The sequence below is a fragment of the Toxotes jaculatrix genome, chromosome 5, assembly GCF_017976425.1.
Source record: "Toxotes jaculatrix isolate fToxJac2 chromosome 5, fToxJac2.pri, whole genome shotgun sequence".
Classification (NCBI taxonomy): Eukaryota; Metazoa; Chordata; class Actinopteri; family Toxotidae; genus Toxotes; species Toxotes jaculatrix.
The window spans coordinates 5280339-5424517 of NC_054398.1; the positions used below are offsets into that span (position 1 = coordinate 5280339).

At 38.1% G+C, this 144179-nt stretch overlaps 3 protein-coding genes across 5 annotated transcripts; 1 reads left to right on the forward strand and 2 right to left on the reverse strand.

Annotated features, from left to right (window-relative positions):
• The first annotated feature begins 849 nt into the window (after window positions 1-849).
• On the forward strand, window positions 850-55737 carry lonp2 (lon peptidase 2, peroxisomal). The gene is made up of 17 exons (XM_041039048.1): window positions 850-1387; window positions 2167-2302; window positions 3056-3169; window positions 4695-4826; window positions 5121-5243; window positions 5318-5481; window positions 5724-5818; window positions 7165-7283; window positions 7394-7533; window positions 9721-9862; window positions 10031-10181; window positions 10884-11010; window positions 13762-13901; window positions 53758-53843; window positions 54139-54346; window positions 54485-54675; window positions 54762-55737. Exons 1-17 carry the CDS (start codon window positions 1155-1157, stop codon window positions 54990-54992), a joined length of 2532 nt encoding a protein of 843 aa, XP_040894982.1. The 5' UTR covers window positions 850-1154; the 3' UTR covers window positions 54993-55737.
• Window positions 55738-59235: 3498 nt separating this feature from the next.
• Window positions 59236-84151, reverse strand: siah1 (siah E3 ubiquitin protein ligase 1). Of its 3 annotated transcripts, none has more exons than XM_041038828.1 (5): window positions 84016-84151; window positions 69495-69551; window positions 63055-63236; window positions 62046-62342; window positions 59236-61656 (listed from the first exon to the last, which is right to left on the reverse strand). In XM_041038828.1, the coding sequence occupies exons 2-5, from the start codon at window positions 69502-69504 to the stop codon at window positions 61285-61287; spliced, it is 861 nt and encodes a 286-aa protein (XP_040894762.1). In that variant the 5' UTR covers window positions 69505-69551; window positions 84016-84151; the 3' UTR covers window positions 59236-61284. The 3 variants fall into 3 exon arrangements, with proteins under 3 accessions (XP_040894762.1, XP_040894763.1, XP_040894761.1); XM_041038829.1 differs by lacking the exon at window positions 84016-84151 and adding an exon at window positions 73481-73869; XM_041038827.1 differs by lacking the exon at window positions 84016-84151 and adding an exon at window positions 72695-73442.
• Window positions 84152-92439: 8288 nt separating this feature from the next.
• On the reverse strand, window positions 92440-114657 carry n4bp1 (nedd4 binding protein 1). Its single transcript, XM_041038280.1, has 12 exons — window positions 114135-114657; window positions 109391-109618; window positions 108758-108931; window positions 107082-107587; window positions 106336-106681; window positions 105457-105792; window positions 104239-104474; window positions 98592-98722; window positions 98145-98241; window positions 96735-96842; window positions 94981-95082; window positions 92440-94847 (listed from the first exon to the last, which is right to left on the reverse strand). Exons 1-12 carry the CDS (start codon window positions 114444-114446, stop codon window positions 94472-94474), a joined length of 2952 nt encoding a protein of 983 aa, XP_040894214.1. The 5' UTR covers window positions 114447-114657; the 3' UTR covers window positions 92440-94471.
• Between the last annotated feature and the right edge of the window lie 29522 nt (window positions 114658-144179).

Sequence of the window (144179 nt, forward strand, 5' to 3'; positions counted from 1 at the left end):
TTTGAATTACACCCAAGACTGCACAAAGTGTCTACTTGTAAAACCTCTCTGTTTGTATGAAAGTTGTGGTTTCAGTTCATTCGCTCACTCTTAACGTCACATATGATATACGTTCAAGCCTTACAAACCTAACTCTGTCACTCCTTAGGGGCGAGAATGATGATGTTCAATTTATATGTTATATATACAGCAATGGGTTGAGCAGCTTTCATAAGTTTTAAGGGGCTAAAGTTGGTCCCTGGAAAAGAAGCTCTATAATGATATAACAGATGAATGATAATTATTGGTGTGTTTCTATAAATGCAGTAATTGTATTTTTTATTATACTTTATTAATCATATATAACTGTATGGTTGTCTTTTTGTAACCATAAGAGCATTTTAAGGTGTATTCAAAGATCACTTGTGAAAATTAAGTGATATTTCCCACAGCTGACTGGCAACAACAGAGAGATGTTAACTGCAAACACATGGATGGCTGTTGTCTTTGGTCTGAAAATAGATTTTAGAAACAGATTTTTTATACACAAGATATTGAATTTATTTATTTTTTGGAAATGTACAATGCTATGTGACAATACTTTTATGAAAGAAATAAAAATTAAATACTATTTTTTATCAACTAACCCTGCGTCCAGTCATTATTAAATACAATGCAATTATTATTTCACCGTATCCACTGTATTTCGCTCTGAAATGTAGAAGTACATGCAGAAGATCGAAATACTCAAGTGTAGTACAAGTACCTCAAGACTGCTCTTAAGTTGGGTACCTGAGTGAATCTGTTTTGATTTATTGTAAAGTAGTTTGTCCCTCTGTAGTTACCGTAGCCAATGCAGACTAGGAAGTCGAGGACGCAGGAGAAGGAAGAAAGGCAAAAAAATGATGCGAAAATGTGTGGGAAAATAACAGTAACCACATTTTGATTTAAGAAAAAAAAATATATATATATATTTATATGTATCTGAAGACGCGTTTTATTTTTTTCTGGTCATTAATTGTGCGTTTGGGTCGTCAGTGAGAATCTTATTTTGAAAACACCACCCGGAAGTCGTATGTTTACGTTTAGCTGGCCCATCTGACAGTAGGAGTACGCGTTTGTTTGCAGGAGTTGTTTTGCGCCTGGCTTCAAAAGGAAAGAAAAACACACGGACAATGACCTCCGGCGGTGGAATTCAGATACCGAGCCGTCTCCCGCTGCTGCTGACCCATGAAGGGGTTCTCCTGCCGGGCTCCACCGTCAGGTTTAGCGTTGACTCTCCGCGAAACATGCACCTGGTCAGCCAACGGCTGTTAAGGGGGACTTCACTGAAAAGCACAATCATAGGAGTGATTCCCAACACCAGAGACCCAGAGCACGACACCGACGACCTCCCCACCCTGCACAAGTAAAAAATATTTAGTTATATAGCTGGATAGAGAGTGAACAGTTAATCCACTCCCTCAATTTGATACGTTGTTGTTGTTGTTGTTGTTTTGGAGTTGTGACAAGAACATGCTGTACAGGACCCCCAACAAGGGGCCCATTCAAGGTGACATTTTTCTCTAACCTCTACCATTTTCTTGTTAAATACTTGTACCTTGTACCTTTTAAGGCCTCTAAAAGTCATTATTTTTGACAAATATTGCAGTGTGTGATTTGTTCTAGAAGGCTCTACTGTTTAGCAGTGGCCCTGCAGTCAAAAACAATCAACCAAGCACCGAGAAGTGGACTTTAAACCTTCATCGGCAGGCCACCAGGCCAGTCTAAGTTTGTCTGTTTGTCTCTCTACCAGACTCAGTTACTGGAAGAAAAAAATACTATTATTTTGAGTATGAGTTAATCAGTGACAAAGCTGGTCAGGTAATACTCCCAGCTAGCTAAAACTCACAGATGCATATAATCTCACATGAAAGGTGGGGAAAAGGGCAGAAAAAGGAATTTCATGCTGGTTATCCAATCAGCTTATTATATGTGCCTTTGATTGAGAGCCACAGCACCATCATAAAGCACCTCACATCCACATACACCTGCTGCACAATCTCATGTCACCACATTATAGTTAAATGTCACATCTAATCATTTCATAAAGCTACATCTGTTCATCTGCAAATGTTTGGATGGTTCCAATGTAACACCCACCTCCTCTGTCTCACTCTGGCTTTCTCTGTCTGTGTCTCTGTGCAGAATTGGTACAGCAGGGATAGCAGTACAGGTGGTGGGCAGTAACTGGCCTAAGCCCCACTACACCCTCCTCATCACCGGACTGTGCCGCTTTAGTGTGTCAAGTCTGCTGAAGGAGCGACCCTTCGTCCTGGCAGAGGTAAAGCTTATATGATATGAGACCTTATTTTGTATAAGGTTAACAGTCCCATGATTCTGAGAATTTTCACAGTTTGTTGCATCTCAGTTTCACAGTTTGTTGCATCTCTGACAAACAGTGATTTCAGTCTGTACTGACATACTCTACCATAAAAATTCCTCCCCCTGTCAGTAATGCTGTTACATATTATTGAATAGACCATGCTTTGCTTACCTGATATATCCTGCTGTTTTATGCTTTTCCGTTTCTCCCCACATCATATCCCACTCTGATCCAAATGCCATTTTATAACAGCTTGAAAGCAAGAGAGGAGATTGGTCTTCACTTCAAGTAAAAATGAAAGAGAGACAGCATTCTTCTTTGTGAAGTGGAACAGTATTAGTCATCCAGTGAAAGTCAGTAGAACTGACAACTGTAACTGGTATTAGCCAATACTGCTATGTGCCCTGTGGAGTTTTCTCATGAACAAACAAAGTTATGTTTACCTGCAGTGTTATTCACGAAAACGCATCATGTGTATCCTTGAGGATCAAAAAAGCTGCTGAATGCGTTTTCTTTTTTTCTGTTTACATTCATGTTTGCTTGCTAGCTTTCTTTCCTTTGTGGGTACATTGCTACCTGTCTCCACAGGTCATCTTTATATTGTTATTTCCAGTGAAACATCAAAGGTGCATCCTTGGTATTGATGGCTCCTTTTATAGGTAATGTATGACCAAAAACACAGGCCTCTCTAATTGCAAAATAAAATTGCAGGTGGTGCAGTTGGATAAATTGGAGCAGTACATGTCTCCAGCAACAGACGGTGTTGCCACAGATGATGGACAGCTGGGGGAGCTGTCCCAGAAGTTCTACCAGGCTGCTGTACAGGTGTGTGTGTGTGTGTATATATCGTAAGTTAAAGGATTTTACTTTTAATTGAGGGGAAAAACCACCAAATGTCCCTCAAACATTTCTTGATTTACTTCCTCTTGGCCTGCACAGTCTACAGAACGTTTTTCTTTTTTTGTGCTATTTTTTTATTGATTGTTTTTGTCCTATTAGAGATGCTGATATGAGGCTGCATGAGTCCAAAAGGTGTGACATAGGTAGATGCCGTTATGAATGTGAGTTTTTATACCCAAACACTGAATGACCAGCGTGTGACTGGTATTGTTTTCCCCTTGTGACTCTGGGTGTGTCATCATGGCAAAATGTGGTCCTGGAGACACTTCAACTGTAGCAGAAGTTACCACAGAAGTGGTTTTGTGTACTTTGGCTGTTATTTAATCATCTGTCTGTCTTTGGACAGATTTTGTCTCCACAATTGCGTCACAACTGTGCAAGATGCAGTCACACCCACAAACGCAGAGGGACAGGCAGCCTCATGTACCAGTTTGTTGATTGCAGGTCTTACAAAAGCAGTTTGAACAAAGAGGGCCAGTGAGATTCAGTGTCTGGACCTACTGGACATCAGCTGATAGCTTGGTTGTTTGTTGTTGTTTTACCAGTTGGATCCAGTGACATCCGAAAGTGACTTGAATGTTAGATTTGGTAATAGCTGATCTGGTCTGATGGCACCTCACAATGTGTTTTGAAGAAGTGATTCCTTGTAGGTGTTTTTCATTCCCCTGAGACATTTGCCTTTGAATTTTCAGTCTTTGGGAAATGTTGGACTTGAAACAGTTGCTTTTTGATGAATTACCCTAAAAAACATTGTCAGGGAGCACATTCCCAAAACAGCATAGCTATACTTTTTCCTCTGAACCTTTTGACACTTCAATTATTTTCTTCTCAGACACTTAGATCCTCTTGATGTGTACATGCGTTGATTGTAGTATGTCATTTAGTGTGTCCATACATCCTTTGGCATCACTAATGTGAATCAGACCTGCAGAACGTTCAGGAGGAATTTTGGACCATTCCTCCTCACAGATCTGCTTCAGCTCAGCCGCACCCAAGCACATTTTTCATATTTAGTATATTACTTTTTTACTGTGTTTTACCTCTAAACTGGAGTTACTTAGCGAGATGGGGGATGTACTTATTTGCATTGTTACTGTTCCCTTTAAAGTCCCTTCGTATTCTAAATTGCTGTGGGACGTCCCTCAGGTTGCAGTTGTGCAGCACTTATGGAAGCTGGCAGACCTATAAGTTAAAAGGCTTCAGGTCTGTCTTTGTATTCATAATTTATGCTGAAGCTGGTTTTGCTCTCATTGGGTGAATTCCATGAAAACTCTAAATGAACTTTGGGACTTCAGAATTTGTCAAAATAACAAGAAACCGGCATCTTATCCATTTTTGCCCTAAACTGTGATGAATCATGACAACAACACATTGAAATAGATTGAACTTGCTTCCAAATGCTTAATTGGGTTAATAAATCTAATCCCAATGTGTCTCTTTGTGCGTGTAGTTGTTAGGTATGTTGGACATGTCTGTTCCAGTGGTAGCAAAGTTCAGGCGTCTGCTGGACAGCCTGCCCAGGGAAACGCTACCTGATGTGGTCGCCTCCATGATCCGCACTTCAAACAAGGAGAAACTACAGGTGAAGTGACTGTTGGGTCTGTGTCGGCCAAAATTCAAACTAATTACTTTTAAACAGAGATGTGAATTCAAAGTAAGTCTATTTGTATTGTTTTTAATGTGATTATAGCATCTTTCCAATTGTATCTTAGATCTTTGTCTAAAGAAAAATGGCATTTGGCATATGTTTGTTTGCTGCTCTGTCTTTTTCATGAAGCTCCCACCAGGTGGTGATAAAGAAAGACTTTGGTATAAGGTTGTGATTTTCAAAAAAAAAAAGACTGGTACTTGTTGTAACTTCTTGTGTGCTGTGAAGGTCTTGGATGCGGTGAGCTTGGAGGAGCGTTTTAAGAAGGCCCTGCCCATGTTGACCAGACAGATAGAGGGTCTAAAACTACTGCAGAAAACCAGGAAGACGGGTCCTGATAATGAGAAGAGGGTAACATACATTTGCAAATCATTTTTGGATTATATATACTTGCCTGTTCACCTGTCTGTTTCCCATCTGTTCAGGTGTTATCAGTACGCAAAGGTGGAGTGTTCCCAGGCCGGCAGTTCAATCTGGATGAGGAGGATGAAGATGATGATGGAGATGACACAGCAGTCCTGGAGAGGAAGGTTCATGGGGCAAACATGCCTGAAGCTGCACTCAGAGTTTGCCTGAAAGAGCTCAAGAGGTGAGCTTTCCTTTGACCAGCATCTTCTCATTTTACAAAAACATTTTGTATGAACGTCACTCAGTCATTTATGTACACGCATTTGTTTTAACATTTTTTTTAACCTGATTACTGTTTAATCCTATAAATCATTACTCTGATGGGATCGCCCTACTTCTTATCAGTTTTTGTCTGATATACCTAACGAGTCTTGTGCGACAGTCGGTCGGGTGTTGCAATTACTCTTGTTTATCTGTATTCAGACTGAAGAAGATGCCTCAGTCCATGCCTGAGTACGCTCTGACAAGAAACTACTTGGATCTGATGGTAGAGTTGCCATGGAGTAAAAGCACCAAAGGTAAACAAAGCTGGAGACGGCCTTTAGCAGAGGCCAGGTCAATAGGCCAACATGTTTGATGCCTGAGAGATGCCCCTGAGATCTCTTTAGCTCTGTTTTTGCACCGTGGCCAAAGTTACACATCTAAAAAGATCCTTGTCAGCTTTGAGTTTTATAGCCCACAGCTTTTACTATGTGGTCCAGTCTCACAGCTACAAGCTCGTTTCCAGCAGCAGCAGGCAGCTAGTTTCCTCAAAGAGCTTTAGTAAACCCAAAATATACTACCTATCCATCACCAAACAGACAAAGATAGACTGGGCTGGTGAACATTGTGGAGTATTTAGCTGCCCAAGAGCCAACATTTTTTCTCAAGGGATTGGTCGAAAGCAAAACAGAGTTGAAAGGAGAGTGAATACTGATCATCAGGGTGTCAGAAAAAAAAAAACTTTAAATAAATGGTAATGTTGCTCTGTGTCTGCTGGATGTGTAAATTTGCAATAATTAGTTAACATGTTAGCCACAACAATTTTAGAAGGTGATAAAATGCCAGTGTTCACAGTTTGTTTTGCTGAAGTGGCCACAAACCAATTAATGCTGCTTTTATTAAAAAGCTTTAGACAGCTTTCTTTAAATCTAACAATTCTCTGGTTTCTTGGCAAACAGTTTAGTTTCTCATGACAGTAATTTTAGTCAAACACACCAGTTACCATAAATCCTGAACCACTCATGTCTAAATGTGAACCCAGACTCATTTCTATTTAAATTCCTTGGTGCTCGTCTTCCCACAACAATACAGTGTACCATACAAAGACACTATGCATATGTCAACCACAGTATCATGAAGGCTCATTGCCAGACTTGTATTGTACAAAGGATCACACAGTCACTGCTTTGCTTTGTCTCTCTGTCTCTGCTGACCGCAGTCTGACCCTATAATAAGTAACCTCGTATCAGTGGAGACTCCAGAATTTGAGGACAGGGTTCATTCACTTGCAGGGTCAGAGGTCATAGTCAGAGTATGTGCTGCAAATAAACCTAAAGTGCTTTTTCATCAGATAATTTGGGAGAACTGTTGGTCCCTGAGCGGGACCGGCAAACTTTGCCAAACCACCTGGGGAAAAAATCTTTCACCAGTGTTTTTTTGTGTTGTGTGTTTGTTCGGTGTAGCTGCTGGTTTCTAAAGCCCCACTGGGTAGTAAACTCTGTTTTTTTTTTTTTTTAATGTTCACTCTTCCCTCTTCTCAAATTACAGTCACTCATTCCTCTGTCTTCACTATAATTAACTTCAATGTTTTCTCTTTCTTTGTTTGCACCATTCATCTCATTGACATTTGCCCCCATCCAACACACACACACACACTCTTCAGACTGCCTGGACATCAGAGCTGCTCGCACTCTGTTGGACAATGATCACTATGCTATGGACAAGCTGAAGAGACGTGTGCTGGAGTACCTGGCTGTTAGACAGCTGAAGACTTCACTCAAGGTGCTTCTCAGAGATCACACAGTCCATTAAATGCATAAAGGCAAATGTTATGGATTATATGAAGTAATATCTTTGTTATGTCACATATTTATCTGCTGCTGTGTCTTTAGGGCCCCATTCTATGCTTTGTGGGCCCCCCAGGAGTCGGTAAGACCAGTGTGGGACGCTCTATTGCAAGGACTCTGGGAAGAGAGTTTCACCGCATCGCTTTAGGAGGCGTCTGTGACCAGTCTGACATTCGAGGACACAGGTAGGCTCATAAGATAGGAGCTGTACTGGAGGGTCTACAACCACAAATGTTTTATTATGACCACAATAGAAATGAGCAGAAGGGGAGAGTTTCCCTACATGGTGATGAACTACACAGGTAGCCATAAGACGAGCACAATTACATGTAAACATATATTTGTCCTGGGGCGCCTGAAATATAAGAATTTATGGAGTATACATGTAGATAAGAGGCGATTCATCTTTGCAAAATGCAACACTTTTTTAAGCAGCAATTGTTTACCAGCTGCGACAGCTTGGTTTGTGTTGTTTTCGAATTGTGAGTCTGTGTGTGTGTGTGCATGTTCCCAGCTGTAATCATTCCCATCCACTATAAGACATTAGGTAAAACTAGAGACCATCTTGTGAAGGGATCACACCAGCCACATCCCATGAGTACTCAGTAGTCATTACCAACCACGACAGTGTGGCTTGTATGGTTTTCCCCTCGTGAGTCTGCGTGTGTGTCATCATGTCATCATCAAAATGTGGTCCCGGAGACACCTACTGTAGCAGGAACTTCCACAGTAGTACTGAGTACTCATGCAATAATGTAGTAATGGCTGCTGAGTACTCGGAACGTCAGCATGTTGACGCAAGATGGTATCTACTCTCAAAACAAGCATGAGCACATTGTTGTGGTGGTGTGATGGAGCGCAGCGCTTTCTGCTGCTGAATAGAACATGAGCTGTCATGACTAAAACATTTTCATTACGTTTCAAATCCGACCGGTCATCACACTAACAAAAGAACAAGAAAAATGAAGCTCACTTTGAAAAATAACCTGTTTCCTCTGAAGTTTGTTTCTAACGGACTCCTGTTGGAGACAAATAATAAAATTATTTTCACTTGTTTTATATTTTCACTGACAATATCTTTCCAGTGAGCCTGGAAGTCCACCTGTGTGTGATTTAAATGACTGATGATTCAGAAAGTTTTTTTTTTTTCTTTACATTTTAAAGCCAGGTGTGAACTAACATACTCATATCTGTCCACTTGTGATCGGATCACCCAAGACACATGTTAATGCCAGGAATGAACAGAGCTCATCTCAATGTGATATTTCAGTTTTGTTCCTATTTAAGAAATTAGCAAAAATGTGTTTTCCCCTTGTCATCATCGGGTATTGAATACAGAAGGTAAACAAAAAGAAAACTCATGGGAGTTCAGCAGTTATGTCACTCAGCTCATCTCTTATCAGTCTTTTATCAACCTCTATTGGTATTGAGTCTGAACACAAACACACTGTTGTGTCCTAGTATATGGTGTTAGCTTCAATCAACAAGCAATGTATTGGAGCCTGCGTATGTGCGTGTGTGTGTGTATGTGCAGGGCAGCAGAGTCCATCTCATGTTGCAGGGCTGATCCTGGTATTTTAAAGGTAGACTAAACAGAGTTGAGACACCTTCTCAGAGTCAGATGAGAAACATGTGTCCTGCATACCAACAGCAGGAGAGAAAGAGATAAAGATGAAAGTTCTTTAACGGTTGATTTTACAATTTGTTCAACTTAAAAAACATTTTTCTCTCTGAAAGATAAGACAACTCCAGCAGTTCTTTATTAATTTATCTATTTTCTTTGTTGTTTCTTTTATTTTCTTCCTTTAACCCTCAGAAATTGCACATTTTATGCCTTCAGCTTATAACCACTTGAAGCGTGCTTGCATTCGAACATTAGCTATTGTCTCTGATTCCAGCGAATCACGTCCGGCCATTGTTTGGCGTTTGTCTGTGTCAGACGAGATCTGGCAGGACATGACAAAAAAAAAAAGTATACTGAGATAACTCTTCTTCTTCGTCCTCGGATGTTTTGTATACTTCTGGTTACGTGTGATAGAAAGGTCATCAGCATGTCCGCTCACTCGCTGTAAATTCTCACACAGCACACATTGACTAAATGGGACATCACGCTGACTTTGTATCAGGGAGCTGGCAGGGTAGATTGATAAACATTTTTCATTCTGTCGTACATAGATAGATACTTTATCCTTCCCCTAGGGGAAATTAACAGTAATAACACAACAAAGCAAAAACATCTGTTGACAAGACTTGATGTTCACCTTGACATAATATATTTCTGCACTTTGTTGTAGTACTCTGTGAGCCTTCAGTTTGTTTGAAATTGAGTGGAAACATAAACACAGCTGAGCAGTTCCTATCCATATCCTCAGACGCACATATGTAGGGAGCATGCCCGGCCGCATCATCAATGGTCTGAAGACAGTGGGTGTCAATAATCCTGTCTTCCTCCTGGACGAGGTGGACAAACTGGGAAAGAGCCTGCAAGGAGACCCTGCAGCCGCTCTGCTAGAGGTCAGTCTGTTTCTCTTTCCTCTGTTGTTGTGCCTTTGTGTTCTTCTGTTTCTTCTGTAAACCAGTTTATGACAAACTCAATTAGCTCTCCAACGAAATTCAATGCAGTGTGATTAAACACTGAAAACCACACATACTGGAACAAACAGTGTCCATATGTTCTCTTAGGTCCTGGACCCAGAGCAGAACCACAGCTTCACAGACCATTACCTCAACGTGGCCTTTGACCTCTCCCAAGTGCTCTTTATTGCCACTGCAAACACCACAGCAACCATTCCCCCGGCGCTGCTGGACAGGATGGAGGTGCTGCAGGTACCAGGTGGGTACCTGTGATCCTGCTCTGAGGAGTCATCTCCACAGTTTCCATTTGATCTTGAGGACAAACATTTGCCCTTGTGACAGAACTAATCTCAACTTTACTGCAGCGCAGCCAGGGAACAGATGAAACACACAGACACAAACCTGTACTAAATCCAAGTCTTAACCCTCAAACAGCCATTTGAATGTGTGTCAGAAATTGAGGACCGGCTAAAATGTCCTCATTTTACTAAAACGAGGACAAACATAGAAGTACAAGTACAGACACACTCAACCACCACAGTCACTTCCACTGGACTTCAAAGACCATTTGTTACCAGTAATGTCCATTATAGGTTCCTAATGAAAGGGTGTAAACTGTAAACTGATACAATATTCTAATAATTCATGAATTCAAATGACCAATTATTATTTCCTACCTTTGAATTTCTGTGTTCCTGTTTTCCGTGTTCTTTGCTCTTAATGTGCATCCTGTGAGTTTTGATAAACCACATGACATATAGGTTTGAAGGTTTAAGATATCTGGGATATCTGGAGGTGCGAAGTTGGAAGGAAGTTAACTTACCAGAGTCTTCTCTGCTTGAGACTAGCAGCTCCAGTCTACAACTGCTACTAATAGGACATAGCCAAATGTCTGACAGAGTTGTTGACAGTCAGTCTGCGTTGTGGGTAATGTATTTTTTTTTCTTGATCATTGTTTAAGGCTACACTCAGGAGGAGAAGGTGGAGATAGCTCACCGTCACTTGATCCCAAACCAGCTGGAGCAACATGGATTAACACCTCAACAGCTGCATATACCACAGGAAACCACACAGATCATAATCAGCAGGTATAAGCACAAGCACACACAATGACTTCCATGAGTCCCTGCTGGTTGTTCTAGACCTTTGAAAAATTTCTAGTGTTCACAAAATAATAAATTAGGAAGTGCAAGAGGAAGGATTTAACTCGAGTCAAGTAATCAGTGGTCATCACTGGATCTAATGCAGAGTTGACAGAGAAGTGCAGTAATCCTGTGGTGAGGCTGTGTACTGTCACAGCAGTTTTGCCTCATAGACCAGACTTGTCATTATAGGCATACAACGAAAATGTGTTTGGTGACTCTCAGAGACCAGCAGCTATAGAAGGGAATAAATTAGGGATTCACCGATCCACATTTTTTCACTTCCGATCCGATCCCGATAACTGAATTTGGATATCTGCCAATACCGATACTATTCCGATACCAGAGCTCTGTTTGCTTTAATATTATTATTATTATCGTCATTATTGTTAATTTTACATGATGCTGTAATAGATCTTCTCCACAGGCAAGTATGATAGGTACGAATGTATGCATGTATGTCCCAAAAGGCAACTTGAGGTAAGTATAAGGTCAGAAAAGAAAGTCAGAAAAACAGGAAATCCTGTTAACAGTCAATATTTATTAAATTCAAGACAGATACCCATATAGGGTAACCTTCTTTTAGGGTAACCTTCTTTTAGACTACCCCCGTCCAAATAAAATAAAAATAAAAAGGGCTGCTTGATCTGATCAGCACAAATTAAGTATACTGGCTCTTGTAGCAGCAACAAATCAAGGTTTTTCAAATCTCAAATATCCCGAGGGGCAGAAGCTCACTCACTGTTCATTTTCTTCCTGCTGTACCTAGAAGGGACATAACGTTGGTAACGAACGTTGGTTGAGCATCACTCGGACACTGGTCACATTTATTTGTGTACATGGTGATTTAAATGTCATCATAACAGGACCAAACTGGATGAGCTGTTGTGCCTCTTTACTGTTTGAGTTTGAAACATCAGACGTTTCCATGCCAAAGGAACATGGTCTGAAAGAAATGAAATAAATGATAACATTTTTACCTTGTTCGCTGCTGAGACGCTGTTCTGTCCAACGTGTGAAGCACAGGCGCGGCGTGTGCTGTGTGGAGCAGAGCGCTCGGCCAGCTGGCAGCTCACATCTGAGGCCGACTTGGAATTCCACTTCTGGTTATCTGAGTGTATCATTAAGTTGTCAAGTGGTTTAGTGGGTATTTGTTTTGAATGTTGACCAGTACTTCTCTGGCAGGGTGACCTTTTGATTAGAGAGAACAGCCCCATGTTTTCTGTTCAGCCTCCTGTGTCTTCAAGAATCAGCCTGTCACAGTGCGTGGAGTCTGTTTCGTATCTCCACAGAGAGGATTTCAGATCAGCGTTGGTGACTCATTCTCTGTCAGTCAACTAACTGATTAAATGCCTAATCATTTCAGCATCAGTGTGATTTTTAATTTATCTTCGTTAATGCACTTCTGGTAAAAATGCTTAGTTTAGCTTGTTTTTCCAATTAAATTTACATCATTTAATGTCTCAGTTTTTCTGAAATGAAAGAATGGAAAAAATAAACAATTGGAGATTTTAGAAAAAGGAATCATGGAATCTACTTTTTGAACAAACTCATGATGTTCTTTCTACAGTTGAAATCGAATATTGTTCAGAAAGTTTGTCCCAACACTGTTGCAGAAGTTCCCAAAAATGTTTTGCACTTGCAGGTTGCTTTGCTCTCACCTTCTGTCCAGTTCATCTGAAACCAGCTCTATGTGGTTTAAGTCTGGAGACTGTGCTGGTCTTCATCATGTGAAGCCACCGTCTGATTCTTTTCTTCTAATGTTTGGGTCATTATCTTGCTGTAGGATGAAGCTCTGACCAACCAGTCTGTCTTCCTTTGTTACTTTACTTTTTCTCACTGCTCTTACAGCAACATACAGGAGTATCTCCTGCAGTACAATATTGTCCTAATAAAGCTTCAGAGGTTGTAGTAGCACACTTTGTTCCAACACTGCCTTTGTACAGACGGTTCACAGAGGGTTTGTAAGTTATCGACAAAGGTTGGGTAGTTTAACGCTGGGCTTTATACTATTTTAGGTTATTCAAGGGACTTGGTAAATTTGGCTTAAATTGAAACAGAAAACTGATAACATACAGTGCACGTGATCAAACCATCTGGCATATTTATAAAGAAATCTGCAAACACAGAGCTGCTTATACAAAGGCTTCTGGTCTTTTCAGATGGTAAGTATTACTCTGTCTGCAGATCTGCAGAGCCTCTCTACAACACTCGCTCCACTTCAGTCTGGTTACTATAGAAACAGCCAAAAGCACACAGCTTGATGCTCATACTCTGAGGGATACTTCCTATTTTACTGGCTAGATCTGTTTTAAAAAAACAAACAAAAATATAAGCTTTGAGGTGAGTTTGGGTTTGGAGTGATACAGGACTGATACTTCATGATTTTCAGGGGTCACTGCAGTAGAAGATCCGACCGAAGGGAAGTATTTGTTCCTGGGAGGCAGTGACAACTTATTTAAGATTACATTGTTTGCAGACCTTTTATTCTTGCCTGGGCACAAATGGTAGTTTTGCCAAAATTAAATCTACAAAACAATAATGTGTGCACTAGGTGAAGGGGTCTGAATCTTTCTGAAGCCAAAGTAGTTACATAATCATGTAACTACTTTCATATTCATATTTCATATTATATGATCATAATAGATCATAATTTAAACGTGTCGATTGTTTGTGTATCTGTGTTTGTTCATTTAGGTACACCCGAGAGGCAGGTGTGCGCTCCCTAGAGAGGAAGATCGGGGCGATCTGCCGTGCTGTGGCTGTGAAGGTCACTGAAGGTCACAGAGTCACCAAGACAGAGGCTTTGATCCCAGAGGGACCAGCAGAGCCCAGAGGTGAGAGCCTGAGCAGTTTGTTTTCTTTCCGGCTCTTAGTGGCAAGGTGGGATCGACTGGGGGATAGATGGTTAAATTTTTAGCTGCTTGTCAGCAAAGACCTTCACTCTGAGACACTAACACATACACATCTACTGATACGCACAGCTCAAGAAATACAACACTAACCACCAAGTCCATGCCCTGTGATTAAAAGGAAGGCAGAACAGAAAATGGCATTCTAGAAGAAGAAGATTTTAAAGGGAGTTGAACAATGCTTTTGGTTATGTTCTTTGAAAATTCAATATTCAATATAACAATATAACTGACACTGTTAAACACAGCACACACCATCACAGGTGTTTTCAGCTGTTAGAAAATACTAGTCGTCTGTATACATTTTATATAATGTCATGTCCTCCCCAGCTTTGATTTTAGTACTTTTACATTAATATTCAAAGAACTTTGTGTGAGATACATTTCAACACATAGTAGCCAAGTCAAACAAAATTAGACACTTGGCTACTAAGTGTTTCTTGGGAGGTTGAGCCATTTCAGTGTTAGTGCACGAAAGAGCTCATGTGGCTCAGAGTTCATGGAGAGGGTTCCATTTAGATGGTGTTGGACTGGAGGCGTCTGTCAATATGAGGAGTGAAGAGATGACCCAGCAAGTTAAGAAGATAACAATAAAGCAGTTGGGTACACTCTAAAAAAGCAGATGTTCACAGTAAAACTAGAACATGACAAACGACCTGGTGGACCAAGGAGCACAAGTCTGGCGGAGGAGCGGAAAATCATTTGCGTCATTTGAAGAAAAAGCCCTTTACAACTGCACAGCAAGTCAGGAACGTTCTCCAGGATGTAGGCGCACATGTTTCCTCATCATTGATGAAGAGAGGACTTCAGGACCGTAACCTCAGAGGACTCACCACAAGATGCAGACACCGGGTAAACCTCAAAAACAGAGAGGCCAGGCTGCCGTTCACAAAAACATATAAAAAGAAACCGGTAGAGTTGTAGAACAAAGTTTTTGTGGGCTGATGAAACAAAAATCAACCTCTATCAAAATGATGGAAAGAGGAAAGTGTGGAGAGAAAAAATAGGAACAGCTCATCACCCACTTGGCAATGAACTGCTACAAAACAGGTAATACAACAAAACAAGCTAATCTTGTGACGTGGTGTGTGACTGCAGGGTCAGCAGTTTGGCAAATCACTGTGGAATAATGCGTGAACACTCCAAAAGTATGAATAAAGGCAGTGTTTCCTGTTCTTCTCATTCTGCTGACATTGCATGGATTTATTTATTTAACCTTTATTTAACCAGGTTAGTCCCAGTGAGATCAACATTTCTTTTACAAGTGAGAGTAATGTTAATGTAATGTTAAAAGAAGCTTTTCCTGCTATGACAAGACAAATTAAAGCTGCAAGCAGCGATGAGCAGGCCCTCGCACCCCTTGCAACCCGCAGGAGCTGCAGCCACCGCAGCCAAGCACCAGAGTCCTCCTATGTCCTCTCCTCTCTCCTAGTCTTCTCCCTGGAGAAGTACAGCAGCATACAGCAACAGAAAAGACATTGCCCCCTCCCAGCAGTGGGCGTTATGAGTGTATCATCATATGAGCATATAAATGAGTTCACAGTGTCATCAGTCATCCTGACTGTAAAGTTTGATGCACATTGGATTGAAAGTATGTGGGATATACAGGCACAAATACGTCCATTTTCTGTGTTGGCGAAGGGTCAATTGAGTGGCAGCGCCACGGCCACACCATGTAAATTTGAAAACTTTTACTCATCAGTCTTCTGAACCATGAGACAACATTTCAAATGTATCAGATTATATCCCTAAGAGGAGTTCATTAAAATATAATGTGTGGAATGTGGAAAATAGGCCTAAAAATAATGCATACAGCCAGTAGGCGGCACTATGACTGTATCATCATATTAGCATATCAATCTGTTCAGAATCATATGATCATCATGCCTGATTTTTTTTATCCACATTGGATGAAATTCCTGTGTGTTGGTGAAGGGTCATTTTCGTGGCAGCAGCACGGGCAGACCGCGTGACCCACATAAAAAAATTTGATAACTTTTTATCCCTAATGCCTTCTGAGCAATCTGACCAAAAATCAGCTCAATCGGACAATTCCCCTAAGAGGAGTTCGTCAAAGTACGGCGAGTGCGAAACGCAAGATGGCGCAGTTTTTCCAAAATGGCAGACTTCCTGTAGATCATGGAATTTTTTTTTCTCGTCTCTGTGTACCGATTTTCAAGTCTGTAGGTCACAGTCTTACAGTGAATATTTTCACAATTTAGGGGGCGCTGCAGAGCCATTTGGCCACGCACGGTCGCACAGTGTCAAACGAAAATTTTCATCGGGGGACAATTTTGGGCAAAATTTGGTGACTTTTTGGGCATGCTGAGGGGGTCAAAATTGACCGCAAAGTCGCGAAAGAATAACAATAATAAGAATTATTCCAATTCCAATAGGGCTTCGCACGAGTTTTTGTGCTCGGGCCCTAATTAAAGCTGCAAGCAGCGATGGGCAGGCCCTCGCACCCCTTGTGAGCTGCGGGAGTCGCAGCCAGCAAAAAAGTCATATTTTAGTAAGACATGAAAATGTAATGAAAACAGTCATATGGCCGTAAGGTGTCAAAATATGCCAAAAAAAGTCATATTTTAGTAAGACCTCAAAATGTCATAAAAAACGTCATAGTATAGTAAGGCGTCAAAAAATGCCAAAAAAAGTCAAAAAATGTTTTACCTCAAAATGTCATAAAAAACGTCATAGTATAGTAAGTCGTCAAAAAATGCCAAAAAAAGTAAAATTTTTGTAAGACCTCAAAATGTCATAAAAAAGGCCATACGGCCGAAAGGCATCAAAAAATGCCAAAAAAGTCAAGTTTTTGTAAGACCTCAAAATGTCATGAAAAACGTTATCGGCCGTAAGTCGTCAAAAAAAGTCACATTTTTGTAATACCTCAAAATGTTGTGAAAAATGCCATACGGCCGTAAGGTGTCAAAAAATGCCAAAAAAAGTCAAATTTTTGTAAGACCTCAAAATGTCGTAAAAAACGTCATACTATAGTAAGGCGTCAAAAAATGCCAAAAAAAGTCAAATTTTGTAAGACCTCAAAATGTCATAAAAAACGTCATACAGCCGTAAGTCGTCAAGAAATGCCAAAAAAAGTCAAAATTTTTGTAAGACCTCAAAATGTCGTAAAAAAGTCATACAGCCGTAAGTCGTCAAGAAATGCCAAAAAAAGTCAAAATTTTTGTAAGACCTCAAAATGTCGTAAAAGAGTCATACTATACTAAGGCGTTAAAAAATGCCAAAAAAAGTCAAAAAAATTTTTGACCTCAAAGTGTCATAAAAAACGTCATAGTATAGTAAGGCGTCAAAATCGGACAAAAAAAGTCAAAAAAATTTTTGACCACAAAATGTCATAAAAAACGTCATAGTATAGTAAGGCGTCAAAATAGGATAAAAAAAGTCAAAATTTTTTTTGACCTCCAAAAGTCATAAAAAACGTCATAGTATAGTAAGGCGTCAAAATCGGATAAAAAAAAGTCAAATTTTTTTTGACCTCCAAAAGTCATAAAAACGTCATAGTATAGTAAGGCGTCAAAATCGGACAAAAAAAGTTACAAAAAATTTTGATCTCCAAAAGTCATAAAAAACATCATAGTATAGTAAGGCGTCAAAATCGCACAAAAAAAGTCAAAAAAATTTTGACCTCCAAAAGTCATAAAAAACGTCATAGTATAGTAAGGCGTCAAAATCGGACAAAAAAAGTCTAATTTTTTTTTTACTTCCAAAAGTCATAAAAACGTCATAGTATAGTAAGGCGTCAAAATCAGACAAAAAAAGTCAAAAAAATTTTTGACCTCCAAAAGTCATAAAAAACGTCATAGTATAGTAAGGCGTCAAAATCGGACAAAAAAAGTCAAAAAAATTTTTGACCTTCAAAAGTCATAAAAAACGTCATAGTATAGTAAGGCGTCAAAATCGGATACAAAAAGTCAAAAAAAAATTTGACCTCCAAAAGTCATAAAAAACGTCATAGTATAGTAAGGCGTCAAAATGGGCCAAAAAAAGTCAAAAAAAAATTTGACCTCCAAAAGTCATAAAGAACGTCATAGTATAGTAAGGCGTCAAAATCGGACAAAAAAAGTCAAAAAAAATTTTGACCTCCAAAAGTCATAAAAAACGTCATAGTATAGTAAGGCGTCAAAATCGGACAAAAAAAGTCAAAAAAATTTTTGACCTCCAAAAGTCATAAAAAACGTCTTAGTATAGTAAGGCGTCAAAATCGGACAAAAAAAGTCAAAAAAATTTTTGACCTCCAAAAGTCATAAAAAACGTCATAGTATACTAAGGCGTCAAAATCGGACAAAAAAAGTCAAAATTTTTTTTAACCTCCAAAAGTCATAAAAAACGTCATAGTATAGTAAGGCGTCAAAATCGGACAAAAAAAGTCAAAAAAATTTTTAACCTCCAAAAGTCATAAAAAACGTCATAGTATAGTAAGGCGTCAAAATCGGACAAAAAAAGTCAAAAAAAAATTTGACCTCCAAAAGTCATAAAAAACGTCATAGTATAGTAAGGCGTCAAAACCGGACAAAAAAAGTCAAATTTTTTTTTGACCTCCAAAAGTCATAAAAAACGTCATAGTATAGTAAGGCGTCAAAATCGGACAAAAAAAGTCAAAAAAAAATTTGACCTCCAAAAGTCATAAAAAACGTCATAGTATAATAAGGCGTCAAAATCGGATACAAAAAGTCAAAAAAAAAATTGACCTCCAAAAGTCATAAAAAACGTCATAGTATAGTAAGGCGTCAAAACCGGACAAAAAAAGTCAAATTTTTTTTTGACCTCCAAAAGTCATAAAAAACGTCATAGTATAGTAAGGCGTCAAAATCGGACAAAAAAAGTCAAAAAATTTTTTGACCTCCAAAAGTCATGAAAAACGTCATAGTATAGTAAGGCGTCAAAACCGGACAAAAAAAGTCAAATTTTTTTTTGACCTCCAAAAGTCATAAAAAACGTCATAGTATAGTAAGGCGTCAAAATCGGACAAAAAATGTCAACATTTTTTTTAACCTCCAAAAGTCATAAAAAACGTCATAGTATAGTAAGGCGTCAAAATCGGACAAAAAAAGTCAAAAAAAATTTTGACCTTCAAAAGTCATAAAAAACGTCATAGTATAGTAAGGCGTCAAAATCGGACAAAAAAAGTCAAAAAAATTTTTGACCTCCAAAAGTCATGAAAAACGTCATAGTATAGTAAGGCGTCAAAACCGGACAAAAAAAGTCAAATTTTTTTTTGACCTCCAAAAGTCATAAAAAACGTCATAGTATAGTAAGGCGTCAAAATCGGACAAAAAAAGTCAAAATTTTTTTTAACCTCCAAAAGTCATAAAAAACGTCATAGTATAGTAAGGCGTCAAAACCGGACAAAAAAAGTCAAATTTTTTTTTGACCTCCAAAAGTCATAAAAAACGTCATAGTATAGTAAGGCGTCAAAATCGGACAAAAAATGTCAACATTTTTTTTAACCTCCAAAAGTCATAAAAAACGTCATAGTATAGTAAGGCGTCAAAACCGGACAAAAAAAGTCAAATTTTTTTTTGACCTCCAAAAGTCATAAAAAACGTCATAGTATAGTAAGGCGTCAAAATCGGACAAAAAAAGTCAAAAAAAAATTTGACCTCCAAAAGTCATAAAAAACGTCATAGTATAATAAGGCGTCAAAATCGGATACAAAAAGTCAAAAAAAAAAATTGACCTCCGAAAGTCATAAAAAACGTCATAGTATAGTAAGGCGTCAAAATCGGACAAAAAAAGTCAAAATTTTTTTTGACCTCCAAAAGTCATGAAAAACGTCATAGTATAGTAATGCATCAAAACCGGACAAAAAAAGTCAAATTTTTTTTTGACCTCCAAAAGTAATAAAAAACGTCATAGTATAGTAAGGCGTCAAAATCGGACAAAAAAAGTCAAAAAAAATTTTGACCTCCAAAAGTCATAAAAAACGTCATAGTATAGTAAGGCGTCAAAATCGCACGAAAAAAGTCAAAAAATTTTTTGACCTCCAAAAGTCATGAAAAACGTCATAGTATAGTAAGGCGTCAAAACCGGACAAAAAAAGTCAAATTTTTTTTTGACCTCCAAAAGTCATAAAAAACATCATAGTATAGTAAGGCGTCAAAATCGGACAAAAAAAGTCAAAATTTTTTTTAACCTCCAAAAGTCATAAAAAACGTCATAGTATAGTAAGGCGTCAAAATCGGACAAAAAAAGTCAAAAAAATTTTTGACCTTCAAAAGTCATAAAAAACGTCATAGTATAGTAAGGCGTCAAAATCGGACAAAAAAAGTCTAATTTTTTTTTGACCTCCAAAAGTCATAAAAAACATCATAGTATAGTAAGGCATCAAAATCGGACAAAAAAAGTCAAAAAAATTTTTGACTTCCAAAAGTCATAAAAACGTCATAGTATAGTAAGGTGTCAAAATCGGACAAAAAAAGTAAAAAATTTTTTTGACCTCAAAATGTCATGAAAAACGTCACAGTATAGTAAGGCGTCAAAATCGGACAAAAAAAGTCAAAAAAAATTTTGACCTTCAAAAGTCATAAAAAACGTCATAGTATAGTAAGGCGTCAAAATCGGATACAAAAAGTCAAAAAAAATTTTGATCTCCAAAAGTCATAAAAAACGTCATAGTATAGTAAGGCGTCAAAATCGGACAAAAAAAGTTACAAAAAATTTTGATCTCCAAAAGTCATAAAAAACATCATAGTATAGTAAGGCGTCAAAATCGCACAAAAAAAGTCAAAAAAATTTTTGACCTCCATAAGTCATAAAAAACGTCACAGTATAGTAAGCGTCAAAATCGGACAAAAAAAATCAAAATTTTTTTTGACCTCCAAAAGTCATGAAAAATGTCATAGTATAGTAAGGCGTCAAAATCGGACAAAAAAAGTCAAAAAAAATTTTGACCTCCAAAAGTCATAAAAAACGTCATAGTATAGTAAGGCGTCAAAACCGGACAAAAAAAGTCAAATTTTTTTTTGACCTCCAAAAGTCATAAAAAACGTCATAGTATAGTAAGGCGTCAAAACCGGACAAAAAAAGTCAAAAAAAATTTTGATCTCCAAAAGTCATAAAAAACGTCATAGTATAGTAAGGCGTCAAAATCGCACAAAAAAAGTCAAAAAAAATTTTGATCTCCAAAAGTCATAAAAAACGTCATAGTATAGTAAGGCGTCAAACCCGGACAAAAAAAGTCAAATTTTTTTTTGACGTCCAAAAGTCATAAAAAACGTCATAGTATAGTAAGGCGTCAAAATCGGACAAAAAAAGTCAAAAAAAATTTTGACCTCCAAAAGTCATAAAAAACGTCATAGTATAGTAAGGCGTCAAAATCGGACAAAAAAAGTCAAAAATTTTTTTGACCTCCAAAAGTCATAAAAAACGTCATAGTATAATAAGGCGTCAAAATTGGACAAAAAATGTCAAAATTTTTTTTGACCTCCAAAAGTCATAAAAAACGTCATAGTATAGTAAGGCGTCAAACCCGGACAAAAAAAGTCAAATTTTTTTTTGACCTCCAAAAGTCATAAAAAACGTCATAGTATAGTAAGGCGTCAAAATCGGACAAAAAAAGTCAAAAAATTTTTTGACCTCCAAAAGTCATAAAAAACGTCATAGTATAGTAATGCGTCAAAACCGGACAAAAAAAGTCAAATTTTTTTTTGACCTCCAAAAGTCATAAAAAACGTCATAGTATAGTAAGGCGTCAAAATCGGACAAAAAAAGTCAAAAAAAATTTTGACCTCCAAAAGTCATAAAAAACGTCATAGTATAGTAAGGCGTCAAAATCGGACAAAAAAAGTCCAAAAAATTTTTGACCTCCAAAAGTCATAAAAAACGTCATAGTATAGTAAGGCGTCAAAATCGGACAAAAAATGTCAAAATTTTTTTTGACCTCCAAAAGTCATAAAAAACGTCATAGTATAGTAAGGCGTCAAAATCGGATAAAAAAAGTCAAAAAAAAATTTGACCTCCAAAAGTCATAAAAAACGTCATAGTATAATAAGGCGTCAAAATCGGATACAAAAAGTCAAAAAAAAATTTGACCTCCAAAAGTCATAAAAAACGTCATAGTATAGTAAGGCGTCAAAATCGGACAAAAAAAGTCAAAATTTTTTTTGACCTCCAAAAGTCATGAAAAAGGTCATAGTATAGTAAGGTGTCAAAATCGGACAAAAAAAGTCAAAAAAATTTTTGACCTCCAAAAGTCATAAAAAACGTCATAGTATAGTAAGGCGTCAAAATCGGACAAAAAAAGTCAAAATTTTTTTTGACCTCCAAAAGTAATGAAAAACGTCATAGTATAGTAATGCGTCAAAACCGGACAAAAAAAGTCAAATTTTTTTTTGACCTCCAAAAGTCATAAAAAACGTCATAGTATAGTAAGGCGTCAAAATGGGACAAAAAAAGTCAAAAAAAATGTTGACCTCCAAAAGTCATAAAAAACGTCATAGTATAGTAAGGCGTCAAAATCGGACAAAAAAAGTCCAAAAAATTTTTGACCTCCAAAAGTCATAAAAAACGTCACAGTATAGTAAGACGTCAAAATCGGACAAAAAATGTCAAAATTTTTTTTGACCTCCAAAAGTCATAAAAAACGTCATAGTATAGTAAGGCGTCAAAACCGGACAAAAAAAGTCAAATTTTTTTTTGACCTCCAAAAGTCATAAAAAACGTCATAGTATAGTAAGGCGTCAAAATCGGACAAAAAAAGTCAAAATTTTTTTTGACCTCCAAAAGTCATGAAAAATGTCATAGTATAGTAAGGTTTCAAAATCGGACAAAAAAAGTCAAAAAAAAATTTTGACCTCCAAAAGTCATAAAAAACGTCATAGTATAGTAAGGCGTCAAAACCGGACAAAAAAAGTCAAATTTTTTTTTGACCTCCAAAAGTCATAAAAAACGTCATAGTATAGTAAGGCGTCAAAATTGGACAAAAAAAGTCAAATTTTTTTTTAACCTCCAAAAGTCATAAAAAACGTCATAGTATAGTAAGGCGTCAAAATCGGACAAAAAAAGTCAAAAAAAATTTTGACCTTCAAAAGTCATAAAAAACGTCATAGTATAGTAAGGCGTCAAAATCGGACAAAAAAAGTCAAAAAAATTTTTGACCTCCAAAAGTCATGAAAAACGTCATAGTATAGTAAGGCGTCAAAACCGGACAAAAAAAGTCAAATTTTTTTTTGACCTCCAAAAGTCATAAAAAACGTCATAGTATAGTAAGGCGTCAAAATCGGACAAAAAAAGTCAAAATTTTTTTTAACCTCCAAAAGTCATAAAAAACGTCATAGTATAGTAAGGCGTCAAAATCGGACAAAAAAAGTCAAAAAAATTTTTGACCTCCAAAAGTCATAAAAAACGTCATAGTATAGTAAGGCGTCAAAATCGGACAAAAAAAGTCAAAAATTTTTTTAACCTCCAAAAGTCATAAAAAACGTCATAGTATAGTAAGGCGTCAAAATCGGACAAAAAAAGTCAAAAAAATTTTTGACCTTCAAAAGTCATAAAAAACGTCATAGTATAGTAAGGCGTCAAAATCGGACAAAAAAAGTCTAATTTTTTTTTGACCTCCAAAAGTCATAAAAAACATCATAGTATAGTAAGGCGTCAAAATCGGACAAAAAAAGTCAAAAAAATTTTTGACTTCCAAAAGTCATAAAAACGTCATAGTATAGTAAGGTGTCAAAATCGGACAAAAAAAGTAAAAAATTTTTTTGACCTCAAAATGTCATGAAAAATGTCACAGTATAGTAAGGCGTCAAAATCGGACAAAAAAAGTTAAAAAAAATTTTGACTTTCAAAAGTCATAAAAAACGTCATAGTATAGTAAGGCGTCAAAATCGGACAAAAAAAAGTCAAAATTTTTTTTGACCTCCAAAAGTCATGAAAAATGTCATAGTATAGTAAGGCGTCAAAATCGGACAAAAAAAGTCAAAAAAAATTTTGACCTCCAAAAGTCATAAAAAACGTCATAGTATAGTAAGGCGTCAAAATCGGACAAAAAAAGTCAAAAATTTTTTTGACCTCCAAAAGTCATGAAAAACGTCATAGTATAGTAATGCGTCAAAACCGGACAAAAAAAGTCAAATTTTTTTTTGACCTCCAAAAGTCATAAAAAACGTCATAGTATAGTAAGGCGTCAAAATCGGACAAAAAAAGTTACAAAAAATTTTGACCTCCAAAAGTCATAAAAAACGTCATAGTATAGTAAGGCGTCAAAATCGGACAAAAAAAGTCTAATTTTTTTTTTACTTCCAAAAGTCATAAAAACGTCACAGTATAGTAAGGTGTCAAAATCGGACAAAAAAAAAAAAAAATTTTTTGACCTCAAAATGTCATGAAAAACGTCACAGTATAGTAAGGCGTCAAAATCGGACAAAAAAAGTCAAAAAAAATTTTGACCTCCAAAAGTCATAAAAAACGTCATAGTATAGTAAGGCGTCAAAATCGGATACAAAAAGTCAAAAAAAATTTTGACCTTCAAAAGTCATAAAAAACGTCATAGTATAGTAAGGCGTCAAAATCGGACAAAAAAAGTCAAAAAAAATTTGACCTCCAAAAGTCATAAAAAACGTCATAGTATAGTAAGGCGTCAAAATCGGACAAAAAAAGTTAAAAAAAATTTTGACCTTCAAAAGTCATAAAAAACGTCATAGTATAGTAAGGCGTCAAAATCGGACAAAAAAAGTCAAAATTTTTTTGACCTCCAAAAGTCATGAAAAACGTCATAGTATAGTAAGGCGTCAAAACCGGACAAAAAATGTCAAATTTTTTTTTGACCTCCAAAAGTCATAAAAAACGTCATAGTATAGTAAGGCGTCAAATTCGGACAAAAAAAGTCAAAAAAAATTTTGACCTCCAAAAGTCATAAAAAACGTCATAGTATAGTAAGGCGTCAAAATCGGATAAAAAAAGTCAAAAAAAAATTTGACCTCCAAAAGTCATAAAAAACGTCATAGTATAATAAGGCGTCAAAATCGGATACAAAAAGTCAAAAAAAAATTTGACCTCCAAAAGTCATAAAAAACGTCATAGTATAGTAAGGCGTCAAAATCGGACAAAAAAAGTCTAATTTTTTTTTTACTTCCAAAAGTCATAAAAACGTCATAGTATAGTAAGGCGTCAAAATCGGACAAAAAAAGTTACAAAAAATTTTGACCTCCAAAAGTCATAAAAAACGTCATAGTATAGTAAGGCGTCAAAATCGGACAAAAAAAGTCTAATTTTTTTTTTACTTCCAAAAGTCATAAAAACGTCATAGTATAGTAAGGTGTCAAAATCGGACAAAAAAAAAAAAAAAATTTTTTTGACCTCAAAATGTCATGAAAAACGTCACAGTATAGTAAGGCGTCAAAATCGGACAAAAAAAGTCAAAAAAAATTTTGACCTCCAAAAGTCATAAAAAACGTCATAGTATAGTAAGGCGTCAAAATCGGATACAAAAAGTCAAAAAAAATTTTGACCTTCAAAAGTCATAAAAAACGTCATAGTATAGTAAGGCGTCAAAATCGGACAAAAAAAGTCAAAAAAAATTTGACCTCCAAAAGTCATAAAAAATGTCATAGTATAGTAAGGCGTCAAAATCGGACAAAAAAAGTTAAAAAAAATTTTGACCTTCAAAAGTCATAAAAAACGTCATAGTATAGTAAGGCGTCAAAATCGGACAAAAAAAGTCAAAATTTTTTTGACCTCCAAAAGTCATGAAAAACGTCATAGTATAGTAAGCCGTCAAAACCGGACAAAAAAAGTCAAATTTTTTTTTGACCTCCAAAAGTCATAAAAAACGTCATAGTATAGTAAGGCGTCAAAATCGGACAAAAAAAGTCAAAAAAAATTTTGACCTCCAAAAGTCATAAAAAACGTCATAGTATAGTAAGGCGTCAAAATCGGATAAAAAAAGTCAAAAAAAAATTTGACCTCCAAAAGTCATAAAAAACGTCATAGTATAATAAGGCGTCAAAATCGGATACAAAAAGTCAAAAAAAAATTTGACCTCCAAAAGTCATAAAAAACGTCATAGTATAGTAAGGCGTCAAAACCGGACAAAAAAAGTCAAAAATTTTTTTGACCTCCAAAAGTCATAAAAAACGTCCTAGTATAGTAAGGCGTCAAAACCGGACAAAAAAAGTCAAATTTTTTTTTGACCTCCAAAAGTCATAAAAAACGTCATAGTATAGTAAGGCGTCAAAATCGGACAAAAAAAGTCAAAATTTTTTTTGACCTCCAAAAGTCATGAAAAATGTCATAGTATAGTAAGGCGTCAAAATCGGACAAAAAAAGTCAAAAAAAATTTTGACCTCCAAAAGTCATAAAAAACGTCATAGTATAGTAAGGCGTCAAAATCGGACAAAAAAAGTCAAAAATTTTTTTGACCTCCAAAAGTCATGAAAAACGTCATAGTATAGTAATGCGTCAAAACCGGACAAAAAAAGTCAAATTTTTTTTTGACCTCCAAAAGTCATAAAAAACGTCATAGTATAGTAAGGCGTCAAAATCGGACAAAAAAAGTTACAAAAAATTTTGACCTCCAAAAGTCATAAAAAACGTCATAGTATAGTAAGGCGTCAAAATCGGACAAAAAAAGTCTAATTTTTTTTTTACTTCCAAAAGTCATAAAAACGTCATAGTATAGTAAGGTGTCAAAATCGGACAAAAAAAAAAAAAAAAATTTTTTGACCTCAAAATGTCATGAAAAACGTCACAGTATAGTAAGGCGTCAAAATCGGACAAAAAAAGTCAAAAAAAATTTTGACCTCCAAAAGTCATAAAAAACGTCATAGTATAGTAAGGCGTCAAAATCGGACAAAAAAAGTTACAAAAAATTTTGACCTCCAAAAGTCATAAAAAACGTCATAGTATAGTAAGGCGTCAAAATCGGACAAAAAAAGTCTAATTTTTTTTTTACTTCCAAAAGTCATAAAAACGTCATAGTATAGTAAGGTGTCAAAATCGGACAAAAAAAAAAAAAAAATTTTTTGACCTCAAAATGTCATGAAAAACGTCACAGTATAGTAAGGCGTCAAAATCGGACAAAAAAAGTCAAAAAAAATTTTGACCTCCAAAAGTCATAAAAAACGTCATAGTATAGTAAGGCGTCAAAATCGGACAAAAAAAGTTAAAAAAAATTTTGACCTTCAAAAGTCATAAAAAACGTCATAGTATAGTAAAGCGTCAAAACCGGACAAAAAAAGTCAAAAATTTTTTTGACCTCCAAAAGTCATAAAAAACGTCCTAGTATAGTAAGGCGTCAAAATCGGACAAAAAAAGTCAAATTTTTTTTTGACCTCCAAAAGTCAAAAAACGTCATAGTATAGTAAGGCGTCAAAATCGGACAAAAAAAGTCAAAAATTTTTTTGACCTCCAAAAGTCATGAAAAATGTCATAGTATAGTAAGGCGTCAAAATCGGACAAAAAATGTCAAAATTTTTTTTAACCTCCAAAAGTCATAAAAAACGTCATAGTATAGTAAGGCGTCAAAACCGGACAAAAAAAGTCAAATTTTTTTTTGACCTCCAAAAGTCATAAAAAACGTCATAGTATAGTAAGGCGTCAAAATCGGACAAAAAAAGTCAAAAAAAAATTTGACCTCCAAAAGTCATAAAAAACGTCATAGTATAATAAGGCGTCAAAATCGGATACAAAAAGTCAAAAAAAAAATTGACCTCCAAAAGTCATAAAAAACGTCATAGTATAGTAAGGCGTCAAAACCGGACAAAAAAAGTCTAATTTTTTTTTGACCTCCAAAAGTCATAAAAAACGTCATAGTATAGTAAGGCGTCAAAACCGGACAAAAAAAGTCAAATTTTTTTTTGACCTCCAAAAGTTATAAAAAACGTCATAGTATAGTAAGGCGTCAAAACCGGACAAAAAAAGTCAAAAAAAATTTTGATCTCCAAAAGTCATAAAAAACGTCATAGTATAGTAAGGCGTCAAAATCGCACAAAAAAAGTCAAAAAAAATTTTGATCTCCAAAAGTCATAAAAAACGTCATAGTATAGTAAGGCGTCAAAATCGGACAAAAAAAGTCTAATTTTTTTTTGACCTCCAAAAGTCATAAAAAACGTCATAGTATAGTAAGGCGTCAAAATCGGACAAAAAAAGTCAAAAATTTTTTTGACCTCCAAAAGTCATGAAAAACGTCATAGTATAGTAAGGCGTCAAAATCGGACAAAAAAAGTCAAAAAAAAATTTGACCTCCAAAAGTCATAAAAAACGTCATAGTATAGTAAGGCGTCAAACCCGGACAAAAAAAGTCTAATTTTTTTTTGACGTCCAAAAGTCATAAAAAACGTCATAGTATAGTAAGGCGTCAAAATCGGACAAAAAAAGTCAAAAAAATTTTTGACCTCCAAAAGTCATAAAAAACGTCATAGTATAGTAAGGTGTCAAAATCGGACAAAAAAAGTCAAAAATTTTTTTGACCTCCAAAAGTCATAAAAAACGTCATAGTATAATAAGGCGTCAAAATCGGACAAAAAATGTCAAAATTTTTTTTGACCTCCAAAAGTCATAAAAAACGTCATAGTATAGTAAGGCGTCAAACCCGGACAAAAAAAGTCAAATTTTTTTTTGACCTCCAAAAGTCATAAAAAACGTCATAGTATAGTAAGGCGTCAAAATCGGACAAAAAAAGTCAAAAAAAAATTTGACCTCCAAAAGTCATAAAAAACGTCATAGTATAGTAAGGCGTCAAAATCGGACAAAAAAAGTTAAAAAAAATTTTGACCTTCAAAAGTCATAAAAAACGTCATAGTATAGTAAGGCGTCAAAATCGGACAAAAAAAAGTCAAAATTTTTTTTGACCTCCAAAAGTCATGAAAAACGTCATAGTATAGTAAGGCGTCAAAATCGGACAAAAAAAGTCAAAAAAAATTTTGACCTCCAAAAGTCATAAAAAACGTCATAGTATAGTAAGGCGTCAAAATCGGACAAAAAAAGTCAAAAATTTTTTTGACCTCCAAAAGTCATGAAAAACGTCATAGTATAGTAATGCGTCAAAACCGGACAAAAAAAGTCAAATTTTTTTTTGACCTCCAAAAGTCATAAAAAACGTCATAGTATAGTAAGGCGTCAAAATCGGACAAAAAAAGTCAAAAAAAATTTTGACCTCCAAAAGTCATAAAAAACGTCATAGTATAGTAAGGCGTCAAAATCGGACAAAAAAAGTCTAATTTTTTTTTTACTTCCAAAAGTCATAAAAACGTCATAGTATAGTAAGGTGTCAAAATCGGACAAAAAAAAAAATAAATTTTTTTGACCTCAAAATGTCATGAAAAACGTCACAGTATAGTAAGGCGTCAAAATCGGATAAAAAAAGTCAAAAAAAAATTTGACCTCCAAAAGTCATAAAAAACGTCATAGTATAGTAAAGCGTCAAAACCGGACAAAAAAAGTCAAAAATTTTTTTGACCTCCAAAAGTCATAAAAAACGTCCTAGTATAGTAAGGCGTCAAAATCGGACAAAAAAAGTCAAATTTTTTTTTGACCTCCAAAAGTCATAAAAAACGTCATAGTATAGTAAGGCGTCAAAATCGGACAAAAAAAGTCAAAAATTTTTTTGACCTCCAAAAGTCATGAAAAATGTCATAGTATAGTAAGGCGTCAAAACCGGACAAAAAAAGTCAAATTTTTTTTTGACCTCCAAAAGTTATAAAAAACGTCATAGTATAGTAAGGCGTCAAAACCGGACAAAAAAAGTCAAAAAAAATTTTGATCTCCAAAAGTCATAAAAAACGTCATAGTATAGTAAGGCGTCAAAATCGCACAAAAAAAGTCAAAAAAAATTTTGATCTCCAAAAGTCATAAAAAACGTCATAGTATAGTAAGGCGTCAAAATCGGACAAAAAAAGTCTAATTTTTTTTTGACCTCCAAAAGTCATAAAAAACGTCATAGTATAGTAAGGCGTCAAAATCGGACAAAAAAAGTCAAAAAAAAATTTGACCTCCAAAAGTCATAAAAAACGTCATAGTATAGTAAGGCGTCAAACCCGGACAAAAAAAGTCAAATTTTTTTTTGACGTCCAAAAGTCATAAAAAACGTCATAGTATAGTAAGGCGTCAAAATCGGACAAAAAAAGTCAAAAAAATTTTTGACCTCCAAAAGTCATAAAAAACGTCATAGTATAGTAAGGTGTCAAAATCGGACAAAAAAAGTCAAAAATTTTTTTGACCTCCAAAAGTCATAAAAAACGTCATAGTATAATAAGGCGTCAAAATCGGACAAAAAATGTCAAAATTTTTTTTGACCTCCAAAAGTCATAAAAAACGTCATAGTATAGTAAGGCGTCAAACCCGGACAAAAAAAGTCAAAAAAAAATTTGACCTCCAAAAGTCATAAAAAACGTCATAGTATAGTAAGGCGTCAAAATCGGACAAAAAAAGTCAAAAAAAAATTTGACCTCCAAAAGTCATAAAAAACGTCATAGTATAGTAAGGCGTCAAAATCGGACAAAAAAAGTTAAAAAAAATTTTGACCTTCAAAAGTCATAAAAAACGTCATAGTATAGTAAGGCGTCAAAATCGGACAAAAAAAAGTCAAAATTTTTTTTGACCTCCAAAAGTCATGAAAAATGTCATAGTATAGTAAGGCGTCAAAATCGGACAAAAAAAGTCAAAAAAAATTTTGACCTCCAAAAGTCATAAAAAACGTCATAGTATAGTAAGGCGTCAAAATCGGACAAAAAAAGTCAAAAAATTTTTTGACCTCCAAAAGTCATGAAAAACGTCATAGTATAGTAATGCGTCAAAACCGGACAAAAAAAGTCAAATTTTTTTTTGACCTCCAAAAGTCATAAAAAACGTCATAGTATAGTAAGGCGTCAAAATCGGACAAAAAAAGTTACAAAAAATTTTGACCTCCAAAAGTCATAAAAAACGTCATAGTATAGTAAGGCGTCAAAATCGGACAAAAAAAGTCTAATTTTTTTTTTACTTCCAAAAGTCATAAAAGCGTCATAGTATAGTAAGGTGTCAAAATCGGACAAAAAAAAAAAAAAATTTTTTTGACCTCAAAATGTCATGAAAAACGTCACAGTATAGTAAGGCGTCAAAATCGGATAAAAAAAGTCAAAAAAAAATTTGACCTCCAAAAGTCATAAAAAACGTCATAGTATAGTAAGGCGTCAAAATCGGACAAAAAAAGTCAAAATTTTTTTTGACCTCCAAAAGTCATGAAAAAGGTCATAGTATAGTAAGGCGTCAAAATCGGACAAAAAAAGTCAAAAAAATTTTTGACCTCCAAAAGTCATAAAAAACGTCATAGTATAGTAAGGCGTCAAAATCGGACAAAAAAAGTCAAAATTTTTGACCTTCCGAAAGTCATAAAAAACGTCATAGTATAGTAAGGCGTCAAAATCGGACAAAAAAAGTCAAAATTTTTTTTGACCTCCAAAAGTCATGAAAAACGTCATAGTATAGTAATGCATCAAAACCGGACAAAAAAAGTCAAATTTTTTTTTGACCTCCAAAAGTCATAAAAAACGTCATAGTATAGTAAGGCGTCAAAATCGGACAAAAAAAGTCAAAAATTTTTTTAACCTCCAAAAGTCATAAAAAACGTCATAGTATAGTAAGGCGTCAAAATCGGACAAAAAAAGTCAAAAAAATTTTTGACCTTCAAAAGTCATAAAAAACGTCATAGTATAGTAAGGCGTCAAAATCGGACAAAAAAAGTCAAAAAAAATTTTGACCTCCAAAAGTCATAAAAAACGTCATAGTATAGTAAGGCGTCAAAATCGCACGAAAAAAGTCAAAAAATTTTTTGACCTCCAAAAGTCATGAAAAACGTCATAGTATAGTAAGGCGTCAAAACCGGACAAAAAAAGTCAAAATTTTTTTTGACCTCCAAAAGTCATAAAAAACATCATAGTATAGTAAGGCGTCAAAATCGGACAAAAAAAGTCAAAATTTTTTTTAACCTCCAAAAGTCATAAAAAACGTCATAGTATAGTAAGGCGTCAAAATCGGACAAAAAAAGTTACAAAAAATTTTGATCTCCAAAAGTCATAAAAAACGTCATAGTATAATAAGGCGTCAAAATCGGAAACAAAAAGTCAAAAAAAAAATTGACCTCCAAAAGTCATAAAAAACGTCATAGTATAGTAAGGCGTCAAAATCGGACAAAAAAAGTCAAATTTTTTTTTGACCTCCAAAAGTCATAAAAAACGTCATAGTATAGTAAGGCGTCAAAATCGGACAAAAAAAGTTACAAAAAATTTTGATCTCCAAAAGTCATAAAAAACATCATAGTATAGTAAGGCGTCAAAATCGCACAAAAAAAGTCAAAAAAATTTTTGACCTCCAAAAGTCATAAAAAACGTCACAGTATAGTAAGGCGTCAAAATCGGACAAAAAAAGTCAAAATTTTTTTTGACCTCCAAAAGTCATGAAAAATGTCATAGTATAGTAAGGCGTCAAAATCGGACAAAAAAAGTCAAAAAAAATTTTGACCTCCAAAAGTCATAAAAAACGTCATAGTATAGTAAGGCGTCAAAATCGGATAAAAAAAGTCAAAAAAAAATTTGACCTCCAAAAGTCATAAAAAACGTCATAGTATAATAAGGCGTCAAAATCGGATACAAAAAGTCAAAAAAAAAATTGACCTCCAAAAGTCATAAAAAACGTCATAGTATAGTAAGGCGTCAAAACCGGACAAAAAAAGTCAAATTTTTTTTTGACCTCCAAAAGTCATAAAAAACGTCATAGTATAGTAAGGCGTCAAAATCGGACAAAAAAAGTCAAAAATTTTTTTGACCTCCAAAAGTCATGAAAAACGTCATAGTATAGTAAGGCGTCAAAATCGGACAAAAAAAGTCAAAAAAAAATTTGACCTCCAAAAGTCATAAAAAACGTCATAGTATAGTAAGGCGTCAAACCCGGACAAAAAAAGTCAAAATTTTTTTTGACGTCCAAAAGTCATAAAAAACGTCATAGTATAGTAAGGCGTCAAAATCGGACAAAAAAAGTCAAAAAAATTTTTGACCTCCAAAAGTCATAAAAAACGTCATAGTATAGTAAGGCGTCAAAATCGGACAAAAAAAGTCAAAAATTTTTTTGACCTCCAAAAGTCATAAAAAACGTCATAGTATAGTAAGGCGTCAAAATCGGACAAAAAATGTCAAAATTTTTTTTGACCTCCAAAAGTCATAAAAAACGTCATAGTATAGTAAGGCGTCAAACCCGGACAAAAAAAGTCAAATTTTTTTTTGACCTCCAAAAGTCATAAAAAACGTCATAGTATAGTAAGGCGTCAAAATCGGACAAAAAAAGTCAAAAAAATTTTTGACCTCCAAAAGTCATAAAAAACGTCATAGTATAGTAATGCGTCAAAACCGGACAAAAAAAGTCAAATTTTTTTTTGACCTCCAAAAGTCATAAAAAACGTCATAGTATAGTAAGGCGTCAAAATCGGACAAAAAAAGTCAAAAAAAATTTTGACCTCCAAAAGTCATAAAAAACGTCATAGTATAGTAAGGCGTCAAAATCGGACAAAAAATGTCAAAATTTTTTTTGACCTCCAAAAGTCATAAAAAACGTCATAGTATAGTAAGGCGTCAAAATCGGACAAAAAATGTCAAAATTTTTTTTGACCTCCAAAAGTCATAAAAAACGTCATAGTATAGTAAGGCGTCAAAATCGGATAAAAAAAGTCAAAAAAAAAATTGACCTCCAAAAGTCATAAAAAACGTCATAGTATAATAAGGCGTCAAAATCGGATACAAAAAGTCAAAAAAAAATTTGACCTCCAAAAGTCATAAAAAACGTCATAGTATAGTAAGGCGTCAAAACCGGACAAAAAAAGTCTAATTTTTTTTTGACCTCCAAAAGTCATAAAAAACGTCATAGTATAGTAAGGCGTCAAAATCGCACAAAAAAAGTCAAAAAAATTTTTGATCTCCAAAAGTCATAAAAAACGTCATAGTATAGTAAGGCGTCAAAATCGGACAAAAAAAGTCAAAAAAAATTTTGACCTCCAAAAGTCATAAAAAACGTCATAGTATAGTAAGGCGTCAAAATCGGACAAAAAAAGTCAAAATTTTTTTTGACCTCCAAAAGTCATGAAAAAGGTCATAGTATAGTAAGGCGTCAAAATCGGACAAAAAAAGTCAAAAAAATTTTTGACCTCCAAAAGTCATAAAAAACGTCATAGTATAGTAAGGCGTCAAAATCGGACAAAAAAAGTTAAAAAAAATTTTGACCTTCAAAAGTCATAAAAAACGTCATAGTATAGTAAGGCGTCAAAATCGGACAAAAAAAGTCAAAATTTTTTTTGACCTCCAAAAGTCATGAAAAATGTCATAGTATAGTAAGGCGTCAAAATCGGACAAAAAAAGTAAAAAAAAATTTTGACCTCCAAAAGTCATAAAAAACGTCATAGTATAGTAAGGCGTCAAAATCGGACAAAAAAAGTCAAATTTTTTTTTGACCTCCAAAAGTCATGAAAAAGGTCATAGTATAGTAAGGTGTCAAAATCGGACAAAAAAAGTCAAAAAAATTTTTGACCTCCAAAAGTCATAAAAAATGTCATAGTATAGTAAGGCGTCAAAATCGGACAAAAAAAGTCAAAATTTTTTTTGACCTCCAAAAGTCATGAAAAACGTCATAGTATAGTAATGCGTCAAAACCGGACAAAAAAAGTCAAATTTTTTTTTGACCTCCAAAAGTCATAAAAAACGTCATAGTATAGTAATGCGTCAAAACCGGACAAAAAAAGTCAAATTTTTTTTTGACCTCCAAAAGTCATAAAAAACGTCATAGTATAGTAAGGCGTCAAAATCGGACAAAAAAAGTCAAAAAAAATTTTGACCTCCAAAAGTCATAAAAAACGTCATAGTATAGTAAGGCGTCAAAATCGGACAAAAAATGTCAAAATTTTTTTTGACCTCCAAAAGTCATAAAAAACGTCATAGTATAGTAAGGCGTCAAAATCGGATAAAAAAAGTCAAAAAAAAAATTGACCTCCAAAAGTCATAAAAAACGTCATAGTATAATAAGGCGTCAAAATCGGATACAAAAAGTCAAAAAAAAATTTGACCTCCAAAAGTCATAAAAAACGTCATAGTATAGTAAGGCGTCAAAACCGGACAAAAAAAGTCTAATTTTTTTTTGACCTCCAAAAGTCATAAAAAACGTCATAGTATAGTAAGGCGTCAAAATCGGACAAAAAAAGTCAAAAAAAAATTTGACCTCCAAAAGTCATAAAAAACGTCATAGTATAGTAAGGCGTCAAAATCGGACAAAAAAAGTCAAAATTTTTTTTGACCTCCAAAAGTCATGAAAAAAGTCATAGTATAGTAAGGCGTCAAAATCGGACAAAAAAAGTCAAAAAAATTTTTGACCTCCAAAAGTCATAAAAAACGTCATAGTATAGTAAGGCGTCAAAATCGGACAAAAAAAGTTAAAAAAAATTTTGACCTTCAAAAGTCATAAAAAACGTCATAGTATAGTAAGGCGTCAAAATCGGACAAAAAAAGTCAAAATTTTTTTTGACCTCCAAAAGTCATGAAAAATGTCATAGTATAGTAAGGCGTCAAAATCGGACAAAAAAAGTAAAAAAAAATTTTGACCTCCAAAAGTCATAAAAAACGTCATAGTATAGTAAGGCGTCAAAATCGGACAAAAAAAGTCAAAATTTTTTTTGACCTCCAAAAGTCATGAAAAAGGTCATAGTATAGTAAGGTGTCAAAATCGGACAAAAAAAGTCAAAAAAATTTTTGACCTCCAAAAGTCATAAAAAACGTCATAGTATAGTAAGGCGTCAAAATCGGACAAAAAAAGTCAAAAATTTTTTTGACCTCCAAAAGTCATGAAAAAGGTCATAGTATAGTAAGGCGTCAAAATCGGACAAAAAAAGTCAAAAGAATTTTTGACCTCCAAAAGTCATAAAAAACGTCATAGTATAGTAAGGCGTCAAAATCGGACAAAAAAAGTTAAAAAAAATTTTGACCTCCAAAAGTCATAAAAAACGTCATAGTATAGTAAGGCGTCAAAATCGGACAAAAAAAGTCAAAATTTTTTTTGACCTCCAAAAGTCATGAAAAATGTCATAGTATAGTAAGGCGTCAAAATCGGACAAAAAAAGTAAAAAAAAATTTTGACCTCCAAAAGTCATAAAAAACGTCATAGTATAGTAAGGCGTCAAAATCGGACAAAAAAAGTCAAAATTTTTTTTGACCTCCAAAAGTCATAAAAAACGTCATAGTATAGTAAGGCGTCAAAATCGGACAAAAAAAGTCAAAAAAAAATTTGACCTCCAAAAGTCATAAAAAACGTCATAGTATAATAAGGCGTCAAAATCGGACAAAAAAAGTCAAAAAAATTTTTGACCTTCAAAAGTCATAAAAAACGTCATAGTATAATAAGGCGTCAAAATCGGACAAAAAAAGTCAATTTTTTTTAACCTCCAAAAGTCATAAAAAACGTCATAGTATAGTAAGGCGTCAAAATCGGACAAAAAAAGTCAAATTTTTTTTTGACCTCCAAAAGTCATGAAAAAGGTCATAGTATAGTAAGGCGTCAAAATCGGACAAAAAAAGTCAAAAAAATTTTTGACCTCCAAAAGTCATAAAAAACGTCATAGTATAATAAGGCGTCAAAATCGGATACAAAAAGTCAAAAAAAAATTTGACCTCCAAAAGTCATAAAAAACGTCATAGTATAGTAAGGCGTCAAAACCGGACAAAAAAAGTCTAATTTTTTTTTGACCTCCAAAAGTCATAAAAAACGTCATAGTATAGTAAGGCGTCAAAATCGCACAAAAAAAGTCAAAAAAATTTTTGATCTCCAAAAGTCATAAAAAACGTCATAGTATAGTAAGGCGTCAAAATCGGACAAAAAAAGTCAAAAAAAATTTTGACCTCCAAAAGTCATAAAAAACGTCATAGTATAGTAAGGCGTCAAAATCGGACAAAAAAAGTCAAAATTTTTTTTGACCTCCAAAAGTCATGAAAAAGGTCATAGTATAGTAAGGCGTCAAAATCGGACAAAAAAAGTCAAAAAAATTTTTGACCTCCAAAAGTCATAAAAAACGTCATAGTATAGTAAGGCGTCAAAATCGGACAAAAAAAGTTAAAAAAAATTTTGACCTTCAAAAGTCATAAAAAACGTCATAGTATAGTAAGGCGTCAAAATCGGACAAAAAAAGTCAAAATTTTTTTTGACCTCCAAAAGTCATGAAAAATGTCATAGTATAGTAAGGCGTCAAAATCGGACAAAAAAAGTAAAAAAAAATTTTGACCTCCAAAAGTCATAAAAAACGTCATAGTATAGTAAGGCGTCAAAATCGGACAAAAAAAGTCAAAATTTTTTTTGACCTCCAAAAGTCATGAAAAACGTCATAGTATAGTAATGCGTCAAAACCGGACAAAAAAAGTCAAATTTTTTTTTGACCTCCAAAAGTCATAAAAAACGTCATAGTATAGTAAGGCGTCAAAATCGGACAAAAAAAGTCAAAAAAAAATTTGACCTCCAAAAGTCATAAAAAACGTCATAGTATAATAAGGCGTCAAAATCGGATACAAAAAGTCAAAAAAAAATTTGACCTCCAAAAGTCATAAAAAACGTCATAGTATAGTAAGGCGTCAAAATCGGACAAAAAAAGTCAAAATTTTTTTTGACCTCCAAAAGTCATGAAAAAGGTCATAGTATAGTAAGGTGTCAAAATCGGACAAAAAAAGTCAAAAAAATTTTTGACCTTCAAAAGTCATAAAAAACGTCATAGTATAGTAAGGCGTCAAAATCGGACAAAAAAAGTCAAAAAAATTTTTGACCTTCCGAAAGTCATAAAAAACGTCATAGTATAATAAGGCGTCAAAATCGGACAAAAAAAGTCAATTTTTTTTAACCTCCAAAAGTCATAAAAAACGTCATAGTATAGTAAGGCGTCAAAATCGGACAAAAAAAGTCAAATTTTTTTTTGACCTCCAAAAGTCATAAAAAACGTCATAGTATAGTAAGGCGTCAAAATCGGACAAAAAAAGTCAAAATTTTTTTTGACCTCCAAAAGTCATAAAAAACGTCATAGTATAGTAAGGCGTCAAAATCGGACAAAAAAAAGTTACAAAAAATTTTGATCTCCAAAAGTCATAAAAAACGTCATAGTATAGTAAGGCGTCAAAATCGGACAAAAAAAGTCAAAAATTTTTTTGACCTCCAAAAGTCATGAAAAACGTCATAGTATAGTAAGGCGTCAAAACCGGACAAAAAAAGTCAAATTTTTTTTTGACTTCCAAAAGTCATAAAAAACGTCATAGTATAGTAAGGCGTCAAAATCGGACAAAAAAAGTCAAAAAAAAATTTGACCTCCAAAAGTCATAAAAAACGTCATAGTATAGTAAGGCGTCAAAACTGGACAAAAAAAGTCTAATTTTTTTTTTACCTCCAAAAGTCATAAAAAACGTCATAGTATAGTAAGGCGTCAAAATCGGATAAAAAAAGTCAAAAAAAAATTTGACCTCCAAAAGTCATAAAAAACGTCATAGTATAATAAGGCGTCAAAATCGGATACAAAAAGTCAAAAAAATTTTTGACCTTCAAAAGTCATAAAAAACGTCATAGTATAGTAAGGCGTCAAAATCGGACAAAAAAAGTCTAATTTTTTTTTGACCTCCAAAAGTCATGAAAAATGTCATAGTATAGTAAGGCGTCAAAATCGGACAAAAAAAGTCAAAAAAAAATTTGACCTCCAAAACTCATAAAAAACGTCATAGTATAGTAAGGCGTCAAAATCGCACGAAAAAAGTCAAAAAATTTTTTGACCTCCAAAAGTCATGAAAAACGTCATAGTATAGTAAGGCGTCAAAACCGGACAAAAAAAGTCAAAATTTTTTTTGACCTCCAAAAGTCATGAAAAACGTCATAGTATAGTAAGGCGTCAAAATCGGACAAAAAAAGTCAAAATTTTTTTTAACCTCCAAAAGTCATAAAAAACGTCATAGTATAGTAAGGCGTCAAAATCGGACAAAAAAAGTCTAATTTTTTTTTGACCTCCAAAAGTCATAAAAAACATCATAGTATAGTAAGGCATCAAAATCGGACAAAAAAAGTCAAAAAAATTTTTGACTTCCAAAAGTCATAAAAACGTCATAGTATAGTAAGGTGTCAAAATCGGACAAAAAAAGTAAAAAATTTTTTTGACCTCAAAATGTCATGAAAAACGTCACAGTATAGTAAGGCGTCAAAATCGGACAAAAAAAGTCAAAAAAATTTTTGACCTTCAAAAGTCATAAAAAACGTCATAGTATAGTAAGGCGTCAAAATCGGACAAAAAAAGTCAAATTTTTTTTTGACCTCCAAAAGTCATAAAAAACGTCATAGTATAGTAAGGCGTCAAAATCGGACAAAAAAAGTTACAAAAAATTTTGATCTCCAAAAGTCATAAAAAACATCATAGTATAGTAAGGCGTCAAAATCGCACAAAAAAAGTCAAAAAAATTTTTGACCTCCAAAAGTCATAAAAAACATCACAGTATAGTAAGGCGTCAAAATCGGACAAAAAAAGTCAAAATTTTTTTTGACCTCCAAAAGTCATGAAAAATGTCATAGTATAGTAAGGCGTCAAAATCGGACAAAAAAAGTCAAAAAAAATTTTGATCTCCAAAAGTCATAAAAAACGTCATAGTATAGTAAGGCGTCAAACCCGGACAAAAAAAGTCAAAATTTTTTTTGACGTCCAAAAGTCATAAAAAACGTCATAGTATAATAAGGCGTCAAAATCGGATACAAAAAGTCAAAAAAAAATTTGACCTCCAAAAGTCATAAAAAACGTCATAGTATAGTAAGGCGTCAAACCCGGACAAAAAAAGTCAAATTTTTTTTTGACGTCCAAAAGTCATAAAAAACGTCATAGTATAGTAAGGCGTCAAAATCGGACAAAAAAAGTCAAAAAAATTTTTGACCTCCAAAAGTCATAAAAAACGTCATAGTATAGTAAGGCGTCAAAATCGGACAAAAAATGTCAAAATTTTTTTTGACCTCCAAAAGTCATAAAAAACGTCATAGTATAGTAAGGCGTCAAAATCGGATAAAAAAAGTCAAAAAAATTTTTGACCTCCAAAAGTCATAAAAAACGTCATAGTATAATAAGGCGTCAAAATCGGATACAAAAAGTCAAAAAAAAATTTGACCTCCAAAAGTCATAAAAAACGTCATAGTATAGTAAGGCGTCAAAACCGGACAAAAAAAGTCAAATTTTTTTTTGACCTCCAAAAGTCATAAAAAACGTCATAGTATAGTAAGGCGTCAAAATCGGACAAAAAAAGTCAAAAAAAATTTTGACCTCCAAAAGTCATAAAAAACGTCATAGTATAGTAAGGCGTCAAAATCGGACAAAAAAAGTCAAAAAAATTTTTGACCTCCAAAAGTCATAAAAAACGTCATAGTATAGTAAGGCGTCAAACCCGGACAAAAAAAGTCAAAATTTTTTTTGACGTCCAAAAGTCATAAAAAACGTCATAGTATAGTAAGGCGTCAAAATCGGACAAAAAAAGTCAAAAAAATTTTTGACCTCCAAAAGTCATAAAAAACGTCATAGTATAGTAAGGCGTCAAAATCGGACAAAAAAAGTCAAAAATTTTTTTGACCTCCAAAAGTCATGAAAAACGTCATAGTATAGTAATGCGTCAAAACCGGACAAAAAAAGTCAAATTTTTTTTTGACCTCCAAAAGTCATAAAAAACGTCATAGTATAGTAAGGCGTCAAAATCGGACAAAAAAAGTCAAAAAAAATTTTGACCTCCAAAAGTCATAAAAAACGTCATAGTATAGTAAGGCGTCAAAATCGGACAAAAAAAGTCAAAAAAATTTTTGACCTCCAAAAGTCATAAAAAACGTCATAGTATAGTAAGGCGTCAAAATCGGACAAAAAATGTCAAAATTTTTTTTGACCTCCAAAAGTCATAAAAAACGTCATAGTATAGTAAGGCGTCAAAATCGGATAAAAAAAGTCAAAAAAAAAATTGACCTCCAAAAGTCATAAAAAACGTCATAGTATAATAAGGCGTCAAAATCGGATACAAAAAGTCAAAAAAAAATTTGACCTCCAAAAGTCATAAAAAACGTCATAGTATAGTAAGGCGTCAAAACCGGACAAAAAAAGTCTAATTTTTTTTTGACCTCCAAAAGTCATAAAAAACGTCATAGTATAGTAAGGCGTCAAAATCGCACAAAAAAAGTCAAAAAAATTTTTGATCTCCAAAAGTCATAAAAAACGTCATAGTATAGTAAGGCGTCAAAATCGGACAAAAAAAGTCAAAAAAAATTTTGACCTCCAAAAGTCATAAAAAACGTCATAGTATAGTAAGGCGTCAAAATCGGACAAAAAAAGTCAAAATTTTTTTTGACCTCCAAAAGTCATGAAAAAGGTCATAGTATAGTAAGGCGTCAAAATCGGACAAAAAAAGTCAAAAAAATTTTTGACCTCCAAAAGTCATAAAAAACGTCATAGTATAGTAAGGCGTCAAAATCGGACAAAAAAAGTTAAAAAAAATTTTGACCTTCAAAAGTCATAAAAAACGTCATAGTATAGTAAGGCGTCAAAATCGGACAAAAAAAGTCAAAATTTTTTTTGACCTCCAAAAGTCATGAAAAATGTCATAGTATAGTAAGGCGTCAAAATCGGACAAAAAAAGTAAAAAAAAATTTTGACCTCCAAAAGTCATAAAAAACGTCATAGTATAGTAAGGCGTCAAAATCGGACAAAAAAAGTCAAAATTTTTTTTGACCTCCAAAAGTCATGAAAAACGTCATAGTATAGTAATGCGTCAAAACCGGACAAAAAAAGTCAAATTTTTTTTTGACCTCCAAAAGTCATAAAAAACGTCATAGTATAGTAAGGCGTCAAAATCGGACAAAAAAAGTCAAAAAAAAATTTGACCTCCAAAAGTCATAAAAAACGTCATAGTATAATAAGGCGTCAAAATCGGATACAAAAAGTCAAAAAAAAATTTGACCTCCAAAAGTCATAAAAAACGTCATAGTATAGTAAGGCGTCAAAATCGGACAAAAAAAGTCAAAATTTTTTTTGACCTCCAAAAGTCATGAAAAAGGTCATAGTATAGTAAGGCGTCAAAATCGGACAAAAAAAGTCAAAAAAATTTTTGACCTCCAAAAGTCATAAAAAATGTCATAGTATAGTAAGGCGTCAAAATCGGACAAAAAAAGTCAAAATTTTTTTTGACCTCCAAAAGTCATGAAAAACGTCATAGTATAGTAATGCGTCAAAACCGGACAAAAAAAGTCAAATTTTTTTTTGACCTCCAAAAGTCATAAAAAACGTCATAGTATAGTAATGCGTCAAAACCGGACAAAAAAAGTCAAATTTTTTTTTGACCTCCAAAAGTCATAAAAAACGTCATAGTATAGTAAGGCGTCAAAATCGGACAAAAAAAGTCAAAAAAAATTTTGACCTCCAAAAGTCATAAAAAACGTCATAGTATAGTAAGGCGTCAAAATCGGACAAAAAATGTCAAAATTTTTTTTGACCTCCAAAAGTCATAAAAAACGTCATAGTATAGTAAGGCGTCAAAATCGGATAAAAAAAGTCAAAAAAAAAATTGACCTCCAAAAGTCATAAAAAACGTCATAGTATAATAAGGCGTCAAAATCGGATACAAAAAGTCAAAAAAAAATTTGACCTCCAAAAGTCATAAAAAACGTCATAGTATAGTAAGGCGTCAAAACCGGACAAAAAAAGTCTAATTTTTTTTTGACCTCCAAAAGTCATAAAAAACGTCATAGTATAGTAAGGCGTCAAAATCGGACAAAAAAAGTCAAAAAAAAATTTGACCTCCAAAAGTCATAAAAAACGTCATAGTATAGTAAGGCGTCAAAATCGGACAAAAAAAGTCAAAATTTTTTTTGACCTCCAAAAGTCATGAAAAAAGTCATAGTATAGTAAGGCGTCAAAATCGGACAAAAAAAGTCAAAAAAATTTTTGACCTCCAAAAGTCATAAAAAACGTCATAGTATAGTAAGGCGTCAAAATCGGACAAAAAAAGTTAAAAAAAATTTTGACCTTCAAAAGTCATAAAAAACGTCATAGTATAGTAAGGCGTCAAAATCGGACAAAAAAAGTCAAAATTTTTTTTGACCTCCAAAAGTCATGAAAAATGTCATAGTATAGTAAGGCGTCAAAATCGGACAAAAAAAGTAAAAAAAAATTTTGACCTCCAAAAGTCATAAAAAACGTCATAGTATAGTAAGGCGTCAAAATCGGACAAAAAAAGTCAAAATTTTTTTTGACCTCCAAAAGTCATGAAAAAGGTCATAGTATAGTAAGGTGTCAAAATCGGACAAAAAAAGTCAAAAAAATTTTTGACCTCCAAAAGTCATAAAAAACGTCATAGTATAGTAAGGCGTCAAAATCGGACAAAAAAAGTCAAAAAAAATTTTGACCTCCAAAAGTCATAAAAAACGTCATAGTATAGTAAGGCGTCAAAATCGGACAAAAAATGTCAAAATTTTTTTTGACCTCCAAAAGTCATAAAAAACGTCATAGTATAGTAAGGCGTCAAAATCGGATAAAAAAAGTCAAAAAAAAAATTGACCTCCAAAAGTCATAAAAAACGTCATAGTATAATAAGGCGTCAAAATCGGATACAAAAAGTCAAAAAAAAATTTGACCTCCAAAAGTCATAAAAAACGTCATAGTATAGTAAGGCGTCAAAACCGGACAAAAAAAGTCTAATTTTTTTTTGACCTCCAAAAGTCATAAAAAACGTCATAGTATAGTAAGGCGTCAAAATCGCACAAAAAAAGTCAAAAAAATTTTTGACCTCCAAAAGTCATAAAAAACGTCATAGTATAGTAAGGCGTCAAAATCGGACAAAAAAAGTCAAAAAAAATTTTGACCTCCAAAAGTCATAAAAAACGTCATAGTATAGTAAGGCGTCAAAATCGGACAAAAAAAGTCAAAATTTTTTTTGACCTCCAAAAGTCATGAAAAAGGTCATAGTATAGTAAGGCGTCAAAATCGGACAAAAAAAGTCAAAAGAATTTTTGACCTCCAAAAGTCATAAAAAACGTCATAGTATAGTAAGGCGTCAAAATCGGACAAAAAAAGTTAAAAAAAATTTTGACCTTCAAAAGTCATAAAAAACGTCATAGTATAGTAAGGCGTCAAAATCGGACAAAAAAAGTCAAAATTTTTTTTGACCTCCAAAAGTCATGAAAAATGTCATAGTATAGTAAGGCGTCAAAATCGGACAAAAAAAGTAAAAAAAAATTTTGACCTCCAAAAGTCATAAAAAACGTCATAGTATAGTAAGGCGTCAAAATCGGACAAAAAAAGTCAAAATTTTTTTTGACCTCCAAAAGTCATAAAAAACGTCATAGTATAGTAAGGCGTCAAAATCGGACAAAAAAAGTCAAAAAAAAATTTGACCTCCAAAAGTCATAAAAAACGTCATAGTATAATAAGGCGTCAAAATCGGATACAAAAAGTCAAAAAAAAATTTGACCTCCAAAAGTCATAAAAAACGTCATAGTATAGTAAGGCGTCAAAATCGGACAAAAAAAGTCAAAAAAATTTTTGACCTTCAAAAGTCATAAAAAACGTCATAGTATAATAAGGCGTCAAAATCGGACAAAAAAAGTCAATTTTTTTTAACCTCCAAAAGTCATAAAAAACGTCATAGTATAGTAAGGCGTCAAAATCGGACAAAAAAAGTCAAATTTTTTTTTGACCTCCAAAAGTCATGAAAAAGGTCATAGTATAGTAAGGCGTCAAAATCGGACAAAAAAAGTCAAAAAAATTTTTGACCTCCAAAAGTCATAAAAAACGTCATAGTATAGTAAGGCGTCAAAATCGGACAAAAAAAGTTAAAAAAAATTTTGACCTTCAAAAGTCATAAAAAACGTCATAGTATAGTAAGGCGTCAAAATCGGACAAAAAAAGTCAAAATTTTTTTTGACCTCCAAAAGTCATGAAAAATGTCATAGTATAGTAAGGCGTCAAAATCGGACAAAAAAAGTAAAAAAAAATTTTGACCTCCAAAAGTCATAAAAAACGTCATAGTATAGTAAGGCGTCAAAATCGGACAAAAAAAGTCAAATTTTTTTTTGACCTCCAAAAGTCATAAAAAACGTCATAGTATAGTAAGGCGTCAAAATCGGACAAAAAAAGTCAAAAAAAAATTTGACCTCCAAAAGTCATAAAAAACGTCATAGTATAATAAGGCGTCAAAATCGGATACAAAAAGTCAAAAAAAAATTTGACCTCCAAAAGTCATAAAAAACGTCATAGTATAGTAAGGCGTCAAAACCGGACAAAAAAAGTCTAATTTTTTTTTGACCTCCAAAAGTCATAAAAAACGTCATAGTATAGTAAGGCGTCAAAATCGCACAAAAAAAGTCAAAAAAATTTTTGACCTCCAAAAGTCATAAAAAACGTCATAGTATAGTAAGGCGTCAAAATCGGACAAAAAAAGTCAAAAAAAATTTTGACCTCCAAAAGTCATAAAAAACGTCATAGTATAGTAAGGCGTCAAAATCGGACAAAAAAAGTCAAAATTTTTTTTGACCTCCAAAAGTCATGAAAAAGGTCATAGTATAGTAAGGCGTCAAAATCGGACAAAAAAAGTCAAAAAAATTTTTGACCTCCAAAAGTCATAAAAAACGTCATAGTATAGTAAGGCGTCAAAATCGGACAAAAAAAAGTTAAAAAAAATTTTGACCTTCAAAAGTCATAAAAAACGTCATAGTATAGTAAGGCGTCAAAATCGGACAAAAAAAGTCAATTTTTTTTAACCTCCAAAAGTCATAAAAAACGTCATAGTATAGTAAGGCGTCAAAATCGGACAAAAAAAAGTTACAAAAAATTTTGATCTCCAAAAGTCATAAAAAACGTCATAGTATAGTAAGGCGTCAAAATCGGACAAAAAAAGTCAAAATTTTTTTTGACCTCCAAAAGTCATGAAAAATGTCATAGTATAGTAAGGCGTCAAAATCGGACAAAAAAAGTAAAAAAAAATTTTGACCTCCAAAAGTCATAAAAAACGTCATAGTATAGTAAGGCGTCAAAATCGGACAAAAAAAGTCAAAATTTTTTTTGACCTCCAAAAGTCATAAAAAACGTCATAGTATAGTAAGGCGTCAAAATCGGACAAAAAAAGTCAAAAAAAAATTTGACCTCCAAAAGTCATAAAAAACGTCATAGTATAATAAGGCGTCAAAATCGGATACAAAAAGTCAAAAAAAAATTTGACCTCCAAAAGTCATAAAAAACGTCATAGTATAGTAAGGCGTCAAAATCGGACAAAAAAAGTCAAAAAAATTTTTGACCTTCAAAAGTCATAAAAAACGTCATAGTATAATAAGGCGTCAAAATCGGACAAAAAAAGTCAATTTTTTTTAACCTCCAAAAGTCATAAAAAACGTCATAGTATAGTAAGGCGTCAAAATCGGACAAAAAAAGTCAAATTTTTTTTTGACCTCCAAAAGTCATGAAAAAGGTCATAGTATAGTAAGGCGTCAAAATCGGACAAAAAAAGTCAAAAAAATTTTTGACCTCCAAAAGTCATAAAAAACGTCATAGTATAGTAAGGCGTCAAAATCGGACAAAAAAAGTTAAAAAAAATTTTGACCTTCAAAAGTCATAAAAAACGTCATAGTATAGTAAGGCGTCAAAATCGGACAAAAAAAGTCAAAATTTTTTTTGACCTCCAAAAGTCATGAAAAATGTCATAGTATAGTAAGGCGTCAAAATCGGACAAAAAAAGTAAAAAAAAATTTTGACCTCCAAAAGTCATAAAAAACGTCATAGTATAGTAAGGCGTCAAAATCGGACAAAAAAAGTCAAAATTTTTTTTGACCTCCAAAAGTCATGAAAAACGTCATAGTATAGTAATGCGTCAAAACCGGACAAAAAAAGTCAAATTTTTTTTTGACCTCCAAAAGTCATAAAAAACGTCATAGTATAGTAAGGCGTCAAAATCGGACAAAAAAAGTCAAAAAAAAATTTGACCTCCAAAAGTCATAAAAAACGTCATAGTATAATAAGGCGTCAAAATCGGATACAAAAAGTCAAAAAAAAATTTGACCTCCAAAAGTCATAAAAAACGTCATAGTATAGTAAGGCGTCAAAATCGGACAAAAAAAGTCAAAAATTTTTTTGACCTCCAAAAGTCATGAAAAAGGTCATAGTATAGTAAGGCGTCAAAATCGGACAAAAAAAGTCAAAAAAATTTTTGACCTCCAAAAGTCATAAAAAATGTCATAGTATAGTAAGGCGTCAAAATCGGACAAAAAAAGTCAAAATTTTTTTTGACCTCCAAAAGTCATGAAAAACGTCATAGTATAGTAATGCGTCAAAACCGGACAAAAAAAGTCAAATTTTTTTTTGACCTCCAAAAGTCATAAAAAACGTCATAGTATAGTAATGCGTCAAAACCGGACAAAAAAAGTCTAATTTTTTTTTGACCTCCAAAAGTCATAAAAAACGTCATAGTATAGTAAGGCGTCAAAATCGGACAAAAAAAGTCAAAAAAAATTTTGACCTCCAAAAGTCATAAAAAACGTCATAGTATAGTAAGGCGTCAAAATCGGACAAAAAATGTCAAAATTTTTTTTGACCTCCAAAAGTCATAAAAAACGTCATAGTATAGTAAGGCGTCAAAATCGGATAAAAAAAGTCAAAAAAAAAATTGACCTCCAAAAGTCATAAAAAACGTCATAGTATAATAAGGCGTCAAAATCGGATACAAAAAGTCAAAAAAAAATTTGACCTCCAAAAGTCATAAAAAACGTCATAGTATAGTAAGGCGTCAAAACCGGACAAAAAAAGTCTAATTTTTTTTTGACCTCCAAAAGTCATAAAAAACGTCATAGTATAGTAAGGCGTCAAAATCGCACAAAAAAAGTCAAAAAAATTTTTGACCTCCAAAAGTCATAAAAAACGTCATAGTATAGTAAGGCGTCAAAATCGGACAAAAAAAGTCAAAAAAAATTTTGACCTCCAAAAGTCATAAAAAACGTCATAGTATAGTAAGGCGTCAAAATCGGACAAAAAAAGTCAAAATTTTTTTTGACCTCCAAAAGTCATGAAAAAGGTCATAGTATAGTAAGGCGTCAAAATCGGACAAAAAAAGTCAAAAAAATTTTTGACCTCCAAAAGTCATAAAAAACGTCATAGTATAGTAAGGCGTCAAAATCGGACAAAAAAAAGTTAAAAAAAATTTTGACCTTCAAAAGTCATAAAAAACGTCATAGTATAGTAAGGCGTCAAAATCGGACAAAAAAAGTCAAAATTTTTTTTGACCTCCAAAAGTCATGAAAAATGTCATAGTATAGTAAGGCGTCAAAATCGGACAAAAAAAGTAAAAAAAAATTTTGACCTCCAAAAGTCATAAAAAACGTCATAGTATAGTAAGGCGTCAAAATCGGACAAAAAAAGTCAAAATTTTTTTTGACCTCCAAAAGTCATAAAAAACATCATAGTATAGTAAGGCGTCAAAATCGGACAAAAAAAGTCAAAAAAAAATTTGACCTCCAAAAGTCATAAAAAACGTCATAGTATAATAAGGCGTCAAAATCGGATACAAAAAGTCAAAAAAAAATTTGCCCTCCAAAAGTCATAAAAAACGTCATAGTATAGTAAGGCGTCAAAATCGGACAAAAAAAGTCAAAAAAATTTTTGACCTTCAAAAGTCATAAAAAACGTCATAGTATAGTAAGGCGTCAAAATCGGACAAAAAAAGTCAAAAAAATTTTTGACCTTCCGAAAGTCATAAAAAACGTCATAGTATAATAAGGCGTCAAAATCGGACAAAAAAAGTCAATTTTTTTTAACCTCCAAAAGTCATAAAAAACGTCATAGTATAGTAAGGCGTCAAAATCGGACAAAAAAAGTCAAATTTTTTTTTGACCTCCAAAAGTCATAAAAAACGTCATAGTATAGTAAGGCGTCAAAATCGGACAAAAAAAGTCAAAATTTTTTTTGACCTCCAAAAGTCATAAAAAACGTCATAGTATAGTAAGGCGTCAAAATCGGACAAAAAAAAGTTACAAAAAATTTTGATCTCCAAAAGTCATAAAAAACGTCATAGTATAGTAAGGCGTCAAAATCGGACAAAAAAAGTCAAAAATTTTTTTGACCTCCAAAAGTCATGAAAAACGTCATAGTATAGTAAGGCGTCAAAACCGGACAAAAAAAGTCAAATTTTTTTTTGACTTCCAAAAGTCATAAAAAACGTCATAGTATAGTAAGGCGTCAAAATCGGACAAAAAAAGTCAAAAAAAAATTTGACCTCCAAAAGTCATAAAAAACGTCATAGTATAGTAAGGCGTCAAAACTGGACAAAAAAAGTCTAATTTTTTTTTTACCTCCAAAAGTCATAAAAAACGTCATAGTATAGTAAGGCGTCAAAATCGGATAAAAAAAGTCAAAAAAAAATTTGACCTCCAAAAGTCATAAAAAACGTCATAGTATAATAAGGCGTCAAAATCGGATACAAAAAGTCAAAAAAATTTTTGACCTTCAAAAGTCATAAAAAACGTCATAGTATAGTAAGGCGTCAAAATCGGACAAAAAAAGTCTAATTTTTTTTTGACCTCCAAAAGTCATGAAAAATGTCATAGTATAGTAAGGCGTCAAAATCGGACAAAAAAAGTCAAAAAAAAATTTGACCTCCAAAACTCATAAAAAACGTCATAGTATAGTAAGGCGTCAAAATCGCACGAAAAAAGTCAAAAAATTTTTTGACCTCCAAAAGTCATGAAAAACGTCATAGTATAGTAAGGCGTCAAAATCGGACAAAAAAAGTCAAAATTTTTTTTAACCTCCAAAAGTCATAAAAAACGTCATAGTATAGTAAGGCGTCAAAATCGGACAAAAAAAGTCTAATTTTTTTTTGACCTCCAAAAGTCATAAAAAACATCATAGTATAGTAAGGCATCAAAATCGGACAAAAAAAGTCAAAAAAATTTTTGACTTCCAAAAGTCATAAAAACGTCATAGTATAGTAAGGTGTCAAAATCGGACAAAAAAAGTAAAAAATTTTTTTGACCTCAAAATGTCATGAAAAACGTCACAGTATAGTAAGGCGTCAAAATCGGACAAAAAAAGTCAAAAAAATTTTTGACCTTCAAAAGTCATAAAAAACGTCATAGTATAGTAAGGCGTCAAAATCGGACAAAAAAAGTCAAATTTTTTTTTGACCTCCAAAAGTCATAAAAAACGTCATAGTATAGTAAGGCGTCAAAATCGGACAAAAAAAGTTACAAAAAATTTTGATCTCCAAAAGTCATAAAAAACATCATAGTATAGTAAGGCGTCAAAATCGCACAAAAAAAGTCAAAAAAATTTTTGACCTCCAAAAGTCATAAAAAACATCACAGTATAGTAAGGCGTCAAAATCGGACAAAAAAAGTCAAAAATTTTTTTGACGTCCAAAAGTCATAAAAAACGTCATAGTATAGTAAGGCGTCAAAATCGGACAAAAAAAGTCAAAAAAATTTTTGACCTCCAAAAGTCATAAAAAACGTCATAGTATAGTAAGGCGTCAAAATCGGACAAAAAAAGTCAAAAATTTTTTTGACCTCCAAAAGTCATAAAAAACGTCATAGTATAATAAGGCGTCAAAATCGGACAAAAAAAGTCAAAAATTTTTTTGACCTCCAAAAGTCATAAAAAACGTCATAGTATAATAAGGCGTCAAAATCGGACAAAAAATGTCAAAATTTTTTTTGACCTCCAAAAGTCATAAAAAACGTCATAGTATAGTAAGGCGTCAAAATCGGATAAAAAAAGTCAAAAAAAATTTTGACCTCCAAAAGTCATAAAAAACGTCATAGTATAATAAGGCGTCAAAATCGGATACAAAAAGTAAAAAAAAAATTTGACCTCCAAAAGTCATAAAAAACGTCATAGTATAGTAAGGCATCAAACCCGGACAAAAAAAGTCAAATTTTTTTTTGACCTCCAAAAGTCATAAAAAACGTCATAGTATAGTAAGGCGTCAAAATCGGACAAAAAAAGTCAAAAAAATTTTTGACCTCCAAAAGTCATAAAAAACGTCATAGTATATTAAGGCGTCAAAATCGGACAAAAAAAGTCAAAAAAAAATTTGACCTCCAAAAGTCATAAAAAACGTCATAGTATAGTAAGGCGTCAAAATCGGACAAAAAAAGTTAAAAAAAATTTTGACCTTCAAAAGTCATAAAAAACGTCATAGTATAGTAAGGCGTCAAAATCGGACAAAAAAAGTCAAATTTTTTTTTGACCTCCAAAAGTCATAAAAAACGTCATAGTATAATAAGGCGTCAAAATCGGACAAAAAAAGTCAAATTTTTTTTTGACCTCCAAAAGTCATAAAAAACGTCATAGTATAGTAAGGCGTCAAAATCGGACAAAAAAAGTCAAAATTTTTTTTGACCTCCAAAAGTCATAAAAAACGTCATAGTATAGTAAGGCGTCAAAATCGGACAAAAAAAAGTTACAAAAAATTTTGATCTCCAAAAGTCATAAAAAACGTCATAGTATAGTAAGGCGTCAAAACCGGACAAAAAAAGTCAAATTTTTTTTTGACCTCCAAAAGTCATAAAAAACGTCCTAGTATAGTAAGGCGTCAAAATCGGACAAAAAAAGTCAAAAAAAAATTTGACCTCCAAAAGTCATAAAAAACGTCATAGTATAATAAGGCGTCAAAATCGGATACAAAAAGTCAAAAAAAAATTTGACCTCCAAAAGTCATAAAAAACGTCATAGTATAATAAGGCGTCAAAATCGGACAAAAAAAGTCAAAATTTTTTTTAACCTCCAAAAGTCATAAAAAACGTCATAGTATAGTAAGGCGTCAAAATCGGACAAAAAAAGTCAAATTTTTTTTTGACCTCCAAAAGTCATAAAAAACGTCATAGTATAGTAAGGCGTCAAAATCGGACAAAAAAAGTCAAAAATTTTTTTGACCTCCAAAAGTCATAAAAAACGTCATAGTATAGTAAGGCGTCAAAATCGGACAAAAAAAAGTTACAAAAAATTTTGATCTCCAAAAGTCATAAAAAACATCATAGTATAGTAAGGCGTCAAAATCGCACAAAAAAAGTCAGAAAAATTTTTGACCTCCAAAAGTCATAAAAAACGTCATAGTATAGTAAGGCGTCAAAATCGGACAAAAAAAGTCAAAAAAATTTTTGACCTCCAAAAGTCATAAAAAACGTCATAGTATAGTAAGGCGTCAAAATCGGACAAAAAAAGTCAAAAAAAATTTTGACCTCCAAAAGTCATAAAAAACGTCATAGTATAGTAAGGCGTCAAAATCGGACAAAAAAAGTCAAAAAAATTTTTGACCTCCAAAAGTCATAAAAAACATCATTGTATAGTAAGGCGTCAAAATCGGACAAAAAAAGTCAAATTTTTTTTGACCTCCAAAAGTCATAAAAAACGTCATAGTATAGTAAGGCGTCAAAATCGGACAAAAAATGTCAAATTTTTTTTGACCTTTAAAAGTCATAAAAAATGTCATAGTATAGTAAGGCGTCAAAATCGTATAAAAAAAGTCTAATTTTTTTTTGACCTCCAAAAGTCATAAAAACGTCATAGTATAGTAAGGCGTCAAAATCGGACAAAAAAAGTCTAATTTTTTTTTGACCTCCAAAAGTCATGAAAAACGTCATAGTATAATAAGGCATCAAAATCGGACAAAAAAAGTCTAATTTTTTTTTGACCTCCAAAAGTCATAAAAAACGTCATAGTATAGTAAGGCGTCAAAATCGGACAAAAAAAAGTCAAAAAAATTTTTGACCTTCAAAAGTCATAAAAAACGTCATAGTATAGTAAGGCGTCAAAAAATGCCCAAAAAAAGTCAAATTTTTGTAAGACCTTGAAATGTCATAAAAACCGTAAGGCATCAAAATATGCCAAAAAAAGTCATATTTTAGTAAGACCTCAAAATGTCATAGAATAGTAAGGCGTCAAAATATGCCAAAAAAAAATTCATAGTTTGGTAAGACCTCAAAATGACATAAAAAACATCATAGTATACTAAGGTGTCAAAATATGCCAAAAAAGTGATTTTTTTAGCATGATCTCAAAATGTCATAAAACAAGTCATAGTATACCAAGGCGTCAAAATATGCCAAAAAAAAGTCACATTTTAAGAAGACCTCAAAATGTCATAAAGCACGTCATACAGCCGTCAGGTGTCAAAACAGTATTGGTATCGGGTTCCGATACCAACATAATTCACAGATCCTAAATTTCCTATTCAACGTGCGGAGATTTCCAATCCATGAACCATTTCTGTGCTTTAATATTGTCTACTGAAATGACTCCACAAGTGATTGCCTGTCGGCTGCTCTGCTAACTGGCTGCAAAATGTGGAATGGATTTCCTGAACGGAGACGTGTCTCAATGTGACGCGGAGTAATGAGACACGTCGCCATCCAGGAAAACCATTCCACAGTTTGCAGCCAGCTAGCAGGCGAGCATCGTGGCTTACCAACTTTTCAGCACATGTTTGCACTGTGTGAAAATATTTTACACTTGAAACACAATAAAGCAAGACAGCAATGTGCAATGTTTGCTAAGCCGTTGTACCGAGGGGCGGAAGCTCCGTCGCGACCTACAAGTGGTAATAAGTAGCGATTAGCTCGATGCTAACATAATATGGAGAATCCAATTGACGGGTTAGCGCATTAGCATCGATCGCGCTATTTTACACACAAACGATACACCAAAGTGGCTCAGAAGTGAAAAGATGTGAATCGGTGCATCCCTAGATGTAATGTTGCATAATTAATTAACTGTACGTGTGTGTGTGTGTGTGTGTGTGTGGGTGTGTGTGTTCAGACAAGGCGGCACCCCCAGAGATGCCCATACTGATCGACCACATGGCCCTGAAAGACATCCTGGGACTTCCACTGTTTGAGATGGAGGTAAGCAGGGCACCAGCAGAGAGACGGAGTTCTGGGTGGGGCAGATGGAGCAGCATCTGCAGAGAATTAGCAGTATTTATAAAGATGCAGAAAGTTTTCTCTACAAGTCAGTGACAGAAACCTGTGCAAAATGAATCTGCAGGTGTTAGTTTTTTTGGGTTTTTTTTGGTGATGTTTCACTGCTCCACAACTGCTGCTGTACGTAAAGTCAAAATAGCTGAAAACACAGTCGTAGAATGCGGCAGCCACTTACAGGTGTGTGTATGTATGTGTGTGTGTGTGCGTGCGGTGGAAGGTGTCTGAGCGGTTTACCCTTCCCGGTGTAGCTCTGGGGCTGGCGTGGACCCCGCTCGGTGGGGAGATCATGTTTGTGGAGGCCAGTCGAATGGAGGGAGAAGGTCAGCTCACACTGACCGGTCAGCTGGGGGATGTTATGAAAGAATCTGCCCATCTGGCCATCAGCTGGCTCAGAGCAAACGCTAAAACCTACCAGCTCACCAACAGTGAGTCCACACGCAGATGTGTTTACATATATACACTGTACATGAGTTTACAGAGACACTACTGCTGCAGCAAGTAGAACACGTGAAAGAGGCTAATTAGCATGCTCTAATGGAGAACGTGTGTGTGTGTGAGATCAGTGGTCGGGGGTCCAGATCCTCTAGAAGGGACAGACATCCACCTCCACTTCCCTGCCGGAGCTGTCACCAAGGATGGCCCCTCTGCCGGCGTTACCATAGTAACCTGCTTAGCCTCACTGTTCAGCGGCCGACTGGTCAGATCAGACATTGCCATGACAGGAGAGATCACATTAAGAGGGCTGGTGCTGCCGGTGAGTACTCACATTCTGCACACACAATAGTGTGTAAATCCACGGCCACGCCATTTTAACCGCCTGGATTGGTCCGTCCTCCTCAGGTGGGCGGGATCAAGGACAAAGTCCTGGCGGCCTACAGGGCAGGAGTGAAGTGCGTCATTCTCCCGAAACGCAACGAGAAGGACCTGGAGGAGCTTCCGGCCAACATCCGAGCCGACCTTGACTTCGTCACCGCCGCAAACCTCGACGAGGTGCTGAACGCCGCCTTCGAGGGAGGGTTTCCAGGGACAGCCAGCACACGCACACACCCTCAGCTGACCAGCAAACTGTAACACACTGATGTAAAACACACACACACACAGTGACAGTGTGAAGTTAGAAAGTGTTCGTGAATAGTCCTAACAGGAGAGAGTGGGCTGTGTTTCAGCTCAGACAAGTTAGAGCCCAATGAGTTTTTGTCCCTGATGTGCAGTGACAGGAGAAGACAGTATGCACAATTCTGTATGCGTAATTCTGAGTCATGTGATTCAATCTTTAACCCTGTTTTAAGGTTCTTTGCAGTTGAGATTTTCGTTTTCAGATTACTTTGGTATTGAAGAGATAATTTGAGATAAATGAAGCTGTGATTCACAGTCAGACGTCAGTGCACAGGGGCAGCACACAGTGACATGAAGTTACAACAGCTTCTTAGTTGAGACACGCTCAGAGACCAGGAGCCTGTTTGGATGACTGTGTTCAGTCACATGCTCTAATCCAGTGTGGTCGAATTTCAGATTTTGGAATTTCTTACCTGAGCAAATTTTCTGACAAATAACCACAAAGAGGTGAGTTAGTTTGATATTGTTCATCTCAGAGGTGTATGTGGGCGTGTTGTCCCGTCACAGAGGCACTCACTGCACGAGGCTGTAATTCTGCTGAGGTGCTGACTAAAGATTGGATTGCAATTCCTGTTAAGGAAGCAAACCTAATCACTTTCCAATGCAAGGCAGTGATTTCATACTAAACCAAGATGCACTTATGTCCTATTAAATGACTGTAAAAAAAAAATGAGAGTTGAATTAAAGATGATTGAAATCTTGAAAACGTGTTCTTTCATTCCTTCAGATGTTCTTCAGTGAGCGACTGTATTCAGTGTATCTGTGTACATGCAAGTCAGCTAAATCCACACAGAAAAACAGGACTCTCCAGCTCTGTGCCACACATGTGATTTTTTTATCTCTCCTGTGTGATGTAGAACAACAGGAGGTCCTGTTTTTTGGGGGGGATTTTTTTGGTCTATATTTAAAGAGCCATGAAAAGATAAAGAAAATTTCCCACAGATACATTCATGAGAGCCAAACAGATCAAAAGAATGATGCACTGGTCCTATGTGAAAATACTTTGATGAAACAAAATAATCAAACCTCAACAGTTAGGTGATAAAACCTCATTTACATACACGATACGTTTTCATCTTTTTCTTTCTTTCTTTGAGTTTCAGTCAGGGCAGCCAAGTATGTGTTTGTGTGTGTGTACTTGTAGATCTATCTTTGTGAGGACCAGTTTGAACATAGACTTGGAGTTAGGACTTTTTGGTTGGTCCTCACATCTTTCAAGGGCTGTTTGAGGGTTAAGACTTGGTTTTAAGGTTCAGGTTAGAATTAGGTTTTGGTTAGGTTAGGGTTAGGGTGAGGCATTTAGTTCAGATGGTTAAGGTTTGGTTAGGGGCTGAGGACTACATTATGTCAATGAGTGTCCTTACAAAGAGAAAAATGTGTGACAAAAAATGTGACAGTCACTGCTGTTGCAGTGGCAGGTGCATCGTCTTCCAGGAGGCTGTTTGTCACACAGGCCTGTCACTGGTTACTCAGCTCTTTGACTTGACCACTCCTGTACTTGGTGATGACTTGCAGCTGTTTGATGGGAGCCAGTGATGAAGCCCTTCAGCTGTTTGATGAACACACTGTAGACACTGACACCGGTGGAGCTGTTGGACTGACCTAGGATCAGATATTTTTCAGATGTTATGTTTTACCTAGCTGTGTAAAAAATGTTCAACAATGACATTTTTAAAAATTTGATGATCTCACATGTGCTTAGATGCTGACTCACATAGTGTCTGTGCTAATGTGCAGCCATCCAGTACTTTTATCCTGATGTGTGCTGTAAATGAGCCTGTGGGAGCTTCATCAGTCATAGCCTGAGCTTAGCTCACTGAAGCAGACCTCAATGACCCAGAATAACAAGAGCACCTAACAATATAAAAGCAAAAAATAATGCTATGAAATAAATGCAACCCTTCTGAATCTGGGGATGTTCTGTTTCAGTTGTGACCATCAGATCAGGATTAATTTGTCTCTATGGTAACTGGATCTGTTGGTCCATTCATCCATTCATGTCCATCAGGGGTCTGTATTTAACAAACTGGTAAAAGCAAAATTTTGGACATAAAAGTAAAACTGATTAAAAAAAAAAAACTCTCCTGAATGTAGCTTTGAGCTGCACAGGTCTCTGGAGCTGGTACAGAGAGGTTTAACTGGCAGCAGCGTTTCAAGCTTACAGTTTGATAGACAATTCATAATCTTAACATTTGTTGAGCAACTTTGCTTTTTTTTTTTGGGATGCAATAAACATATGAGCCTCCAGGGGCTGCTGTTTAGTCTCACAGGCCTGTCCAAAGAAGCTCCACAGACACTGAATGTGCACTGACACAGTCCTGTTATGTGCCCAGTGCTCCTCCTTCACTTTACCACAACATATATTACCTCCACATCTACGCTTTAATTCATCACATCCCTCCTTCTTGGTCACCACATAAAAACCCTCACTTCTGCCAGAGTATTACAGTGTGTATTTGTGGCTCTATACAATGCTTTTGTACATGTATGTACCACATATGTGTGTCTGCAGTGAGGTCACTGCAGACACACCCAGTCTCAGTTAAACCCCAGTATTAGGACTCCCTGTGTGAGCATCTCCCCCAAAACCACACACATTTCCCTTCTGGTGAATGGAGGACTGTAACCTATACATAATTACCCAGAGGGTGTGCTTAGTATACTGGCAGCATGCCCACTTCACATGGCAGAGCGACCAACAGGACTGTTGGACAGAGCCAGGTTAGATTTTTGCCTGTTTCCCAAAATTACTTAAACTATTCTTTAAAGATCCATGATCTTTTAGGTATTTCATCGTCTTTTTTTTTCATGAAAAAATCCCTTCACCATTTTCTGCCGCCACCTCTCCTCCTAATCATTTTCACACACTCTCTTACCCCCAGACACACATCACTGCCAAACCTTTGACAGACTGAAGACACTGGCGTCTTTGCAAACACATTTTCCTCAGTGTCACCCTGATCTTAAAGCGAATAACTTGTGCTCCTGCACCTGCAAAAAACTATTCCTGTGTTCCGCTCTGCCTGTCTGATCTACCTATCTGACCTCACAGGCTGCCCTACATCCACAGACCTACTTAACAGTGATAAATGTGGTTAGGCCGACACATGTATTGAGGACAATATCACTGGGATGCATTTTACCTCTGAAACTTTTTTTTTTTTTTTTGGTCCTGTCAGTTTTTTCAGTAACAGTCTTATATCATTCAGCTCCCTGTATGTTCCCATATACTGATTATTGATTATGACCTTTACGGGAAGTTGAAGAACAGTCTGTGCTTCATGATAAAGTGTCAACATATTTAATTCAATTCAGTTTTATTTAGATAGCGCCTTCCACAGTCAAAATTGTCTCAAAGTGCTTTACAGAGACCCAGAGCCTCATCATTTACCTAAAGATTTGCTGAGACTGCATGTTTTCCTCTCATGCATAAAGATACACCAGTTCACACCTGAGGGGTGGGGGGGGGGGGGGGGGGGGGGGGGGTTAGGGTTACACTCAGTAACAGGTGTATGTTGGTTATATTCACTGGTTTCAAGAGATTAAAAGTTTTTTTTCTTTGGAAAGCACTTTGTAATCTTGCAAAGAAAACTATTATTAACATTATTATTATTATTATTATTATTATTATTACTACTATTCCTACAAAGACAGACTGTAAATATGTTGTCACAAATCAATCAGCCAACAAACTGAAATAAGAACATTTCACTGAGCTGTTCTGGAAACTTTCATTGTATCAGGTAGAGTTCGCCCAGTTGTCATGACATTATGGATGAAACTCAACTTAAAGTGCTCAGAAAAAAATGTCAATTTAATATACAATGCCATGACAACAGGGCAAAGCTCCTGAAGGACTACTGAATGGACTTGAATGTGAGATTTTATTTTCAAGTATTAAATGTACTGACTTGAGAATCCAGAGAACCAGTCAGAGCCTTCAGTGGAGTCGTCAGAGCTCTTCCTCTTCTTCACTGCCTGTGCAAGCGCACTGGTATGTTTTGTGCGTTACCTCCACCGGACATCAGTCAGCAGAATACAGTGAAACAAACAGCAGCATGTGTATCATGCTGCTGCTGAGCAGGATACAAACAAAACCTCGCAGACATTAACTGCCGCTCTTCAGTGTTGGATTCGGCCGCAATGAAGTGACTGAGGCCTATGATAAAAGAAATGGAGAAAAGACACCAGGTATGAAAAAGATAGATTTATTTAATGACAAATTAAAACAGAAAAAAAGTCAGGGAGTTGAGGGAGAGCAGCAACATGACTGAGACTCCACACGAAGAGAAAGGGAGAGATGATTGGCTTGACCTCCCTCCCTCCTCACAAACAAAGAAAAAAGAAAGAAAGAAAGAAAGAAATGACTTACCACACAAACAAAAGGACAGAGAGACAAATAGATGAAAAACAATTCCAACTCTGGAAAAAAACAAAAAAACAAAAACAAAAAACAAACCTTCAGAAGAACGACACAACTTGCTTTTTAACTACAAACACTGAAGTTTAGCCACAAGTTTTACAACTGCCTTTTAACTTTTGTTTTTAAAAGTCATTACAAAAAATGATAATTATGATAATCTCCATTTAATAATAACAATAGCAACATTGTAACGGTAGAAACTGTCCCTCATTCCTGGTTGGGTGATCAGTCAGTCAGTCAGTGGTTGAGGCCGACGCTGGCAGACAGAGTGAGAAGGAGGCAGAGTAGAAATGAAAGAAGAGCAGGGGACAGAGGAAAGAGAGAAGAAGAGCGGGCTTCTTGCCAAATGTCCATCTCTCACACACACGTGAACACACACACAAACACACACACACACACACAAAACACATACACCAGGAGTTCTTCTCTCCTCTCATACAAAAAAAGAGACAACTAAAATAATTAAAAAGAAACAGACTTAAGAATAAACCCCAAAAGAAAACTCTGAATCAACTGAAATGCAGTGTGTTTTTTTTCCTCGTTGTGAAAAACAAACAAAACAAACAAATGCTCCGACACACACTCAATTCGTCCACTATTACACCTGAACACACAGCCGGTAATGCAAAGACTAAGTGTGTGTGTGTGCGTGCGTGTGTGTGCATCACAACGCCACTGTTGTGTCCACTCTATGAAAAAATGAAAAAAAAACAAACATCCACGGCTGATGTAGCTGAGGGCCTTTTTAAATCCATACAGTATGAGAGTCTAATAACTATCAACAATGACAGTCAGCTATTTAAAGAGCGTCCGATGCACAATCTTTAGCCTTGGGGTGGACCGGTGTGGACCGGAAGGAAACCCGACGAGCCTGCACGGATGTTGCACATCGCAGATGCAGACGGACATCCATGGACCCTTGCAGATCAGAGGTTCCAGTCCTGGACGAAACTGGGTGGTACTGCGTGCTACTGCCATCCATGCCTGTGGGTGACGGTTCCAGTCCCAGCCGTCCACATCCATGTCAGTCACAGGAGAAAATAAATATCCAAATCTGTAATAAGGAACTAGAAGTTTTCATGGACTTCTAGTTCCAGTTTTAGCTAGTGAATACCAGCCACAGCTGCAGTCCTAGCCCTACAAGTGTCGGTAACGTGTGAACCATTTGATCCAGGAGGTCTGACAGGTACTGAGGTGGATTACAGACGGAAGGGGAAGCTAGATAGCTGGCTAGCTACCTAGCACTGACCAGGAGTCCGCGTGGAAATATAGTTCTGCTCAGTGGTGACCAGCCTCCAGTGTCTTGGAGCAAAAGCTGGAGAGCTGTAGTGTCTGAAATGTCTGAGGATGACTGAGTGGAAGAGAAGAGAGAGAGAGAGACACTAAAATAAGAGGAAGATGGAGGGAAATCACTCCAAGAGAGAGACATGACCAAGAAACGAGAGTTTGACAGGTGAGCTTGACTGAACAGCTTCTCAGTTTGTGTCCGTGTTTATGACCAAGAGAGGGTGAGACTGCATGTGCGCGCAGGAGTCTCACATATATGTTTATATGTGTGTGTTTAGAAGTCTATAGCCATCACTACACGGTTATGTCCGGTTATGTCCTCCACTCATCCATCCATCCATTCATCCATCCATCCATCCATGCATCCATCCCACCCCCTGGGCCTCCACGGCTGCCCGATCAGACAGTCCAGTTCCATGTCTCTAGGGGTGAGGCAGAGAAGGAGGGGGGCGCTGTGAGGTCACAACTGATTTGACCCCCTAAATAAATGCCCCCTGACAATCTGTAACTTTTTGACCCTCTTCTCTGTCAAAGTTCTTAGCACATGGAGATGGTGACGTTGATGCCCAGGTTGCCGTTCTCGGCGAACAGCTGTGCGATGGACGTGTCGAACACCAGGCAGTCGCTGTTCATGATGGCCGTGGCGATGCCCTCATGGATGGAGCGCGGCGTGGCCTCCCAGGTCAGGCGGCGCCGGTGTCCATTGAGCTCCAGCCGGTAGGCGAAGTTCTCTGCCTGTTTGCGAGTACCGATGAGCTGCACGATGGCGAAGAACTGCTGGTGGCCGTCGTACTTCTCCTGCTTCTCCAACACCAGCATGAAGTGGAAGCCGAAGCAGGACTGCATCATTACCCAGTCCACCGCGCCCGGCAGGTTGATGTCCGTGGCCAAGAACACAATGTCCTCTCCCTGGACAGAGAGACACACACGTTAAACAGATTTCTACGCTAAACTTTAGAACTGTTTGTGAAAGGCTTTTAGAAACACTACAGGCATCTGTCTTCACAGAAAACCCTAACACTGCCCGCTTGTGTACTTTGAGAATTTTCATTTATTTTCCAAAGTTATTTATCACTCGCCAGTGCCTGCAATACAGAAGGTGCATGCTGCTAAAAAAGAGGCCTGATGGATGTTTTCCTGAGCCTGACACTAATGTGAGCTCCTCAGATCATATGGAAAAGACAATGGTTGAAAGGAAGGACTGTATTTTTGTGGAGATAAATGAAGCTTACACGTTTAATGGAACAGTTTTAAGATAACCTTAAAGCTACCTTTAAGGACCAGAGTCAGTGTCTGACCTGCAGTGTGGTGATGGACTTGTGCTGGTGCATCAGGTGCGGCATGACAGCATCCAGGGAGCCCTGCCACTTGCAGGAGGCGCCGGGGCAGGGGCAGGAGTACGGCCGAAACTCGCACAGCTCTTCGTGCTCCGTCTTGTCGGTGTGAGGCAGGGTGACTTCGCAGCCCGATGAGGCGTACTTGCAGGGGAAGAGGACAGAGTTAGCCACCTTCTCCATGGCCAGGTTCCTGATGGAGCCCAGGGGGCCTCGGCAGGTGGGGCAGCAGGTGAGTTTGGGCCGGCAGTTGGAGCACACCTGGAAAGGGACAAATAACACAAGATAAGATAAGTTTTCCCCCCCTGAGATGTTATTCTCTTAGTGGTAGTTGTTGGAATCTCTTTTTCATTTTCTGTAATTGTATTGGATTGAATATTCATGAGAAGTGGCAGAGCTGAGAACAGGAAATACACATTTCTCAGTATAATGATGAACACATTTCCAAAGTACAACTGCCTTTAACATGAGTTACACTCTGGGTCAAGTTCAGTCAAATGTCAGGTCAATATCAGCACATTCATTCAGCAGCCAGACTGAGTTGTGTCATGAACGCATTTCAGATGTTTACTTCTGTAGAGCTGTTAAAATCTTAAGCTTACGTGAAAGGAAGCATCTTTGTGTGAGGACAAGTTCACATACAGGGGAAAAGAAAAAAAACATAACTCATAACTGGGAAAATACTTTGGGTAGGACAGGTAAAAAGAAACCATTTATTATTGATCGTGATTAGATTAATAACATTGCAATTCAATATCAGTATCTTGCTATTCATGAGCTCCAATGGGACTCAATAAACTTGGGTACAATGTTGATAAATTCAAGATCAACTTTATGCATTACGTGAAAACACATGCATACATAAACTGTGCAGAATCAAAAATGAAAGCAAATGAGATCCTCTAAATGACACCTAAGATGTAGTGCATGCAACAACTGCCGCTGGTTACTCTCCAGGCTGGACGGTACATACCAGGTGTCCGGACTGGCACTGCAGGATGGGGGGTAGGACATAGTCGAAGCAGACAGGGCACTCAAACAGGCTGGCCAGGTCACTGTTAGAGGCTGTGGTGCCTGACAGGGTGGGCACGCGCTGGGAGGGGGGGCACTTGGAAGTTCCTGTGGGCAGCGCGGTGGCAGTCTGGCGACTCATTTCTGGTAACGAGAGGGGGGCGGGTTGTGATTAAGTTTTCAGCAGATCTTACTGCACAGTTTCACAAACATAAAGTTTTTGTTTCACAAATTAAGTATGGAGGTATAACTCTGACATCTCTACATCAAAGCTGAAGCGAGAAAAGCGAGATGCAGGGAAAGAGATAATGATGACAGGCGGCATGAGACAGACACAACGGTGAACACAGCAACGGTGGACATATGTGGCAACTTGAAATTTGTCAAATCATATGTTCCAGAATAACTGTTTCTACCAAAAACTTCAAAGCAGCTATAACTAATACAATGACAATGTGGCGACGTGATAACTGAGAATTATCACCAACATCTGCAGCTCCCCTCGGCTTTACAAAGCTTTATAATGACTTATATTGATCAGATCATTGTTTACCTGCCCAGTCTGTAAATTTACACTTAATTCACACTCATTAATCTCTTAATGTCATTTTGTTTTCTGAGAAAAAAAAAAGAAGCTATAAAAACCCAGTGGACACTACCTGTTTAACACCAAACAGCAGACAGACACAGTCAGAGACTAAATGGTGAGAATAGTGGAGCATGTAGCTGCTAGAGAGCTAAGAGAGAGTGAAACCTGGACTTACAGTCATCAGGTGGACAGAAACATGACTTGTTCATTCAAGTTGTAAGCAATATTTCTAGAGTCAAAAACTATTTTGTCACACATTCACAAACCAAAGCAGCTTCAAGTCTATGAGACTACCACATGAGCAAGCTTTCATCGTCATCAGGTGAAAGAGAGAGAGCAGCGTTTCAGGCTGTGACAGCCCCTCAATTTGCCTCCATGTCGTGATGTGGGAAATGTAATTTCCAATCCTCCTCACATGCTTTCACCAGTCGCACGTTTCAGCTTACATGATGACATGAGGGTACATGCTGAGCTCCTCCATTCTCATCTCATCTGTGATACCCGCCACACTTTATAGCTGTCACAGCTTTGAATGTCAAATAGAGTCACAATCCACTGTACAGCACAGTATGTCTGCCATATACTGCAGGTTGCATCAACACTAACAAACATTTCAGAATCAAGCATCCTGCAATAACACTCACTGAGCTACAATATATGTGTTTACATACATGTAAAATCAATTATCACGGAACACCAAACAGCTTTACTCCCATACAGAAGAAATCAGTGTGGTTACTCACTTGTCTCAAACTATGTAAACTAGTCATCCTACTACACTTCCCAGTTTTGTGTAACTGCTGTAGGCTACATAATGTCTGTCACCACAGTACATTTGTGTCCTTGGTGGTACAGACATTGGATTTAATTTGGATTTCTTAGGGGGGATATATCGTCTCTCTGTGGCTGCCAACAACAAGCAGACAGAAACCTTACAGTATCTTTGCTTTTAAAAAAAAAGGAAAAAAAAGAAGTATATGAGGAATAAGCAGTCAACATGTCAGCATTCTCTCTGTCACCTACCATGTACAACATATCTGTTATTGCCCCAGAAACAAGTCAGAGCTGTACAGATTTTCTTGGTCACATATATAAAAAAAGAACAACCAGACAGTAAAGTGAACTCAGATGTGGTGTGTATGTGTGTGTGGAGCTGCTGTTTCCTATCGTGCTGTGTAGTTGCCTTGGTAACAGGTTTGTGGTTAGTTATGGGATGCCCTGTGGAGCATAGAAAAGGAGAGGCTGGAGAGGAGGCCAGTAAAAATGATGGGCAGGAGAATAGGTATGTGTTGAGGAAGAGGGGCAGGAGGATAGCTATTGGAGATGAAGGGAGGAGGAGATGATACAGTAGGAAGAAGGAGCAGAGGGAGAGGAAGAGTGAGACAGCAAAGTTTAGAATCAAGCAGCAGGTGTGGACAGATAATCTGCTTTAACCTGAACAGGACAGTGAAGATGTCCAAAAGAAAATGCAGCATGGTGGGTGGAGATTCAAAAAAAGGAAGGGAAGAACAGGAATGTAAGGAGGATGTTTCTCAGGTCAGATCTTTTCTGGGCAGTACAGGGGTTCAGGAGGGATGACTGTGCATGCTGTGTGCCCACCTACTCTGCTACCTGCTATAGTCTGTCCTTTTTTTATAGCCCTACTCACAGACAGACAGACAGACACAGCACAGGGAGACCCAGAGCAGAGAGGAGAGAATGTGAAGAGAAGGGAGGATAATATGTGGGGGAGGTGAAGACACGAGAGAAGAATCAGGCGGTGAGACAGAGCAGCAATATATAGACAGACAGTCCAACAGCTGGGGAATTAACAACCATCAGCAGTCGTGGCTGCTCAATTTGCCTCACCTAGCAGCTAATTTAACAATTTAAAGGTGTTAAATGGAAAACAGTTGTTGGGAAACAGGGACCTTCATAGGTGGTGTTCTGAATTCTTCCTGAATGTTTTTTCTCTAGAAATATGTTTAGCATTTGTTCTGGGGTGTTTGATTAGTACAGCAAACAATAATCAAGTTTAAAAAAAAGTTTAGAAAAATAAAGCGAATAAAACTAAAATCGAATAGTTTATGCGACCATTGTCTCACAAAATCTATTTTCTCTTGTTTTACCGGCACCTGGCAGTAAGTAACACCTTACAACTGCCAGAAGGTGGCGCTAATGTGCTTAAAAGCTGTTTACCAACCTCAAGTTAAAAAAACAAAACAAAACAAAAAATAGTTTCCAATCAATATCAAATAGTATTTTTTGCTTGAAATGTCAATCTCTAGTTCCAATGCGTCCACAAAGAAAGTCTTTCAGTGATTTGTGATTTCCTGCTGACACGTTTGACCAGTCCCAGATGGTTTGTCATCCAGTAATTATGAATACCAAATTTGATGCTTTAATCTAGATCATAATCATTCCCTTTTACATCCTGCTTGGTACCTGGCAGCAATACAAGCAGACAGGGCTGGTTGGTGTGTGGCTCGGGTAATTCTTCTCTGCACACCCATGCCAACTGCAGAGGCACAAACTGGATCTAATGACAGACTATTAGCTAGCTGTCCCTGCGCCTGCCTGCCTGTAAACACATCTGCTGTGATGGAGATACTGTCTTAGCAGCTATTAATAGAGCTTCTTAGCTGGCTAGCATGCTAGCAGCAGCACTAAGAGCAGTGGGACCAAATTAGCTCAGGACATTCAGCTAGGCTGAGGCCAGGGTCACAGTCGGCTAGCATGCGACATTGAAATATCTAACACAGGACAGTTTCAAACAGACAGGCGCTGGCTTGGCTGATCCAGCTTGAAGACAATGCTATCATTGTGACTGGAAGGACAGAGTCATTTGCTGTGTCTTGTCTATATCTAAATTCATGGTATTCGTATAAAATATATTTAAAAATGCAGTTTTTTAGTTGTGTATAGATACATCCAAGGTAAACCGTATTTTTGTATTAATATTAATTTTAACAAGCTCAATAACTAACTTGCTTCATTTATTAAAGCCCAAACTTTATCCAGTACATCAGAATTAACTGAATATTTGTACAAACTTGAAGACATTATCCCTTTTAAAGAAATTCATAAAACCTAATGTGGAGTGTTTAACACATCTTGTAAGTTTAACCTTTACCTCTGTTTAGTTCATAGCGATACTGTCAACACAACAAACAAATACAACTGACTCATACCGTGCATTTAAATGTGCTCATGTGTGGTGAGGTGTTAAGAAAGTCGTTTATACATACTTGCTATACATAGAATCACTGTTGAGTATTTTAACTTTGCTAAAATAAACCTTGACAAGGACACATCAACTTATCACAAGACTGAAGGCCATCTGCCAGCTGTGTGTGTGTGTGGGGGGGGAAATGTGTGGTCTGGGTGTGGCTGATTCGTACCACTGTCAAGTAAATGCACCACTGCAGTGCCATCTTATGATATGCATGACCGATGAAGTGTCAATGGAAATCAGAGAGAAATTTCCAGGTGTCAATCTGCAAATCTAGACTGAAGAAAGACGCATTCCCTCTTCATTTCTGGTGAAACACAGCCGCCATTAGATGCTAATCATGTATGGTAATGACTAATGAGCTGAAGCTAAGCTAATATTACATGAAGAATACTGACTGCAGCTCAGTGAGCAGAACTAATGTATGGCTAAACATACTTTTCTGAAATAGATCAACACTGGACCTCAACCAGGAGGCCAGGAAAGGGGGTAGGGTTTTATAGTCCCAGAGCTGAGAACAGAGTTGCCAAACCCAATCCAAGAGGACTGTATTAAAATGTATTGTTTTAATTCAACCATGAGGGGTGTATCTATCTATTTAGGGCTAATGATATATAGTCAATTTGTGATTTAAATTCTGGCAGGGCATCATCGCTGCTGACTGCTTTTCACTGATGCACAGTGATCTTTGAAAAAAACAGCTCAGTTGTGACTGATGTGATTAACGCATTGCTTCTGATTGGCCGAGCTATACACAGGCTCTTGGAATTTGGGGACCACAAATGCCACCAACATGGCAACACAGGCGATGGTAGAAAGGCTAATAGCACACTTAAAAAAAAGGCTTTGTCCATCGTAAGAAAGTCATTAATCACTTTCTTGAGTATAATCAATGGTTTAAACTTTACTTCTGACAATAATCTGCCCGTCTGCCCGCTATGATAGCTAGTTGGAAGCACATAAGGCTTCAACAAGTAGCAACATGCCCAACTAAAAAGAGTGTATGGAGGGATAAACATAGTATCACTTGTTCAGCTGGCACATGGGCTGCTAAGAAGTGATACTGCCAAGACAAAGGCAAAGTACAGATAAACAAGGCACAGCACTCTTTTGTTGTTAACCGGAGGCTTTGAAATAGCTTTTACAGTCTGAATTTACAGTTTACAAGGCTTCTGCATTTTACTTCTTACAATGTGGAAACTGCAGACAACTGGCAGCTCATTAGGGATGAGAGCATTTATAACAAAACTATACATTCAAGAAAAAGCCACAACCCAATCTGCCAAATTGCCAGTCTAGGTGCCTTTCCACCCAACTGGGCTACTCTTCTTTAACTGGGCAGGTAAGAATCGACTACTCAGCTACTTTTCATACCATCAGGGCGGCTTCCACCGGTAAATGGTTGGGCTATATTCATGAAGTCTGAACTGTAAGGGAGGCATAGGACACTTACAGAGGAGGTACAAGGGGAGAGACGTGAGGCAAAAATACTGTGTGAGGTGAAAGGGACAGATGCATGCAAGACAACAAGAAGTTACTTGTTGTAGTCTGGCCTGCAAATCAACACGGTCATCAGTTGCAGCAGCAGAAGCAGTGATGTACAGCTCACGGTGGCAATTAACACAGGTCACTTCAAAACCCTCACTGCCTGACAGCAGCAATTTTTGTCAAAAATCTGAGCCACAACTGAACACACACATATGATACACATAATTTAGAATCAGTGTGACTTTCACAGGTCATTATCGATAATGTTCATCACAAATAAATGCCCATAAATCAACTTAGAAATCAAAGAAAAAAAAGCTCCTTATAATGATATAACTTGTCTGATCACCAAGTTTTCTCCAATATCCTCGGTTGTTAACAGCATAGCCAAAGACACATAGCAAACAGGAACTGCTAATAACTAACTTGGCTTACTTAATTTTTGAAACATAAACAAATATGGGCTAAAAAAAAACAGAGCTGATATTCTGATGCTGAATCCAAGACATTATACTTCCTGTTTTCTGTAAAAGCTTAATCTGTTTAGATAAGTGAAGACTAATGTCCAAAACACTGAACAAAGGTGTGAGAGAAGGAAGTAAAAACATGGGCTCAGAGGGCTTTAGGAAACAGAAAGAATGAGTCAGCTCACCAGATAGAGAGAGAGCAAGGAGGTGGAGGGAAGGATGATGGCAGAAAGAAGAGCAGGCACAAACAATGACTAGGCACACAGGCCTACACAGAGGCAAAGGGGAGAGGGTAAACAATTTCCTGTTTAACATGTATGCACTTTTTAACAAGAGGCAAAATGAAAGGCTACTAGCCTGCTATTAGCTGACAGACACATCGTGTTCCACACTTCACTGTGTTGTAAAAAAGAGAAAACGGTACTTGGTGCTGCCCAAGTGAAGGAAACTGAGAGCTCATCTACAAACAAGTCAACTACAAGTCAACAACAGGGACAGCTAGAACTACAAGGAGGAGATCAGGACAGACATGAGAAAAAGTCTACTGAGAAGACTGTCGCGATGAAAGTACACAGCTAAAGATGGACAGGGAGACAGGTAAAGAGGAAGGGAAAAAAATATAATAGAATAGAAACATAAATACTCACCTTCGTCCATAAGATTTCCCAATAAGGCTTTCGTCTTCTCTTGAAATGTGGGGACCTCTGAAAAGTGGAAAAAAGGGAAGGTAAGCAAACATGACTTTGAGAAACAAAGCTACAAAGTACTGTCTGGGAATCCCATAATAACCATGAATTAACAGAAAGGAAACCAAAAATGCAGTACTACTGTCGTACACATACATCTTCCCTCACTACAGTGAGTGGCCTGGTTCTGCTGTTTCTGTCAGTTCACATATGAAGCAGATCCGATTTTCAAGATGACACAGTCGAAATTTCTTTATGGCAGCCATCTCCACCGTGCTAACAGGCTATGAGAGACCAGGAAGGGCACTTTCTTGTACACTTCCATAGACTAAACAATGTTTGTTGAAGGCATTTAAGCCACTTACTGTGCTGCTAATGCAATGGACATTGGCATGAGACTTTTACAATCATTGATTCCTACTGTACTGTCTGTTGGCTCCACACCATTTTCCCAGCACTGCTAATTCATATTTCATAAAGTAGATAAAGCTCCACCCATGTGTTGGAGTCGGTGGCTCCTAAATACTGGAGTCAGGATCAGAATATGCTGATGTAAAACCTTTCCATAAGTGACTTTTAGCTGACTGAACTCTGTTCACCAACACAGTCTGATAAGCTTTTATGGGACTGTCCGTCTGTATGAAGTCATCAAAGACGTTGTGGATTTATTAATATATTTTGTTCAGATGTGCACATACAGAATGTCCGCTTTACCACATAATTGCCATCAGCCAAAAATGTGTCTGACCTTAACATATTGCATATCTGTCAGCTATGCTACGCCTTAAAATAGCAGTGTTAATTTGCTGTGTTTTACTTCATTTGCACTCTCTCCACTTTTGCAGCTGCTGCAAGCTGTTAAAGAAACACTACGCAACTTTGGCTGAGCAGCAGCAGGAGCAGCCTCTGCAGCCACAAGCAGTAATTTACACGACACTGGTGCATTAAATTCTGTTGGGTTTCTAGTCAGAGTGTCGGAAGCAGCGTCCCCCCAGAAGCTAACAGCTTAAGCACAGCAAAGGAAGCCTATCGAGCACTAAGGCACAGAATCATCATCTCTGTACAAACCAGCAATCACGCTGTCCACTCAGATCAAGTTAGCATTCAGCTAATATGATTGACTGAAAACATCTGAACCTGCAGCAGTTGGATGCTAAAATGTAGATGCTAGGAGCTAATCTCTTCAATTCCACTATGCTGTCCGCACTGAGAATACCAAGCTAGCTTCCTCTTACAGCTAGCTGAAGACCAATAGTTGAAGTACTGAAACAGTTTTTATTTTAAAAAGTGACAAAACAACACCTACCCTACTTAAACAACTGCAACATAACCTTGAAATACCTGTCTTAGGATGTAGAGATCACTTCTGAAGTGATAAACACACTTGTAATAAATTAAAATTCTGGATGAAGCTTAATGTTCATCATAGTCAGCAGTACGAGATCACTGTTACAAGTTTTGGATATGAAAACTAATTAATCCAGTACAGCATGTCGACATGTGTAAACCATCAACAAAGGGAGACCGCTAGTTTCCTCTGTTCGCTTGCAGCACTGTTGAAAACACTGTTTAAAAACACAACAGAGCAGGTAAACCCAACAGGCAAAGTATATTGTCTAAACAGTGTGAACCTGCATGTCTTCCTAAGTCAATTTGTTGTTGGAAAAACTAAACGAATAGCATAATATTGATTTAAGCAGCACTGTGACATTCCCCTCAGTTAAGATTCAAGATGTAGAGCAACAAATCATTCAAATCAAGTGATTGACATATTAACATTACAATGATGTAAATGCCACTAAACTCACAGACTAAGCATCATAGTAGGATATGTAGAGAACTTAAAAAGCATCTTTACAATGTAGATGGTAAATCCAACTTTACTGGATTTTCCACTGCACTGTGAGACACACAATCACAGCAAGGAGACTCCTTGCCAACACATGCCGAAGATTTTTTACTTTACTCTAACTCTTCTATTGTCTCATCAACCCTCTCTAGGCAACACATGATAATGTACAATGAAAATGCAGGGCTGTGACTGCGAACAAAACTTTCACAGAATCTGAACACATTACCTCTGGTCTTACAAGGACTTTAGAATCATGTTTTTGCAAACTCACACAAACATCATAACTGGAGAACTGCCTTGTTCTGACTGTTGCCCCGATTGGATTATTGAGTGCATGTAAATTTGTTTTGATGCATCTACACTTTTATTTATCAAAAACTAACAAAGAACAGATATTTGAAAAATATCCAAGATATCAGAATAGGGAGTCTGATTTATATCTGTGTGTTAATTGTTTGTGTTTTTGTCTTTCACAGCAGGGACAGATCTCCAAAGAGTAATGGAAAGCTCTCACTTCAGTTTCTAAAAACACTCACCCAAAAAACTTGAGGGTATGTAGGCATTTCAGCATGGAAACTACATCTACTTTAATCTGCAGCATGCACCAGCTTGCCTTAGACAAAACATAAACACATACGTTCACTCACTACAAAAAGACTGCGCAGACAGGTGACTTCAGCAGTACAAACAGTCTGTAGTAGTGTACTCGAAGAAAAATTGAGGACAAAAAGACACAAAGGGAAAGAAACAAATAGCAAGGAAGGAAGGGCAGCAAACACAAAAGACAAGGATACAGAAGAGAGGATATGGAAGAAGAGAGGAGGCAGAGACAAGAGACAGATGAAGAGAGCACAAGTCGAGGGGGAGGCAGAAAACAAGCTGGGCTTCAACACAAGCATGCCATTCTTTGTTCTCAAGTCATGGCCCACTCTTTTTCTCAGTCACACACACTTTGTACAGTGTTCATACACACCAGACATAATTCACAATGCAAACAGGCAACGCTTGTTTAAAGCCTCCTTTGTGATCTCCCACACACAAACTATTCAACATACATTCTGTAGCAACATACAGTAAGTACACTTTCTGGTAAACAAACTCCCTGGAAAAAATAATAATTAAAAAAAATATCAATTCATCAGCCTGCCACAATCAAGGCTACAGCTGGAGCTGAGCACAGGAATTTATGACATTTTACAACACCTTGGCTGCAGCTAGAAGGACACATTTAGCTGATGAGGAGAAAAGGTGTAAATGTTTCCACAAGCAAGTACACCATCATGTGCATTATCTCTTTAAGCTCCTTCACCTTTAGTCCTGTGCACGCTCCTTGTGGCTACACATGAGAAGAGTCTGAACAAGGAGTTCCAGGGCGGAGCTTGTAGTGCTACGCTAGCTGGCTTCAAATTCACTTGGACCAGAGACATAGGGGTAGAGAATTCACGCAGCCCCTCAGTGTCATATTTCTCTGGCCTTTTCCATGGAAACCACACAGTGTTGCTGCTGCCCCAAACACACCACAAAACAGAGGATCATATTTCTTCCTATTGGTCCCCCCATTTAGGAGGGGTAAGCACACGAGGGTCCGGGGAAAGCTGTAACGAAAGAATGAGGGCTGTGTCCAGACAGGGTCAGATGGAGATGCTCGATAGCCGGAAAAATAGATGCCCACAATGGGATGGGACGAGTGAAGGAGAACAGGGTGTCAGTGGAATCCCAAAAATAACAAAACACCAAATTCCAAAGTCCCTCAGTCACTGCATCAGCAAGCAAAACAGCCGCTGACATCCAGTGGGTGAAGCAAGCATCCATCAAACCTGCCTATCAGGACCAAACTGAATCCCAAACTAAAAAGGAGCACCGAGCAAGGTTGCTAGGTGCTTATACGGCAGCATAGAGAAACAGAGAAGCTCACTAATTTGCTTTCTCTTACACTGAAAGCCATGCAAAATTAGTCTGTAAGCAGTCTCTTAGTGTGTGGTCAACTAGCCACTCCCTGGCTGCTCCCAGCCACTAGGAACTAAAGGCAGCACAAGACATTTTAGCCAAGTCACTTCTCTCCACGGCTCGCTAATTATCCGTTTACAAGTTCCACCTTTGTCTCTCTGGCTGCCAAATCTTCAAGAAGTGTAGAGTTTGGCACCGCACCACTGCAGCCTTTAACAGGTATATCCTCTTCCAGAACCATTTCCCAAAATTGCAGGTTTGCAGCAAAAAAACAGCACAATTCCCACGACAAAAGAAGGGCTGGTTTCTATGAAAGACAAATCTTGTGTTGCGTAGAAGAGTTGCTAGAAAAATAATCCTTTACTGATTAGAAAACAAAGGCCTGCTCTCTTGGTTTTCTGCTGTAAGAAAACTGTAGCTCGCAAGAGAAGGAAAGAAGGGAAAGTCCCAGACAACGTCTCGCTCCCCCAGACTTTTTCTCCTCTTCACTCTTTTATTCAAGCCATGTTCTCTCTGTCCCTGGAGTGTGCTAGGTGCCACTGCTGCTGGGTGTGTTTGTGCAAGACAGAGAAGCTAAGCCGGCATCCAATGTCAGCCCCAACAGAGCATGCTCACTCACACCCTTCCCCTTTCTCTCTTGGCGGCTGCCTACCCACATATAACCCCTTCTTCTCCGCAACACATCATTTCTCTTTCACACAGACTTTAACTTGACTCTTAGACATTTTCTTGCCCCCCTCCACCCCCAATTTATCATGTTAGTATGTCTCCATCTTCCTCTCTCTGCGTGTGCACTTCCTTACATGCTTTCCCTGCCTCAAGTCTGCATATTTTGCCTTCTTTCTCCTCGATGGACAGTCTCTCTCCCAGTCTCTTTCTCCCACTAGTGTTTCTTTCTCTCTGCCCCCTCCCTCGGCTCAAGTCTCAGATTTCAGCCTTGTCTAGCTGCAGGCTGTACCACCAGCTGCCCCTGTTGACACCATACGTTTCTCACTGCATTTTCTTTTCATTCTATCTTTCTATTGACCTCCTCTGGCACCGTTTGTCACCGTGTAATAAGCGTATGTATCACATTTGATAACCACACACCTAATAATTCCAAAAACTTGTGTCCTGTATGTTACCGCTGAATTCAGGAATTTGCTAAACTACAATTTGCAGATCAAAACAACGGGATGTATTTCTAAGATCCCTCGTGATTCAAATGTTTACTTTCTACTTTCTAGAGTCAGTCCGGGTATGTAAAATGTTCACTTCTCATTTGTTCCTTTCTCTGACACAGGCTCATTCTCCTGCACATATACTCTGGCTCCCGCTCTAAACACACAAAACTGAGCCTGCCAGGAAAAGAAGCCCAAGTGAAACCAAAATATCACTGAGAGCCAGAATCTGTTTGTCAGCAGGAGAGAAAGTGATAGCTAGGTTAGTGCACAGCGAGAGAGAGAGATTGAGACGCTGGCCCTATTCACAAGTAGCGCTAAAATGCATCTTGGGTGATTCAATCACATATGGATAGATCCAAACACAGATGTAACTGATTTCAGCCCTGTAACACCCAGCCATTTTCTTTCTGTTTCGTTCTCTTGCTAAGAAAATGTCATCCTGACATATTACAGTTCACGTGGAAGAGGTGTTCACAAACTACTCCTGAATTCTGGCAAACTACCACTGTGAGAGCGCATTTGAGATTTGTTTCGGCTTAGAAAGAGGACAGAAGGTACACTCCTGTATTCTCTTCACCATCGTTACACTGCATCTGTTCACATTACGGCCAGACAATATAAACATAATGCAGTCAGAAATTCAGCGGCACAAAAAAAATACGGGCACAAAGAGAGCCCGCTGTGACACACATGCCCGCTGTGACACACATGCACACTGTGAGACACATGCACACTGTGAGCTATAAAACAGCACTAGTGACACTAGTCAATGCCCAAAGTGTGCTATTAAAGGGGCAGGGCAGCAGATACAACAATGAGCCATCTGGACCAGGCAGCAGTTCATCTCCAGAGATCCAAACACTTCATCACCTACAGCCAGGGGTTTACAAAGGAGTAGATGGAGGGAAGGAGGGAGGGGAGAGAGAGACAGATTATTTACATCTTAAATGTGCTTTGGAAGGGCAGGTGTCTACATTTTTCAAGCCAACTGAGCATCACTGAACTGAAATGAAGTACGGGACATTACCAGTGAGGTGGAGATGTAAAAAGCACGCCTTAGCGAGGAGGTTCTAAAACACGCTTGGGCTGAGTTGTGCACAAGCCCACATTTCAATATGAAATGAATTCGGCTGTCATTTCCATTTACAGTCTGGCTTATACTAATCCGATGTGAGTCACTGAAGCAAAGCCAAAATAAAAAGGGCAAAGAAATATATTCTTCACTGTTACCTGTCAAAAAGTACAGGTTTGATCACATGAAGTCTCCATTTGCTGAAGACTCACCTGACCTGCCAAAGATGCTTTGGTAGATCTAATTATGACATTTGATGGGATTTCACTGGTCTCAATCGTTTTACCACCACTCTGTATATCATGCAGCTAATTCTGAGCTGTAAACATGTACATTCATCCACTGCGATATGTAAATATAAGAAGCTGGTTTGTAATCAATGTCAGGTCAACCTGACCAGCCAAAAAATGAAGGCCCCAGCTGAACTCTTGGGTCTAGAAGCCATGCTGGGTACTCAGTTTTCCCTTAATTAGCCATTAGAATACAGGCTGTTTACTGCATTTCTGTAAGAACCTTTTGAGCATCACTGGCACAAGAACAACTTAATTAATGTTACTGTTCCAAAAGAGAAGCATCACACTACTGAATAATGTGCGAGTAAGTGGAACTAGTGAGGAGTCAATCCACTTTTAATGAGAGGTTCTCCCATCTGGCTCAGAGCTAGATAAGGTAACAGAGGAGACCACTGTTAAAACAAACATAAGGCAGTGCATCAGCAAGTGGCAGGCATTACCCACATTTCCGGGATTCAGGTGTATTTGGGTCTGTCTGGGCTCAGGTGCAGTTGCCATCCGGTCCATTTTGATTCAGGTCTTGACTTTTTAAACAAAAGTCAAGACCTGAACCAAAATGTAAAAAAAGTACTGTCATGTTTAAGTTAAACAGAAACTTGCTGATGCACAGTGGAGCCATGATGAAACAGATGAAGCTGAAGAAGAAGATGAAGAAGAGTTTCCCCACTGACTGTACCCTGCTGTCCCTCTAACACATGATGAATTTTTGCACCTCCTACAGACTGTAGAGAGCTGTATTACTACATTTTTAGGACGAAAGTAAAAGAAGTTAGATCATTACAGGGAGAACCATGCTATGTACTTAAACAAAGGACATTTTGTGAACTACAAGTGTCGGAAATGTGCATAGTAGCCAGCCACGGGCCTCAAACTCAATCCTTGAGTGAAACGAAAACAACACATCATGAACATTTCCTTTAGGGGTAATGCTAAAACTTCTTCTGCTTTGGCAGTTACTTCTTTTCCACAGCAGAGGGAAAAAAAACAACAACGGAGTAACAGTGCAGCTTAGCAGCTTGTTACCATGGAGAAGGCACTCGGAGCAGGGATATCAGGGCAAAGGCAAAACTACACATACACACAAAGCCTTACACCTTGTGTCTGTGTTCATGCACAGACACAAACACAGACAAAGAGAGCGATAAAGCAAGCAGGGACTCCCTTTGGCATTAGTAAGAGATCTAGAATTACCTCATGGCTACAGAGCCAGTGAGTCATTGTGTCTGTCACACACACACACACACGCACGCACGCATGCACGCACACACAGCTTCTACATCAAGGCCAGCAGTCAGAACAGCTGTCAATCACTGGCTATGTGCTGCTGATGCTGTGACAGGCCAGTAAAAACTAGTGTTACCGTCTCATGACTCAAGACTGAAGGAATACCATGAAATGTATTAGGTGTATTTTGTGTATTTTTGGATTTGTGATAAAGGGATTTATACATAAAATTGATTTGATTACATTTTTAAAGCTGTCTGAGGCATGTCTCCTCAGAATTGTAAAATCCTGAAGATGTAGAGTTTCTAGCACTTGGAGCAGCTTAATGATTTCATGTTGCAGGCTGTCAGGAGCACCAGCTGGTTCCACATTAAACAACGTAGCAAATATGTTCAGTGCCTTTTGTTTACTTTTCACATCTTGAAACCTCTTGCCAAACGCCTGAAGGGGTTTTGTTCGCTCACCAGCATATTTAGATGTCATGGCAAGCTTTTGTTCTCGCAGAGCGGGAAAATGCACAGTGTTACCCTCTTTCCAGCTGCACTTGACACAGCTTCAATTTTGCATAGAATGATTTGACATTTCAAAGCAGACAACTGAGAAGCTGGCTGAGACCCTGGAGCCTGACGTTCAGCTCTGAGAGGTATGTGATAATGTCCACCACGAAGGCCAAATCATCCAGCCACTTGCTGTCACTGCGTTCCACAACAGGTTGTCCCTTTATGCACACAGACTCTCTTAATGTATGATACAGTGGCATACAACTGAATCACTTGGACTGAGACTGAGACGACTCATTGCTTTTTTTGACCAATGCAGTTAATCCTTTTTGCAGGCAGACCACTGCTGGGGCTCCATCTGTGGCAAGGCCATTTAACTTTTTAAAATGGTAATTCAAATTCATAATCAAAACAACTTGCTCAAACATATCCTCACCTTTGGTAATGGCACACATGGCTTACAAAGACAGCAAGTCCTCCCTCGTATCATGCTCGGCAGTAATCCCGTACACAAAAACAGCGTTTGTTATGTTGCTTCATCGCAGACCGCAGAGAAAAAGTGGGAATTTCTTGCGGTGTATTTCAGTATGTTTTCACTATCTCGTGTCATATCGGTAACCTGCTCTGCGGCGGTTCTTCAAGATAAACTGACACTTTGGAACCATTTTTCTTTGTCTGGTGCTAGTAGCTCCACAGCGATAACAAGGCACTCTCTCACAAATTCTCCTTCTGAATGAGGTTTCAGCTTCTTAGATATTTGCTCACTCACCAAAAACTTGTCAGCATAACTTCATCTCTGTCAAAATGTGGTCTTATTAAAGCTGCTTGTTGGGCAACCAAACTCGTTGACTGTATCCAAGTGCATCTGTCCTTGCAACTCACCCAGTATAGCATGTTTCAAGCTGCAATGACACTTGAGTTTGGCTTTTTTCATCACTGTGAGGGCGTCCCCACAAAGTAGCCACAGTGACTTCCCTTTTAATTCAAAGAAATAAATCGATTCCTCTTAGAAAGCCTTCCACATCTACTTTTTTTGTGGAGAAAACTAATAAACAACTCACAAAAAGTCTTTCTGTACTTCACTGTCGGACTGGCAAGTGGGCAAAAACATCAATCAACGAAGTTTCAGGCTGAGCGAGCAACTTCTTGTCCTCAGTTTTCGTACATTGTGTAGTGAGACAACCTAGACAAGAGTAACTGTGACTCATCATCTCGTCTGCAACTACATCATTTAAGCACAAAGACATAAAGCATGCTGATATGTTTCAAGACATCATGTTTAATGAGAATACTGTGGTTATGTGCTAGAACACTGGGTTACCTCAGGTCACACTTGGTTTCATTAAGTGCCTCAACACTTTATTTTACCATACTCTGTAATTACTTTCTTTTGGCTTAAGACTAAGTACAACATGTCAAACACAGGCACAAATCCTGTTGTTATGCAGGTGTATAACTTCAACATTGTCAGAAGGCATGTACAGGAGGGAGGATTCAATCTAACAACCAACAACTTAAACACTGTATTTTCTTCCGTGGTGCTTTACTTGACAGTCGCCATGACGCATGTCAGTGATGACACACAACAGCTACATACGTGTTGCGATTACCCTGACCTTAAACTTGACCTTTTGGATATAAAATGCCGTCACGTCATCATTTTTATCCTCTTAGACATTAGTGCGAAACTGTCATAATTAGAGTATGAATAATTAATGCTTCACAGTGACCTTTGACCTTTCTGACCACCAAACTCTGATTCTGACATTGTTCTTGAGATATCACGTTCACAAGGATGGGACGGAAAAACAGATAACCTGAAAACATGGTGTCTCCAGCCATGGCTGTCACCGGCACAGAGGCATAAAAATGGTTGTAAACAAAGGCAGGCATACGCACTGCATCCTATCCATGATAGAATAAATATCACCAGAAAGCACCTGGTCTATGAAGGAGGGATCCGCACAAGCCACAGCTTTAAACTGACCTGCAGAAATTAGTAATATGTGGTCTACCACAGATGTTTGTGATAAAACTGACACTCATTTTGGTATATGTTCTTTGATGTGTTTAAAAATAAAAAAAAGAAACTGAACAAAAAAGAGACTTGACTAACAGGCATGCTGAATAATGGCCATCAAAATATATATTAAGTAAGCTGGTTGTGATTCCTCTTCAAGCCAGAACTACGCAGTCCTGTGCTACTTATTTTGATTTTTATTTATCATATCCACTTAATTTAAGTCTCTTTTCACTTATCATCACCATCACCAACCTGCAAAATATCCTGCACTAGGTTAATACTCTTTAGCATACTTATTGTATGATGGGGAGACACAAGGACGTCAAATGTTAGAACTGGTAAACCCTCAGGTTGATGCGGCAGGTGCACACATATGTGGTTACATCATCCTTACTGCAAAATTCACATGATAAATTAAGTCAGCCCCAAAACTCTGCACTTAAAGACGGGTGGTAGAATATACCGCTGAGGTGAAAACAGTTTCTAACCTCTAACAGTTCACAGAAAGGCTGCATGCCAACAAGAGCAGCATCCATCAGATGGACAACTTCCCACTGATGGACCTACTTCAGCTGATATAATAAGCCTTTACATATTTTCTGTATACTTAAAAAAAACGAATATAACCTTATCCCTGCTGTTATAAATGCATATCTATGTACATATCATACCATGAACTTCAGTTAGACCCTTAATGTAAAATGTTGCTGAGTTTGTCCCACTAAAACTGAGCTGAAGCACTTTTTCATCCAACTATGCAAAGTAAGAAACAGCAAGCCTCCATTTATTTATTTATTTTGCATTTTACTGAGTGTGAGGATGTCATGAGGATGAGTCTTTCCTATCCACGACATAAATCCCCATCATCTTAGCATCTGTCAACATTCATCCACATATGAAAACCATCCCGGTGGCTACATTACCAAACGACTAAGCCTCTCTAAAAGCTACTGAAAACCCATGGGTCAAAACAAGTTCATCTCTGCTGCTGCATTACAGACAACCAACACTGTACTGAGCACAGTCAGCTTAAAAGAAAATAAAAACAAAACAAGAAGCCAATTGTCGTGCTCAGGATGGTATGAGCGTTTTTGCTTATCTTAGCTGATCAGACCTCCTCTCAAGACTGTGACGGTGTGTGCTGACTGATTGATTGACACGTCCCTGACTCGTCTGTTAGTCAGGGAAACTGGACAACTTCAACCTTTTTCACCCAGGTTGAACCTGAGCAGAGGTATAACCACTCAGAATAATGGATGATACACGTAGGGGTGTGAAGGGCCTTTAAAAGGAAAAAAAGTTCCTCTACGATTTTGTGGTCGAGCTTTAGGAACAATTCTATTGGAGTCTGGAAACCAGGCTTTTCCCTGGCTTTATTCCCACTATCACATCTTGTACTTGGCTCTAAGTGTGTGATGTCTGGATCCTGAATAGTCTTTAGTGCAGTTTCAATGCGGCACAATTACACAGTTAGTATGGTGTGTTAACAAGTTTCTTAAGGTGCAGCTTACTTACATTATTTATTATGCTGACACTCTATCATTCAAACAAAGTAATACTCATCACACAGGCAGTTGTCATTACAAAGATTACAGATCCTCTACTTTCTATCCAGCCCTTTATATCTTCCATTAACCTCTGGAATTCAGGTGTTATTCAACTTGGGGTTATAAATAGCCTGTCTATACATTTGGTTTTCTCACAGTTTTCAACCGCTGTTCAAGAGTTAGTTTCAGCCAACTGACTTTACATTTGTGTGAGCCATAGGTAAGACAGACGCCATGCATCTAGTCACTGCTTGACCTGAAAGACCCACAGTGACACATACACACCAGAGATTTAGATAATAAGCAAATGGCTGTACGCTGTCCTGCTGCGTTTGCTAGCAGTCTCCTCCAGCCACTAATTCTTCTTTTAACTACAATACAAAGAGGACATCTCCCCACAAACCAGTCAGTTATCATTTAAACTTTTAAAGGTGTACTTTAAGGAGTTTCAAGTCTAGTTTTTCCACTATGTCATTTTATTCAAACCCTCAGATACACATACAACATAACTGGAGTGTCTAATCGTCCAAGAGATCTAACCTAATATCTACAGCTAAATCTAATTTTCTGCATTCACCGATGACAGCAAATATAGCACTGGAGGCCAACTCTTCTTCAATCTTAAATGAGCCATTATAACAAGATATTTAAGACAACAGACAACCTCTAAGTTTTCTCCATCCCATACAAATAGAATGATGTGGTCAATAGAGGAGTAGCTCTTTCTAAATCCTACTTGATTTTCCCTGAGGACAGATTTATCCTCATAGAACGTACAGAGACAGTGGAAGTGTTTACAAATGTATTACGAATTTGTTGCAATGTTATGTAATTGTAATAACCCTGAGTATCACCTTTCTTGGCACAACAAAACCAAGCACTCAATCTTAAGGGATAACAACAGAGTCTAAAATCTTTTTAAAGAAAAATTTAAGAACATATAAACAAAGTGTTGTTAATGTAAAAAGAAAAAACCAAACTTGATAATAAGTAATAAAAAGCACAATTTGCGAGCCGTTGTTAAGTTCAATGGAACCAGCAACATACGAATGACACTGAGGTTCTTCATCTAAATTTAGACAGTATAGTGATGAATATTAAAAAACTCAGATGGTATTCCTCAGGAAGTTGTTTAGCATAGCTTAACACCTCTATAGAGCTGAACCTCCATTTTTAATATTCTGTGGGACACCCCAGGCATCATCTGACAAACTGTGCTGTTGTAAACACAGAACAGTTTCTATGCATTATAATAAGCTATAACATAAGTTTGCCAGTATTTGAGTATTTCCCAATGACGTGATGCAGTCAGTCAGAAAGATGAAATCACAACCACATACCTGGCACACATTATCCACATGCAGTTATCACAAATGTGAGGTCAGAGTATATACAGTAGCTGCACTTGTAGAGTAATCTATCTTAGTCAGCAAAGACTATATCTGTTACATCATCATTTCTGGTCATTCAAAACAGCAACAAACCATGTCTCAGAACCATGTCCTACAACTACCTCAATACAGTCACACATTAAAAGTTGCATTAAGCATGTGAACACCTTTCTGCCTATATCTTCCATTACCAACATGCCTCCCTTATGCACAAAGACTGAACACTTCTAACTTTAGGATAAAACTAAATACTCCGCATTCTACATTCACAACTGCAAATAAATCATCTCCACGTATTTTTTTTTCAGGCCAGAGGCAAGTATTTTCAAACTTGCAAACCTAACATGTCATATAACCCTTAAGAATTTTAACCTTTAGCATTGATGAAGACACTAGAATCACTTCCACATGTCCAAAAGTCGCTTGAAAGGATGTTGCACATTTAAGCCCTGGACAACTTACTGTTTACCTTTGCCATTTTACGAGTTCATTAGTTTGCTGATAATTCACAGCTTAGATCTATCCCACTTCAACCTCAGCAGATACATCGTCAGCAAGAAAAACAACAAATGTGGTCTTTAAAGAGCTTCCCTTACTTGACTGAAGGAACTTTATCATAAGAGCCATACCATGACGCCTTAAGAGTTTAGCTCCTGACAGCATCGTTCATAACATCTACAGGTGTCCACGTTAACAATAACGCGATAGTTCAACAGCTGCACTCGCAATACACACTGAGATGAACGGGTAATAAAGCAGATCACAACCATCTAAGGAACAATAACAACTAAAAGCTGACATTCACTCGTCCTCCTCTATGAGACAGGTCAAACACATAGTCCCAAACAGTCACGGTGGATCTGTGGATCTGTAGCAGCCACAGTCGTTACTTTGAGTAAACATTAGTCATCACTTCCTCTACAACAGTCACAAAACCAGGTTATGCCTGTAACGCTGCTACACAAAACGATACCACGATAGGTTTCTGCTAACCTGAACTAACCTGCTTTGAAAGCAAAATGGCCCTGTCTGGCAGACAACGGCGTAGCTTAGCTAGCTTTAACTGTAACAGACATACAAGGCCTTGTCTTGCCGTAAAGCAGTGCCCCACAGATTACTAGCTAGCCGAATCGGTGACTTGTTAGCTTAGCAAGTGTGTGAACAAGCTGGGAAACCGATAGGTTAACGTTTTTCGTGCACAGTTCAGTAAACGTTACCAACCATGTTTGCTCGCCGGGCACGCCAATCGACTGCACACACACAAACAAGTGTGCATTTTAAAACGTCATGACAACAAACAAGCTAGCGACACGGCTAGTCAGCTTTTTGCCAAGCACAGCTAGCTTACAGCCAACATTAGCACCGCGCTAACGAAGGAAGCTAACGTCTGTTACAGCAGGGCTGTTGTTTTCCCCACCACACACTACACTCGAAAATCTGATGTTTCACTCGCCACGGCACACCACTTACCTCGGGCGAAATATCCTTCAGTTCACTGCAGATAAACAGGTGAAAGTACTGCGAGGTAATATGCACAGGATCCCTCTTTATCGTGTTTCATTCGTTAGCTGGCTCTACACATTCGCACTGCTCCTGGACCAGAGACGAGACGCCAGGCGTTAAGTACCAGCCGCGCCAGAGCGCGCACAGTTGTTGAAGTTTGTCGCGGGAGCGCGCTCAGCACGAATCACATACTGTGAAAATCGGTCCAAATTTAAGAGCATAAAATTATTTCAAAACAAAGAATATGCATAAAATCGTGCTTTACAGTTATCTCAGTGCTTTCATATTGTTTTGAGATATTTCTCCCTATATAATGAACGGTTAATTCATAAATAATCCCTCTTTGCTCCACACACATCATCCCCAGTGAATCTAGGTTAGCGGTCAGCAGTGCTGTTTACGTTTCCTTTTACTTTCTCTTCAGTTTGCTTTCGCTCCTCCTATTCTCAGTATCTTTCACAGAGCCGAATTGTCCCTTGTATCTGTGTTGTTTTGTAGTTAACAGAAAACTGCAGGGATTTTAACCAAAATGTCAAGTTACCTTGAGACCAGATCCTCTGGATGTCCTGGCTTACTTTTATCTTCATTGACATTTCATTAGTGTAAGTGATGGAAAAAAATCTAAAAAATACCCCATAAAGTTAATTTTAATACATGAAAATAAAATCAAAGCAAAAAGTGACTTTCCGTTTTCCAGCAAATTATAATAAGGTGACTCTAATGATAGTTTCCAAACACTCCAGTGGTTCAGCAGTTCAGAATGAGGCCATGCAATTCAGTCTTGATGCTGTTGGGTGTACATGTAAGAGGGTGAGATTAAGATTAAGAGGTCATGTCGTTTCTTCCATAGTAATCTGGACATAAGGGAGTCCCCCACCCCCTTCACACCATCAGGAGGGGGAGAGATTGGAAGAGAAGAGAGGAGAGACAGAGAGGAGTGAAGGGTGGGGACGGGAGGGGCTACATGGGCTGGGATTACAGAGGAGGATTGGTTATGTAAGTGCATTGTCCCAGTAGGCTAGCAGCAGCCTGAGCACATGCAGGGCGAGGGAGGCTCAGACAGCAAGAAAAGTGAGAGAAAGAACAGATTTTTGTAAATCTAATCCTATTGTCCTCTCATGAGTGGTGGCTTTAGGCACTGTATGAATACCTCTTACTGTAATCATACAGAATTTCATACTTTTCAACTTTTCTCTCTGAATATATTAAATTCATCACTTCTTTCTCTGAACGTCCAGTATGAAGTGAACCATGTTTATCACATTCACGGTGCCCAGAGGATGAATCCTTCCTTTTTTTTAGTGAAATAACTCAACAAATAGATTGGATTCCTATGAAGTTTGAAGTATGAAGCCTAAATTATGGAACAACCAGAAAGGCAACATCTGAGGAAAGAGTGAGCTTGAACATATGGGATTATTACAAGATTTGAAATGTAACTGCACCAGGCAAATTTAGGTATTAAAACAAATGAGTAACATCCTAAAATAATTTTTGAAATTGAAAGGTAACCAGAAAAAGTAATACAAGGGTTGGTGTTATATTATCCTATTTCTGGGTACCTGGTAGCTACAGATTGAACAAGATGAAAGCCAGAGAGAGACTCCTTTCACTGCCAGAAGACAGAGAATTGCAGCAGGAATATAACAAGTGCATGTATGGCAGGATTTTTTTTTTTTAGTTGGCTGTGAAAATGTTTTAATATTTGAAATTTCTGTAAATTAAAGAACGCAACAAACAAAAACACAATAGATAAAGAAAAGAAAAACAAGAATTTTCTATAGTGCAAAGTAAAATATTGTATTGGCAAACTCAGGTGATTATAAGTGTCAGAAAACTGGGGATATGGAGCAGTTATGAGGATGATGATGACTGTTCTTATTGTTGAGCAAGGAAAAAATCCATCTGTGGATGTGTTGGAATCAGTCATGAAGTGAGCCCGCTTCCTTAGAATGATGAGAAGAATAGGGCAGACAAAGCAGGAACGAAAGTACAGAGAGAGCAGAAAGGAGTATGTGAGAGAGGGGTTGGGGGAAGGAAAGGGACGGGAAGTGGAGAGATCCAAACCCAAGAGAATGTTAAGCTGCACTGGTATGCTGGAGGAATTTGAATTTCTTGGTCGGACACAACAACGCACATATTGTTTTATTTTTTCTTATCCAAGCGAAAAGGAGAAAAGGGTGGACGAAAGACGCTGCAAAGAAAACAAGGAAGGAAGAAGAAGGGAGATAGTTTAGGGCCAAGAAGAGAGTCCGAGAGAAAGAGAGGAAGGAAGTGAGGAGACAGGGGTGATGGGTGTGAGGCAGACAGGAGAGGAGGAGAGTCAGAGGGTGGAGAGGAAAGTTAAAAGAAAAGAGAGGGAGAGGGAGAGGAGGAAGGTGACTGAGAACCGGCAGATTTGTTCACACTCTCATCAGCAAATTCCAGGCTGCTTGGCACTAGATTCCTTTCCTGAAACCATTGCAAATTCTTTGCTGTGGATTTCTCAGGATCCTCGCTGAGGATTTGTTTACTCCAGAGATTCTTGTGGAGCAGCTCGTCTGGAATGGTTTTGAACCAATGTCCCTTAAACTCTCAGTAATGTTGGTTGACTGTGACGGGGGAGGTCAAACATAGGGAACTACTGGGTATGAGACAGGCAGCTGGTTGAGCTGGGAATACGCATGGTATTTAATGAATTACTAGTTTGAGAATTTATCTAAGAATTTACGTATTATCCAAAACGATCATATTTGTTTGTCATTCATTGTAGCCACTTGTGTTTTGAAAGTGTTTGAAGGTTCACCATTTTGAGCAATATTGATATCTCTCTCAAGTCTGTACAGTAAATACAAAGATCCTGCCAGCAGCCACTTAGCCTAGCTTAGCACAAAGACTGGAAACAGGGGGAAACAGCTAGCCTGGCCATGTCTCTTTTACATTTTTCTTTACATTGTGATTTGCTAAATAATGTGATAATTCTTCCTAGTGGACACATAAGTTATATCTGGAAAAATGTAAAAGAAGCAGTCTGAACTCCGAACACAGTCTGAATGTATGTTTGCTCATGTGCAGCCCAGAGAATCAAAAAGAAACAACAGCTTGAAGCTCTCTAGTTATCACACTATACCTTGTTTGTTTAATCTGTAAAATCTGTCAGAGTAAACATGACAGATTGTGTTTTACAGGAGGTTTTATTCTGGACTATTTCCTCAGGGTGACAACAAGACTCTGGGAAGTCACTGTGCCTGGCTATGAAACAGTCTGGCACATAACACCATAAAATCTCAACTTGTTTTTCTATTAATTTGACAAACACAATGCCAATGTTAATAAGTGAGCTTCTTGGTCAGTTTTAATACATTTGGACAGAGGCTGGCTAGCTGTTTCTCCATGTTTCCAGTCTTGGTACTAAGCTAACCAGCTTCATATTATGGTATCAATATTCACATCTAGGTAACTCTCAGCAAGGAAGCAAATGATCTTACTTGCTAAAATATTAAACGATTCCTCTAAGTGTTTCTTTTTCTGTTTTCTTTTTTTGGCTGTGATTGTATTGAGGTAGGTCTATTAAAATATAACACGTGCCAAAGTCCAAAATGTGGCACGTGACCTGGCTTTTGCATGTGGTTTCCCACATGACACGCAAACTATGTCACTCAGTCAGAGTAGGTACATGTTGTGACTGAAAATGTTTTAGAAACTTTGTGTCACATTGTATAAATGTGTGTATAATTGCATGCCATGTATTTCCTCTCACCAGCTTCCTGCTGCCGCCTTAAGTCCTCTGGCCACCAAATAACTTTACGGTGGATTAATGTAATTATGTGATTATGAAATTCAGCTATTAAATTATGGTCTTTGGGCAGCAGTCAAAGCACAACTGTAGCACAAACAGCATTGTCTATGTCTTTATAACCATAACTACAGGGTTGTGCATGACACACACAGGACCACAGAGCAACAAGAAAGGCAATTAAGGATGGAGCCTGACTCAGAAAAACAGGGAAACAGTGGCACAGACAGGATTTGAGTGGCCTCATTAAGAGCGGAAAAAAACACAAGTCTATAATGGGAGCCAGTATTTCCCCATTTTCTGTTCAAGAGTGACAGTAGGCGGTTCAATGAAATCCGGTGCCCATGGGCCTGAAACAGTCCTGCTTTTGTTAAACAATAGAGCGATTATCAGTGTGGTAACATCCAGAGAGAAAATAAAATAGAGACGCTCCCCAATTTCACTGAAATGCTGTGAAATGAAAAATAAAGTTAAAGGATAAAGAGATTCAATATGGAACCACAGGGTTTTATCCCCCAAATTGAAGAAGCTTATCCACAAAAGGCTCAATATTCAATTTATACTGATAATGGGACATTTTATGTTGTTCTTTGACTTGCCAGCAACTGGAGAGGAGAGCTAATGCTGTGGCATCCAATTTTGACTGGGTAGGACGTCCTTTTTATTTAGACATTTCTCTCATTCTTTAAGAGTGTCTGTTTTTTAGCGTGAGCATTTCAACATAAGGTAGGTGCAAGTATCAAATTAAGCTGCAATGTTAGGTTAACTACCTGGCAAGTTAGTTAAGGATAACTGGCTAGTTAGTTAACCCAATGCTAATGTTAACCGTCAGAAGAAAGTTTCAAGTTATGTATGTACCAGCATACTGAACCTAAAAAGGTTCAATATAAAACCACTGGTTTTTAAGAGTGAAGAGCAGTTTAATGCTAAAAATTCACTGGGAGACAAAAATACTTTCTTCTCCGCTTCCTGTAATTCAGAGTTTCTCAACCTTTGGGTCAGAACCTCATGTGTAACTGCCAAACTAGTTGTGCAGTAGCCATATACTTTGCATGCAAAGGCCTCTTATTGTAACAAGACGCACCCCAATCTGTCCCAGATTAGACTGCCAGGCCTGTGGGGAATTCTCCTCAAGCTATTGTTTGGCTAAAGCAGACATGTTGTGCATGAATCCCATGAGCACTTTCTACTGTAGTCAAGGAATCATGTGTGGACACACACGTTGTCAGTGTTGGCAAGTTGCTTTGCCTGAAACACAAACCACATTCATTTGCATAATGAGAGCCAGGTTCCAAGAAGCACGTTGCTTATGTAATGTTGCACCTGATATGTGTTAGTACATGAGCGTTACGTGTGTCTCTGGGTCTTCTGTGGAAAAGAATAAGTAAACAGATAAAATAGAAAATATGATGAAAATGTGGATCTCAGACCAATAGGAGCAGTGTTTACTTGCAGCCAGATTTCCTTTTGGTACCCATCTTATTTTCATCCCAGGGCTTTTAAACTTTAACATCTGGTGACAAAAATGTATGTGATACATTGTGTGTGTGTGCGTGTGCACGTGCACAAGAATTTTACCTAGGTCCATGTGTCTGCTTAGTTGGGATCATGCTGTTGTGCCTGAAACCACACACATTTGCATGAAGGACTGAAAGGAGTGTACTCCTTATGTAACTGTTTACCTCTTGTGTGTGTGTTCCCATGCACCTATGGGAGTTCCCCCTTAAAATCCCTCCATATCCAATATCAGGAAGTACAATCTTAAGTTTCAGTCTGGCTAGATTGATTTTGTTTTGGCATCCGTCCACTTTGCATGGACAAAATCTTTAACCTTGATGTTTTTGACAGTTCACAGGCTTATTTATGATTCTGTTTCAAAGTTTTTTTCTTTTTACAGTCAAATTTGCAAATGGAAATTAATTAAAAAGAGGAACCTCAGCATTTCGGTTGTCCTCAACCAGTCCACTACAGCCTAGAGGACCATGTACGCCATTTGTCCCTACCTTTGGCAGGCTTATTGAACCTTTGTCGTCATGGTAACAACGAAAAACACATGGTTCTGGTTATGGTATCGTTGGGGCTTGAGAAGGTTTAGGCACAAAATCTACTTGGTTAGGTTTATGAAAAGACCATGGTTTGGGTTAAATTCTGTTTTTGGGGTTAGATGGCCTTTGTCGTCATGGTAACAATAATAAAAACACACGTTTAAGGTTGTGGAACAGTCATGGATAAAAGATATGGTTTCACATGGGAAACAAACAGCAGCTTTTTATTTTCATTTCTTATGTGTTGTCAAATTTCTTATTTGAGAGTATTGTCTTATTATCAGCCATCAATCACATGTAAAGCACTTTGAGTTTCATTAACTAATATGAAATGCTACGCAAACAAAAGCTGATTTAAAACAATGTTAAGTATATTTTAGCCGGTAAAGAGTGTGTGTGTGAATACCACCAATACCATAATATTGCTAAATAAATCATTTAAAAAAAATGTAAAAAGCAAATTAAAGCTGTAATGAAACTTTTCATTTTTGGGGAATACTGACAGAGTTACAGATACCATGACTCCATCTGCTTAGAAAAGAAAAACAGGAAAATGAAGGAGAGTAAAATAAATAATATTTAATAACTGAAATAAGAGCTTTTTTCTTTGTAAAAAGTGGTGGTTATAGTAAAAGTATAAAACTTTTTTTTACACTCCATTTTAATGATTTAACAAAAAATATAATTTGTTGTTGAAATCAGCTACATTTTTGTATTATACATTTACTAGATTTTGTCAGAGTGGCGACTCCATACTTTGACATGTCCTGTGTTTGTAAATGTGTATTGGTAAATTTAGATTTTGAAATATTCATGCCAGTGTTTCCTTCTGCAATGGAGAATAATGAGAAGAGACGTTGTCTTGTTATTTTCAAATGCCTGCTGGGATATGATGGCAGTGTGGGGGGCATTGCGTGTTGTTCGAATTGAACCTTTACAATCTGCCATTTTCATGCACTGTCCTTGTCAAATGTGTGGTCGCAGATGGTTTATATGTTGCATCTGGTGAAGCCAAAACTTGAAAGTGCAGATTGTAAAGTGAACTGATGGGAACCTTTGCTCTAGTGGCCATAATTTAACATACACTGACCCCTAGTGAATAGCCAGCAGAAGTGAAGATGGGAGAGCACCATGCAAACACAAACATGCAGTGATACAGAGGGAGGGGATGTTTAGTTGGTAACATCCTTGTTGTTACATAAGTTAAGTCATAAAAATGACTTAAGTTATGTCATAAAATGGAAAAGAAAAGTTCATCATGCAAAAACATTTTGCACAGATTATTACATTATGACTCTGATCCCAATTTTACATTAAATTCAGTTAAAGCAAGGACACAGACACAGACAGACACAGACACACACACACACAGACAGACAGACAGAGACAGAAAGACAGACAGACAGACAGACACACACACACACACACACAGACACAGACAGACAGACAGACAGACAGAAAGACAGACAGACAGACACACACACACACACACACACACACACAGACACAGACAGACAGACAGACAGACAGACAGACAGACAGACACACACACACACACACACACACACACACAACATGGGTTTCTACATGTGTAACCATGATATATAAGTACTCTGATGTTCAACACAGCAGAGACCAGGCTTTAACTCTCAACTACAGGACCTCCAGTATGACCAGTCCAGCCAACACAACTGGCAGCTCGTTGGGTGAAGGGATTTGAATGAGACTTTGGGAACCTGTGAACAGTTTTTACTACTTCTACTGAAGAAACTGTCGCTATAATCTATTAATAGTGTGTTGTTATAAAATTCAAGACAAATCAAGAGTCTTTTAATTTGTAATTTTCCAGTGCAGCGTTGAAAAACCCATACCGTACTGAGGTAGCAGAACGACATGGGAAAGGCATATGAAAACTCTGGCACATAAACTACCAGCTTGGCTATACAAATCACCAGTAGAGGTAAGACCCTATTGACCCTAGAGACAAAAGCATGTTTTTGTGAAAAGATTCTGGGCAACTATGGCTTGTGTTACGCACACATTTCCTGTGGTACAGTCCAGAGTAAAGTATTGGATATGCTGTCAGTAACGCAGTTATTTAAGCCTCATGGAAAACAACGCATGTAGAATTCTGTTTCTAGACGCTGAGTGAATCCACGTACCAGCACCTCTAAAGTTCACTAATTAACAAGTTACATGTTGTTTGTTTAACCTGTACAAAACTAAAGTATAAAAATCACTCCTTCCGGTTTTACTGGGGGTTGTGTGCCAGGCTATATCCTGATCAGGAAGCTAACTGGCTCCTGGCTGTAGCATTTAGCATACAGGCATTAGTGGTAGAAATCTTCTCATGATTCTAGGTAAAAAAACAAAAAAACAAAAAACATTAAGAACATTTCCCGTATGAAATGTTGAACTGTTCCTTTTAATAGTTTATACAAAACTTTTGGCCATCACAGTAATGTTGCCCCTGAAACATTTATAGATTTAAAGAAAAAAATAGTTTTAAATGCTGCAGGTGAGAGAACAGGAGGATAAACAGTAAACACTGTACAGGCATGCAAAAAAAGGTTTCATGGGGACTGCTGCATTTTTATTTTGGTTTTTTTTCCACATACATAAAACCATATGTGCACTGTAGCCAAAAATGCTTGTATTTACAAAAAAGAAATCAATATACACCAAAGAATTATAATACAACAAAAGAGAAGTCCTTCAGTAATCCTTACAACAACAACATAGCAAGTACGAACAAAACTTATTTTTGACACCTTGTAAAGATTTTGTGCAGAGATTCTTTTCTTACAAGGAGATAAAGTGTTTGTATATTACAAAACTCAGATGCACATCAAATATGCAAGCTGCGTCCCACATTCTCTGGGTGTATGAGGGTAAAAAAAAACCCCAAAACACTACAAGCTTTCTGAAAATTCAATGAAACCTTGTTTTACTCCCTCCATCATTACTTACCTCCAGTGCATTAAATTCAGCTATTAAACACTAACTACAAATGTTATTTTTTTTTTGGTGAGCCAACTTAAGCCTGTGTGATTTCAAACTTAAGTAGGCCATTTAATTCAATCAACAAAGGTTTAATCCAAACTCTTGTAGTGTTTGTTTCCATCCGAGGTCAGATGGACGGCTGTACGTATTGCCTAAAGACCGAGGCTGATGCTGATGAAGAACTAGTAACTGTAACCTCCTGAAAACACTGCTGAATAGTGTATCTAACTGGAACAACTCATTCTGGAACAATGGAATATCAAATTCTTGTTGAGGCAATGTTCAGCAACAGATTATCAGAACAGCAACTTCGGCTTTAGCACCTGAGGTCTTCCACAGCTTTAAACATCAGGTTTGAGAAGCAAAACAAGTCCATAACGAGAATAAGTCTCTAATGAAGGGCTGGGGGGTTGTCATAGCGATGATACACAAGTTCACAATAATAAGTTCTTCTGATTATTAAGACAGCGTCTGCAAATGAAAAATTTCTTGCCAAAAAAAACATAATTCTTGAGATACTTATTACCAATGGGAACTTAAATGGGAATCCAATGGGATTTAAAGGACAAAATTTCTCATTGAGAAAAAAATGGTCCCTTGAGAAACTTGTCATGAGATTACAATTGCACTGACTTTGCAGGGAGAACTGGTGGAGTGGGAAAAAAAAAAAAAAAAACTTCATTTGAACTGAGCCACACCAGGAAACACTTTGAGGGGACAGAGACGAGCAGTGGTGCTTTAATTAATGAAAAGGATTGATAAATGAGATGAGCTCAGGCTGGATATATACACACAGTGAGCTATATCTGAAATAATTAAAAAGAAAAAAAGCTACAGGTTGTGATGACTGCTCATCCATATCACCTCAAAATGTTGGCTTAAAACACATCTAAATCTGTTTCTTTAATAGGCTCATATGTATTTTTCTTGCTTCTTAAATTAACGTTGTGGGTTTACTGTCTAACAACTGTTTGATGCTAAAGCCAATGACCTCATCATGCTTCCCGAAACGCTTCTCTGATAAAAGACATCACAGCCGATTTTGTAACACTCATGTCCAACAAGTGCGTTGTCAAGAAAATTAAGTTAAAGAGTGATACTGTGAAGCTTTTCCTTGCTGATGCTGATCCTGAACAGCTGGAACGGTTCACTGGTGTCTGGTTCGATACCCTGTTGCTGCCTGACAGTGAATTAATTCTGTTCCAGAACAACGACAAAGTGTGAAAGTCGTATATTGAACATATGAAGACATGCAAAACCTGCCAGTGTCAATAATCTTATCAAGAAAAAGCTCTGAGCTTGTGAAAGGTGTTGAAAGTCTGATGGTAAACAAGGTTCTGGAGAAGAAAACCCATTGTGTGCAGAGCAAAACATCCCAAAAAATACTTTTTGCCAATAGCAGCTAGTTTGATGATCAGTCTTAATGTAAAATAATAATAATAATAATAATAATGATGATAAACTTTCCATGACGTCCAGGGTGGAAGAGATGGTAAAATAAATTATATTTATGCTGACACGTATGTATATTCTTGTGAGTCTGTGTAAGTATTGTGTGTGTGTGTGTGTGTGTTTACTGATTCATGACAGAGCCAGTTATTTATCCCAGCAGCAGCCCCGACAGTGCGTTCAGGTCTCTCATATACGGATTGTCGCTGAGGATGCGGTCGATTCGCTGCTTCTGGTCGGGGAAGATGTCGTACAGCTTTCTCTTCAACTCTGACGTCTCCCCCGGCGATCGCTGGGGCGGAGCCGAGGGTGAGGGTGAGGGGGAACGGCGGGGTGGGTGCCATTCAGGGGGACCGGAGTGGGGCCAGTGCACTATCGGGTGGGGAATTAGGGAGGGAGGGGGCCTGGGTGTGGAGGCCGGGGTCCGAGGAGCAGAATGGAGGGCCTGGACGTAAAGTGGCTGCTGCTGCTGTGAGGACAGCCGGAAATCTGGGGGTCTTAGAGGTGGAGGAGTGAGTGCAGTTCTCCTGACGGGAGGAAAACGTCAGAGAGGGGGAGAGTGTGATGAGCATCACGTACAACAGGCCAGTCATTTACGACAACACAAGCCCCAACAACAGTTCAACATGTAGTATTTACATGTCATTACATTACCTATACCTATTGTCTTTACGTAGGAAGACGTCCAGGTAAGGTCCGTCTTTCCCCAGAGGGTCATCAGGGATCATGAAGTGGTCCTCCACAAAAGTAAACTGAAGCAACCTGTAAGTCACAAGGAAAGAAACAGGACTTTCATTTAAAAAACAAAACAAAACAATGCAATACAAACTAATATATATGATTAAAAAAAAACCTGTATTCTCTACCTATGAACAGGTAAGAACAAACTCTTCTCCAGATGATTTCATGGATCAGTCTCACAAATAAACACAAATCCAAACAATATCTGCATTATCAGTTTGGTAACTGCCTAAACATGTGTTGTCAGGCAGTGATACAGGCTGTGTATTATACTAAACAAGCTCCATAAATTCAAAGAAACTAAACAGTTTCTCAGCTTATAATTTAACTTAACCATCAAAATACGTACAGGTAACATATAGCGACATAATCTGTACAAGTAACCATTTGATTTAGCACAGGAGCAACAGGAGCTGTCCAGTAGCTGAGTGGCTTAACTCAGGGAGAAATAAATCAGTCACTCCCTTAAACAGTTTAACAGCCAGTGATCAGATGATACATGAACATCTGTGTACTACTCAGCACAGTGTACTGCCACTCTATTTTTAGTCGTGGAACTGTAAGTTCTGAAACTGCAGAGAGCAGTTGGACTTTTTCGTGAAAGTTTTCCAGCACTGCATCACAACTGTGTATGTAAAGAATTAATCTTATTAGTAAATTAACTACACGTTGGGATTAATGGTGAATTCTTTAAACAGCAGTAATGTACAGCTGCAATTCTAACATTATGTCAATTTATAAAATACAAAAAGCTGAAAAATGCTACTGGATCAGGAAAACTGTGTCACACACTCATTAATTTCAGATTGGTCTGAAGTGGATGTACATTAGCCAAACAGACTATTCTAACACAGCCGAGAGATAAAGAGATGGAAACTGAGGGAAAGTACAGATGCAGTCTGTGTAAATGGAGACAACCAGGAATTAACCTATGACAGCAGCATCATATGGTGTCACATGAGACACACAGGTTGAACCAGTAGAGCGTGTCAGATGCTGGTTTCCTGTGTAAACAGGTTTTGAGTTTGTGAGTCGAGATCTGAAACTTTTGTGCTGCACAACAACCAACAGAGGGCGACACAATCTCACAGGAAACTACCAGAATCTCCCTCTCTGTATTCTGTATTCATCTTGCCTCTGGTGGTTTTCTGGCTGGGAATTACTTGGTTTTTTTTTTGTTTTTTTGTTTTTAAATCAAGAAAGTTTTGTAACACAACAACGCAAACATTCCTCATTATATTGATCAACGTTATTCCATGAACCAAAGGACTTCATCAGCATATTTTTGGACACCATAAAGATATGGTACCTCAGCCCTTTCATATGAATTTATTCGGAAAAGTAAATTCACATTTTAGTCAAATCAACTCATGGTGAGTAGAAATATTAAATCCTAAGCATTAAATATTAACTTAAAATCAAAGTGAAACTGCAGAACATTATAGTTGAAATTGTATTTGCTTATGTTATTAAAAATTGTTTGTTCTTTTATTTTTTTAGCACTTTGAGACTGTTGGTAAATGCTGTAAATGAACTGGCAGTAAATAACAAATACAACATTAACACTGGAAACTGCTGGCAGGCTGCCTCAGTGGATTTTCCAGTGGCATGTTGGGTAATGGACCCTGTCAGTGAATGAATAACTGAAATGTGTGTACACAACATGCAATCACCTCTCCTGAATGATCCTGCGCCAGGTGTCAGAGGTGTCGACAAAGTCCCTCAGATTATCATTGGTTACAATTATCCCATCTGTTTTTTCCGCGAGGTGGAGCAGAAACCTGAGAGAGAAAGCGAGTGTGTGTGAATTAGACAATCAGGATTTTCCCTGTGTTCAAAGGTCAGAGGCTTGTTCCTAGCTCGGCTGCCAAAGTCCACACACAGGGGAATCCACCGCCAGAGGAACGTCTTGTGTGTCAGGTCTGCATGAGTTTTTTTTTTTTTTTTTGTTTTGTTAGTTTGATTTAACTAACCCACTCACACAAAATTAACCATATATCTGTGATCAATTTTAAAAGTTGCTGAGAGATTTGGCTTTAAAAACTCACCATCTGGTCTACACCCCTGCCCAAGAATCACAAAAAGGTACAATTATTGCAGTATTTTAAATTATAATTTATAACTTTTATAAAGCAGACATCTATTAAGTCTGTCTTCTTGCTTGTGTGCTTATTTGTCTCTTTATGAAAATACAGTATGACTATTGTTGGTGTTGGGCAGGGTGTGAGAAGAAGACCCAGTGTGAGATATTTGCGTAGGAGGAAATATGCTGTGAATGGAAACCAAATATCCCCAAAATAACAAAGTTCAATTCCCCACCTCTGGTCTGTGACTGAATCTCTTGTACCTGCAACACTAGATATAAAGTATCAAGTATCACAACTTCAGGGCTGGTGAAAAAAATCGATTCTTGATTAATCGCGATTATATTATGGACGATTATGAGACGATTACTAAATTTCGAAAGATTGATTTTTTTTTTTTTTTTTGTAATACACTGCAGTGGCTCTCCATTTACTGGCTGTCATACAGGATTTAACTGCAAGGCGGAGCTGTTGACTAACAGTCATAACAAAACACCCTGCAACAGAGCCAGCGAGCGAGCTTACTATGCTAGCGAGATGAGAGGTGCGTGACATGGACAAAGAAAAACTATTAACCAGCAACCAACCAATCCATGCAGCCAATCCAATCCAAGACAACGGCCTGAAGTCTGTCATTCCACCGAATCAACGTACAACAACAAAATTAGCCCCAGTGAAAGACTACGTCTAAAACGAGTTAATTTGGAAGTTACAGCTATACTACACAATACTGAAGGTGCTTTGAGATGTTTCTCAGTAAAAGAGAAGTTGTGTAATTCAGTAGCTGACTGTTTTGTTTTTTTTTTAATGGTGCAATACGTTTATGGTGTATTTTGGAGTACTGTAATCGATTGGTAATCGAATCGAGACCTCAATAATCGTAATCGAATCGAATCAGGACATTGGACCGATTAACCACCCCTATACGACTCCCTCCTATAAAATATAACTGTGGGTGTGTACCTGTGTGAATGCGTGTACCTGTCATCATGTGTGTACCTGTCATCATGTGAGGATATCCTCTGGCCACAGACCTCTCTGGAGGGAGTGAAGGAAAGCAGCCTCAGGTCCTCTAGCTGGTTTAAAAAATGTTGCTCTGTAATAAAATAACAATTACATTCATATTACATGAGAATGAGAACACATGCACACACAAAAAGGTTTGTTTAGATGCTACATGCTCAAACAGAGCGACCATCAAAGGACAGCTTCGACCTGCAAAGCGTCGAAGGGTCACGTGACCGACACAGCTAGCCGACGTAGCAGTGTCAGTGACCTAATATTCTGGTCTGTTAACTGCTTGCTGTGGTGAACTATTATTACAGTGTTATCTTATATTCACAACACCGGCTCTGAGTTTGTTGTTTGATGTATTTTTATGTGACAATGGGAATATTTCAGTAGGAACTGGTGGTTCAAATGAAGGGATTTTTTTTTTTTGTGTACCTGTCGTGAGTCGGTCTCTCTTCTGACGCCACTGAGGTACAAATACTGTGATCTCCCTGTGGCCCCGCTTCCAAAACGTCTCCACTGCCAGTGCTATGCCTCGACAGGAGAAGAACCGATGAAGGCCATGTCTGCAGGAGAGGAGTGACACGATGAGACGAGGAAAAGGGGAATGTGTAGACAATGAAAAAATACATTTGAAAGCACTACAGTGTGCATTTTTTTAAATTACTGAGGATTATGACTGGATAAAAATAGATGTTAATAAAGTTAAGCTATAAGTGAAGAAATAAGAGGTAAAGAAAATAAGTTGTATTGCACACAGGGTTTCTGGTGATATGACCTGACACAGTGGGATAAAGAGGAATAACTTAGTTTGTGAGGAGAAACAAGGCTGCACATTAAATGTGAACATTTTTGACAAACAATAAAATAGATTGAAATTGGCAAAATACCTGGATTTGTTAAGCTCCTAAGCTAATGAATTTCTTACAGAACCCTTTTCTTTTCCTTGTGATATAGTTTTTTTTTATTAGCAAAGACCAATGTCATTGGCAGCAGATCATATCAGCTGTAGCTAATGTGCTAACTCTGTTCGCCTAAACTGACACTATTGTCTGTGCTGTACTCAAAGATTGCCAAAGATTGTTTGTGAATGACAACATCACCCATCACTGTGTAACATCACTAGACGCCAGCTAATTAACTGTGTTTTTTTTTAGTTCAAAGAGAGCGGCGACTCTTTGCGAGAGAAACGATCACCTGACTGTGGCCTCATTAAATACAGGAAAGTCCCAGTTAAACCTTTGATGCAGATCAAATCACTATCCTCAGTTCATTAAGCTCACAGTTTCACAGCATCAGGACCACTGTGATATGGTTCAAGAAGTTTGTGAAACATCAGGAGTAAAAGTCAGTATGTTTCAGCTGTTATTCCAGAACAACCAATAATCAATATTTTATATTTTCTGCTCCTCCCATTTTCAGGCTGTACATGCAGGTTGTGAAAATTAATTAGCACAGCTTCATTAATGTCAGTGTTGATTGATTTAGTAACGTGTATTTCTGGCTTCATGCCTGACAACAGCTGACCACAGATCTAAACAGAATCTTTGAATTGTAGTTGCTATCGAACCCTGACCCTATCGCCAACAGCTGTTAAATGCACAGCAGAAACGTTTGCATCTACAACATGCGACACATTGCACTGCGGTAGAAAATAGCGTACATGCCACAGACACTTTTTTTTTGGTTTTACTGTGAAATTTTTAAAGGTACTTTCCAGTGCATAAATTTCACACTCTTGCGGAAGGTAAATATTTATGCACTTCTGGGCATTATGGAATCAGAAAAAGAAAAAAATCAATAGAGTATAAAAACAGAATTAGGCAAATAAGGTACTGCTCAAAGTAGGACAGCACTTAACTTCAAATGGACTTTCAATGGTCTCTCTGGCAACAGAAGTAATGGCAAACCAGCCAGTTAGTTTAGCAATACTCAATACAAAACAGAACCCAAACACACACACACACACACACTGCACGTCACACCACCAGCTGACCCAGATTGTTTGAGGTGACGTGAACGGTATGTATGCACACGTCAGATAGCTGTAGTACAACAAATGGGTAGCTAGGGCAGAAAACCACAAAACAACACAAACAACAAACTCCAACAGAGATGAGAAACTCCCTGAGAGCAGCCAGCCTCACTGAACAGGAAGTCAGCTGCTGCTGCTGTTGCTGCCAGTCGCAGACCCAAAACGCTATTTGGCAATAATTTATTTTAAAATGGATTTTTTGGGGGGGTATTTATTATATATATATTATATATAATAAATACATATAAATATATATTATATATAGTATTATTTGGGTTTAAATTTTTTTTTTATCTGCCACATCATTAGGCCTCACAAACCTGCCGCTGATCATCACCACAGGACAAACTGTGATAATCACTCAACCTGTTTTTCTTGGTGACATCTGCTTTTGAACAGGATTATTTTCGGTAGGAATGTCTGACTGTGTGCGTCAACTCTGAACTTACAGATGTAACACATGAGGTTTTTCTAATCCGTGTTCAAACCGTTTAGTAGCAAAAAATATCTTTCACAACTGTCATAATTTCCTGTTTTCTTCATAAGAGTTTCACATTTTCACTGTGATGGAACGCTTCAAGACCGAATGGCCAACTAACCGGTAAATCCGATGCAGCAAAGACGTCAGACTTGTGCCAGAAGAGAATTTTGACAACCAAAGCTTTTGAAGAAATAATTAAAAAACATTTCTAATTGCAAATGGAGATTCTGTTCACTCTCTTTTCCTCGTCATGTGAATTTCTGTCGGTGTGTTTCTGTTCTGTATAAGTGCTGGGTTATTATCTTGTTCAGCAATCTGGCCTCACATGAGCTGTGGTAAAGCAGAGACGCATATCTGGGTGGCTGCTCGTTGCACTGCAGAGTGGCGTGACAAAAAATAATGACGCAAAAAGCTAAAGCTAGTCGGTGTAGCTGCATCTATGGTTGAACATGGACGACGCAGAGGAACACAGAGCAGTACTGACCTCATTAATCCACATTAAAACACTGACTAACATTATCATTTAATAATAAGTACATCTTTCATGACCATGAGAAAACAAGAGGAGAAACGTGGAAGCAACATGGAAAGTCTGATATTGCTGAAGCTCAAGTGTCTGATGTGACTTCAGTGTCTAATGGTGATGGCACTGAAGTGATAACACTGTGGAAGAGTACTGTCCCAGTGCGTGTGCAGTGCATCTACACATGGTAGAAGGTGCACAAACAAACCAACAATCAAGACCGCACACACACACACACACACACACACTACGGTTTGTGGGTCAGAGCCGCAATGTGAAATCGGGGGAAGTTCCACTGACTGTTGAAAGAGAAAGTGATGTATGACACCACAGCGGGAAGAGATTATGCAACCTGTAACATCGCCGTGGAAACACGGACGTAACCTGACTAGGGAAAACATCACCGAGCTCATTAGAATAACTTTACATATCCCAACAAACCCCCACCCAATCCTCAAACCTGCACTGGGAACAACTCCAGTAATTTAAGGCAAGCCATGGACATTTTTAATTAAAATAAACAAAGAGACAGCTCAGTTGGATTTTTAGGCCCATCAGACTTACAACTGCATGTCTCAATGTGCACTACTTTCCCTTTAAATACATATTAAATACAATAATGATGAAATTGTTACGGTCATTCATCCTGTTTGACAGAAATTGATGCTCTGTTTAGGCATACTTCTGGTAAGTAAGGAGGGAGGCCGAAAGGGTAGAGGGAGGGAGAGAGGGCGGAGCACAGAACGTGAAAGGAAGTGGTTGCAAAAGTGAGAAGTCAAGGCAAGGTCATCTGATGACACATTAGCAGAGAGGGAGGAAAAAAAAAAAAAAACAACAGCGGGCTGTTCTCCATCCTTCCTTGAGTGTTAAGCACAGGCCCAAAAAGAATGGTCCTCCTTTGTTTCACTATCTCTGGATAAAACAGAAACTGCAAACAAGGATTTTTACTAGAAAAGGCCTTTCTTCTCAAAAACACCCCCACAGTCCACCCCCACGCATCAATATCGCCCTGCTTTTGCTCTGCCATGCACACACACACACTCAAAAGTGATGAGTAACAGCATTATGTGAACGTGGGGGCGAAGTTTTGGTGCACCTACACAATAAAGGTTGTAGCTGTGACCTACACACTGTAACAGATGGTTTCTTTGAGAGTGTGACTGACTATGTGTGTGTAACCTTAACTGCTGATGAGGGCAGCATTGATGGGAAGGCTGATGGCTTCAGTTGTAAAAGGAAAAACGTGATGTGTGCGCCACAGGTGTGGGAAGTGACACCATTCAAAACACATATACTAATGTTTATCACAGGAGCTACAGCCCTCTGTCTTTACAATGATACCAGTAAGAAATGCTGAGTCTGAGTTCGGTAGAATGTGCTGCGATTTCAGCTGACATACTTTTCCACTTTTACCAGGTATTTTGTTTTTATAATGTTCAGAGGAACTGATGGGTGATTCACCTAAAACCGTTCTTAAAAACTAAAATCATCTCTGTCACATCTGGGTCACAGATAATACTTCTATACTTGTTGAGAAGTGCCGGTAAACCCCAGTCTAAACCTGTCCTGTGGCCTGTGACGGCATTTGCCGTTGCTATGGTTACGGGCCCCGCTCAAAGGGCCACCATAGTGAACCAGAGATTCAGAGGCAGACTATTTCACGTTGCCTGTTTCCTACCGATCTTGCTTTTTCAACCAGGTTAAGAGCTGGCACAAAATTTTAAAACAGTTTCAGAACAATGTGATGCTAAAAATGCAAAATACCACTGATACATGTCCTGAAAGTTCCCACGTCTGATTAAGGTCAAATGTTTCTGTATTTTTACTTTCATTTCACACCAGAGAACTGTGACTTCGGTGAAAGAAATTGAACCTGAAAGGAATGACAACAACGCCCTCTGAGCTAAACTAATGGCTGGTGCAGAATCTTGACAAAAATAAACAAAAAAATCCCCCTAGCTACCCATGATGCTGTCAGAGTACGGAAGTATATTGACAGAAAAAGATTTGAGAGAGCACAAAACAATTCGAGTGCTACTCAGTCTGCCAGTCGACCTTTGCGAGAGCTCTGGCGTGGAATTTGTGAGAGCAGAATTAGATTTGCCCGTGAGGGAGGACAGAATCGCATCAGATGATTTGAGCAGCCGAGAGGAATAGAGTAACTACGTTTGAGCCAGCAGAAGTGACTCTCACACTTGTAATGATCAAAGCTGCTCGTGCCTACTTTTGGCAGTCTGAATCCCCCGAGTGCAAACTCAGACTGAGAGCAGACCATCACCTGTTCAGTATGACCTGGAGGTGAAGGATCATCCTGTCAGAGCCTTCCTTCAACTTTCAAAACAACATCAAAACATGTATGACACTAAATGACTAAAATGAGACTCAATTTGTTGGCAAATGATCTCGTTTTTGAGCCATGATCACACAGTAAATTTGAGAGTAAAATTACTTTAAACGTTACTAGCTAAATATCATAGTGACAAACATGATTTCAAACATGGAAAATTATTAGAACCATTGTAAGAAAGTAATTCATAAAAGTGGCTCATAGTGTCATTTGCTGTCCTCAATTATAATAACAATATTTTATTTTGCTCTTACAAATCCATGCCTGTGCTGTCTTAAAGGCTGACGTGGCAGCCTGAACTGCACTCTCTCAAAACCTTTGTCGTTAACACAACGCCACATCCGACTAACATCTGATTAAAAAGTGTGATAAGGCACCAAAGGACGAGAGAGATTTCGAAACAAGGCTGCATGAAGAAAGAGCTTTATGCTCTCACTGAGAAGCTGAGTTATTCAAATCATAGAGACCTAATTTGCATGTATGCTTGATTCCTATTTGCTGAATCTAATGTTTATTTGTTTACTTCTGCATATTGAAATCCACAGTAAAGGAGGTCCTGAGGTTTTGTTTTTTTTTTTTTTGGGTATGAAAAAGCCATTTTAGACTTATCCTTATTCTACATGCTGCTTTGTGCCAGTATTGGGTTTCTGGGCTTATCTGTTCTGTGTGTGTGTGTGTGTGTGTGCGCAGACTCACGCCATAGCCACGTTGCTGCCATCTATGATAATGTGTCTGAGCTCTGGACGCCCAGGCTCATTCGGCAGCTTCAGAGTGTAGGGAGTCCTCAGTGACTGATGGAAACGAGCCAAACCAGTCACCGGTGGCGCAGGGGGGTCGTTTGCAGGTGGAGTCCGGGCCCCGCCACTGTGAAACCCCGTGTGGCCGATGGTCTGATAGGGAGAGGCCGAGGGCCGGCTGATGGGTTGAGCTGACTGAGGAGGAAAAAAAGATGGAAAAAGCTGTAAATTAACAGAAAGACAAAGAAGTGATTCATAACAAGAAAACAAAAGCCGTCCAAGCCCTCGCTGTAGTGAGTTCATTTAAGATCACAGCTCATTTCCAGCTCAGAATATGTGTGTGAGCCCTACATGAGTGTACAGTGTTATATAGTATCAAACAAACAAACAAACAAACTGAAAACATATGTCACTGAATAAAAGCATATATTTACAGAGAAAAGTCCCCTGTACCAACATATCTTAGTTCAAATGAAAAAAATTCAGGACAAATAAAAGCCATTAATTAATACTGTGATTACTTGCACAACTAGGGTCTTGTTTTGAGTGATTACCCATGAGTTTCATCAAGAAGTAAAACTCACCCTTTAAACATCAAATCAACAACCAGAGATGGCTCGTCAGTAGGGCCAGTGATTGTTGTTTAATTATACAAACACTGATTTGACAACTCACTGACTTTCCAACTCCAAAATCCAGCAAAAGTCCCAGAAAATGAATCCCTTTGATGCAGCACTAACATGAAAAGACCCCTTCGTGACATATTTTAAGACATAAACCAATCAGCAACAACAGTCACGGGTTTTAATACTGTGTGTTTGATATGTTTTTTCCCCACCAATAACGTCTACTCCTTCTTCCTCATTCAAAAAAAAAAAAAAACAAAACAGGAAAAAAACAAAAACAAAAAAACCTAAAATATGTATGTTGATTTTTTAGTTCATTTTAAAGTTTAACTACTGAACACAAGATGTTTCACATTTAAGCAAAAACTCCATTCTTAGTCATGGGGGTTTTAGGTTTCCGTATCACACTGGTGCAGGCTGAATACCAAGCCATAAGAAAACAACCTTCTATTATCAAACTCATAGACTGCCGGCCAAAACTAGAAAACCAGTGAAGTAACGTTACTCAAAACCCATTTTTTGGTGGAGGGGGACTTCAGGGTAATACCTACACTGGGGGTTGAAGCCAAGGAGGTGTTGGTGGCAGTCAGCCACTGAGGCGTGCTGCGCAGCGCTGTCACACTCTCTACTTTGACCGATCCTCCTAAAGTCTGAGTCCCAACCCTTGACAGGCAGTCTCTCTGTGAGACGCTGCCCCCTCCCCGCGCCAGGTAGTCTGTTCTGGATCCCGAGTGGGTGTCGAGGTGTGCAACTCTCATCATCCGGGACATACTACCATCAGCTGTTTTGGTATCCGTGTGGATGACGTCATCGTCATCGTCAATGGTAATAACTTCGTAGTTTCCTGCTCCTCCTTGAGCACTGGAGCTCCTCTTGATAGTGATTGCCTGAAACGAGAATGGAAAACGCTATTTAAAACTTTCTGAAACTAATAAACCATTTCATTTGAGAATTATATTTTCATCATGCTTCATAATATCATGTGCGTAACACCGAAAGCACCCAGTAAGAGGAGTCACAAGATATAAAGCCATCTAGAGGAAATGGTCTGAAGTGATGAGATGGAGAGATCAGAGCATAAGATGGAAAATAAAATGGGGAGATGAAGGTTTTTAAGAAAACGTTTAAATGTGTCATGGGAGCTAAGATATGAGAGATGTAAATGTGAAATGAGGTGACTAATAAAATGCAAATTTCATTGGTGAAACGAAGGAAAAATATGATGAGTTGTCATCTAAATCATGCAAAGACAAAAAAAATTAAATCTAAATCCAGACTACACTGCACTATGATTTCAAACCTTCAAACTTATCCAGGAACTTCTCACAGTCCAAGCTGCTAGATTCAATTTTGTTGTTTTGTTAAAGGAAAAGAAGGAAAAAATAATGTTGAACTACTGCTGAGCACTGTCTTTGTGAGAAGAGAAATACCTGCTGAGTGCTCGTCTCGCTGCCGCTGCACTGCCTCTGGTGTCCCAGCCCGTTGCTACTGCTTCCATGCTGGTTGGGCTTAATGTTCTCTTTAGACCCAAACGTTCTGCTCAGCTCACGCTCCTTGTCTCTGAGTCGAGAGACTGTAGAGGAGGCGGAGGACGATGAGGAGGGAATATCAGGGGAGCGCACAGAGTTCAGTCGTCTTTCTTTTTCCCCCCCTTTTGATCCCTCTTCACAGCGCTTGGTCTCCTCGACGATCTTCTCCAGGACGAGGAAGGTATCTTCCGTCTGTCCCGTCTCCTTGACAACACGCTCCACCACTTCCTGCTGGTAGCCCATGGTTCTGGAGGAAATGAGTTTTAACAGTGTTTGATTTTGCACTGAGAGTGGTGTTAAAGAGTGGCTTTCACTCTGTCTTTAAACACTCATATCCCACCCATATGTACATTATATAGTCATTGGTGGCTGTAACAGTTAGAGCAAGTCTTTGTATGCAGATGTGAGCATTGTTTGAAGACAGACGTGAACACGAGGATCTATCCCTCAACAGAAAACATTAGGGCTGCAACTAACAATTTTTTAGATACGATAAATCTTTATTGTCATTGCACAATCATACTTTGTACAAAAGTACAACGAAATTGAGGAGTACAACGAAACTGGTTAACAAATAATGAGTTAACAAGCCTAAGATAATAATGACAGATTCATTTGCAAAGACTTAAAGCTGTTAGGACCTTTACCTGAAGAAATTGACCAGGCAGCGGAGGTTGGTTTCTGGACTGACTGCCTCTCCGTCATCTGAGATGCCCTCACTGGAGTCCAGCATGATCGGACCGACCGTGTTTGCTTTGGCTGAGGAGGAGAGCGACGATGAAGCAGAGGGCGTTTTGGATCTACAGCTGCTACTACCGCCCCGACCCTCTCTGTCTCTCTGTCGCTCCCGCTCTCTCGCTCTCTCCGGTGACTCGTCCCTTCGCTCCAGAGAGTACTGTCTCTTTGTGTCCCGAGTCTCGCTCTCAGATGAGCGCCGCTTGTGCGAGGGCCGAGTGCCGTTGAGCAGGATGACCTCGGGACCTAAACCTATCCCTCCTCCTGCTGCTTTACCGCCGACAGATCCCATCCCGGCCCCTTTCTCTTCAAAGCTAGTGTCCAGGATGCGGTTGGAGAGCTCCGTCACTGGGGTGCTGCTCTGCGAGCGGTCCTGATCAACCTCTACCATGCTAACATGTGTCTGGTTGAGCTGGGCCTGGAAGAGGAAACAAAATGCCAATAGGAAAGTAGTCAAAGTTCCCCTCAAAGACTTTCTTTGGTCATGTTTCATACTGCACTTCCCTGTGTACCCTGTGTCGTTCTCCTTAGCAAAACCAGAGTTTGTGCATAGAGGCATGAAATTTCCTCTTTTACTTACTGAACGGGCCGTCAAAATGATTTGACTCGCTCCTCAACTTTATTCAGTTTCATAAGATGATAAAGGCCTAAAAGTGACACTGGTAGCTTTAAGAAACTTTTTACACGTTTACATGTTAAATTCAGTTACACCAGATTTTAAAACGCAAGCTAAAATGGATTCCATTCGCACAGAAACCGAAACAAGAAAGGCAATAACTGTACACCTACATCAGCAGTTTCTGCCACAAGCCCGATTTTCAATGAAACTGTTTCACTACGCACGAGTTTTAAGCCTGGCAGGAATCCTCATCATTCTCAAATCCCTAAAAGGTCTTATGTTTAAACACCCACTACTATATTATGTGTGCATTTTATTGACACTGTGGTTACACTAGAATGCCAACAGAACAATGCCAAAAATTGGCATGGGTCTCAATAAGTGACAGCCCCACCTCGTGCTCTGACGACTCTCTCCTACAAAAGGCAGCAAAAGTTTGTCCAAAAAGCTTTTTAAAATAAAAGCAGGAAGTCGCTAAAGGGGTCTAAAGGGGCACTAAGTTGGCAACACTGCCTGTAAATGCCCCCTGATGATGTATCACTGTTCACACCAATTCATTCTGATAGAGCAGCGACCACTGGGGAACCCAACCGGCAGAGTATTGGAATAACTTCATCACTGAGTCAGTCAGTCGGTCACAGACATTTGCGTTTACAGTGCTGGTCCCACTGTTTAGTTTCTAAATGTTTAATTCTTCCCCATTGATTACTGAGCCATTTACTAAAGGTCTGTTTTTCATTATTTTAGTCTTTATCTTTACCCTTTACTTGTATGTGTATTGGCTAATCTGTGGCAGAACACATACGAAAAATGTTTAGAGGTTAGATTAAACAGTATGAGGTTATAAGCCCAACTACAGATTTATTTTTACTGTTCTGTCTAGATTTGTTCTATAGTGGATTCAAGTGTCTGCTGGACTCTGTGGTTACGCTGTACTGTAATAAATCACATTAAAAGGCAAACACGAACCAAGGAGGATGCGTTTGTGCAAGTGGGGCTGTGAGCCAGTCCCAGTAACTCTTCCTTCAGGGCACTGGGCAGAAGAAGAAGCTCCATAGTGTAGTTATCATCCCGCTCCTCCACAAAGGACTTGAACGCTCGTTTCACTGCTGGCTCTCTGTCACTCGGTAGACTTCGCTTCTCCTAGACACAACACACACACAGATTTGAGTGTGTGGTAGCACAGGTTGTAATGCTTTAATATATTTTTTCTTATCTTTTTCATGGGGGTGCAACTTCCTATTATTTTTTTTATCATAAATTAATCTTCCTAATTTCATCCCAAGTTTAGTCAGTGAATCATTTACTGAATGCCATTGAAAAAAAAGAAAACAATGAAAAATGCCCATCACCATTTCCTATATTCTAACTTGATGTCTTCAAAAGTCTAATTCTAATCAATTAACCGATTAATTGACCAACTGTTTCAGCTTTGGAAGTTTGAAAGCCTTCTCTAAGTAATAGATTTACAATCAAAATACAAATTACAGATATACATAAAGGTGAAGAGAGAAGGCGCCTAAACAGATGCACAAAAATGTCCATCCACCTACTATGCTAAACTGCTGTATAATAAAACTGTGTGTGATGACAGATCCCTACCTGGAATAGTGCTACAAACTGCTGAACTCTGCTCTGGGCCATCACAACAGGCTCAGCTCGGCCCAAAAGCCGCAGGCGGCCCGGCTCAGGCACCTGAACCTCGGCACTTGTGTCCCGTATGAGCCTGTCCAGGAAGAGGCCCCGGGCACCAGCAAAGATACAGTGCATGTCCCCTGGGTACCGCTCCTCTTTCTGCAGTTCTGGGTCACAGAGTCCTCGAACATATTCCTGCATAACAAGGCCAAGAAAGTGACAACCGCATCGTTAATTAAACAAGTATAATCACTATATATGACGGTACTGTTTCTTTCACTTTGACAAACAAAGCAGTGAAAATGGTTTACGCCTTTTAGAAAGTAAAACAAAAGCACACACTAGCTAATAAGAACAATGTGCTTGAATCTACAGAAGCCCAACAGGGACAAGAGTCCTACAGTACAACAAATAGTGGCACACGTTCCTAAAGAATATGTCTGTGATATCTGCAAAATTCAGAGTAAAGCACATTAAGCAAAATGAAATATACACATTAATGTTACAGGACTACTTCCAAAATTGCTGGTATGCCGTCTCTTGGTTCAGAAGCACACACACACACACGTCCCGACATTTCACTGTAGAGCAGTAAAGCTGACATGTGCTGAAACTTAACACTTGTCATTGATTCAGGGAACCTCTTCGCTTTGGGAAATGTTTGGATGAATCATCTGCAGGTGGGTGCGGTAACTTCCTTACAGATACTGTGTCACATTTCTTCAGGGTGAATTTGTAGAAAAAGAAAGAATAAAACGACTTCGAACTGAGAATGTAAAATGACTCAACAATGGCGCAAAGGGAGAGAAAAAAAAAAGGAAGGAAAGGATATCAGACTTGAAAGAGAACCAGGTCACAAATATTCGGGTGTGGCTTTTAAAATGAAACAGCCAATTAAACGAGCCGGGATTTCCAGTGGGTCTAGCTCTCTGCAAATGGGCTGAGAAAACTCTGCTGGAGCTTTTTCATAAGTTACAACTAAAAAAGTAAAAATAGAAATCTGGTTTTTAGTTTAGCATACATTTATTGGACGCAAACTCTTATCAATAAAAGCTTATCAGTAAGTACTTCTACTTTAGTTTTTTTCATGTGGTACATATTCTTGAGTAGAATGACTAACTGAAACCAGATGAACAGATCACCTGTCAAGTCCCGTCCCCCTAAAAAGGAACATGTAGACTTACATGGAGGCCTACCCTATGTCCTCACCTCACGTTCCAAATATAGAAATTTATCATCATCGTGGCTGGATCCTGGATGATACACACTAGATGAAAGTTGTACTGTTTCTCTGTGGACTCCGAATCAGAAAGTAAGGAGAAAAAGAAACTACTGCGATTACTACTTTCGGCCAAAGAAAGAGTCCCGATGAAAACAGCTGACAGTGAGGTCTGTGGATTATCCAGAAATACAGAGACACAACTTCTTGTCAGAGGTGGGACACCACTGACAAGAAGTCGATGCAAGCACAACAGATGAAACTCCATTCATGTATACTGTATTGGGTTGAAAGGAAATTTCACAGAAATGGATGAATCTCAAAACCTGACCAAATAAAACCAGCTTTCTGCATGACTAGATACTATATGAGGTACATGGGAAAATATGTTTTCCCCCATAATTTAGGTGAATCAACCCTTTAACAAGAACTTGCCTCTTGATCTTTGCCCAACCTAATTTTCCCAACTTGCCAGGACATGTGGGACCAAATGACACCATAAAAAACCAACCCTGAAACTGATACTTTACAAACTCATTGCTCACTCTCTGATGAAATACTCACATTCACTTTAGCTATGACCCAACAACTGCATTTGGGTGAGGTATTTGTTAACCGACAGTCAGTGACAGTACTGGAAAAATATTCAACATTTATTAGATTTAGGTCAGAAACAAACATTATAGATGAAGATGGGAAACAGGGTGGCTAAATTTATATTTTGGTTTTATGATTTAAGAAATAATCAGTCATTTTATCAACAGCAAAACACAGTAATATAAGTGACTGGACAAAAACTATTCTGACGACATACTTTTCATTTCAGTGATGCTACATTTAACACAAGGGTCTCCGAGATCTTAAAAACAAAAGAAAACAACAACAACAACAAAAAACTACTTGCCTCACTTAAACAAATAGTTATTATAGAAAATGTGCTAATCTTGCTGAGCGTAACATGAGGAGACCATATCCAGGCCAGTTGTCAGGCAACCAGTGGAGACTACAGGAAGTTTTAATATGGCAAGTGACCCCATGTAAAAAGGCAACATACAACATAACGTGTTAATCAGTGAGCTTTGGATTTGCTGGTACACAGACTTTGTTATCTTCGAAACAAAGCCATGCTAGTCGTTTCCCCATTTCAGGTCTTTATGCAAAGCTAAGCTAACTACTAAATGTACGTAGCTTACAGTGACATATTTACTGTAAAGATATGAGAGTGGTATTGATCTTTTTGCTCATTTACGTCTCTGCAAGAAACTGAATCAGCGCATTTCCCAAATTGTTTTGTGCTTCCTAATTCAGGTATAAGCATCAAACCTTTAGATAATAAAACTAAATTCAGTCAGATGCTAACTGTATTGCTGACGCTGTGAGAAGTAGCAGCAAACTGTGGCAGCTTGTTGACAGATTAAATAACGGTTAGGACTGTTGTCAATAATGCGCAGTGTTTTTGTCATGGTTAGTCAGCTTCAAGCTTAAGAAACTACGTGACAAGAAAAGCAGTCATGGAAATAATGGCAGTGATTTCCCAAACCAGGGGAAGCATCAACATAACTCGGTACAGATATGCAGGAAGTCATTTATGACTCCTGTGTCATCCTCATGATGAGGTGAACAGGCTGACGGTGAAACTCCCTTTTCCACATCACATTCTTGGTTGACTGGCAGAGCTTGGAACAGCTGGTTACAGGGGAAGCAACTTACGAACAAAAGTGAGACTCATGACACAAGATACGGAACTGTGAAAGATTCTCTTGAATGGGAAATAACACAGAAAAGAAAAATAAATTCGACAGATAGTGACGTAGAGTACGCGTAGTATATAATCTCTAAATGCATCTCAGGTCCAGATGACTTTCAAAGCGATGGCTGGGTTTCACACTGACTTTAGTGTCAGACACCGTGATTGAGTCACACCGAGCATTGTTTATCCAGGAGTGCTTCAAATTAAGTGCATGATACACAGAGGCAGATATAAAGGAATAATGTGTTCACATGACAGATGAATACTGGCATCTATAGATCTAGAAGTCAGACACAGTTCTATAATAACACTGCAACGACATAACTTCCTATATGGAGATCCCCCACACAAAAAGTTAAATGGTCATTTCTAGTCAAAAAAATTTTCGGAAGTAAGGGTTGCATAACTTCTATTAGCACAATACGGTGAGCTCGTTAACTAGGTAATCACAATACGAGTAAGTTGATAATTAAAAAAAGAAACAACAAAAATCATACAGTATGTTATCATGTCTGTACACGTGTCTCCAAGATGGAAAAACACATACACAAACTGCTAAAACTAATTTGAAATTAATCATGTGAATGGTATGGACAATCAAAAACACATCTGTGTATTGTGATCTATTTATACAAGGGGGCCTAACATTGCATTATGTTTTCTTGTAACACTGCACATTTTAGCAGGCATTTTTGACTATATTTTGACATTTTAAAGGATAAATAAGTGGTTCACTGAAAACAAAAAAGGGCAGATTAATCGATGATGGAAGTTGCTGCCCTGATGTCTGAAGACTGAGATCAGTTGATTAAATGAGTCAAGTCTGGTGTGCTGCTGTTTGGTGTGAACAAAAAACCTGCAGCCACACGGCCCTTTGTGGGACAGTTTGGACACCCCTGCTTTAGATTGTCTAGTAATGCAGCCCTTCCACAGACCTGCCTGTATTGTGAAACCACTCTTACTGCAACTGTACTGTCTTTAAATTTTGCCTCCAATTTCCTCCCACAGACACAAAATATTTTTGTTGATACATAATTAAATGTGCTTGTTTCACAGATCTGTACAAATTAAAATGTGTGTAGCAAACTGGGCAAAGTCTGAACTTATTTAACAAACAACAGCGACAAATTAGAACTTGCCTTCATTTAAATATTCAACTGTAAACTGATCTAACTAAAAGTAATTTTGAAACTAAACTGCCCTGATTGTGATATAGTCAAAATCTTAACTGACAAAATCAAATGTCATGACATTTGTGACTAGTTACCACAATGTGAAATGTGTGTTGATATTTTGGAAACGTTATGATAACTGTTACTTTCATATAATATCTGATCTAAAGTAGGAGTAGGTGATATTGTGTCTAAGAAGACACTGTATTGTGGATGTAGTGGAAATATTCATTGTTTATTTCTCTTAGCTACAACAACTTCGGCAAAGTTATCCCTTTGCGGCGCAGCCTTTGTCAACCAGGAAAACACAAACACAACAAACAAATGTTTCAAACCATATCTGATCTTTATACTGTTTTATCTCCCAGCTCTGATATTGTGTACTGAAGCAACAGCGGAGATTGGTGTCAATCGCAGGATCCTGATCCACCTGTTCATCAGCCACAGACATCCGAATAGCCGGCATGTGGTAGCCGGCTGTTTGGGTGTCTGTGGCATCAGCTATGTGCGACAGTGGACTGATGATTTATGTAAAGAACATGCAAGTGAAACTGAATTAAAGAGCCTCACCTTTGCCTTTGACACGTCGTCTCTGTTTCCTCTGAGCTGCAGCCATATCTGCCGTGATGTTTTGCTGCCGTGTGGCTGTCCCGTGTGGTCCAACAGACCGATAATGGTGAACGTTACCTTAAAAACCTGTTCCACTCGAGGTCTGGCACATTTCAGCTCTTCTTCTTTATCCTCTAGAACTGTAAACTCGTCCACGGTGGGGGCCTCTTGCTGCTGCCTGCCGGCTGACGCAGGGAGCCTGCTGCTCGGCTGTTCTGGGCACGTTAGCTCGGTGACTCGTCTCATTCCGAGGAGGGGCCGCGTTGTTGACATTCCGCCTCTCGGTCTGACCGTCGCTCCTGACAACGACGTCTCAATATTCAAACCTTTCGGCGCCGTTGGGAGCCTTTGGCGTTTTCATGGTCTCTCTTGGTGTATACTCCAGAGCAACGCAGCGACGTTTACACTGTCAAACGACATGAACACAGAGGTAGAGCTAGCTTAATAACTCGGAAGCTCCGAGTGACGTATCCGGAAAGTCCCACTGATGGCGTCATCAAAACACGACAGTTAAATGTGCTCCTCACGGCGAGTCCACAGATTGTTATCAGTGGTGTTGTGACAACAAACTCTGAAAAAGAGACGCGTAGTGACCTATTTTCTTACGACATCAAACCGTGTATTAAGATTCAGTGAGATGAGACTTATTGGTAGCATCACCGAGGAGCGTCCTTTTGGAGATATGATCAGCTGACTGCCGTTTGGTCGAATAGTCCGAGTGAGTGTGCAGCTGTGCAGGCCCGGACAGGCCAAACAAGCCAAAACACTGCAGCTGAAACATGCGCAGCTTTGCCCTCTCCTGGTTGTGGGAAGTCATTGCTTGCTGGAGTCAGCACAGCAGGGGTCCTCGGTCTCTTCAGCCACACACCAGCTCTTTCAGCTCTGCTCACTGGGTGTCCACACAACTGTGTTACCAACCTGTCTACTGTGCAAAGTTTACAACTTCCTCAGGAACCGCGAAAGGTTCACTGCATGGTTTTGTTGATTTGATTAATTAGAGATTTGTCAGAGAATTCTCACCACTAAAGTGGGTCCTGCAGTAACAGCTAATTTTGTGGCCTCGTCTTGTGGAGGGAAGCTGTGTCAAAATACAATTGAGGTTATATTGTACTCACATGTTGCATATTTATATTTTAATGTACATAATCAAATTACAACAAACTAATACAAATTATATACTATTCAACCACAGAAGAACTGGTTGTATTGGACTTGGGGAGAAGAACGACTGAAAGTGAACAAATTGCACAGCATTTCTCTCTAGTCTGTGTGTGTGTCAGTGTTAGAAAAACTTGCTCATTAGCTCAACATTGTGTAAACAAACAACGTGCACCTTATCCTGTAGTTTTATGTGCTATGTGTTATTTTAGCCAAGCAGGACTTCATTTTTGTGTGTACCTGTGATCCTGGAGGCCAGGGATTTAGAGAACAGGGGATCCCAGATGGTACAACAAAGACTTCCTCCTCCACAGACATTCATTTGCTCCAGCTAAATGCTAAACTTCCTGTTCCACCACTGTGTAACTTTACATATGTTGTTTTTTTGGGCAAATCTCTACAGAGTTTCCAAGTCAGTTCTTCCCTTATTTGCATACAGTTGAGCATTTTTGACTTTATACAAACAAAATTTATTATTCGTGGTTTGTCCTGTGTCACCTGGAGTCCCACAATGTCCTCTACAGCAATTCACTAGAGTCCTATAGAAAAAGAATGGAAACCTCTTAAATCTTTGATGTTAAAGTGAACACAGAGGATACCTTGGTGTCCCTTAACAGGTTAATCTGGCAATGGATGTATAACTCAACTTCATAGCTCCTCTGGAGACACAGGCTAATGGTTGGAATTTTATGGTTTGTTTCAATATTTTCGTGTTTAGCTGGAAACAACAGTTTATAGAAATGTTTAATGTTGTTTGCCTTCTTGATATTCAAGCGTCAGTGCTGCCCTCTGCTGTGAAGCCACCCAGCTTACTTAAATACACCTAAAGGTTTAGTTCTGTTAGATGAAGAGAAAAAGGACTTCCATTAAAACTATTTAATTTTTTAAACATTTATCTGTTAAGTACATAAAATTTATTTCAGCACGGGGCTGTTCTGAGTCAACACTGTTGCAGACTGAGGCCTTTAGAGTGCACACTTTTTTCCATATGGAGGACCTGGTTCATTAGGTGACTAAGTTGGGTCCCTGTGCATAGACCTTTCTGTTAAATCTTAAATGTACAAAACAATCCTGTAAAAGTTTCGATGTTGTACTTACATAGATGCTTTTAATGGGATCTGATAGCAATGAATTAAAGCTCTCACTATGACTAAGGGTTGAGTGTGTGTGATAATGTGTAACCAAATAGGTGGATTGTGTAGAGTAACACAAGGAAAGGAATATTATCTTTATTAAAGTTTGTTGGGTTTTTTTTTAGGGTGAATTGAATATTTGCCAGTTTCCTTCTCGAGAGACACTGTTTCACTTACTCAGAACTGTACAGTTGTGAGCCAAATGGAAACTTACAAAATGAAAAGCTTGTTTGTTAATAAATAAATGAATGAATGACAAGACAGTCCATGAAAAGGAGCGTAAACATAGATACAGCTGTTTGAGCTGTTTGAATCAGCCTTGTCTATTTTTTTAATCTTTTTTTTTTTTTTTTGGAAAGAACAGTCTCAACAAACAGCCATCTGGTAACAAATGTTCTTCTCTGAACTTCAGACATTGTTCCAGTGTACCCCCCTCTGTGATGTAATGAAGGTAAAAGACAAACTTTTGTTTAGAGAAAGAGTAACAGAGTCGTACAAACCCAATAAGGAAAAGAGAAAAAGCTCCTCACTGCTCATAAGAATGAGAGAGATGGAAGAAGACAGACTGAGGAAGTAGACAGTGAAAAAGAGAACACAAAGAGACATCTGTTGTCACCCAGTGCTGCATGGCCTTGAGAAGAAAACAAAACAGATGCACCCACTCCTGACCACACACACACACACACACACACACACACACACACACACACACACACACACACACACACACACACACACACACACACACACACACACACACACACAAATCTCACATGTACCAATATCATCTGTAAGGCTGTGGCAAAGGAACATTCAGTTTCTTAGCACACACACCTGGGACAAAGCAGGAGGAAACATATTTCCTCCTGTTATTGTCCTGTTAGTGTATTTTTCCTTTTTTGGATTTTGTGAGCCAAATGTATTTAATTCCACAGTCACAATATATGAAAACATCCACATTTAGTTTGATACTTACTGAAACGTAATGTGTGATCTATATGTTAAATGTTTAAATGACATGTGCCAGAATCATATGCTGTCACAGTCGAGGTGCCTGTATGCAGCATTTGATGCTTTTCTTCACAGCTGCTGAAGGAACCAAACATCAACCTGATTTTCAAGATTAACAAGATTAAAATACAAACACAAACTGAAGCCAAGTGATGGCATTTTATATGGAATTATTTTTGTACGGTTGTACCACTGCCAGAAATCAGTCATTAATCCTGTAGTGATTTAAAACGCTACTATAGAATTTTGCATTTCAAAAACCTAAAGCATAATTTTTCCTTAGCCTCATCCTGTTATACAGAAAATGCATCTGCTCCCTCCTCAGCCCCAGAATCGTTCTTCATTTATTTTGATGAGCAAGAATGATAAATTGATAAATGTGGACAAAGGCTGGTGTTATTTGAATGTTTGAATGATGGAACTGGAATAAGATAAGAATAAGATTTTGGTGAAGTAGAGACAGATTTGTGTGTCTGAGGTTGTGGTTTCTTTATAATTAGTTAAGTCATATGACTCTTAAATTACCAAAAATACAATGTGTAAAGAACTATTGCAACCAGATCTTAAAATACTTTTTAAAGAATATTATGTCCACAAATACAGGTTATACAACATCACTTCCAACTAAAAAGATTCTGTAGACTCAAACCTCTTCCGTCTCTTATCGATGACCCTAACTAATCTCTAAGTCAATCTACAGCGTGCATTATTCTCATAAAAATATTACTGCTGAAAAATTAAATCTCTCATTTGTAAGAGAAATTTTGTGTCATTTCTTCTTTCAAAAGCGTCATTTTAAAGGAAAGGGTGAATGAAGCTATGCAGCTGCCAGGCTGGTATGTACCATCCCACATTGGTTTATTCAGTCAGGTGCACAATATCACACAAAAGGCTGAATCGAAAATTGAGTTTTTTTTGAAAAACCACATCCTCCACTAACTGCACCCAGAGTTTAGAAGCTCATCATCATACACTGACGCTGCACCTACACTCTGAAAGTCTCACCTACCTTCTTCCACCCTCAGCATCAGTTTCGGAAAATTTGGGCTGTGGGAACATTTGACCCTGTTGGCTGGAACTTGTTCCTGAATCCAACTGTTGAGAAGATCATCACACTCATGAAACAACACTGAGGGTTAAAAAGAGACAAGCATCGAGAGTGCATGGCTCAGTCCGTTCAGGTCCAGTTCAAGTACAGTATAAAGACAAGTTTCATCAAGGTGCCCTGCTGCTCAACTGTCACATATCAGTTTTGGGTCACTTGCTAAGCTTTGAACATTTTATTCCTTTAAGAGACTGTATGAAAACGAATTTGGGGGTGGACCAAGCTGGAGTCAGAAAAGTAAATGAGTAATAAAATTGTAGCTTTGTCTGAGGGGAGGGTAGTTTGACTATAGCGGGTGAGAAGGCGAAAGGTTTTTTTCATCCTTAAAAATTTTTTCATCCTGAAAAACGAAATAGCTAATTTTCATACACTCCCTAACTCATCAGCTCATCTTAACATGTGTAACTGTACATGAATACATATAGTTTAATACTTTGAATTTCTGTTCAGTACAAAGATCGATTATTGTCACAGCGGCATTCATATCTGGTTTATTAGAGAAGATGTGTGTGTGTGTGATGGCATTACACTTTCTACAGGAAGCCGTGACCTGCGTCACTGTGGCTCAGGGGACAGTGGCTGCAGCCTGTGATCTTGTCCAGTCTTTTGATCAGTTAATAAACCAAACAGATAAAAGGTCCAGCTTTCACCACCTGGGTGAGCTGAGCGAATTTCTTTCCCTTAAAAAAAATCATTGCTAATCTCGGCCTGACACAGCGTGTACACCCTCAAGGATCATTACTAAACCTTCATTCATGAAAAATGAAGATTTAAGACTTTTTCAGCTCATTGCTTAAATTAATTTTTGGTCCCTCTTCCTGGGAACCAGACTAATAAAAAATAAATTTTCCTTTCAATAAATAAAAGATAGATTTAGATGAAGAACCATATAAATGTTAGATTTTTAATATGAGTGGTGCTTTCAAATCTGAGCATGCAAAGACAGTCAGAGGGAGATTTTTTTTATTTAAGGTGATGCACAATAGCCTCACGCTAAATAATATTTGACCAACGCACACATACATAACTTAGCAAATCTAAACAAAAGACAAGGTCTTCACAGCCACTGTTGCTGTTCTCAAATCTTTCTTCATCAACAGCCACTAGATGGTGCTGTAAGCTGCAAAATGGCAACCTCACAGTGAGCTCTCCTCTGTCCGTGCTCCCTGATGACAGAGAGTAATATCGACTTAAAGATGTTTCAAATCAATATTTTTCATTATTTGAGGTCCAGACGCATGCAGCAAAAGAATATTGTCTTTATTAAAGTTCATTGTGTTATATTATGTGGCGAGAGGGAGGGAAAGATGGAGACAGAGGTGACAGCAATATCCACAGTTAAAACCTTTGTACTGTACTGTTTTGTTTTACTGTCATTTTGGCAGTGTTGATGTGATGTGTTGTGCTGTCAGTCTGCAGAGCTGCTGAAAACCTGCCGGTGGCTTTATGCAGAATACAACACATTGTCATCGGCCACTTTTTTTTCCGTACATGTAGACAAAAAACGACAGGAAAGGATATCAAGCCATCATAATTCAGAATACAAGCACAAATGGAAAAATAAATGTCAAATTCGGGTTAAGTTGTCAAACAGTGTCAGCGCAAATATTAAAAAGTCTAAATATAAAAATCTGGATCGCCAGTAAAAACTCCCAACGTATGTCAGTGCTTCACTTGTTATAGATGTGTGTGTGTGTGTGCATAACAGCTGTGTCTGCCACCTGTGAGGTGATATGGAGGCTGACCTGGGACACATGCTCCTCTTTAGTTCCACATGACTGTGTGTGTGTGATAGAGATGGAGGGAGAGACAGAGTGAGACAGGCTACAGTACAGACCACTTAGTTAAAATGGCCTCACCATGTGAAATGAAAACCCAGCAGAATCCATGCGGGTTGAATTTTGTAGTAGCGGTTTGAATATCCAAAAGAAGATGCAATCAAGTGCCTGTAAGTCTTGGATCTTTATTAATAATTACATAAATTCTGGTTGCACTTAAAAAATGAATCAAAAAGAAGATATATCCCAAGAGAAGGACATTAAAGACAACCCAGAAAAAAGCTGGCATTTTTTATTTTATTTGTACGTGAATCAACCTATGTAGACAAAACACAGCAGCCTCACCTCGTGTCTACTAGATACGGCAATGTCGCATCCAGGCTGCACCACAGTTCCATGGTGTCTCCGTCGCAGTTCAAATGTCCACTGGAATCACTTCAGAACCTGCACATATTCAAGTTTGTTATTCAGCAGCCACTTTTGCTGATACTTCATGTGTTTTACGAGCATATGAAACACACATTTGTAGCTCATTTATGAGCCACGTGGTAACAGACACCTTCTCTCTGCCGTCTCACCCTTATTTTGTATCTGTATCTTCTGAAAAGTGTACAGAAAATCAGCAGAAGGAGAATTACAGCATGCCTTCTTTGGCTTCACAGATATTAACAGAAGAGTGTCACACACAAACAAGAGATGAAGCATAGCATCGGTTCAGGCAGACCGGTGAAGGTGCGATTGCATTTGCTGATGGGAATCAACTGTTTCACTCACGCTTCACGAACGGGCTGGCTCATTCACATCTGTGAGGCTATCAGCCGACAAGTAACGACCGATCATATTCAGGCAGGTGTACAGTGTGGACATTATAACGGTCACAGGTTCCTCCACCGCTCCAGTCTCCTGATTATTGGCTCTAATTTTGACATTGTTTACTTAAGATTTTATGTTCATAAATGTGTTCATTTAAGAGCAAAGAGTTTTACTGCAATCTGGTTTTCTTCTAACTCTGTTTTGGTGCTGGGCTTGGTCAGAAGCGTGCTCTGTTGTGCCCAACTATAGCCATCGGTAAGCAAGAAGTGAAATTCAGGTTTCAGCCGGATGCAAGCTGGCCTGGCAAAAATATGAGTGAGAAGCTCAGCTCACACTTCCAGTGATCATTGGCACACTGGTCCGAAGTGTGTGCAGTGAACAGAGCAAGAATGGTATTTAACCTAGCTGAGTATCTCAGTGTCCCTTGTTCATCATTGGAAGAAGCAACTCACAATTTATGATTAATCCCAACGTTCAGTGCCAGCACAGGAAATGATGTGCCCAATATATAACAAGGCAAAGTAAGTGTGTGGAGGTCAGACATAGGGACGTCCCTTCACTTTTATTTCCCTAACCTTGACCAAATGTTGCAGAAAGAATGAAATTTTAAAACTGGCTCTGGATGCGAGACTAAACATTACCACTGAACTTTGTAACCCAGGGTTTTGTAGAATCATCTAATTTCAAGGCTCTTGGCAAAAGGGTTGTTCAGCATGTCCCCCATGAATTTTGGGGATCAGATCAACATTGATCTAAAAAAAAACAAAAAACAAAACGATATTCCACCATGAGCTTCTGGAAACAGAAACCAAAATGGTTTGACCGGACGTGAGTGATCTGGCTACGATACAATAACTAATCCAGATGATTATGAGAAATGATTCATGTCAAATTTAAGTGTGTTTGGAAAGATTTCAGAGGCGAAACAATACTGCAGGAGAGACAGAAGGACAAAAAGAAATGAGAAGAGGACGCATATGTGAAGGGAGAAAAGAGAGGAAAAAGCAAAATGTGTTATGCAGGACTGCTGCATGTGCTTTCTGGGCCTCATGGTGGGAAAATCGAAGGTAACACTCACAAAAAAACAAAACAAAACAAAAAAAAAAAGAAAAGAAACATGCACACTCGCACACAAATACTCAACCACACCCGCCCACTTAACAAATTTATTTATGTACAGCTCAGCTAAAGCCTCCCACCCCCTCCAAACGCAGGAACACACTGACTTTTCCCTCCTTCCCTCCCTCTTTCTCTTCCTCTCTTTCTCCTCCTCCTTCCCTTCCTCATCCCTCTTTCTCTTGCAGGTCATGGGAGATAGCGAAGAGATAAATATCGCTGGCAATAAAAGGCCTGCATCATGAATAATAAAAAAGCCGTAATCTCGACCAATGATTTATACATCTACAGGGTCTGATGGCTACACACACACACACAGGCAGTGAGGCACACATTGAGCACTGTTAAATTGAGATGAATGGTGATGCAGAACGTGGGACTGGTGTGGGACACACACCCAGTCACTTATCCATACACACACAGACACACACAGTGACAGGCAGACAACCACCCACACGAGCTAAAGAAGAGCACAAGATTCACGCTGAAAATATGGAGACGTGGAAAAGCTCACACACTGTTTCAGTGGCGGGTGAGAAGACAGAGAGAAGAAAGAAGAAAACGTTTCTGTGAGTCAAAAACAGTACGGCTGATGGAAACCACAAGAGAAGATAAATAATGCTTACCAGTGCAAAATTCTCCCATAGGTCCACATATGACTGATGGCACAGGATGTGAGACGTCACCGAAACTGTCCAATCAACATGTCCCCTGTCGTGTGACTCCACGTTTACAGCTCTCGGTTCATTTGTAATAAGGCACCATGAACTGTGAGCTGATACGAAGTGCGTGCGACAGATAGATCTATAATTATGACAAGAGAAAGTAAGTTGTGAACGCACCCTTTCACTTTTAATGAGTCCGATCCAGGTGAAAGCTGCGGAACAATCCCTCACTGAATTTTTAACTGCATCTAAACCGATTAACATGGAGACTGTAAACAGAGCGACACAATGAGTTACACTGAGACTCTGGTGAAACTGGGATGTGCATGAATGACCTGCTAAGTGCAAGGATTTTAGAAACAGAGAGGTCGTAAGTCAAAGGCTGCTTTCTTATTAGAGGCTCTTAACCAGACACCAACAGCAAAAATTTTTTTTTTTTTTAAATTGGATGAATTCAGTTTCCTTTCTTATGTTTATATATAAATATAATGTGAAGAGGAAATGACAAAAAAAAAGAAAAACATTTTCTTCCAGCAAATATGTCACTGATTTTGTAAAACTGCACATCTAATCTAAGACACATTTTTCTACGTTATTTGTTAATTTATCTGATAAAACAATATGTTTATAATACATTGCATGAACACTCCAGGGATGTAACTGAGTCAGATGTGCATTTGCTCTAAGCACCAACATGTGTTCATACACAGTGATGGGGAGAACATTTACTCATAATAATCTGGTGGGTTGGATTCTGGATTTTTTTTTAACCAACAGGACACAGAGAGTAAAGGTCAGCAGTGCATTGTCTGACCAAAGGTGTTCTTCCACTGGCTCTCCTCAAGGGTGTGTGTTGTCACCACTATTGTTTTTATATTTTTATACACAAACATGTGTCAGACATGACATGACAACAGAAGCATCATAAAGTATGCTGATGACTCAGTTATTGTTAGTCTCCTCCAGGACGGTGAGAGCAGCCATGGACCAGTCAGTGATGATTTTGTTCACTGGTGTGAGGAATCCTACCTGCAGCTAAATACTACAAAAACCAAAGATATGCTCATTGGTTTTAGGAGGAAGCCCCACAGGCAGGAAGTCACTTTAATTAAAGGTCAGACCATTGAGTATATGCAATCTTACAAATATCTTAGGACTATCGTTGGCAGCAAATTGAGTTTTGATGAAAATTGTGAAGTGGTATGTAAAAAGAGTCAGCAACATTTACATTGTTTAAGGAAACTTTTCACACATTCTCACACTGACTGAACCATAACGACCATGTTTTCCCGTGTTTTTATAGAATCCATTTTTATCATTTTCTTTAGTGTCATGGTTCAGTCATACAACTTTAAAACAGAGGAAGACAGGTACAGAGGATAGCTACCTCCATTTTAAATGATGACTCCCACCCTTTGTGCTGCTACTTTCAGCTTCTTCCCTCCAGGTGGAGGTTTATAGTCCCAAGATGTAAAACCCAGCGATATTAAAAACATCTTTGTTCCTGCTGCTGTCACAGAGTTGAACAAGTTGTAGCAATACATTTAAAAATACTTAATTACATACTTACTTCATGTATTTATTTCATATTTATTTATGTGGGTTTTACATTTATTTTTTATTGGGTTATTGGGTTTTTAACTTCGTTGTCTTTTTCTTTTAACCTTGGTTTTAGTCCAGAGGTTTTTATTATTTTACCTTTTACCAGAGTTATTCTTTATTGACCCTTCTCTCTCTTTGACGTCCTGATTGGTGGAGCCTTGAGCACTTTTAGCACTTTTACTTTTATCATCATGTTTATAGTGAGCTGTTGGTTTTGTGTTACATTTCTTTGTGCTTTGTGTTCTGTGTATATGCGTCAAAAGGACGTCATCATCTGATCATCTGACTGCAAAACAATTCTAGCTATAGGTACAGATAAAGTAACCTGAACCTGAACTTGAAGACAGCATTTGAAGGGCAACTGTTAACTGACAAGCTGAGTTCTATTAATTTAAGAGACTAATTTGAGTAATATATGTTTCTGACCATTTTGTAAAGGACATGTATTGATTGGAGAGGTTTATGATGAAATTCTTCTCACTTCTTTAAATAATATATATCGAGGGAGTAAAGTATAAATATTTTGGATCAGATTATATACCACGTGAAATTATGTTTTGTTTGTTTCTTTCCCTGTCATGACATTTGTTTGTGTTTAACTGTGTGTACATATATACACTAAACCCAAAAATATGCAGGTTAGGCTCAGAAGAGTTCAGTTTAATTCTACAAATAATATACAGACAGCACATGCACAGTTTTTTGGAGAGAGAAATTAGAATCAAAATGGAAAACAAAACAAAACAAAACAAAACAAAACAAGGGATGCGGTTAGGGGCATAGGTTTAGAGGGTTAGGGGGATAGGGTTAGGAGGTTGGGGTTAGGGGGATAGGGTTAGGGGGTTGGGGTTGGGGGATAGGGTTAGGGGGTTGGGGTTAGGGGGATAGGGTTAGGAGGTTGGGGTTAGGGGGATGGTAAGATATTCTAATTTCTCTCTTTACATTTTTTCCCATACACACACCATGGCAGCTACAGTACACATGAACTCTTGTCCTTTTGTCTTCTGAGCTCATCTCCAGTTCGGTCTGACCAGTGATCGGACTTTCTTTTTCTATGCCGCATGTCTTCATCCTCAGCGGCTTTTATTTCCAGGGACCGGTGGTAGAGTCATTGTCTCTTTTGAAAAAACAATGTGTGTGGTGTCCAAAGGTGAGCATGTTGTTAGGGGGCTGACCCTGCGTCTCCACTATGTATCTCATCTGAAAATACAACACAACTTAAAGTCACACCAGGAGTCTAAATCTTAAAATTATAAGTATTTCAATAAAACATGAAACCAGCCAACCTTCAGAGTAAACTTCAAGTAGTACTTATCATGTCATATTGAATATGGCAAGGGTAGAGTGCCGAGGTACATAGCGGCTGCCATGCAGCTCAGAGACCACATATCTATGGCCATTGTGTAGGGATATCCTAAAATAACTTCCACAGACCTGAGAGAGGACAAACAACCATGATCACATCAGCCATGAAAATAATTTCCAATATTCTGACAGGCATCCGATGACTGTGACTACTACTGCAACTGGAGTAAAACCACTCCCAGAGACAACGGTGGTTTGTGTGAATGGATGAGATAAGATGGGAAAACTACTAAGAGATCAATCATGGTTCTAGTTACTCACCGGTAAGGACGGCTCTGAATATATGAGCCCACCCTAGCACACGACACGTTGCATGCCAGGCCAAAGTCAATAAGTTTGACCCTGAAGGGCTCCTGTAGCTGGTTAACCAACATCACGTTTTCCAACTAGAGGTCTGCATGAATTATTCCAACAGTCTTCAAGTGGTCAAGTGCATTGGCAACCTGAAATGTCATTAAAGTAATATGTTTAATAATAACGTCAACGTCAACGTGCAATTTCCCCACTGAGGGACTAATAAAGGATTTCTTATAACAACATTCCACCAGTATTTAACTGTTCATTAATGTAGAGATGAAAACAGTGGGACATACCTGTTGGACTATAGGTCTGATCTTAGGAAGAGAAAGAGGGCGGAATTTATTTTCCTTCAAATAATCAAAGAGGCTTTTGTCCAAGTGCTCAAACTCCAGGCAAATATGTCCCCTGTCTTTAAAAATTTGGAACCATTGAACAAGGTTGCACTTGTCTAGCACTTTGAGTCTCGACAGGACAGCAACCTGGGGATATATAAAAGACCACAGACAGATCTTATGTTAGCTTCACAGACCTAAACAGGCCAATCCATATTTGTAGGTATTTCTCCAACTACAGTCATTCCAGCTGATGGAATGAAAAAAGTAAAAAGCATTATCACAAAAATGGTACAACTCAAACTTTGATAAGCACGCCCAGTTTCTTTTCCTACCTCTTGCTTTGCTGAAGTGGCATGAGAATCCTCATTCTTCATTATTTTGATGGCCACGGTCACAATATCCAAGTTGTTCCAAGAGGTCTGTGGAAATGTGTTTTCGATGAGTCTTCACTCTCTGAAGGTTCTCGTCACACTGGTCCTCACAGGCTTGGTCCAGTATCTCAAAGTTCTGCTTAGTTCTATTCTGCTCTGTGACACCATTTGGAACTTTGGCTTAGAAGACGACTGAAGGTCTGAAGGAACTTCAACGGTTAAACAAAGAAAAGTATGAAACACGTTTTTTTCAAAATCCAGACCGTGCAGCCGTCAGTGAGGGCCAGTTGCTGGTGGCTCTACTCACACAGAACACACAGGCTTCAATGTGCAATGATGTTTAATTTAATGTTTTGATTTAAACAGTAACACTAATGTGTGTCAAGCACTGACAGTCGGCTCATGTTTATCAGGTTATTTATCAATACACAGGATAGTAAATATTTCCAATGTATTTCAAGGTCTCCAAGTTCCCACAGTTACAAATTTACAGGTTTAATGGAAATCATGCTTGTTACTGTATTCCTGATTAATCCACAGCAAAGATCTTTGGAAAGGATATAGTCTCCCTTTTCTCCTGCATGCTGTTTTTAGGTGTCAACACACCCATGTGATTTTTTTAAAGTTAAAATATTCATTGTTCTAAATTTAGAAAGGAAATTTAGCATTGTTGTAAGAGTAAGTTATCTTGGTTTTGTACCACTGAAAATCTAATTAGGGATGCTAATCCATCCCTAATTGATCAACCATTAAAACACCTCAAAATCCTTAAATATAGGCTTTAAAAAAGTGATAAATTTCACTTTTAGAATTATATATATATATATATATATATATATATATATATATATATATATATATATATATAGGCTATGTGTGTATAAAATCTTGACATGCAAAGGTATTTTTATTTGGATTGGAAACACGCTTTAAAAAGGATAATTTTCATCCCAACCCTGCTAAACAGTAAAATTCATGCTGTAGACCACAGAAAGACTGCCAAACACGGTTAAGCTAAATCATTACATGTCATTTATCGGAGGCTCATTTTAACTCATTTGCGTCTTTAAATTGTTTTTAATAACAACACAATTACTTACTGTGACTGTACAGTTATTAACAGCTTACAGTCAACACTTACTAACTTAAGGCTAGCTAGCTAGTGAGGATAAATTAGCATGCTAACTTGCTGGCTAGCTCCAAAATCCAAACTAATTTCAGCTTGAGAGGTACACGTATGAACAAGTACACAATACCTTTTAATACAGATTTCAGGTTGCTCTGTGGTATTGATCGATGTACCGAGGAATACAGAGTGTACACCTCATTCTATCATCATGTGAAGAAAAGACACTCTCAGCACCTTCTTGAGGACACCAGAGGAGGTGACGGCACCCGAGGAGGTGAACAGCAACGAGAGGAAAGCAGAGCAACACTGCAATGAGTGTATTCTGAACTGTTACCTAATACTTTATAATAAATTATAAGGATCCGTTCTTGTGTAGTTAGATATTATTAAATCTAATTACAGTAATGATGTGCTGCGCTATCAGTTATGCATTTATTGTTTATACACCAGCAACAGATCTTCTGAAGATCTAAATATTGATGATACATGGTAAATTAATCAAGCTCATTTTGTTTAATGGGACAGTAAAAACATCATTTCAAAGAATTTTCTGTTGGACAAACACAGTCTGCTGTTTGATGCCTAAACCAGTGAAATATTAAACTATTTTCATGTGCCTTATTTCTCAATGAAACCAACAGAAATTCAGTTAAGGCAGGACAGCTGCTCTACTTCTAACTGTTCTAACCTTGCCAATTCATGAGTGGGGATTTTTTTTTAAAAAAGCATATCATTAAAGACAGAAGCCTTTTTTGACGTAAGCTTTTGCTGCAGTTTTATTAAGACTGTTGAAGATCCAGCAGGTTTCCAGGATGCTGTTCCTTTGATGTAGCAGTTTTTTTTTTTTTGTTTTTTGGTTATAAAAATAGACCAATAATGTAAATTTGCCTTTAACTCTGTGTAACATAAATCACCCAAATTGTATCTTGCATTAGGCTCAGTAAGATCATTTCTTAAGCTGTGTAGGAAATGACAGCTTCTTTTCATTCTCACCCACTCCTGGCCTTTATTCTGCTTGTTTTCCTTCTCCTCTGTCTCCTCCTCCTCCTCTCCACTCCTCTTATCCTTCTCCTCCTCACAAGCTGGAAAGAGACAAGAGGGAAGAGACGAGAAAAGAGGAATTAGAGTAAAAGACAAGAGAGAATCACACAGAATGGTTAAGATATGACATGATACAAAAATACAGAGAGATTAATCATGTGAAACTGTGGGACAAGAAAAAAACAAAATCAGGACCAATGTAAAGATATTGGACACCATCAGCCACCATCACTATGTTATCATACATGTACCTGCATGTTATTGCTTTTAATTGTATCGGCTGTCAAGTGCATTTAACAAAACAAATAAATCTGACTTGTTTCTCTTCCTCCAGCTCCATTGCATCTTCTGTTTTCTTCTTCTCTTCTTGAATTTTCTACAGGCCAGTGGCAGGTGCTTGCTTCCTCCCTCTCGTTTCTGAATCTTCTTTACCACCTCTTCTTCTTCTTCTGCCTTGCAGTCCCTTCCTGTTTTTCAACTCCTTGCTTTTCACTCTTCATCTTCTTTCTAACCCAGCATTCTCTTCTTCTTCTCCCTCTCTTCTCCTCGTGTTCATCCCCTCCCACTGGGCGATCCATTGCAGACATGCCTGTTCGGTGCTACAACCCATTTAGGGCCCTGCTGCCGTGGCCACCAGGTAATTGGAGCTGGATCCAGGACCAGCACAGAGAACATAGGACAGGGGGGTCATAACTGTGTGTGTGTGTGTGTGTGTGTGTGTGTTGGTGCATGCAGAGTTAAAGGAAGAGAGAAAAAAACAGAAAAAAGACAGACAACGGTAGCGACACACACTAACCACATGTGTGTTTGAGCATGTCAAGGCTGCTGCGGTGTGCCAAAGTGCTTTTCATACCAACTATAGTATTCAGGAGAAGGAAATTAAATGGAAAAGGCAGAAAGCATCACAGAACAGTCAGTTGCTGCACACACAAGAGTCCCAGCAGCAACAAAGTGAATTAAAGCACACCTTTTTTTGTTTTAGTAAAAAGTTAGATTTCAAAACAAAACCTCCAAGTAAATCGTCTTTTACAAGTAACAATTTTGATTAAACACACTTATAATAAGACTTGTAACTAAAATGAAGGACAAACTAACATTTTAATATTTTTTTCATCCACATCTCATTGTCCTCATTGAAAGACAAGTGACTCAATCTCCATATTATTTTCCTGATTAGTTAATTAATCATTTGGTCTGTAAAAATGTGTTTTTCCTAGAAGGCTAAATTTTTAAAATAACCCATCAATACAATCTGCAAGCCAGTTGCCTGACGCCTGTGGCTTTGGAGGTAGAGTAGACTGTGCACTGATCACAGGGTTGGCATCAGTTGCAGTTACCTATAATGTGAACTTTTTGCTCTAGACGTGCAGGTATGTGATATTTTACAGACATCGATGCCAGCAGACTTGAACTTGGGAGGTGTGGGAGTATTCTGTTTGAGCATATGCTAATTACCAACACGTTCTATTTTTAATAGCAGTATAAAGTGTTGGCGCAATGACACAGCCGTGCTGTCGGAGTGCCACATTATGCAGAAATTGATGGAAAGACTTTTGCCTTTGGTTAACTGGAAAACAAAGTGTCAGGACTAAATGTTGGGTGAATTAAAAAGTATAGAGAAGAACTCTTTGGGAATCACTCACATAAACCACAGTTAAAATGTTTTAGGGGTAAAATACTGAGGTGTCTCCAGGCTCAGACACTGAAAAGGAGCTGCAGTCGTTTAGATGACTCTTGATATGAAAGCAGGATTTTCATGGCGTTTAAAGACCATATGGTAGACACACTTTTCATTTAAATTAGTGTCAAATCAGGATTGCAGTTTCTTTAATGGTGACAGGAATTCTAGTACATGACTTCCCCTTCAGATCCAGATTCATGTGAGAAGCTCAGGTTCCACATAAGAGAATGAATCCTTTTAACAGCTCACAATAACACAACATAAAGACCAACAAACATAAATATGGTGTTAACTCATCCAGACACTTCAGACATCACGTTCTCCCTCTCCTCCCCACTTTCTCTCTCTCTCTCTCCCTTCTCTTTCCATTTTCCTCATCCACATCTCTTGTCTCCACCTTTCCCGCTCTCCCTCTTTGGCTCTCCTCCTCCCTCATTTCCCCTCTAATGCGTCCATCTTTCTCTCCCTATTCAGCTCAGTAGGGGAGAGCTGCATTTGAAGCTCATTAAGTAAAGACCTACAGAGCTGTGTGTGTGTGTGTGTGTGTGTGTGTGTGTTGTGGCTGTCTGGTTTCTCCTTACGCATTAAGAATTTATGACACATAACTCCTAATATATGTGTCTGCAGCAGGACATACAAACACACACTGAATGAAATCTGCTAAAAAAAGAAATCTATTCCCCGTTAAAGCTGCTGACATTTGAAAATAGTTACTTACTGATTAATGATCAAAATTATTATTATTAGACAAATATGTATTCAATTTCTTTTGGTGACAGTCTCTTGTGAATATTTATTTTAACTTAAACCATCTGTTACAGGTTTGTTTCACCTAAATCACTATAAGTGTAGTTTTTTTCGTCTTAGCAGTATCACATTTAGTTTGAGAACAGACCACTCATAAATCAATGAGCTCTGGAAGAGATAAAACATAAAAAACCACAATGCTCCTTCTGCGTTTAGACAGCGCTAGATAGCAATAAGTCAAAAATATGTCTGAACCTGGTTCATCTTTTGCAACACAATATAACTGACAATGCACTGCTATGTGAAAATGCACATTTCAGGTTTCTACCACCTTCTGATAAACGCCTCATGAATTAAAGAGCTAAAAGGAGAAGCAAAGTGTCAGGATGGATCAGGATGTTTCAACAACCTGACAACCCAAAAGTTGTTCTTATTAATGATCTATAAGGCATTAGTAACCATTAATAAAACCATTAATTACAACTGATAAGCCCACTGTAAATGTTGCCTTATCAGAGAGTGGTACCTGTAATTTTACTGTTTATCAGAGATGATCAGTACACGAACAAATAAATCTTTAATCCTGGGATCAGAACATGTGATATCAACCCTGATAAAAGCCGGTTCCACTGAAACTCAGCAACAAAAATGTCATAGTGGGAGACAACTAATCACTGGTGGAAAGTAATTAAGGACATTTACTCAAGTACAATACTTCAGTACAATTTTGAGGTACTTCAGCTGTACTTGAGTAGTAGTAGATGTTAGTGTGCATGTACAGGTATATGGAAATTGTGCGAATGGGCCAGTTGTTATTTCCTATACTGAAAACTGGAACCCAAACTGTTTGCAGTTCCAATTAAATGATCTCTTCTTTTTATTATTGTTTTTTTCCTATTATTCAGTGGTTTCAGGTTCTGTAATTAAACAGGAACAATGGCAACAAAAAACACAACATAGGACTTCAATCATCAACAATCATTTAAGAGGACACCCAGTATTAAATACTTACACATATATAAAGAAAATGTTATTTTGTTAATCAGTAATAAGGACTCTGACTTCATTAAATGGATGAATCTTCCCAAAAGCTTTATAGGAAGAATTAATCTGTTAAAAATGTCGAGGCTTCCAAAGAACTTTTTTCTATTTGGTACAGTATCAATAGAAAAATGTACAAATCCATCCTCAGTACCTCTCTTCATATGTTTTTTCAGAGGATAAAAACATCAGAGAGGAAATCTTTAGTGTGAGAATATGCTCTTTACAATGAACATTTCAAAGATTAATGCACATTAATAAAAACAACTCATGAACAGTGCAGGATGAAAACATCACAGACACAACAAAGGAATGGGTGCTGGGGCAATAATCAAGGACATACAGAGCAATACTGAAATCTGTGTGTTAAAATCGAGTTAAGGTTACGACCACCTCATATTCTGTTTATCTAGTACATATGTGGATAGAAAAACTGCAGTGGAGTGAGAGCTGACAATTTAACTTTCAACAGGTGTGTGTGTGACACTATAGAAAATAAACATTTTATGGACTTTGAGCGACAAATGCGTAATGTGCTTTCTGCAGCTGAAGAGCAGTTTGCTGCTAAAAATGAAATCCAAAACCAAACGGAGGTTCAGGCTGTACAGCATCTGTCCATTCACATAGTTTCATCTCATTTCATTAATCCCTGCTTTCTCATTTTCGTCTTGCTGTTTCTGTATGAATGTGTTGGTGCTGTGCTGCATGTGTGTGCACCTGTGCCCATCATTGTTCCTCTGGTTGTGTTGTGTGTTTTGATTGTGCATGTGTGTGTGTGTGTGTGCGTCTAGCAGTGGGGGTTGTGGGTGGGGAGGGGGCAGGTGAGAAGCTAAGCTGACAGAGATGGACCACTTCACTTACCTGAGATGACGGTTCCATTGTTAATGATGTTAGGCACATCCGGGGGGCCAGCCACACACACACACACACACACACACACACACACACACACACACACACACACACACACACACACACACACACACACACACACACACACACACACACACACACACACACACACACACACATGCTCACCAAAACTGCAGATGGCAGACAAATAAAGACAAATAAATATGTGCACACACATATGGTACCAAGATTAAGGTCTGTTATTAATAACTTAAAGCAACAAGGACTGCTCTACTTCAGAAGGCTGATTTACACTGTAATCACACCTACATTACCAAGACACACAGACACACACGCCACAATACCTGCAGCTACCAGCTGCGCATATATGAGGGAGAGAGAGGAGTAACGTGGAGTTGTAACCCTTTGTATGCTAATGTGTTAGCAGGATGTACTGGAACAATCTACTGGGACACAGATGGATTCACTGCATGCTGCTTTCAGGAATAAAGGTGCAGGGCGCAAAACGCAGTCAAGTGTTCTTTGCCCAGAGCGTCGAGGGAGTGGAGGCGCACTTTTGTTATGTCTTCGTGGTTGGAGGCATACAATGTACCCGGGGAAACAAGGTGTAGGTGGGTATATTTTAGTGTGTACCAGACACCGCTGATCATGTCAGCTCCTCTCATCTAATTTAAAACAAGCACTCTCCCATCGTGACAGTTACGACCCCAAGTGGAGAGGGGAGTTTCATAAAACCAGATGAAGAGTACAAGGAACTGATTTGTTCACTTTCTCATGATCATGACATGATCTCCTAATTAAACTAAAATGACATATGCAGAAACAAAATGACAGCTGTCTCCCACAGAGGTTCCTGGTAAGGAGTTAAAATACAAAACAACTCAAACTCACAGTATGTAAGCAGGCAGCAGAAAATGGAGGTCTAGAGGCGCAGCTCCCCAGCCTTTAAATACCCTCAGATGGCCTGTGATTGGCTGAACATCCCTAGCTTCACAAGCCAATAGTAGGAGGGGAGGAGGAGGAGGAGGAGGACCTAAAACTGATGCTCATGGGCCCACACACTGGGTACATTTCAGCATTTTTAACATTTAGTACATGTCCAGACTAGCTTCTTGTTTTTCTGGGCTAGATTAAAATCTGGGTCAGCTCTACTTCAGTCCAGAGGGTGGTGGTAACGTACCTGAAGCTGTTTGATAATGCTGTTGGCATTACTGTCATGTCAAAACTGATTCAGAGCTTCTTGTCTGGGTTTTCTCACCTCGACAGAGAAATTTAGGTTGAGTAAAATCTTTGGCCATATACTTAGAGAGAACAAAAACTAGAACAGCATTTCATACAGGTCAGTAAGTGCTCCTCAGGCTCCTGGACCTCTAGACTCAGAGTCTGGCTGCTACCAAGTGAGGAGCATGTTTTACAGTCCCACAGGAAGTGCGTGAGCTGTCTTAACCTCTAACCCTGTGGATGGAAAGCAGCCTCGCTCCATGCTGCCTCCCCTGGATGCTGCCGCCTCGCCTGCTTTGTTACTCTTTGTCTCAGTCTTTTCTCTGCTTCCTGTTTCATCTCACAATTTCACTCCTCGCCCTCCCGTGCTTTGATCTGCTCCCATTCCCCTACTTCTTTTCATCCCCCACAATGTTCTCACGTTCAGCTCCTGTTATTACTTTCTGTTTGCTTAACAATTTTTTCCCCCGCTCACCTCCACCTCTCCCTCTCTCCTGCCCCCTCCACATTTTTTTCCATCACCTGTCCTCTGTCTCCTCTTCACACAAACCCATCAATGCGTTCAGACCCCTCCTTCTCAATCTCGTCTTTTCTCTCTGCTCCTCCCCATCCTCCCCCCGTCCTCCTCTATTGCCATATCCTCCAGTTCCTCACGGATTTCATATTTTCAAAGTCAAATAGCAGTTGCTGGCATGCCAAATAGCACCAGAGACACACACGGAGTGGCTCACTTTGCCATCTCACTTCAAAAAAAAAAAAAAAAAAAATAGGAGAAATAAAAAGACACAGCCTGAGACGCAGACAAGAGAGGGAGAGACAATACAAACAGGATATCAAATTGATCTTTCTCCTCCTGTACCTGCCTCCCTGTCTGCTCTACAGTGGGAGACCAGGTGCTGGAGCAGGGAGGTGCGTTAATTGTGTGGTGGGTAGAGAAGAGAGGGGAATTTGAGTTGGGGCGGGGGGGTTATGTATACTTGTGTGTGTGTGTGTGTGTACTTTGGAGAGGTAGCTGCAGCAGATAATTGGAGAGGCACACCTGGACACTGGTCACCTCTCAACCCTGCCCCTCTGCCCTTCAAACCAGCACTATTCGCTCTGGGTGCATACTGTATGTGTGTGTGTGTGTGTGGTGATCTCTTACTGCTCATCCAGCTGGAGATTGCATGTGTGCGGTGGTAACAGCAGGCTACTGTGTGTGTGTATGCCCATCTTTACCGACTGTCCATCTCCAGTCAGTGTGTCGACAAGTGTGTGTGCGTGCGTCTGGTTTACTGGTCTCTGTCCTTGTAGTGAGTGAGTGTGTGTGTGTGTGTGTGTGTGTGTGTGTTTGTGTGTGTGTGTGTGTGTGAGAGAGAGAGAGAGAGAGAGACAGAGACAGCCGTGGTGAGAGCAGTAGGTCATTCAGCTGAGCTATAAAAGATTCAGGACTGACTGATGACCTCGGCCAACTAAAAAAGCTCTCACTTTTTCAAAGTCTTCTTTTGGAGACTTTGTTTTTTTTTTTCTTTAACCTTTGCTTTGACAAAGAAAACACATGAAAAATTCTCTTTCACCACTGCACCCTGTGCAGAGGCAAACTACGGCGCAGTGCAAAAAGCTTGGTTGCACTGTAGGCGTTTTCGGCTATAAGGTATAAGATGTAAAAATCTGTAACAAACCGCAAGGGCCAGATCATTGTGAAGGTCAGAACACTGCTGCTGGATGAACAGGATTTCTTTATGTGAAACCATGACATAGGAAATTCAGTGGGATCAATTACTTTGCATTATCAACTCAGTGTATTTAAAGGAAAAGCTCTTCATTTTGTGAAATGTGCTTACTTGCTTAGTTGAGAGTTAGATGAAAAGATCCACACCACACTTATGTCTGTGCCTTAAATATGAAGCTAAGTCTGTTTATTGTGAGTCATTCAGCCCTAAAACTATTCTGTTGGCTCAGATTAACTTGCAGGAGTTTCTAAAGGTGTGTAACACGTTTTTCATGAACTGACTGAATACAAGTTCACGGTCACCTGATGTCTTCACTGCAGAGATGAACCAGGGAGGAAACAGCAAAGAATTACGGCTGTCACGAGTGATGATGAACTCAAAAAGGTCGTCAGAAAAAATGATTCTGACACTTCCAACAGCCTGAAAGGGAAGAGTGTGAGTCTGTGACTGATAGACAAGATACACATATGTGAGTTTTAAGTAAACGGTAAATGGACTGCATTTATATAGCACTTTTCCAGTCTTATCGACCACACAAAGTCACATTCACCCATCCACACACATTTATACAGTGCTTTTTCTATACATACAGTGCTTTTAACACACACACACACACACACACACACACACACACACACACACACACACACACACACACACACACACACACACACACACACTCACTCACATACATCAGGGGAGGTTTGGGATTCAGAATCTTGTCCAAGGACACTTTGGCACTCCAACCTTTTGAGTAGCAGATGACCCACTCTACCTCTTGAGCCACAGCTGCCCATCTTACTTTATTTCATGTTTCACTTATATGAGAGAAAAGGCTTCAATGATAAGGACTCTATTCCATTGCACTAGTACATTTTTGCTGCTTTCCATCCTAAAATTGTGTTAAGGCCAGAGTGAGCTGTCGTCTGTTTTTGCTGTTGACCTCAACATTATGACAACTACATCATATTTGTCTAATATGAGCTTTTCTTTATTTCATTGGGTACTATTTACTTGTAAATAATCTCTTCAAAACATGATGGAATTTGTGTTAAATCAATCCACACAAACTCTGATCTTATCTGTGGGATCAATGTTAACAGAACCAGTCATCTTTAGATCACAAATGCTGCCTCCATGCAGAGAAACATGTTACAGTCTCCTTATCTAACCTAAGTACTCAGATTCTTGTCTACTACATGTAGTCTCAACTTCTGTTATTCTCGTGGGCCGAATTCAAACTAGAGGCAGTGTGGAATGTGTTTGGGGGTGTTACAACACAGTCATTAAGGAGCCACAATGGCTTCATCTCCATCTTCACTACATCCTTCCTGTGTGTCTTTGTGCCTTTTAATCCTGCAGTGTGTGCCCCTAGCTTTAACCTTATTACCCTGCACACCCGGGGGACATGTAATGAAACAGTTCCCTCATTCAGGAGGTCAATTTGCTTGCTTTCCTTTATGAAGTCTAAAGTCTCCTTCATCCCATAGGCACACCTGCCTGTCTGATTCCCTTCCACTCTGGCTTTCTTTTAATTAGCCCATGTACTTGTGTGTATGTGTTAGACAGTAACACAGAGAGAGAGAATTCCTGTCTTGCGCTGACTTCATTGATTTTAGGTTTGATCTATCAGTAGCAATATTCCCTCCTCTCACATCTTAAAAAAACAAAAAAACAAAACCCTTGCCTTGATAGTTTGACTGTCTGCCTGTGCAGAGACAGATTGCTGCTCTGGTTTTTCTGCCTCTGAAACAGGAAAATCAAGCAATACCAATTACAGAAGACACACACCGAGCATCGCAGGCCCAGAGCTGTCATCAGATTCAATCCAACCGTCAAGAAATCAAAACAGATCAAATGCAGCAACACAAAGCAATGCAAAAAAGCCGGATCACTTGACAATGAGAAACAATTTGTTCCTCAGCAGCCTTCTATGAAATCACTATTGCAGTCTGTTACATCACAATCACCACTTTTCCCTTTGGGTAATTCATCAGTCAATCAGTGATTAAATAAATGACATACAGAGCTTTCACTCCAGAAAGGTTGTTATCTGAAATGTCATCTGAAGGTGTTTTTGTGTCTTCAAAAGCACAACACCTTCCTAACTAATACAGTCAGGAGATGACTGATGGCTTGAATTCACACTTAAAGAAACAGCATTTCATTCCTTTGGGGAGAACAGGGTTAAAATATGTAAAAGAATACTGCTAACTTAGGTTAGCATATTAGCATGCTAAAATTTCCTAATTAGCAGTGCAGCTGAGGCTGAGGGTATTTAATCAGGTATTTAATCATGAATTAAACATTTGGACTAAATCAAATTTTACTGGAATCACTGTCAACTTGCTCACAGCAAGAGGGATCCTGGTTCAAACCCCAGTCTGGGTTCTTCTGTGTGGAGTTTGCATGTTCTCCCTGTGGGTTTTCTCCGGGTACTCCGGTTTCCTCCCATAATCACAAAAACATGCTCATTCGGTTAATTGGCTACTCTAAATTGCCCCTAGGTGTGAGTGTGTGCGTGTGTGGTTGTATGTCTTTGTGTGACTGGCAACCAGTCCAGGGTGTACCCTGCTTCTCGCCCATAGTCAGCTGGGATAGGCTCCAGCTCCCTGTGACCCTGACGGATCAAGCGGCATAGAAGGTGAATGAATGAATGACTGTCAACTGTCTCTGGAAATTCATTCCTATGAAAGCTGCTTAAGTGCCAAAAGTCTGTCAAGCTCTCTGTGCACATGAATGGCACAAAATGATTTAATGATCCAGCTCGTCATGACTTTCCAACAGAATGGACCAAATTATGAAAGTCGTTTTGAGGTGTTTTGTCGTTCTATGCCACTCATTACCTAAAGATTGTGACTACATCTACATTAAGCCAGACCAATTTTAAAACTCAGACTTCTTTGACTGGAAGGACGTTAACATTAAGGATAAAGTCGGCAGGGAATAGCAGGTTGGGAATAATTCCACACTAAGTACAGCAATATCATCCAGCTACAACAGCAATTCCAACTGGCACTGAAACATGATATCGGGGCTAGACTTAATGAGAATAATTTACCAACTGGGGCAATATCCTTTTCACCCGCTTTGGTATGTCAGATTCTGGCAATTTGGATCAAACAATAGTTGATGGCCATGACACGTCTGCGGTAGCCACATCTCACCGGTTGTTAAGTTACAAATAAGAGAGACTGAAAAGAAAATTGCCCAGTGAAGGAGAGCTGATGACACTTGCCCAGGTCACTGGATCTAAAGCTAAACACAAAAACAAATACTGGAGCGAATGGAGGCCACTGGAAAGGAGTTTGGTTCAAGGATAAGTTGATATCCGACATTGAATAATTGACTAACTCTGTTGTGGAGGGAATTGCTATGATGAGACAGATGATGGGTTCCCTCCCCATGTTCTTCCCAGACACCATTCCTGCCTCCCAGCCACTCACACAGTTACAGCTATGGACACTCAGACCCCTGGGTGGCACCAGAATATGCTTATTTTGGGATAAAAGAATTGTGAGTACATTTATTACTCCTGGCTTCAGTTTCATTTCACTCTGTTCTGAAGTTGTTAGGCTGAGTGGGTGGTTGGAAGTCTCAGTTATATTGCAAAGCTGCAATAAATTTTGCTCAGGGACAGTCTTTTTGTCGGTGAGTTTGTTGTTGGCTGTTTGATTTCAATGTGCGTGCAATCCATTGCCCCCAGACACTCTGGCATGTCGTGACTTTGTTAAAAGCTGGTAACAAGGTCTTTAACTTCAGTCTCTGGGCACAGGAATTTAATAAATCCTGGGCCTAGATGTACAGCAATGGCCTTGCAAACGTTTCTGGTTACACTGGACACCACTTGCCATGATAATCCAAAGGCACTGGCAGTTTTCCTGAATCTCCTTTTGTCGCCTGGGTAGCGGAGAGTGCAATTGACCTTTTTAACAGCAACCACAGCTGATCTCATTTATGTTGTGTGGTCTTTGATGTGAGGATGTAATTGTTCCTTCAGATGTAGTTGGAAGTTCCTGGACATTCTAAGGTTCTCGTACTGTTCTTCAGGAACTGTAGCCTCCGTCACTAAATTGTTCCACCACAGTCTGGTTCTGCTGGTCTTTGTATGGTTAATGACAACTTAAAAAGCACTCAAAGTAGACCATAAAGAGAACAACACTCACATGAAATCCTCTGCCTTCATTGTTGTCATTCCTGAGTTTCTTCATCCTCTTCTGAGTTTAGTTCAAAAAGACAATGGTCTGTCCCACCACTGCCACCGTTTTGTTTTGTTACCAATCTGACAGCATTTCTACAAAGCTGTGTTTCCATGTAAACACTAAAATGCCAAGTTGTTGTTTTATGGTTTATGCATCTAGAGGCTATTGTGGACATGGTCTGTGCATCGGAAAAAGGCTTTTCATGTTTCATCTCTGCAACACAGTTTGACCACTACCCAATGACAACCACAGCAAAGAAGAGCCGATGCAATGAACACAGTAGACCATGCCCACAATCAACTGATTGTAAAAAATAAATAAATAAATAATTTATATTTATATGGTCTGCATTTAGTTTACACTCCCCTCATTGTTTCTTTAGGAACATGTAAATGGGATGTGTCATTTAACACAAATTAATTCAACATTATCATTATCTAATGTCATCTTCCTTAAAATACACAAACACAAAAGCAACTAAATGTCTTGTCCATAAAGCCTAATTGCTTTTTCTCTACCTCAGAGGATCAGAGGACTCAACTGTCTGCAGGAACTACGAACAAAGGGAAAAAAAACAACTTTACATGATGCGTTGAATATGAACGTGTGCATTATATCAGATCATGAAGGTGATGTTTACTGATGGTGACAAATGTGTTGATTGGTAGGTCAATATGACAATGAATGACAATCATCATCTTAATCACCTGAGCACCAATGAGACATCTAATCAATGGAGAGGGGGAGGAGTTTTGGAATAGTACAAATGAGCTTTTAATGATGCTATGGACCCCTCAGAGAGAGAGAGAGAGAGAGAGAGAGACAGAGAGAGAGAGAGAGAGAGAGAGAGAGAGGAATGTACCATAATCAAACACCTGATCTCTCTGGTGTCTGATTCTGTTGCCTCTGTCCCTCCTGCTATCCCCATCTTCGCCCGTGTCTTCATCTCTCTGTCCTCTTGAAAATAATGTCACTTAGATCTCCCTTTCTTCCCCTCTCCTTCTCCCTTTCTGTCCTCCTCCTCTTTTCCTGCATCCGTGTCTTGTCCGCTGTGTGTGAAGAACAAAGAAGGACGCTGTCCGGTGGGCGATGAGAGGGCTGCTGAGGGTCAGTGTGATATTTGGGTGTGATATTTCCATTGCCGGCATAAATGTCTGGTGTCAACCAATTCCTCACCTGGCAACAAGACACAGAAAGAATGAGCAATATAGACAGACTACAAAGAACAATGGATGAAGGATGAAAGACAGGAAAAAAAGAGGAAAAGTTTGAAAAAACAAGACATATTTTCTTAAAAAAAGGTCTATATAACATTTTGAAAAACAAGTCACATTAGAAACAAAAGAAACGCGAGTGACACCACAGAAAACAACTGTCCCTCTTGTTGTTGCTACACCTGTTGAGCTTCCTGCTATCACAGTTATATATAGCAGTTTAGATTAATAATGGCAGCAGACTACCACTTGAACTTCTTGGTAATATTTAAAACAGTGCCAGCTTCTCATTTCTACCCAGCAACCATTGATTTTGCCCAAATGAAAACCTTTACTGGTGGACTTTACCAGCTGTAGCTAGCTGGCTTATTAAGCTAACATTAGCTTCATGAACTGTCTCTGTGTGACATTTTGTTTCCAGCTGTTTTGTTTTAAATGAATAATCTTGTAAAAGGGGAACTTAAAAATACATTAGACACGAAACAGGGAAGTTTTTTAAACACATTTATCTGATTATTTGGGTAAAAGACATAAAAACATTATCTTTAAACAGGTCTTTCACTTTGGTCTGGACCGCTGTCCAACACTTCATTTCATTTCACTGGATTTCTGTAATGTTAATTTAGTGTTAATTTTAAAGAAAAAAAAATGTTAAAAAGAAATACTTAAATATGTCATTTATGCGATCTTGGGCCGTTCAGCATCCAGGATTACATTTTTCCTCTCAGTGAGAGAAATCATCCTGTCAGAACACATTATCTTGCAGGTCTGGATGCTCCCACATTTGATTTTCCTCATGTTTTAATCCTATGAAGCAGATTAAGTCAACCTTCCCCAGGCAGGGTTGCCTGTGGTCACAGTTCTACACAGGCTATATGAAATCAACTATCCCAGTGTGTAAATGTAAATGAAGCAGTGTGAAACAGAATGGAAACTTTAATAGTGGATTAAAATGGTAAGTGTGGCTCCATGTAGCTCAACAGGTATGTTTCATTAAGTTGAAGAAAGTGGCAATGCCGTTACAGTATCTTGTATTGTATTAGTGACATTATGTCATTATATTACTTTCCTTGAACTGCATTTTTTTTTTTTTTACTTTCTCTGAATTTTGTTGTTCTGTTGCATTTGGCCGTGTAATAAATCAGATAACAAATATTATTTTCCTCCTGTTTAAACTGAGACAACAGGCTGTGATCAGTGGCAGCAGCAGAAATCAGATCTCTGTGCTCCTGTGACGCAGCCCTCCTGCACCGCGAGAGAGGGGTTGATTTAAGTTCATCTACTGGCAAGAACATGGAGCAAGAACAACTTTACTTGTGCATGCTCAAGGAAACATGAAGTAGTTCCCACTGTTCACAGAGATGCAAGTCAAATTCAAGGTAAAATTGATTTAGCAAAGAAATAAGTGTTTGGTCAATAAGTGTTTGTAATTACCAGTTACAAATATTACTTACATTAATAGCGTTCTTATGACAGCTTTAATTTGGGTACTACTAACAGTGTTGGTGCTGTTTATTTGATTGGTGCAATATCTGTTTGTGTGAGTTTTGACAGCCATTATAAAAGAGCCTTCTTTTATGATGTGGGACCAACAGAGTGCAATGTGTGCAGGACTTTGACCATGGCAGTCAATGCTGAAATAAAAGCTAATTAAAGGAACCAAAGCTAATGTTAGCCAGCAACCTAACTACCTTTCACTCTCTGAATGAAAGGTAGTTATCTTAGCTTGCTGGCCTCCACCTTCTGCGCACAATACAAACTTAACAGCATGTGTGGGCTTGCTGAAAACTCACATGAACAGTAGATGTTTTATATGTACATATATTCATTTGGACTTTTACACCACCGCCCAGCTTTTATTTTGAAAGTAGAAGGAAGGGTCTAACAGGATTACCCTCAGCTTACAGGTCATATTGAACAGGTGATGGTCTGCTCTTAGTCTGAGTTTCTGCTCGGGGAATTCAGATTGCCAAAAGTAAACACGAGCAGCTTTGATCACTACGTATGTGAGAATTGCTTTTGCTGGCTCAAATGTAGTTACACATCTAACTGCTCACATCATCTGTTACACTCATGATTCTGTGTTCTCTTGCGCACAAATCTAACTCTGCTCATAGAAATCTGTGCCTGAGCTCAAAGGTTGACTTGTAGCTCCTCAAGTGCTCTGTGCTCTCTCTCAAATCTTTTGGAATCAGAATACTCACGTAAATTTGTAGTTAAGAACAGTACTCAAGCAAATGCTGCTTGTCCACAGCTCAAGTTCAAATATGATTTATTTGCAATTACAAACATTATTTGTTTCCTATACTCGTCAGTTATCTCCATATTGTGAAATGTCTTTCAAAAGACATCATAATATTAATTCATATTTGGGCATACGTTGATATTGACTG

Coding starts and splice junctions, on each gene's coding strand:
- lonp2 (XM_041039048.1), top strand. CDS start 1,155: ATGACCTCCGGCGGTGGAATTCAGATACCGAGCCGTCTCCCGCTGCTG. Junction 4,827..5,120: donor CAAACAAGGAGAAACTACAG/GTGAAGTGACTG, acceptor TGTGCTGTGAAG/GTCTTGGATGCGGTGAGCTT. Junction 10,182..10,883: donor GGAGGTGCTGCAGGTACCAG/GTGGGTACCTGT, acceptor TCATTGTTTAAG/GCTACACTCAGGAGGAGAAG.
- siah1 (XM_041038827.1), bottom strand. CDS start 72,812: ATGTCTCTGGTCCAAGTGAATTTGAAGCCAGCTAGCGTAGCACTACAA. Junction 63,237..69,494: donor GGGAAATCTTATGGACGAAG/GTGAGTATTTAT, acceptor TCTCGTTACCAG/AAATGAGTCGCCAGACTGCC. Junction 62,343..63,054: donor AGTGCCAGTCCGGACACCTG/GTATGTACCGTC, acceptor GTCCCTTTCCAG/GTGTGCTCCAACTGCCGGCC.
- n4bp1 (XM_041038280.1), bottom strand. CDS start 114,446: ATGTCAACAACGCGGCCCCTCCTCGGAATGAGACGAGTCACCGAGCTA. Junction 107,588..108,757: donor GCACAAACGCATCCTCCTTG/GTTCGTGTTTGC, acceptor TTCCTCTTCCAG/GCCCAGCTCAACCAGACACA. Junction 95,083..96,734: donor CGCAGGATCATTCAGGAGAG/GTGATTGCATGT, acceptor TGTGACTTACAG/GTTGCTTCAGTTTACTTTTG.